The sequence below is a fragment of the Pogoniulus pusillus genome, chromosome Z (genome assembly GCF_015220805.1).
Source record: "Pogoniulus pusillus isolate bPogPus1 chromosome Z, bPogPus1.pri, whole genome shotgun sequence".
NCBI lineage: Eukaryota > Metazoa > Chordata > Aves > Piciformes > Lybiidae > Pogoniulus > Pogoniulus pusillus.
The window spans coordinates 42444160-42573619 of NC_087309.1; the positions used below are offsets into that span (position 1 = coordinate 42444160).

General features: G+C 40.7%; 2 protein-coding genes across 2 annotated transcripts; both read left to right on the forward strand.

Moving 5' to 3' along the window:
- Positions 1-41232: 41232 nt before the first annotated feature.
- Positions 41233-107030, forward strand: MAP3K1 (mitogen-activated protein kinase kinase kinase 1). Its single transcript, XM_064176569.1, has 20 exons — positions 41233-41751; positions 83034-83184; positions 84702-84905; positions 86677-86877; positions 87862-87978; positions 88534-88682; positions 91173-91294; positions 91895-91976; positions 92089-92266; positions 93749-94039; positions 94439-94560; positions 95595-95686; positions 95909-96098; positions 96408-97686; positions 98552-98704; positions 100051-100213; positions 100753-100884; positions 102383-102525; positions 103000-103131; positions 104379-107030. The coding sequence occupies exons 1-20, from the start codon at positions 41273-41275 to the stop codon at positions 104526-104528; spliced, it is 4530 nt and encodes a 1509-aa protein (XP_064032639.1). The 5' UTR covers positions 41233-41272; the 3' UTR covers positions 104529-107030.
- A 3375-nt stretch (positions 107031-110405) lies between these two features.
- Positions 110406-123554, forward strand: SETD9 (SET domain containing 9). Its single transcript, XM_064139995.1, has 7 exons — positions 110406-110641; positions 112784-113148; positions 114828-114951; positions 116971-117086; positions 118164-118269; positions 120120-120373; positions 123221-123554. Exons 1-6 carry the CDS (start codon positions 110451-110453, stop codon positions 120205-120207), a joined length of 990 nt encoding a protein of 329 aa, XP_063996065.1. The 5' UTR covers positions 110406-110450; the 3' UTR covers positions 120208-120373; positions 123221-123554.
- Positions 123555-129460: the final 5906 nt, after the last annotated feature.

Consider the following 129460-nt stretch of genomic DNA (forward strand, 5'->3'; position numbering starts at 1 on the left):
CAGTCACAAAGAAATTACTGTTCTGCAGTATCTGACCCCTGATATGCACCACCACTCAGCAAAGAAGTTTCTGTGCAATAGGATACGCTCGGTTGCCAAGTGTGCTTCAGACTGTGTGTTGGAATAGTCTCACTCCTCAAATCTCTCCTGGATTTTAAAAGGCTGGCACATTTTTATCTGCAAGAATTAGTATCTTTATCATAGCAACTTTGCACCCTTTTCTCTTATTACAAGACAGTTCCATGCTATGTGATACTTCCTCCTCCAGTCTATGTAGCATTATTGAATCTAATAATATAGAACTTAACTAACTTCAATTTTCCTTCAAAGTAATGGGGAAAGAATTAGGCTGAATTGTCCACACTAAACAGAGATGCCTAGCTGATGAGCAATGCATAATTCACAGTGCTGCTCAAATGGTTCACATATAACTAAACACCTCTTTTTTTAATAAACATGAGAATTAATACTGCAGCACATGTTACAAGACAGAATTCTTCAGGAGCTTCCCTTCCTTGCAATGCTCAGCTTGAAGACTGACAGAAACATCACAAGAATGTCACTAGGACCAGCTCTGGTCTCACTGTCTGAGGTGAGGGCCTAGCTCATGACATCAAGTCCTTTGTAACAGGCTAAATCCTGCTATGTTAATTCATTGTTTACACAATGGTGGGATGAAGCTCAAGAAACCTAAGCTTTCTTGAGAGGTAACTTGGCTGAGAGCTGTCTGGGTCACCTCGCACAAACCCTCTTGGACTTCAGTTTCACCATTTCTTGAAAAAGGGTTAACATTTCTTCCTCCTGGTGCATGGAAGTCAGCTTCTGAGAAGAGGTTTTTTTACTATCATTTAGGGAAAACTACGTAAAACTTTGTGGCAGCTTTGTACAAAGAAAGAAAACATGAATACTTCCCCTGAAGCGTCCATCGCTGCACCTCCCTGAGGTACAGAAATACTACTGGTTCCCAGGAATACTGCTGTTTCTCTGTGAGAGGCAAGGAGCCAATCACAGGCTGCCACTGCTGCTTTGCGTTCATATCCAGCTCTTACCATCACAAACTCAAACCTTTCTGGGCACCTCACCTCTCCAGTGCTTTGCCACGAAGCTGCATTTCTTCACAGCTGAGATTTGTACAAGGTCTGAATGGGCTGTGGACTGCAATGACAAGTGTCGTGTTAGGGTCCCACCCCAAAGTAGATATTTAGTTTGGTATGCAAAGCTGTGCAGTTAAGAGAGATACACCAGCCACGGACAGTGTGACAAACTAAGGTATGGGAAATAAAAGGTCAGATTACTCATCTGAATTGGCCAGCAAGAGGACGTGAGCTGAAGTCTCTCCTGTAAGAAGCCTACAATTGGTTGTCCTGCTTTGGTCAGAAGGTGACGTCTGAATGACAAAGACTGGGTGGTTTAAGTGCTTCAGATAAGCAGTTTCTAGCATAAGCAGGTAAGTTGTGCTAGAAACAGTGCTCCTCAGCTCCTTCCCCTATAGACACAAATAAAGCATGCCGACCTTCACGGGTTTCATTTTGGGGTAATTGTTTATCCCATGGGAATAGCCTGGGGTGACTCCGGGGACAGGTCAAGGGGACACAGTCTCCAGTTGTGCCGGGGGAAGTATAGGCTGGATGTTAGGAGGAAGTTCTTCCCAGAGAGAGTGATTGGCATTGGAATGGGCTGCCCAGGGAAGTGGTGGAGTCGCCATCCCTGGGGGTGTTCAAGAAAAGCCTGGATGAGGCACTTAGTGCCATGGTCTAGTTGACTGGCTAGGGCTGGGTGCTAGGTTGGGCTGGATGATCTTGGAGGTCTCTTCCAACCTGGTTGATTCCATGATTCTATGGAGCACTGAGTGCACAAAGATTACACACATACTAAGTAACGTTTTACAACACCTCAGAGTGGCTTGCAAATCTAGCCACCAATTATCTTAGACCATGACATAGTATGGTACTTACCTGGATTTCTTGGTTGACCTAGGCAGGATTAATAGCAGAAACCTATTAAAACAGAACTGTTGAAAAGAATGTTGGGGGGGGGGGTGTTGGTTGTTCTTTTTTTCCCCAAAATGTTCAGCTTTCTTGCTATTTACAAGTAGTCAGAAGGCCCTCTTCAACAAATCAGGTGTTGTAGTTAAGTCCTCCACACAGTCTAAAAATGCCATAGTTACAAAATGGCTCTTAGTGAGTCTTAGATACTTACTTGTGAAAAAAGAGAAATATTGTTGTGTCCCACAATATGGTAAGCAAAACATACTTTATTTTAAAGTAGACTGCTATAAAAGCAAATACTAAAAACTGCTATATGAAAACTTCAAGGTATTCATCAAAACATTTTCTGATTTTAATGTGTTAAAAAATAAAAATGGTTTTGTTTTTCTTCCTTTTATATATACAGAGAGGACACTTGTTTCCCAGGATGCTTTCCTGGGGGTAAGTCTTTGGGTTGGGGGTAGAATTTAAAATTAGGCTTATTTATTTATTTTTTCTGGCTAGATACATGACTGATTCTTGCATTGTTTCCACTTACAGTAAGTAATCAACATTTTTCTTCCTTGTACAGCATTTCAATCTTAACTTGGCAGTGGTTTAAACATATCAGTACTAGCAACTGTAAGCATGTTCCGAAATAAGCTCACTGAAGAGCAAGATACCTCCTGGTCTGCTTTTAATTCCAGTTAAAGGTTCAGTAGAAGCTCTTCTAGAAGGAAATATAACCTCAAGCAAACTATTTTAATGCTCTAAGGAAACAAACTTTCAGGCAAAGCTAAACACAGCTCTCTGTAAATTACAGGGCAGTCAGAGTATGAAAGGATATAAGCAAACTAAACTGACTTTCTCCACTCTCACAACTGAACAAAAACACATGGCAGAGAGACTTCATTTCCCTTGTCCTGAAATAAAGACCTAAGGTAACATTACTATGATCACATTTGTGGATACTGTCAATGGTACTATTCTATTCTATGCTCGTCTTTGCAAACAGCTCTCACATGTGCAAGCACAGAGGATAGCAAACTCCCTTATAATAAGATATAGTATAAAAGATTGGGAAAAAATAAAATAAAATAAAATTAAAAAAAAAGAGGAAAACCCCACTTATAAATTGTCACAATAGTAGGCAAGGATGTTGCAGACCTTTAGGCTAACTGAGGTCAAACTTAGGAGAGAAAGCAGGCTCTATAGGGCTGTTATTCTGTGGCTTATAGAAATGGTTACACCTGTGTCCTGACCTTCAGTCCCAATAAGATATTCTTGTTTAAGTTCACAAGGAAAACAGGAGAGAATAGAATCTGGCAGTTTTTTAAAGGAGAGATGTCTTATTACATGGAGAGAGAGAAAGATGGCCTGTCTGCCAGCTAGGCCTGGTGCAAACTAGCCACCTCCTGGAGAGCTTTCCCATTTAGCGTTCATGCACAAGGCAGTTAACCAAAGTGAAATCCCTTGTATTTCCTTAATAGACATGGGTCCTAAAATTAAACTGATTTCCTGGATTCTTTCAAATAAAAGTACCAAAAATAGTCTCACAGCACTGCCAAAAATTTATTACAGTCCAAATTCCCATGGAAAGCATCAGCATGTGGTATTTCCTTCAGCTGATGTATAATTGCTACCCAAATGAAATGCCATGAACCTCACCTGCAGTCCAGGAGCCACTGTCCAGGAGCCTCCATAAAGAGGGGGCTGTATAGCAGCTACTCCTTTCTTAGTGTGGGTGTTGAATACTTATAATAATGAGGCATTTGAAAGAATATTATGCTTTTAGGGTTATTAAATAGATCAAATAGAAAATATACTCTGTTCAAAATACAAATTTGGAAATGGCTCTGAATCAAGATTAATAAGGTTAATAGGAATATGTATAGATATCTTGAATCTGAGGGCCAAATCTTATGAGATGCTGAGTAATTTCACCTTGCTTAGACTATTAAGCATTATTTAGTTTCTGTAACTGACCCTAGTGACTCAGTGGAATTATTCACATCACCAGGTCAAAAAGACTGTTGTTGATTCTTCTTACCATTTCACTAGAAAGATAAGAAATTAAAAGATAAAAGCATGGGTTTAAAAGTTGTTTGACCAGAGGGTCAAACAACTTCAACCCTCTCAGCCTATCTTTACAGAAGAGTTGTGATCCTCCTCTGCACACTCTCCAATATGTCCATGTCTTTCTTACACTAAGGACTCAAGGCAGGATTGGACGTGGCACTTGGTGCCATGGTCTATCTAGCCTTGAGCTCTGTGGTAAAGGGTTGGACTTGATGATCTATGAGGTGTCTTCCAACCTTGGTGATACTGTGATATTGTGACTCCAGAGAAGGATGTAGTACTCCAGGCAAAGTCTCACCAGAGTGAAGCAGGATAGCATTATCACCTCAATGATTCCCAAGATACCACTGGCTTTCTGAGATATGAGAGCACATTGCCAGCTCATGACAAGGTTTTCATCCATCAGTACCCTCAAGTCCTGCTCCACAGGGCTGCTCTCAATTCCTTCATCTCCCAGCCTGTATTGATGAAAAGGACTGCCCTGATGCAGGTGCAGTCCTTGCAGCACTTGGACTTGTTCTACCTCAGGATCACATGTACCCATTTTCCAAACTTGTCCAATTACCACTGCATGGCGTCCCATCTCTCAGGCATGTCACTCTAACCACTCAGCTTGGTGTCATCAGCAAACTTGCTGAGGGTGCACTCAGTCATGTCCATTTCATAGAATCATAGAATAGAGTAATAGAATGGTTTAGGTTGAAGAGACATCAAAGATCAGCCAGTTCCAACCCCCTGCCATAGGCAGGAACACCTCCCGCTAGAACAGGTCACTCAAGGCCTCATCCAGCCTGGCCTTGAACACCTCAAGGGAGGGAGCATCCACAACCTCCCTGGGCAACCTGTGCCAGTGTCTCACTACTCTCACTATAAAGAACTTCTTCCTAACATCTAGTTTGAATCTCTCCTCTGCCACTTTAAGCCCATTAATCCTCATCCTGTCATTACAAGACCTTGTAAATAGTCCCTCTCCAGCCTTCCTGTAGGCCCCCTTCAGATACTGGAAGACTACTACAAGATCTCCTTGAAGCCTTCTCTTCCCCAGGCTGAAGAGCCCCAACTCTTGTAGCCTGTCCTCATAGCAGAGGTGCTCCAGCCATCTGAGCATCTTTGTGGCCCTTCTCTAGACTCACTCAAACAGTTTAATGTCCTTCTTGTGTTGGGGGGCTCCAGAACTGCACACAGTACTCCAGGTATGAGAGCAGAGTAAAGGGGGAGAATCCCCTCCCTTGCCCTGCTGGCCATGCTTCTCTTGATGCAGCCCAGGACACAGTTGCTGTCTGGGCTACATGTGCACACTCCTGGCTCCTGTTGAGCTTTTCATCAACCCAAACTGCTCAGGTCCTTTTTCTCAGGGCTGCTCTGCAGCCATTCACCACCCAGCCTGTATCTGTGCTTGGGATTAGGCTGACCCAGGTGCAGGACCTTGCACTTGGCCTTGTTGAACCTCATGAGGTTGGCTTGTGCCCACCTCTCCAGCCTGTCCAGGTCCCTCTGGATGGCATCCCTTCCTTCCAGCATGTCTGCTTCACCACACAGCTTGGTGTCATCAGCAAACTTGCTGAGGGCGCACTCAGTGCCACTGTCCATACCACTGACAAAGATGCTGATGGAGACTGGACCCAGGACTGATTCCTGAGGGACTCCACTTTTGTGAGCTTTTGTGCTCTACAGAAAGCATCTCTAAATACCTGTCAGCTCTGTTCCACCCTTTTGTCTCTGAGGATTGTTTCTTGGGATATCCTCCTGACTAACTCCTTGAAGAACTGAAATTTTGCTTTCCTAAAAGACAGTGTCTTGACTTTACCCTTCACCAGGTGCATATCCCTCACGACTGTGATCTGAAATCAGAAACCAGCAAAGGCAGTTTGTCTGAAGTCACAACTCCAAGAGATAGAGACAGATGTCAGGTTATCGGGTTCCTCTACTATTTCCAATTGTCAGACCATTACCCAGCTGCTGTACGAGAAAGATCTGTCAGCTAAAAGGCAAATAAGATGTCTTTCTCAAACTTTTTAATGGCTGAGGAACTGAAAATTACATTTTGAAACTCAAACAAATGCCCATATCTTTCATCCTGTGAAGGTTAGACTATAGCTTTTAAAATTGTGCCAAATAGTAACCTGCTGTCACATTTTAGCAATTTATCATTTCTATTTCTGGTCATGCAGCAGTATTTTACTCTGCTTACTTTTCACAGAATCACAGTATCACAGTATCATCAGGGCTGGAAGAGACCTCACAGATCATCAAGTCCAACCCTTTACCACAGAGCTCAAGGCTAGACCATGGCACCAAGTGCCACGTCCAACCTTGCCTTGAAGTGCCCCAGGGACGGCGACTCCACCACCTCCCCGGGCAGCCCATTCCAGTGTCCAATGACTCTCTCAGTGAAGAACTTTCTCCTCACCTCCAGCCTAAATCTCCCCTGGTGCAGCCCCTAGGCTGTGTCCTCTTGTTCTGGCGCTGGCCACCTGAGAGAAGAGAGCAACCTCCCCCTGGCCATAACCACCCCTCAGGTAGTTGTAGACAGCAATAAGGTCACTCCTGAGCCTCCTCTTCTCCAGGCTAAACAATCCCAGCTCCCTCAGCCTCTCCTCATAGGGCTTGTGCTCAAGGCCTCTCACCAGCCTCGTTGCCCTTCTCTGGACACGCTCAAGCATCTCAATGTCCTTCCTAAACTGGGGGGCCCAGAACTGAACACATTTGGGGTACTTGATGTAGATAATGACAGCCTAAGATAACTATGAACGTTGTTTCATATTTTAGAATGTATAAGTAATCTGGGGGGAAAAAAAGGCATCACAAGACTCTCCATTTTGTGGAGCTGATTAGCTTACAGACCTTCAAAAGAGGCTGTGGTGTATAATTTCTATTAACATAAAATTACTACTGCTGTTCTCATGATATCAGTGGTCTCTAAATTAATGTAAAGATGTAAAGGTCTGACCTGAACAAACCCAAGTGTGTGGCTGATATTTCCAGAGCCAAGTTACTGAGAACAGAGGATATTCCTGCCTGAGATACTTAGACTGTAAAATTTCTCACTGTAAGAGCTAAGTAGACCATTCTTGTCAAAGAAGCTGGAATTAACTGAAAGGCACAAACTTATAAGCCTTTCATGTTTTCACATTCTCAGTAAATTATCTTGTTTTCTCATAAAAGAAAACATTTCTAATTAATCATAGGGACTGCTCACAGCATGTTTTGTAATGTTTACATTTTTTCCTGCTGGTGCTTGTGTAACAAAAGTTTCTGACAGCACTTACATTTTTAAGAGGTTTTCTGTGAGGTCTTACTACAGTTTTATAGTAACATGTGATGACAAATCCTTTTACTGAGTTCTGGAAGGGGGAATGTGCTGGTTTGAGGCTAATTGGAATATTTTACTGAGAGAGACAGGTCTTTTAACTGTGAGAAGTACGAAAGGAAAAACAAACCAACAGTACCCTACATCACCCATTCTTCTGCTGAGAAACACAACTAATCTAAATATGGATAAGACACTTCTCACACACCACTCAGCTCTCAATTCAGTCCCTTCTCTCTGGTGGTCTGTGTGTGTGGTTGCCTCTGCCTTAACTCTTTAATCTGACCTAACTCTTTTTCCTCTAACCTCCTTGTTGTCTTTTTGACATCTCACCTCAGATCTCTCCAGATTTATCATGTGAGATATATGGGGACTGATCTGGTTATTTCTGGAGGGAGGGAAGGAGGGGGAAAGAAGAGGCTTGGGGTGGGAGCCTTCTGGCAATCTGATTTGTGGGAGGGGTAATGTATTTCTATATTACTTTTAACTTGTATATAACTGTAAATATTTGTGTGTATTGTGTGTATATATAGATATATGTATGCTTGTAAATTGTGCTAAGCTGTAAATATAGCTTCATTCTTTAACTTCCAGCCAGCTGAGCCTAGTCTGAGTGATTTCATTGTGTGTGTGGATGGATAACTCCTAAACCATCACAGGGAATATTTAAATCTTCTAGTTGCATCCTCTGATCAATCCAATGAAAGTAGTAAGTATACAACTGGTATGAATAAGATACATATTTGTATCTTTGTCATTACTTCTCTATTTTGCTACTGTTCAGATGTGCTCCCCAAAGTGCAGGCATACAGCACCCCAAATTTCAAAATCATGTTTTTGTGATCATAGCATATGGGCTCAAACTATGCAAAATTAGTACATGTTCATTTACACAAGATAAAGTTCAAACCTTTGGTCTGACCACTTTCTGTCTCCAGTCACGTATTTTTGTCCTTCTATCTGGACATTTTGTTGCCTCTAAGTTGCCTTTATCTATGCTGCATTTTTTTATTCCTCCTCTTTCCCTTCTAAGCACTGATTTGGTCCTGGGTTATTAGGGACATTGAAGGCCCCAAGGTAACTTCTTACCTAAGGACAGAATAAGATAGACTGTGAAACACACACACAAGAACACAATCCCCTTTCAGGCTAGAGTTAAACATGATCCTACAGCTCAGACTTTAGTTTGTAGGGCTATCCCATCTTCTCTGTGATCTGTGCACAATGTCCTAGTAAGTGTGAATAATGCCATTTCTACAGCCTGGCTTCTACAGCTGCTCAACAGTTTATAATCGTGCACTACCTGGATCAAATTTTCCAGCGCTCAGGTCTACAAGCCTGCATGAATATAATCTGGAGTTTAACTTTGTAGTAGATACACAGAAAAAGGTGCATCCAGGTATTTTTTCATTGTACATATTGAAATGCAAATGCTTAGGGTTCTGCTTCAGGGCAGCTAAAGGGTCAGTTGTGCTTAATCATGCATGTACATCAGGTAAGCTAAAATCCAGGAGAGCAACTCTGTTCCCCTTGGCTAACAGCTTCTAAGAGCATGCAGTGCTATGGGTATGTCTGAAGTTCTCAGCAGAGCTTTCAGCAGTGCAGATTCAACCTGATGGGAGTGGGAGTGATGAGTTTTCTGAAACAGTATGCTGCAATTCTAGCTAACTGGAAAGCATTCGAATAATATTTAAGAATTACAGATATAACTTGATGTGTCTGCATCAGATCTTCAAGACATGGTTACCTAAGACTTGTGATCGACTCATAGAGAGTCATAAAGATGTTAAAGATGTTAAACTCTGCACATGCACTTATGTTGTAAGCGCTTCCTAAGTAACTATGATACGACAACTTCTGTATGTGGTCGAGTAACCTAACCAGTGTCCCCCCACACAAAGGGACATCAGGAGGCATTCCAGAATAGATATTACTATGACCACCAGCTATTTTAATTAATTTCAACACCACAAGACAGCAAGAAAACATTTTGTAAGCAGTCTTCATTATTTTGTAAAGTACATCTTGGCCAAATAGAAGATTCTGAACTTTGTACTGTCTTTTTGAGTCTAGGAAAGTATGACCTACCTTGAAAAATCACATTTATGTAAAATAGACTCTTCTTAGGTTAAACACCGCTGCCTTCTCCCATGTCTAAATTCATGTGTTACCATAAACTTTTAAAGGAAGACTGACCCTCCTCTGCCTTTAATGCAGGTGCCACGAGAGAGTGTTTTCACATTCACTACAATGAAAATTTTACTCCAAACTTCGTAATGAAGACAGATATTCCCTGATCTTCCCATCTACCCCTCACAGTGTCTAGCATGATCTAGAAGAATAGAGCTGAAGCAAATATGGCCTAGCAATAGAGACCGGCCAAGACACCACACACTGTGTAACAGCAACGTGCTGTAAGAACAGTCTGATTGTGAGTAAATCGTAAATTATTGCTCTTGAACATAAGGTTTCTATCAAACTGCCCCAACAAGAAAGAATTTTCAAGTGTTTTCCTGGGATGGGAGTAGGGAAGGGGGGAATTCTTTCTTTGATGATTTTGTCATTACTAACCATGAAGAAAATTATTCCTCCAATTTTCTGTGGAAGCAGCAGATAAAATGAGAAACCAGTTTAGAAGAGATGCACTAACCCCGAAATTTTCATTGCTGTGTGAAAAAGACATACATTTGGCAGAAAAGAAACAACTTAAACTAGGCTCAAAATCTCTCTTTGATACAGCTATTTCTCCGTAAAAGTACTATATTACTATGCCTGCTCCCCCAACACAAAAGTGAGGGGAAGAGTAACACACAAAACTCAGGGCTGAGATGGAGATAAGCATTTAATATAACATGAAATATCATTAATACAATGCATAATCATCTTAGCTAATAATCTATAATACAATGCATGTCTTTTAATCTAATAATACAATGCATGTTTACATTAGCTTAGCCTATTTGCAGAGGAAGCAGAGTGAAATACAAAGGGAAAAAAAAAACACAGTATAAAACAGAAAACCCAAACTAGCAGCTACTCAACTCCCACATGCCCTGGCGCCATCTCTGCAGAGAAGTGACCACACCCAAGAAACAGGAACCCAGAAGCAGCCACTAGAAGAGGAAACCTCCCACGTTACAACCTGAACTTCAAGCCCCGTAATACTTTGCTCCAGTTAGCACTTTCATTTTGAAGGTGGCATGACTGCAGTATGATAGGAATAACAGCAGCAGGTTCAATTCAATCCATGACACTGAAACTACAGCAACTGTGAATTTCCCTTATGCAAGCAGCACATCACAGATTACACAAAAATGATTACTGAATACAGTGCCACCTCCCTGCCCTGAGAGTCTTGTGACCTCTTATTCAGAAAGATTCCTTAGCCTCAGACTGTCAGCTGTATAGCAGTAGAGATGTGGATACACAGCCCTTAAGAAATGGAAGAAAACTGGCATTTAGAAATCATAGAATGTTTTGGTTGAAAGATACCTTGAAGAACATCTAGTTCCAACCCGCAGCCACAGACAGGGACGCCTTACACTAGATGAGGTTGCTCAAAGCCCCCATCCACTCTTGCCTTGAAAGATGAGGCAGCAGTATTTTAATTACTACTATGATCTACTCTAGAGCTGAACTAAGCAATATTCTAACCGATCTATTTCTTCTATCCCACTCTAATCACACTGAAATTAACTAACTCTGTATGAAACTATAAAAGAAAAAAAGAAAAACACAAACAAATAATAATTCAAATCAGTGCATGAAAAAATGTTTTACCCCCTTTTAAAAGTCTTTTTAAAGAGCATATTTCCATGGACTTTCTAAATAGGTCATAAAAATTAGAATTTTAACTGATAAAAGGAAGCTAAACATAAAAAAAAACTTGCCACTGTAATGCCAGTTCTGGAGCCCCCATTACAGTAAGGATGCGAATGTGCTGGAGCTTGTCCAGAAAAGGGCCACGAGGATGATCAGAGGGCTGGAGCACCTCTCCTATGAGGACAGACTGAAAGAGTTGGGGCTGTTCAGTCTGCAGAAGAGCAGGCCCTGAGGTGACCTTCTTGTGGCCTCACAGTGTCTGAAGGGGGCCTACAAAAAAACTGGGGAAGGACTTTTTAGGCTATCAGGGAGTGACAGGACGAGGGGGAATGGAGCAAAGCTGGAAGTGGGTATGTTCAGACTGGACATGAGAAGGAAGTTCTTGACCATCAGAGTGGTGAGAACCTGGAATGGGTTGCCCAGAGACATGGTTGAGGCCCTGTCCCTGGAGGTGTTTAAAGCCAGGCTGGATGAGGCTCTGGCCAGCCTAATCTACGGTAGAGTGGTGTCTCTGGGCATGGCAGGGGGGTTGGAACTGGATGATCCTTGTGGTCCCTTCCAACTCTGATTGATTCTATGATTCTATGATTCAGTAATCTTCCACTTTCTTTTAGAGTAATGTGTTGCTAGAGACATGTTCATAGAATCATAGAATCAACCAGGTTAGAAGAGACATCTGAGATCATCCAGTCCAGCTTAGCACCCAGCCCTGTCCAGTCATCTAGACCATGGCACTAAGTGCCTCATCCAGTTTTTTGAACTTACCTTTGTTAAACATGTAGTCTTGAATAGTTAATGTGAATAAAGGATACATTCTCAAACCTCTTGAGCATGTCTTACATACAGTGAAGAGAGCATCATATATAGAAACAGCTTCATTCTTGTGCGTTGTTAAGAATGTGTTTTGTCATCATTTTACACTCCTGGAAGAGAGACAGCATGCAGCTGATGAACATTTGCACAGGCCATACAGATTTCAGTAGACTTTAAAACTGGTCTAACTTTAAGCAGTGTGAACTCAGAGCATGCATAACTTTAAACCAGTTCAATCTTGAAAGCTTGTGTAAACACAGGATGTTTCCTCTACACAATTCTTACAAGATGATTGTTCCAAGGGACTCTATAATGCATATTCCCTTTCAGATCTCTGAATTGTGATCTAGAAAACATCTTTGGCAGAACTATTCTTATGTTACAAGTTGTAAAATATGTGAATGCATTGTAATTGAAAGAATACTCACATTTTGCATGCCTACTCTGCATTTAAAGAACATACAACTACCAAGTACATGCAGCACTGTATCCATACAATAATGATTCATCTTTCCTGTCTCAGCTACTAATTCCCTGCCAAGTTTCACTGCTGTCAGTTTGGTATTGACTAAAGATCTGAAATCAGTATGTGGTTGACAATAATTGCATAAATAAGTTAAAAGATCCCAGTTAATTACTTATTTTTAAAGTTTCTGGGCAGTTGTTTTTTGGTTTGGTTTTTTTTTTTTTTTTGTCTTCTCAAGTTATTAACACACATCCTCCTTTTTGTGTTTTGAACTAGGCTTCTTTCAGTTGCTGTTTCACAACCTGAGTTTCACAATGCTGAGGCAACAGACCCAGCACTACTGCCCATTCAAATTTCCTTTTAAATACTGCTGAAAAAATAGGGAGAAGGATGTTGCTGCAAAAATGCTTTATAATGTCATTACCATTTAGTTAAATACAAGACTAATGCATATCTCTGGCTACAACTGCAAGACTGTGATACGAGGCATAACTGATAAATCTTGATGCAACGTCAAATGTTTCAAGATCTTCTCACCAAGTATGTGTGATTGCTTGGATTTTGTCACCTTGTGGGAGACAGATACAATAGTTAGGTGACAAACATGTGCTTAGGTGGCTTGAATGGCTAAGATGAAACCCTGAAGAAGGAAAGGTGGTGCTGGAGAACCCATGTTCTCTGGCTGTTGTAATCGGCCTGGTAGGTGGCTGCCTGTGGTGGTTTGAGGGGGTGGGCTCCTTTAAGAATACCACAGAGACAAAGTCCTCCAAAAAGAGATAGAGTCCCAAAGGACAGACCTGGACATTCCAGGATACAGTAACATTGTTACTCCATTCCACTTTCTGATGTCACAGTTTACAAAGCAGCGCCTGGCTGATATGGCTCTCTTCCTCCCTTCGCTTCTCATCTCTTTGGGAAGAGTGCATGCCCCTACTTACCTCATGGTTTGTGTAGGCGAGACGACGTCTAGCTGCCAGGGAAATCTGAGACGTGTCATGAGGCATGATGAGGTCCTGTAGACCTGAGGTGGGGAGGGCAGCTTTGGCCTACCCTCAGGCCTGCTGAGGGTGGAGGATTCTAGAAGGTTTTAGTCTGATAGACTTGTCCTAGTTTGTGCCTATATTCCTTCTACCTGATTGCCTTCTGTACATATGTACTTGTAAATAGAATCTCCCTTTAAACTTCTGTGATGGTTTGGGGGTTACCCCGCCCCCCCACACTTTTGTATTTGCCCCAGCTAACTCAGACGGACCCTGGGAATATAGATGAAGCAATTTATTTACAGCTAGCAGAATTTACAAGCAGCTATTTACAATATATACAGTTATATACAATTATATACAGTTATATACAAAGGATAAACAGTATAAAAGCACAACTCCCCTCCCAGAAACCTAAGTCCCCAGGAGGGGCTTTTAAACCACCCCAACACCTCCCCCCGGCCCTCTCAACCTTACCCCAGTTCTCAGGAAGAAAAGAGGTGCAGCCAAGAGGTTAGGGAGCAAGGTTAGTAGGAGCAGGGTTAATGAGATGTGACCAGGTCTAAGGCAAAAGCAAGAGTGAGAAACAAAATGGAGAATGTTTTCTTCTTCTTCCCAGAGTTCTCAGCGTAACTGTGAGAGAAGTAGACACAATTGTTTTTCATTTCACTGCCCGTTATCTAGTTCTGTTACCAAAACATTCCAGCTTGCTTCAAACTAGCACAATCCACCCCTTGTCTACTTCGCTCAAAGTATCGCTGAGAATTATCCAATCTAATCTAAACCAATATTTACAATAAACCAATATATACAAGTTCAGTTCACACTTCAATCAGATGTAGGTGATTCAAAAGCTCAGAACAGGGACTCCCAGATGATGTTGGGTTCGTGCTCACGTATTGTAGATTCTATTGTAGATTCTCTCAGTGTTGGGCGCCGATGTTACCTAGAACAGAAAACTCCTAACAACTTGAATTTAAACTCTCTCAGCTAAAGTTAAATTTCTCTGTGGAATACACTGGATTTCACCATTCTCCTGCATTACCCAGTAGGTGTGACCAGGACCCTCAGCAGATACCACCCCTCGGACAGGTTTCCCTTCACCCGAAGGAGAAAATACCCAAACAGTTTTCCCTAACAGATTCTTCTCACGTACAACAGGAACTTTATCACCGTCTACTGTTTGGACCAAATCTGATTGTGCAGGTCCTGCTCTATTTACTGAACCTCTACTATTTACCAACCAAGTAGCTTCTGCTAAATGTTTGTCCCAGTTTTTCAGAGTTCCACCCCCCATGGCTTTTAGGGTGGTTTTCAGCAAACCATTGTAGCGTTCAATCTTCCCTGAAGCTGGTGCATAGTAGGGTATGTGATAGATCCATTCAATACCATGCTCTTTGGCCCAGTTTTTTACAAGATTATTCTTGAAATGAGTACCATTGTCTGACTCAATTCTCTCTGGAGTTCCATGTCTCCACAAGATTTGTCTCTCCAAACCAACAATGGTGTTACGTGCAGTAGCATGTGGAACTGGATAGGTTTCCAACCATCCAGTGCTGGCTTCTACCATCGTTAGCACATACTGCTTGCCAGAACGAGATCTAGGTAAAGTGATGTAGTCAATCTGCCAGGCTTCACCATACTTGTACTTTGACCATCTATCACCATACCATAAGGGCTTGATTCGCTTAGCCTGCTTAATAGCAGCACAAATGTCACAGTCATAGATGACTTGGGTGATAGCGTCCATGGACAAGTCAATTGACCTATCACGAGCCCATCGGTATGTTCCATCTCTGCCTTGATGTCCAGATGAGTCATGGGCCCACCGAGCTAAGAACAGCTCACCTCGGTGTTTCCAATCAAGGTCAATGTCAAGTTCAGAGTTGGTATCAACTTGAGCAATCTTAGCAGCTTGGTCTGCCTTCTGGTTATGTTGATGTTCCTCAGTGGCTCTGCTCTTAGGCATGTGTGCATCTACGTGCCGCACCTTCACTGGAGTTCTCTCCAGCCGTGCTTCAATGTCCTGCCATAGATCAGCACACCAAATAGGCTTTCCTTTCCTCTGCCAACCATTCTTCTTCCAGTCCTTTAGCCAACCCCATAGAGCATTGGCTACCATCCACGAGTCGGTGTAGAGGTAAAGGATAGGCCAATTCTCACGTTCAGCCACATCAAGAGCAAGTTGAACAGCTTTTACCTCAGCGAACTGACTGGATTCTCCTTCTCCATCTTTCGTTTCGGTAACTCTCCTGGTTGGACTCCAAACCGCTGACTTCCATATTCGCTTGTTCCCAACAAGACGACAGGAACCATCTGTGAACAAAGCATAGTTCTTTTCCTCATCAGAGAGATCACCATAGGGAGGAGCTTCCTCAGCACGAGTTATTTTCTCCTCTGGAGGTTTGGAACAGTCTGTGCCTTCCGGCCAGTTGGTGATCACCTCCACCAGACCAGGTCGATCAAGATTACCCATTCGTGCTCGTTGGGTTATCAAAGCCATCCATTTAGACCAGGTTGCATCTGTGGCATGATGTGGTGATGAACCTTTGCCCTTGAACATCCAGTTTAGAACTGGCAGTCTAGGAGCTAAAAGCAATTGTGACTCAGTTCCAATCACTTCAGAAGCTGCTTTCACTCCCTCATAGGCTGCTAGAATCTCTTTCTCAGTTGCAGTGTAATTTGTCTCTGAACCTCTGTAACAACGTCCCCAGAAACCAAGTGGACGACCACGTGTCTCATTTGGAGCTCTCTGCCAGAGACTCCAAGTTGGACCATTGTCACTGGCAGCCGTGTACAGAATGTTTTTAATGTCCGGACCAGATCTCACAGGTCCTAAGCCCACTGCATGGACTACTTCTCGCTTGATTTGATCAAAGGCTGCTTGTTGTTCAGGTCCCCACTCAAAATTGTTTCTCTTACGAGTCACATCATGCAGAGGTTTGACAATCTGACTGAAACCAGGAATGTGTAGTCTCCAAAATCCCACCACACCAAGGAAAGAAAGTGTGTCCTTCTTACTGGTGGGAACTGCCATAGTAGAGACTTTGTTGATCACATCCTGAGGAATGTAACGGCGACCATCCTGCCACCGCACTCCCAGAAACTGAATTTCTTTGGCAGGTCCTTTGACCTTGTCTCTCTTAATGGCAAAACCTGCTTGCAACAGAATGTCAATGATTTTGTTACCTTTCTCGAAGACTTCCTCAGCAGTTTGGCCCCACACAATGATGTCGTCGATGTACTGGATGTGCTCTGGAGCTTTACCTTTCTCCAGTGCATTGTGGATGACTGAGTGACAGATGGTTGAGCTGTGTTTCCACCCCTGAGGCAAACGATTGAACTGATACTGGATTCCTCTCCAGGTGAATGCAAACTGAGGCCTACACTCCTTTGCTATGGGAATAGAGAAGAAAGCATTAGCAATGTCTATGGTTGCATACCATTTAGCCTCCTTTGATTCCAGCTCGTACTGGAGTTCCAGCATGTCCGGCACAGCTGCACTCATGGGTGGCGTCACCTCGTTGAGGGCACGAAAGTCAACTGTCAGTCTCCAGTCGCCCGTAGGTTTGCGCACAGGCCAGATGGGACTGTTGAAAGGTGAATGAGCTTTCTCGATGACAGCCTGACTCTCCAGTTGACGAATCAGCTGATGAATGGGCAACAAAGAGTCACGGTTAGTTCTGTACTGCCTATGATGAACAGTTTGAGTTGCAATTGGCACTTCCAGGTCCTCTATGTCATGATGTCCCACAACTGCAGATTCATCAGAAAGTTCAGGTCTAACAGACAATTTCAATTTATCATCCTCAATCTCTACAGATGCTATTCCAAAAGCCCATTTATGACCCTTAGGATCTTTGAAACAACCTTGTCTCAAAAAGTCAATTCCCAAAATGCAAGGCACATCAGGACCAGTTACAATAGTATGTGTCTTCCACTCTTTACCAGTTAAACTGATCTCAGCCTGTACCTTAGTTAACTCTTGAGATCCACCAGTGATTCCAAAGATAGAAATGGACTCTGTCCCTTTGCAATTAGATGGCAATAAAGTACACTGAGCACCTGTGTCAACTAAAGCCCTGTATTTCCGAACTCTTGAACTGCCAGGCCACCTAATGAATACATTCCAATAGATTCGGTTCTCTCCACTATCCCTTTCCTCCTCCTGGCTGGAGGCAGGGCACCCCTAATGCTGAACATGGCATGTGGGGTGTACACAGTGATTGGTGGTGTTGTGAGAGGAACTGCAACTGTTGGAACAATTGCAGTTGCCCTTAGGAGCTGAAGAAGTGACAGCTACTTTCCTGGCATTATTGCCTCTGTTTCTGCCACTCTGCAGATCCCTGACCCTCTTTGAAAGAGCTGAAGTAGGTTTACCATCCCATTTGTTCATGTTCTCCCCGTATGTGTCACGCAGAAGTATCCACAGTGACGCACGTGATTGCTGCTGTCTGGGTGGAATTTGTCTCCTCCTAGGCTGGAATTGCCTTGCAGGAGGTGGGCGTCTGTTCCTGATGGCAGAAACATTCACCCATTCAGATGATGCAGGAACGGTATCTTTTACCAGATTGGTAATGTTTTTGAGATCCTCCTTCAGTTCTTTCATGCTCTCCTTAATGCCATCTCTAATACCATCTTTAAGCTCTGTAGTCATAGTCTTTATGGCACAGATTATACCAGAATGTGACAAGCTGTCCTCAATCTGCCTGAGCTGATCAGTGAATTCACCAACAGTGAAAGATCTTCCATTGTCACTCCTTGCTAGAAACTTACTGGCCAAGATGTTAGCATAGGATGAAGGAGCAAGCTTAATCAGCTTCTTCATGAGACCTGTTCCCAAAGGAATATCGTCAGGTTCATGAGTACCATGATCTCCCTAAAGCACTTCCTTCACAGCAAACTCCTTCAGAAGCTTAATTCCCTGCTCAACAGTGTTCCACTTCTTGGCAGCCCATGGCAAATCATCTCGGGAAGGATATCTCATAGCCACAGCCAACAGAAGGCGTGTCCACAAGCTAACCCTACCAAGAGGACTTGCTAGGTGTTTGTCCACTCCACTCTCCTTAGTGAGTGGTCCCAGCTGCTTGGCAGACTTGTCTCCTACCTGCAGAGCATTTGCACCAATGCCACGGCATCTCACTAGCCAGCTTAAGATTGGCTCACCTGATTCCCTTGTGTATTCCTTCCTAACTTCCCTGACCTCTCTGAGTGGATCCTTGGAGCCTTGGATGTCATCTTCCTCCTCCTCTTCCTGTTGTTCTGGTGGTGCCTGGCCTAACACAATCTTCCTCATAGCATTCCTAAACTCATGGGAAGCATCCTCTCTCTTGGCAGCTAACCTCACAGCACTCCTCTCACTTGAGTATTGTTGTCTCAGCACATCTACAAGGTCTCGCAGACTAACTGCCTCCTCTTCCTCCTCTTGCTGCTGATCACCAGAGGTCCCATCTCTTACATCCTCCTGCGAACCATTCTTTGTCTTAGCTTTTGCCTTAGCAGGTGCCAGAAGGGCCTGAGCAGCAACAGACTTGGATGTGTCTGCTGGAGGATTTGAAACTTTAGGAGTCTGACTTGGAGCATTTGAATTATTGGAGGTCTGACTTGGAGCATTTGTATCCTTAGGGGTCTGACTTGGAGCTTGTGAGTTCAAATCTGCCTTACTTTTAACAGGAGGATTTTGGTTCTGGTCTGCTGGCTGGGGGTTTGAATTAGCTGAGCTGGTGTCATTAGGATTTGGACTGACTGGGCTAGCGTTACCAGCATTAGCATTAGCATTAGTGGGATTATTTGCCTGTCCTGCTGGGATGCCTGCCAACCCTGACTTGTTTTCATTTTTGCTAGGAACATTCTGATTTTGGGTACCTGCCTGTCCTCCTGAGGCTCCTGCTAAACTCTGTGGCTTGTTTTGGTTATCCTTATCATTGTTTACGTTAGCGGCGGGAACACTGGCTGTGTTCCCAGCACTTGGAGAAGGAGGGGCAGAGGCTGGCAAGGGGGAAGCCGATAACTGTGTTCCCTTGTTTTGCTGTGAAAGAGACTGCTTCTGAGACACAGAATTTTTCCTAGCTCTTACAGAAACTGGTTTTGAATTTTTCACCAATAATGCCAAAATTAATATGAATATTAAAATCATGAGGCAAATATTAAAAACTGTGAGAAGAAAAAACAGTTTTACACGAGCATGTGCCTATACAAACAGTTGGAATTCCTGTCTTAGGCTGAATAACTCTCATTAGAGCCATATTTAAAGCAGAATTTCCATTGATTGTCACATTATTGACCAGAGCTCCTGTAATATCCTTGGTAATATTCTCAGAGATATTAAAACCAGCATAACCAAGAATAAAATCACCCCAGCTCCAGAACATGTCTGAAACCTTAGCTTTAGCCTTATTATAAGCCAGATCAATGAAATAAGCAACAATTTGACCTTTTAACCAACTAAATACCAAGAAAACAAAACCAGACCAGAGCAATGCACCAACCAAATACAATAGCTGCTTGATTAGCTTCATCTTAATTCCCAGAGCTAATTTTCCAGTCACTGAAAAATCTAGCCCCACGTTGGGCGCCAATTAAAAATGTGATGGTTTGGGGGTTACCCCGCCCCCCCACACTTTTGTATTTGCCCCAGCTAACTCAGACGGACCCTGGGAATATAGATGAAGCAATTTATTTACAGCTAGCAGAATTTACAAGCAGCTATTTACAATATATACAGTTATATACAATTATATACAGTTATATACAAAGGATAAACAGTATAAAAGCACAACTCCCCTCCCAGAAACCTAAGTCCCCAGGAGGGGCTTTTAAACCACCCCAACACCTCCCCCCGGCCCTCTCAACCTTACCCCAGTTCTCAGGAAGAAAAGAGGTGCAGCCAAGAGGTTAGGGAGCAAGGTTAGTAGGAGCAGGGTTAATGAGATGTGACCAGGTCTAAGGCAAAAGCAAGAGTGAGAAACAAAATGGAGAATGTTTTCTTCTTCTTCCCAGAGTTCTCAGCGTAACTGTGAGAGAAGTAGACACAATTGTTTTTCATTTCACTGCCCGTTATCTAGTTCTGTTACCAAAACATTCCAGCTTGCTTCAAACTAGCACAACTTCCAATCAGTGCGCAGCATTTTAACTAACCCAAATAAGTAAATAAAATTTCCACCATCTGATATTGGGTAGCTCGTGGCCCTAAGCTGGGACATTGCCCTTGTTGCATGCTTTCTCATGCGAAAGAAAGCTTGTTGTGCTTTGCTGCTGGTGCCAGTGCAATGAAGCAGGTCAGGAAACAATAGTTTGGGTGTTAGGGAAGAAGTGATACTCTCAACCTTGAAGGTGTTGTCACTGGACTGCTAGAACTCTGCACATATGGTTCTTACATGACCAGCTAATAAAACACAAACAGAATCTATTTCTTAACTCTATTTACTGGTTGTTGTGGTTGGGTCAAAGAAGTGCTTTAGACAGACATGAAGATGATGACTCAGTGTCCCACTGCTCTGTTGCAGGGCTGGCTGCACTGTGTCCTGCCCTTTTGCCAACCCATGTTGGTTCATTTCTCTTCAGGGAGCAGGATTCTGGCTACTTAACATGCTCCACACTAGCACATCTTGCTCCCAGTTGCTTTCAAACCCTGCCCATCAGTATTTCCCTAGTGTGGCAGACCTAGCCACAGTAGATAGGGCTGGGTATCGACATCTGGAGAGACAGTTCCTCTCCAGAAGGAACATTAGGGCAGGGTGGCTAAACCTATTCAGAGAAACTGCATATCCCCCAAGCCTCAACCCATCAGCTTCTCTACAGAATTCTATTGGGACTTGGTCATGCCAAGGTCTCCTACATCTACTGTCCTTCATATGTATATGTCACAGGCACCAATGAGGTTTGCATTGGGAAAATATAACATGGAAGAAGAGAAGACATTCAGGGCCTATCTGACAGAAGGCAACATTACCAGAATGGATATAGCATGATGTTCTCCCTGTAGACAACAATGTCTGCACATGTATATTTTCAATAATTGAACCAAATTGTCACATTAGAGCAAGGATGTGGCTGTACATCAGGAATCTACCAAGATAAACTGGTTTTCAAGGTTGTCAGATGTGGCTCCTTGCTTCTGTCTTGCAGGCTATAAAATGCCATCTCTGCTGCACCAGTAGCTGTTGCTGTGGCCGATTTTTAAGCTGGATATGCTTATGATCTGACTGGGGAAAAAAAAAAAAAAAAAAAACAAAACCAAAAACAAAACATAACAATCAAACTAAAACAGTGGCCTTTAAAAGTGGTTCCAGTTCACCAGAGGAGAAAGCATACCTCAGAACAGTAGACAGCCATTAATAGCAGTTTCATTTTCCACTCCTCAGTTGCAGCAATGGGTGAGATATACAGGAACAAACTGCTTAACCAAGAACAAACTGCTTAACTATGACAGTTTACTTTAAAATGCCAAGTTGTAATCTGCAGCGTTTCAGCAGCTCATTTGTGAGCAGCTCAGATGAACATGCACAGAGAGCAGTGTCCTGAGTCACCAGCTTCAGCCATGCTGTGTCTGCTCAGAAGTCAGCACTCTTCACAGTATCACCCAGTATCACAGTATCATCAGGGTTGGAAGAGACCTCACAGATCATCAAGTCCAACCCTTTACCACAGAGCTCAAGGCTAGACCATGGCACCAAGTGCCACGTCCAATCCTGCCTTGAACAGCTCCAGGGACGGCGACTCCACCACCTCCCCGGGCAGCCCATTCCAGTGTCCAATGACTCTCTCAGTGAAGAACTTTCTCCTCACCTCCAGCCTAAATTTCCCCTGGTGCAGCCTGAGGCTGTGTCCTCTCGTTCTGGTGCTGGCCACCTGAGAGAAGACAGCAACCTCCTCCTGGCCACAACCACCCCTCAGGTAGTTGTAGACAGCAATAAGGTCACCCCTGAGCCTCCTCTTCTCCAGGCTAAACAATCCCAGCTCCCTCAGCCTCTCCTCATAGGGCTGTGCTCGAGGTCTCTCACCAGCCTCGTCGCCCTTCTCTGGACACGCTCAAGCATCTCAATGTCCTTCCTAAACTGGGGGGCCCAGAACTGGACACAGTACTCAAGGTGTGGTCTAACCAGTGCAGAGTACAGGGGCAGAATGACCTCCCTGCTCCTGCTGACCACACCATTCCTGATGCAGGCCAGGATGCCACTGGCTCTCTTGGCCACCTGGGCACACTGCTGGCTCATGTTCAGGCGGGTATCAATCAGCACCCCCAGATCCCTCTCTGTCTGGCTGCTCTCCAGCCACTCTGACCCCAGCCTGTATCTCTGCATGGGGTTGTTGTGGCCAAAGTGCAGCACCAGCACTTGGAGCTGTTGAACGCCATCCCATTGGACTCTGCCCATCTGTGCAGGTGGTCGAGGTCCTGCTGCAGAGCCCTTCTGCCCTCCAATCCTTGGCAGAGTTTGTAAGGTTTTTAGGCAGCTCATTGCAGAATGTTGGTTTAGACGAGCCATGTAAGAAACAGGATAGAAATAACTGTTAGGATAGAAATTTCATGATTCTGAGACCAAGATGTGGGCCCAGAAGTTTGGTAATATCAACTCCCAAAAGATTAGTTATATGTAATGGTAATCCAGTTTGGATGCAGAGATACTGCAGATCAGAAGGCAGAATTAGTGTGCCACAGTTAGCGATTCAGAAGGCTATAAAAGAAGAATATATGTATTCTCTAGTGCCACTTTTTGAAGGTTTATGCTGCTCAAACTTTCTGGGTTGTTTTGTGGAAAAAAATCTCTGTATATAGACACACCTCTCCTCCCCCTCCCACCCCCCCCCTCCCCAGCATGACCTAATGGAAAAGAGGCTAATAAGAATCATAAATTTACTTAAAATGAAGAAATAAAAATGCTTTTTTCATATACCAAAACTTCAATAAATGTTAAATGTGAGCAGACAGAAATCCATGGACTATTCCTATAAATGTTTATTTGCAGCAAGTTCTTCCATACATATATCTTAATTTTCTGTACTTCATTCTTCTTTAAATATACATTGTCACAAAGCCTGAATGTTCTTTTCTGTTCTGAAAGTATTTTAAAATATTTTTCAGAATGTCCAAGAAAAGTAAGATTACTGAACTTGAAACTTCCATTAATTTATTACATATACATTTTTCTTGATGTATCAAGCCAGATGCAAGAGATGGCAATTTGACATCTGTTCTTCATTTGGCATACTGTGAGTGGTTACATAAAAGGATGACATGATTGTTGTGGCAGCAAAACTCAGAAAAACCCATAACATCTTAAAATATGTGTGATATGTATTTGTTACTATATACACACATTTTAGTTTTTATCACCGCCCATAAAAACCCAAACCACTAACCAACCAAACACACACAAAACCAAAATAGTTTGAATATGTCTTCTTAGCATCTTCCTACTTTTCTGTATATGTTGCTCTCTGGAGTTATAAAATAACCATAATGAATCTATGCTTAACAAGAGCACCAACATATTGACGTTGATATCATCTGCTTCTGATTATGTTTTGATTTATCATATTTCCTTTAGTAAGGTAACATTCTATGAATGAGCTTAGCAGGAGGCACTTTGACAGCTTTCATAAATGTCCATGGTGATTCTGCTTTACTGTTGCTCTAGTGTGCTAGTTTGAAGCTAGCTAGAATGTTTTGGTGAGTAGAACTAGATTACAGGCTGTGAAAAGGAAACAATGGTGATGTCTACTTCGCTCATAGGCTTGCTGGTAGGTATAAGAACAAGAACATAAATGTAGATAACAAAGTCACTTTCTGTCTCTCTGGGGCTCAATCTCTCTCTCTAACCTAACCTGCCATCTGTGTGACTAATCCCCTAGCCAACCCTCCAAGCTACCTTGAGCGTAAGCCAAAGTCTTGGGTAAGGTAGAGAGGAGGGAGGAAGGTGGAAGAGTGGTTGAGAGCCTCTCTTGGGGACTCAGGTTTCTGGGAGAGGTGTTGTGTTTCTGTATTACTCTTTTTAACCTGTATATTTCTGTATATAACTGTATATATTGTAAATATCTGCTTGTATATTGTGCTAAGCTGTACACATAAAGCTTCATTCAATTTCCAGAGCCAATGAGCCTAGTCTGGGTGATTTTCTAAAGTTGGAGGGGGGTGTGGGGGGGGGTGTGTTGGGTAACACCCAAACCATCACATCTGGTAACTGCTCATCAACTACTCTGGGAAACTTAGCAGTCTACAAACATCATTCACCATTGCACAGCGATAGATAGCAATGTTTGAAACCAGATCTATTTTAGGTGTCCCCAAACAAAATCCTTGAACATAAGCACTTCATTTGTTTAAAAAACAATACTGCTATCCAAAAGTTACTACTGCAGTCAGAGTAAACATTCTCAAAGAAAGTCAAGTCTTTTAGAGCTCTCCAGAATCTTTCAAACATGACTAGTAAAACACCTGAGCATGGGAATCCACTAGCAGAATGATTTCTTAATTTCAGAATCTGCCTTACTTCTAAATTTGATACTAACACTTGGAGTAGAAACTCAGGAAAAAAATCAGCAGAAACCAATGCAAACCTTTGGTTCTGCTAAGACATTAAATTATTTCTCTAACTGCTGTGTGATCAATTTCTATACTATGATATGAAATAAATTACTTAAAATACACATAAAAATAAATTAGAGAATAGTAGAACAGGAAAATTACCAGAACCTTTAAGGGGCTTCTTTACCCATAAAAAATTTAACCAATTAACTGTAAAATGCCCTTAACTCCACCTGGCTCTAGTTAGTAGTGATGCACAGTACATATGTGAAAATAGTAACTTTAGGCTAGCCATGACCTTCATAGCATACCAAATGGGTGTTTGTATTGCTTTTGCTTTGGACTTTTCCCTGTTACAAAAAGGAGTGTTTTTTCCATTCTAATAAGGCATTGATGATAAAAATAAACTGCAGTACCTTTCCCATAATTGGATTCTTCTTGCAAGTTAGTAGCCTTTAGAAGTACTGGGCAAAAAAACAAACATAAGAAAAAGGTTTCAGATGATACTACCTATCCCAATCTCTCTTACTGCAAAGCAAAAGACCCAAATCTAGAAAAGGGCTGAGTAACATTCATAACAGAAACTCACCCTCTTAGTGTTCTCTAAAACTGAGTTAACAGCTACAACCTATTAACAAAATGTTTCATATGTATATTATTACATATAATGAAAGGCTTGGTTAATATAAGAAGCTGATTAATTGGTCTACTGATGTAGCATACCAAAACAAATCAAGAGTTTCCATTTTTCTGAGATGAAGAATTTTAATGACTTGGCAATTCTGCAGAGGCTCATCCTTTCTCATGTTGTTTGGTTGTTTGTTTTTTTTTTCTCATATATCATAGGCCAATCCAAATGTAAGATCCATTGCATTCACACCAAGCTTAAAATTACAGAACTGTTAAAATTTTGTTTGGAAGGGTTCTCTTGAGATTATCTAGTCCAACATTCTGCTCAAAGCAACACTATTTCCATCATTAAATCAGTTGTGGTGTTGTCTAACTGAGCCTTGGAAACCTTCAAAAATGGATATGTCATTAGATCCCTGAAGTTCCAGTGATAAAGGAAAAATGTTTACTATGGAAAACGCCTAGCACTACCCCACTACCCGATGGCTCAGTGATAGAACAGCCTTACTGGAAAAGTAAGCTAAAATAATCTCTTCATCCTGAAGAGTAAAAGGAAAATGAGGTGTCACTTCAATACAATCATGTATGTTTCTTCTTACTCCTGCTAAATTAATTGTGTGCTCACACTTTGCCTGATTAGCTCTGTATTTCATCTGTTAGATCTTTTTTAATCATCTGAGCATAGCTGTGGATCGCATTTTCCTGCAACTGTGGCCTGACTTTGATGGAGGAAAAGAGGCTCTAAACACTTTGCAGATGCTCCCAAATTTTGTTTTATTTTATTTTTAATGGTAAAAAGTAAGTTCTAAGAGATGGAGATTCCATTTGGAGATAAAGTTGTGTGGAAAAAAAACAGCCAATTTTACACTGAAGGAGACCTATTATTGTGCATTTTTTGGACCTGAATTTGGTTACCAGAAGACCACTTGTGTATCATTACAAGGATAACAGAAGTGTGATTCTAAAATCATATTGGCAGGAAAACTTGGAAACCCTATGTGGCTCTAGGGCACAGGCAGGTATTTATTTTCAGCATATTCTAGCTGTTTGCTCACAGTAGGCAAACCATTTCATCTGCTTCCCGTCTTCAAGGCAGAGTAAATGTCAGTGACCTACTTTTTATAAGGTGCTTTGAGAACTACTGATGAAAAAAACTAAATGAGAGGGTTTGCTGATGTTAAAGAAAGGATCTTATCTCTGGGAGTTACTCAGAGGGACACTGAGTCTTCATTGAGGAGTTCTCTGATTCAAGTATTTTCCTTTAGAAACTGATTCAAGTAAATCATTGCAACTTCTATGGTACAGACAAGACCAAAGAAAAGTCTGAAGCAATAAATGTATGGGAAAAGGAAAGTATTTGCAGGTCAGATAGTGCAGACCAAAATTCCATGAAGCAAGCACTTCAATTACAACTAGTTCCCACAAGCTTTAATCTGCTCCTATTTTAACTTTGGTTCATGCAATATAAATGAAATGAAATAGCAAACAAGATCCAGCTCTTCTACCTGAGGTTCAACCAGTCATTATTTTGTGCTGCAATATAAGCAATACTTATAGCTTTGCATGGAATTTGCAGCCATGGTGGACAATTAAAAAGAACTAAGGAATGATCTGTGCAAGACAGGGGCTTCTCAGTATACTTTAAAGAAGAGATGATTCATTTTGGCAGCAGTCCAAAACCAGGGGTGGTGATGGAGGAGGACACTGGAAACTTAGCCTGAAGGATAGATGGTGTTGTTACTGTCATCTTTCCTCATAGGTTTGTCTGAAAAAGCTTAAGAGCCTTTTAGCAGGACATGCTGAATCAACTAATTCTTGGCCAGCTTAATTTGCTTTTTGCTGAGCCCAGTGCAGGCAAAGAAGAAGGTGTGACCACTGCAGCCTCTTTATTCTGCAGACTTCCTAGCTTCTTTGTCATGTCTTCTGCTACCTAGCTTGAGTGAAAATTGAACCACGTCTAATTGTCTAATGAGTCTTGTGAGATTGTGCAGGTCCTTTGGATGGACATAATCAGTGCTATTCCCTGTGATGCTGCCACAAACCTCCTTATCTGAGTTATGTTATGAAAAAAAAGTATTAGATCTTAAAACTATTAATGTAGGAATTTTTGGGTGTAACAAGAAGAGGGAATAAATGATGGAGAATGTCATGGCCTAGATGAATTAGTTCAATCTCAGATAACTTTCTATTAATTTGTGAGAGAATTACACATGTTCACAGCATATTCTACTTTAGGTGAGTCTGTATGGATTCCAATAAGAGTATTTTGATTCTTGAATTCAAGAGAAACAGAATTAACCAAGTTGGAAAAGACCTTCAAGATCATTGAGTCCAACCTATCACCCAACACCTTCTACTTAACTAAACCATGGGACTAAGTGCCTCATCTAGTCTCTTTTCAAACACCTCCAGGGATGGTAACTCCACCACCTCCCTGGGCAGCCCATTCCAATGGCAAATCACTTCCTAACATCCAGCCTAAACCTGCCCTGGTGCAGCTTAAGGCTGTGTCCTCTTGTTCTGTCACTGGTTTCCTGGCAGAAGAGACCAATCCCCACTTGGCTACAACTTCCTTTCAAGTAGTTGAAGAAAGCAATAAGGTCTCCCCTGAACATCCTCTTTTTCAGGCTGAACAACCCCAGCTCCCTCAGCTGCTCCTCATAGAGCTTGTGCTCCGGCCACCTCACCAAAACAGCCAACCTACTATCTTAATTGAAAACAGCATTTAGACTAAGAAGCACGGAACAGAGCACTATATCTCCGCCTTCAAAATATATGTTGCTAAAGCAAAGAGAGCCCCAGCCATGCCATGAAAGCCTGAGAAGTCTTTCATCTTTTCACAAGGATAGGTGCCTGTTCCCAGTGACCACAGCAGATTGTCTCATTCAATTTCACTTTGGGTTTAGAGCATGATTTTTTCTGTGCTGCTAAATTGTTTAACTTGTCTGTGCTTTAAGAATCACTGTTATTCAAATAATGTCCAGATAGTCAAAGGATTACAGCATGAAACATGTGGGGCAACCCTAACACTTTATCTTGTAATGGATGCTTTAAGGAGGTTTTCATAGCAGTATTAATACAATATGCCACACTTCTTCCATTAGACACACAGGAAGACACACAGTATTAACATTTATCTTTGTCTTAGATAAAAATAGGGGTTTTTGGGTTTTGGGTTTTTCTTGAGGTTCTTCTAAACTTTAATGTCATGGTAACAAGATCCATAATCCTCAAGGAGGTTCTTCAGTACAAGGGTGGTAAGACTTTTGAATACATTATCAAGAGAGAGGTTGTGGATATCCCCTCTCTGGAGGCATTTAAGGCCAGGTTGGATGAGGCTTTGAACAATCAAGTCTAGCTGAGAGGCATCACTGCCCATGAGGGAAGGTTGGAGTAGGTGACAGGCTGCCCAGAGAGCTTGTGGAGACATTCAAACCCGTATGGATGCATTCCTGTGTGGCCTGCCCTAGGTGATTCAGCTCTGGCAGGGGCAGGTGGACTAGATGATCCTTTGAGGTCCCTTCCAACCTCTATAACATTTTCTGATTTTGTGACCTGTAAGGTCCTTTTCAGCCTAAGCCATTCTATGAAGATTCTACAAAGATTGTACTCTTGGTAAGACATTACTTTAGGTGGATGTTACGTTTCCTGGGCCCAAGGACCTTAGCAGGAATGGTAATATTATTATTCCATTGTCACTGGAATTGAACCATCTGGATTGTGACTGATGCTCTATAAAGGCTTTTGTAAGATTGAAAAGGAGAAGAGGACAGATAATGTCTCTTCTCTGTAGTTTTTGAGCCTCCATGTGGGCTGTTACAGATACACTCAGAAAATCATATGGCCAACTTGGTCTTACAAGCAAAATTTCCATTCATACTTTCCCATCTTCTGCAGCAAGACTAGAATGCAAGACATCAGTGGAATTCAGACCTACGACCTTCTGAATATTCACAATGAACCCACATAGAAAGCATCGGACATTTCAATCTTAGGGCAGCTTTTTGTTGTCCTTGGTGTGGTACAAATACTAAAATAAGATGATTGGAATATCTTTCAATATACCAACACAGACTGCAACAGCCGTACCCATTTCTGTAACATGTCTCTGACATAAAATCTACTTTTGTTTATGATTTTAAACACATTAATTTTTAAGCTCATAAAGCTAATCTAAGTCTCAGATATGAATCTTTACTAGTTTAAATAGTAGCTATTTACTGTCATGTTGTGTTGGGGGAAGGGGAAACAGAAACATTTTCTTTTTATAGATAGAACTTTAGCTTTCATTACATCATCAAAATGCACTGGAATCTAGATTCTCTTCTTTCAGTCCTTTAAAAAAAGAGGGAAGAGGGAAGGGCATAGGACTTTTTGATACATACCTCTCTATTATGTTGCACTAGTTATAGTTCTAGAATGAAAAATAAGAACAAAGATAATTTTAAGGGGAAAAAAATAGAAGAAACAAAAAATGTACAAATAATCTTGTATTTATTGACCATTGAATAAGAATGTTCATATGAACTAGAAAAATACTCCTATTTTGATTTAAGCATAAATAAGTTGCTTTATATTACTCATACTAGGGCAAACTGCATTTAAAAAATAGGATTTTCATCTTTCTGTATGCATTTCCAGTTGCACACATTCTTCTTTCATCATTTTGAGAAGTGATATTTTTCTCATGCTCTGCTGTTTCCTTTAAACATTGAATTGTGAATTGTTTTGGTTGGAAAAGATCTCTAAGATAATCAAATCAAACCATCAACCTAAGAGCATTAAACCACGTCCCATGGCCATTAAGCTATATCCGCAAAGTGCCACATCCACGAGTTTATTGAACACCTCCAGGGACAGTGACTCCACCACATTTCTGGGCAAACTTTTCCAATCTCTGACCACTCTTTCAGTAGAGAAAATTTTCCAAATACCCAATCTAAACCTTCTGTGGAACAATTCCAGACCATTTCCTGTCATCCTATTACCTCAAACTCAACAAAGCCAAGTGTAAGGTCCTGCACCTGGGTCAGTGCAATCCCAAGCAGAAATACAGGCTGGGTGATGAATGGCTAAGAGCAGCCCCGAGGAAAAGGACCTGAGGGTTCGGGTTGATGAAAAGCTCAACAGGAGCCAGCAGTGTGCACATGCAGCCCAGACAGCAGCTGTGTGCTGGGCTGCATCAAGAGAAGCATGGCCAGCAGGGCAAGGGAGGGGACTCTCCCCTTTTACTCTGCTCTCATCAGACCCCACCTGGAGTACTGTGTGCAGTTTGGAGCCCCCAACACAAGAAGGACATCAAACTGTAGAACGGGTCCAGAGGAGGGCCATGAACATGATCAGAGGGCTGGAGCACCTCTGCCATGAGGACAGGATACAAGAGCTGGGGATCTTCAACCTGGAGAAGAGAAGGTTTTGAGGAGACCTTATAGTAGCCTTCCAGTGTCTGAAGGGGGCCTGCAGGAAGGCTGGGAAGGGACTATTTACAAGGTCTTGTAATGACAGGACAAGAAGTAATGGGTTTAAACTGGCAGAGAGGAGATTCAAATCAGACGTTAGGAAAGGGTTCTTTACAATGAGAGTAGCAAGACACTGGCAAAGGTTGCCCAGGGAGGTTGTGGATGCTCCCTCCCTCTAGGTGTTCAAGGCCAGGCTGGATGAGGCCTTGAGTGACCTGTTCTAGTGGGAGGTGTCCCTGCCTATGGCAGGGGGTTGGAACTGGCTGATCTTTGAGGTCCCTTCCAACCTAAACCATTCTGTGATTCTATGATACTAGAGAGAAAAAATTGGCTCCCCACCTCTCTACAATCTCCTTACAAGTAGTTACAATCAGAAATCCTAAACACAATGAATTTATCCATATAATGTCAAACTGAAAAGAGTAAGGGGAAAAAAGTTCTTGGCTTTCTTCATAAACTCTGCAGTAGTAACACAAACCAAACATAAAAGACATTCCATGTCAGTCGGATAGCAACTTCTTATCAAATGAAGACTTTTGCTTAAAATCCTTATGCAAGGTACGTATATTCCTTCCTCTCTATTGCTCTTAGTTTACTCAGGAGTTTATAATACCCACAACATAGTGGACTTTTTGTGCTAAAAAAAATATTTCCCCTTATTATTGCTACAACCTTACCTTTAGCATACTACTTCAGTTCCTTCAAATGTTAAAGCTGAAGCTCTTAGTGGACAGTGTAGTGTTGCACAGAAGTACTTATCTGACCATTGTATTGAGACTGAAGATTCCTAAAAGCAAAGTTCAGTTTTAAAGATGTGGGTAGAGGTTTTTTGTTTGTTCTTGGAGTTTGTGGGTTTTGTTTTGTGTTGTTTCGTTTTTAACATTAAAAGATTCTGTTAGTCAGGAGAGTAGAGAACTATATACTGATTAATGTTCCAGTGAAATGGCAGGAAAAAGAACAAAGGATTAATCTCAACTACAAGGCTGGTTTAATACATGAAAAGTACTTTTTTTTAAGGTGTAACGAGTTCAGCGTCTGACTGTAGCTCAACTGACAGTGAGAGTAGGGCTTCCCTCATACTTAAAATAAAATGTTGATGCAGTTACCTGTGTTTCCACTCAACTAAACCCAAATAAATCTGAGTTCTCTGTGAAAAGAGAATTCATATTAAACATGGAAAGACAGAATATACAAAGAAATCTTATAATAACTCAGAAAGTTTTGAATTTAGGACCATAAAAATAAGAGGATTGCTATTTTCTTTATTAAGATTCTTCATCCTGCATTTTATTTTGAATTTGATATCTCTCTGTACTCAAAATATACATAAGTGTGGTGCAGAGGGTAGAAGAAATTATTAGAAAGGAGCTTGTGGTAGTTCTTACTGTAGAGTGAAAGCTACATTACAGCTCTGGGAAGGATCCATTGTTTTGGTTAAACAGAGCAAACAAATAGTTATCTCAAGACTAACATGTAAATGTGTTATTGCATATTCTTGTTTTGGAGACAAGTAAAAGGCAGATTATTCTGTTCAGCAAAAAGCAGGCAGCTTTATGATGAAGATATTAGAGACTACCTTGAAGCTGATACAATGAAATTGATGTCAACATATCACCTCCAAATCTCATGTCTAAAAGAGAATTAAGAGCATCAGCTCAATAGCATTCATTAATGAAACTCAAGAGAAAAAAATTAAACTAATATATGTTTTAACATAAATATATATAAACATAATATTTACATACACATGAACATATAATATATATACATGTATTTTTCAACTGATCTGACTTGCACTACTAATACCACGCACAAAAAATTTGGTTAAGGAACCATCCTTAGAAAGCAGTTATGCAACTAACTGAAAGCATTTTGAGTGGTTAATAACGTCAAAAGGAAGTGGTCAGTAACACTCCTATGGCTTGCAAAATTTGACCTTTTTTGCTTAAATCGTTAAAAAAAAAAAAAAGAGCACAGGCAATGTGTCAAAATAAATTATGTATTCTATCTAGGTAAGAATTAAAAATGTCCTTCCTCAAATCCCCACAAACATTATCTGTAAAGGTCATCCCTTGCTTCTCAAGGTCATTCATAGTGCAAACATACAGAGTATGTGGAGTCAGCTCAGTTTTGTAACCTGATAATACTTTTAGGTTACATCTCCAGGGTGAAATGAAATAATCAAAATTAAAATTGCAAAATATCACCCAATTTATTAAATAAATAGCATTTACATGTTATACAGGCATGTACAGCATATACACATCATTATATTTAATGCAAATTAACTTTGCAAATGTCGAAGATTATCAACATCTGAGTTTTTTTTTTCAATTTCACTATCTAAGGGAAGGAAGATAAGTACACAGAAATAAGAAGATTCATCTATCAGTAGTTTATTGATAGGTCAGATTTACTGGATTCTATAAACATCAGGGGAAAAATGTAAATGAACTGTGTATAGCCAAGGAGTTTATTATATAAAGCAGGAAGAGACCTATGTGGGATAACCCCTAGGAAGAGCAAACAAATGCAAAAAAGAGTTTATACACTGTAACAGAGGGAATATTTTTTTTAAATACCTTTTTATGAGTAAATTGGATATCAAGAAAGATAAATCTATTTTGCAACTATATTTTATTTCATTATGTTCCTTTTGGAGTTGATCATGCAATACAAAGGTGTATGACCAACAAGTCACTAAGCCTGGAAAATTACTTTCCTCATAATTCTCCAGTGCAATTTTCTTTTTTCCAGTAACTTCCTGGGAAACATTTCCTTGATTCCTGGGCTCTTATTTACTTACAGATACACAGAAGAGAAGACTTTTTAACCAACATAATATAGAAAATATTTTGCCTTAGGACAGGCAAATGTCTACTACTCATGTTCAGTCATCTGGCCTTGGAGGATATTTAGCTGAGATGATAGCTTGGAACACTGTGATGAAGTGGCTTTGGAACCACCTTTCTCAGAGACTGACACAAGTTATATATTAGTATCACATCTACTGCAATTGCTGGAGGGAATAACTTTAAGAGCTTGAGGGAAAAAATGATGTGGTCTTTTCTAGAAAGGTGGATATGATAAAGATCTGGCTAAATATAAAAGATCTTGTAACTATTTTTAAGATACATGGACTCCCAGCTATGGTTACAGCAAAAAGCTATTCAGCTCACTTCTGCCATGGTGTCAGAAATTTGACAGGCTTGGCATAAAGAGATCATATTGTCAAGTACACACTAATGTCACTGACGAGTTTTTCTTATTCTTTCTGACAGCTGTGAGGACCCTAGAAGGTCTGCCTGCTGCACTGAGGATGTGAAACAGGACTGTCACCACTACTAGCCATCCTGAATGAAAGTATTGTAGAGTGAGAAAATGACTAGACTCAGTGATCTTCCAACTGAAGTGGTTCTATACTTCTATGGTTCTCTATAGATAGTACTACTGTAGAGGCAGAGTGGGAGGAACAAAAACAAAAAGGAGATAATATGTTAGGCTGGATGTACCCAGAAATTATTATTCTGATGTGCACTGGCTCCAGCAAAAGCAAATAGGGTAGTCTGTGGAAGATGTTCTTGCCATTTCCTTGCCTATCTGATGATTATTTAGAAGAGCAGTTATGTAGAAGTAGCTGTTAATTTTTATTGTTCATCTGCTCCTTTTCTACAGTACCCTTATAAGATATGTGATGTATGGGCTTGATATACCAATCACATGAGATTGTTGATTTGCAGCCCACAGCCATGCTGAGACACACCAAAATTACTTGGCCTTCATTTTGTGTTTGCTAATGGCTGACTGTTTATGCTGTTGTCACGCTACTGTCCTCTAGCAACTGTAGTTTAATGTCGGTACTGTATGGTTCTGCTGCTGGTAGAAGGATGACAGAGCAGCACTTAGAGGAAATAAATGACTGTGGGGTACTCTCTGATGGGAGTGAGAAAGTGGTCTTTATTCCAGGCTGACCCTTCACACTCCCTTTCAGTAGGTTGCCATACAGCTCCTAGAGACAAAAATAAGAGTTTGCATCTGTTTCTATGTGCTTTGGAAATATATAGCTTCTACTGGAGAAAAGCTCCCAGTTTACTAAAAGCTGTGTTTATATTCTATGCCTCTGTCTCACAGAGCTGAAGGAATAATAAGAGCCTAAGCTGAAAGAGATGTGGATAAGCCAGTGGATAAGGCAGTAGTGTAAAGGAAAACTTAGGTATTGCTAGTCTCCTGGGTCTCAAAGTATCACAGTATCACAGTATCATCAGGTTTGGAAGAGACCTCACAGATCATCAAGTCCAACCCTTTACCACAGAGCTCAAGGCTAGACCATGGCACCAAGTGCCACGTCCAATCCTGCCTTGAACAGCTCCAGGGACGGCGACTCCACCACCTCCCTGGGCAGCCCATTCCAGTGTCCAATGACTCTCTCAGTGAAGAACTTTCTCCTCACCTCAAGCCTAAATTTTCCCTGACGTAGCTTGAGGCTGTGTCCTCTTGTTCTGGTGCTGGCCACCTGAGAGAAGAGAGCAACCTCCCTCTGGCCACAACCACCCCTCAGGTAGTTGTAGACAGCAATAAGGTCACCCCTGAGCCTCCTCTTCTCCAGGCTAACCAATCCCAGCTCCCTCAGCCTCTCCTCGTAGGGCTGTGCTCAAGACCTCTCACCAGCCTCGTCACCCTTCTCTGGACACGCTCAAGCATCTCAATGTCCCTCCTAAACTGGGGGGGTCAGAACTGAACACAGTACTCAAGGTGTGGTCTAACCAGTGCAGAGTACAGGGGCAGAATGACCTCCCTGCTCCTGCTGACCACACCATTCCTGATGCAGGCCAGGATGCCACTGGCTCTCTTGGCCACCTGGGCACACTGCTGGCTCATGTTCAGGCGGGTATCAATCAGCACCCCCAGATCCCTCTCTGTCTGGCTGCTCTCCAGCCACTCTGACCCCAGCCTGTATCTCTGCATGGGGTTGTTGTGGCCAAAGTGCAGCACCAGCACTTGGAGCTGTTGAACGCCATCCCATTGGACTCTGCCCATCTGTCCAGGCGGTCAAGGTCCTGCTGCAGAGCCCTTCTGCCCCTATCTTAGTGTCATCTGCAAAATTGCTAATGACTGACTCGATGCCCTCATCCAGATCATCAATGAAGATGTTAAAGAGGATGGGGTCCAGCACTGATCCCTGAGGGACACCACTAGTGACAGTCACCAGCTTGTGGCACCATTCACCACCACTCTCTGGGCTCAGCCCTCCAGCCAGTTCCTAACCCAGCACAGAGTGTTGCCATCCAAGCCATGGGCTGACAGCTTAGCCAGCAGTTTGCTGTGGGGGATAGTGTCAAAGGCCTTGCTGAAGTCCAGATAGACCACATCCACAGGCCTCCCCACATCCACCAAGCGGGTCACCTGATCATAGAAGGAGATCAGGTTGGAGAGGCAGGATCTGCCCTTCCTAAACCCATGCTGGCTGGACCTGAGCCCTTTGCCATCCCTCAGGTGTGGTCTTATCATCCTCAAGATAACCTGCTCCATCAGTTTACCTGGCACTGAGGTCAGGCTGACAGGTCTATAGTTCCCAGGTTCCTCCATCCCACTCTTCTTGTGGAAAGGGTACAGTTGCTTTCCCCTGGAGGGCATGGGTGTTTACACTGATGTTTAAAACGGGCATAACTGCTGATCCATGTTAGAGCAATGTCCTCAATTTAGTAGTCTGGGAGAACACATGAAAAATAGTTGAAGGGTGCAATAATTTTGGTAGCTCTTCATAAGTGATGTATAAGAGGAGGACTAACAGGTCTTGCTGACTTTATTACTATACTTCTTTTGAATAAGGATTTTCCTGGAAACTCAGTAATATTAAAGCCCTCAGCCTTGCCTCAGGCCTGAGGTAGCTAAATGTATTTGTTATACCCAATCACAAAAAATGAACCACAAATGGATATTGACTTACTCAGAGTCATTAAAAAATCCTCTGTAGCACAGCCAGGAAGAATATCCACATTAGACAACAAAGTACTGATATTTGAAAAACTATCTGAGGTAAAAATTGAACTGATTTTAATATTTAGTGCAAGATGCACAAACTGGAGACCAAAAAAAGTTAAAAAAAAGAAATCAAGGCAGAGGATAGACTTCTACTGTACAAGGACTGCAGTCTAGCTTACTGGTTGCTCTACTACTCATGTGTCTTTCTTAGAAGTGTTTGACACTTAGGTCAAGATGCAATCTTATGTTTCATGGATCCAAAATGCACAAAAACAGAAGTTCAGGTCTAAGTGAACAGAAACATAAGGAAAAAAAATCCATGGGAATCATGCTGAAGTGAATAGGTAAATCAGTAAGAGAGACAGTTAAACAGGAAGATTAGGTATTCTTAATGCCTGCATTAAATACATAGAATTCCCTGTAATAGATTCTAGTTTTACCTGGTTATCTCTCTCCTGAAAAGTGATACGGCATCCTGATTTTCTGGGGTGGAATTTCTTCTAAAAGGCACACCTCTCATACTACGAAGGACTGAGCATCTGCAAGATGACAAAGCATCTCTACAGGTAACAGAGACACCAGCAGATTCTCACCTGGTCCTAGGAAGCAGGAATGAAAAGGATAGCAGATTCCATGTCCTCATTTAGTTGCTTGACTTCTCCATCACAGAGAGAAGCAAACAGGAAAGGATTATGGCTTAGGAGCAGGTTTGTTTTCTCTTTCTCACAATGGAAAGAATGAATGGAAGATCAACATGGGCATAAGTCTTTCAGACAGATGGGAAAAATAGGCAGAATCTAGTTTGTATACTTAGTCAAGACTAGAAACTATGGAGTGTATTATCTCTCATATTTATTTTATTTGTGCATCATGTTGCTTGTTTTGTATTCAGGGACATGACAGATTCCTGTATCTAGCATATTGAAAACTGCTGACTGTTCACAACACTGTTACAAGTTTTGTGCAACAAGGAAACTCCTTGGTTTGCAAAAATTTAGTGTATTCCCAATAGAAGTCTCTTTGTGTACAACAGTTGATGTTTCAAATGTTGCATGATGCTAATTTGAGGCCAAAGGCTTCTGTTTCATAACAAACCCTGACCACCACTCCTTGAAGGCTGAGGGGAAACAAACCCACTGAAAACTGCCAGAAGTCTCATATTGCCCTCAAGGGCTGTATTTTAGATAGACTAAGAAATAATCTGTGCAGAAGGCACAGTAAGTTTTATGCTTTTTACAATCAGGTCAACTTACATTGATTAAATGCAAAAGAACTTTTAAGAGCAGATCACAAGAAAACACATACATCAGTTAGCATGGTCAATTACTGCAGAATTTGGTTCCTCCAGCAGAGCCTCTATATTGTACATAAATCTATGCTGCATGTAGGTATTGCATTGCCTAACATCCTGCAATGTGGCATGGCAGATGGTTTCTTGTTTGATGGTGTGCTGCCCTAAAAAAAAAAAGCAGAGTGGAGAAAAATGCATTTGAAACAATAAGGTGAATACAAAGACCACAGGCAAAATGTTATTCATTAGAGTTGGAGGTCAGCCAATGATCAGAAGACAAACAAGCCTTAAAAGGCATGCCATGTATTTTATTATTAGTTTATAGACACTGAGGCTTTTCCAGTTTTCATCTTGTTCAAAAGTAACTCAAAACCTTTATAGTGCTAGCCTCACACAGTAAAGTCTTGCCTTAATAGATATGGTGACAGCACATATGTACACTTAGTTATTATTTCTCACACTGATGCCTTGCACCATCCCTACTTTTGCCCTGTTCTTAGCTGCTTTCTAAAAATCATTTCACCTCAGTGGAAAGGTGTATTCCTCAATAAACCACTGCCACTCTGGCATTTTACCTTGAATCTCTCAGGCTTCCATCTCCTTTAAGACTTATTGAAGCCTTAGCACTCTGGGACAGTTGCCCTCTAGGAGTGTCAAAACAAAAGGATGTGTCTGCATTCTTATCTCCTCCATTTACTTTTGTTAGAGACTTACTTTTTTATCTCCACATCTTTTTCTAACCAACTGCTATTCAGAGCCATACTCCTCCTCCATATGACGGGTGTTTAGTCAATTCTTGAAGCAGGGTTTTTTGGTTGTGGGTTTGTTTTTTTTTTTCTGTTTAGAATAGTTTAAAAGAATAAAGGTTTTGGTTTGGTTGGGGTTTGTTCATATTTGTGGGTTAATATCTGAAAAAAAATTACTAGTGCACTGTTTTGTCAGAGCTTTTTTCCTCTTGTAGGCTAGAGGATCCTTTGTATATGCAGGTTAAGTGACAATTACTGGCAATAATTTGAGTTCATTTCAACCATATGCTTCACAAATTTCACACAACTAATTTCATATCATGGTTACAAAGCACATACTTTGTTCTTCCCTGTATTTAGTAACATACTTACTTTTACAATGAGCTTGGTTTATGAATTTTTCAGACAACTGTCCCTAACTTATAGTAGATACTTTAATAAGCATGAAACACTGTCTTTATGGAATTCACAATTAACTTCATGATAAACTACATCCTTAAGTTGTACATTATAAGGGCATATTTAGATGACATCCCAAAGGTACTCTCCTTACATGATGACAATGAACACAACTGACTTTGTTACAGCATCCTTCACCGAAAAAACCTTCCGAAAGGTAGTAACAGCTTGGTATCTTTACAGACAACCTAAGTGATTCATTCAGTGTGACCCTGAGGCCATATGCATACCGATACTCTCACAATTGCACAGAATACTGCTAGCATCCTTAGGCTTTTGCTCTTAAAGAATTCTTTTTAATCAGCTCTGTCGTCTTCAGAACAAATGTTACATTTAGGTCAATATTTGATTACATATGTAAGAAATAAAATACTTCCATTAGGCAGCACTTCTCATGCAACTAATGGTTCAGACCAAAGCAGTGATCCCAGCAAAGTGGTCACACTAGTAATCATTAGTTAATGTCACAGTTGGGAAATACTTACAGAACTCTGAAAAATAAACTTAGAATATTCAGCTAACAAAAGTGCTTTGAACTGCTACTGTATCAAAAATCACACCACTCTGAAAATAGCCTGATATGCACAGTATAGTTCTCTTTTTTCCATTGCAGACTAATTCAACTTCAAATAGTTAGACTGGTGAAACAGCACCCTTCTGACAGTAATGTATGTTCTGTTACTCTCGCAAAATCTTAGATCTCTTCTCTGCAGCTCGGAGATTGAAAGTGAAGTCACCCAATTATGGTCGAAAGGAAATCTAGACCAAGAGCAGATTTTACTCGGACCTTCCCAAGGTTCTGGTCATGTGATACCTCCTGCCTTTCCTCTCTCTCGCAGTCTCTTGGGAAAACAGGCGCAGCAGTAGACCAGTGTGGCAGGCTATGATTTTAAAGTAGATGTGCGTACAGATGGAAACCAGTGTGCTTCGACGATACATTAACGCTTCTGAGTAGTTACAGATATGGCTAAGTATCCGAAGACGAGGGAAGCGGTGCCTGCCGAGTGAGGGCAGCTCCGCGAAGCAGCGCGCAGGCAGGCTGTAACGCAGATGTGCATTGAACGCCCTACTACTCCCAGAGAGGACTGAGCTGGTAAACTCGGGCACGGCAGCGATTTCCCGGCAGCTTGCCGCAGCGAAGCACGGCACCGCAGATACTTTACTCTCTCCGCGCATCTCGATCGGCTACCGGGGAAGACATCGCCTAGGGAAGTTTTGGGGAGGCTGGGGAGAGAAGGCACACAGAAGTGCTACAAGGTGGTCGCGGCGCCACCCGGAGTTGGGAGCGTCCCAGCTCCCCGCAGACCAACTGCCGATCCAGGCGGTGGACCTCCACCCTATGTCCGCCGGAGCATCTCCCACACGTGGGAAGGGATGCGTGGGGGCGGGAACCTCCTCCCTGCCCAGCACCTCCGACCGCTCTCAGGCGCAGCCAGGCACGTCCCGCACTGCCGGGCCTGAAGGAGGCCCGGCCCCTGAAGAGCCGACGTGTCGCGAGACGGTGGGCGCGGCTCCCTCCAACCGCCGACACCTGCGCGGGGGCGGGCGGGGCGGGAGCATGCGTGACCCCGCCCTGCTGCACCTACAGGCGGCTGCCCCGCCCCGCGAGGCTCGCCGCCACCAATTGGCACCCGTTTCCCGCCCCCCTCCCTACGCCGTTTGCGCAGGCAGCGTTGTTTCCGCAGTGGTTAGGAGTGCTGGCTGCCGCCGGTCCTCAGGAGCCCGATGTAACCCGCCAGAGAAAATGGCGGCAGCGGCAGGGAATCACGCCTCGTCGTTGGGATTATCCTCGGGCAGCGGCGGGGAGGCGGCCGCCACTTCTGCTTGCGGGAACCTGAAGGGCGGTGCCATTGCGGGGAGTGTCGCCGGGAGCGGCGGGGAGCTCCTGCGGGAGGCGGGCGGCGGCGGCTGCCGGGAGCAGCGCTCTGACTGGAGACGGAAGCAGTTGCGCAAAGTACGGAGTGTGGAGCTGGACCGGCTGCCCGAGGCGCCCAACTTCCTCACCGCCGCCCCGGCCGCCGACTGCTCCTCCTCCTCCTCCTCGCCAGAGCCCCCCGAGACGCTGCTGCTTCACTACCTACCCAGGCCGCCACACTCCAGCCCCGCCAGCCCGGCTGCTTCCCCCAGCCGTTGCTCCGAGCTCCTGGAGCCGCTGCCGGCGGGGATCCCAGCGGGGACCGACCCTGTCGCGGAGCGGAGGATGGAGCCGTCGCCCCCGCCGAGGTGAGTGGGCTCCGACGGGAGATGGTATGTGTGAGTGGCCAGGACTCGACCGGGGGCGTCCGCGAGTGACAACGGCGGCGGCGAGTCTGTTTCCGCGTGGATGCCTTGGGGTAGGCTTCAGCGCCCCGTCCACCCTCGCGAGCGTCCGGCTGCTGTCTGTCCACGGGCCGGTGGCGGATGCGGGGGCAGAGGGAGCTGCCCGCGGAGCTCAGGGCTGGGATGCGGCGGACAGCTTTCGTCTGCCGCCTTCCCACGGGGCGCGGGGAAGACTTGGCGCGTGGGGTGGGTAGGAGTGGCGTCCGAGCTGCCCCTTCGGCCTGCCTCAGCTGTCAGCGGCGCGGGGCTGCGCGGGGCCCGGTGGCCGGCGTCGTAGGAGCCGAGCCGCGGGGGGTGACGCGTGTGTTTGCGGGGAATGCTTTTGTGTCGGAGTCCCGAAAGTCTTTGAAGTGTGAGCTCGAGGTGGTGGCGGCGGAACCGGGGCCGGATGTATCAACCCTCGGGACGAGGAAAGCCCGCGGACTCTGCCCACAGCTCTGCGGTGCCAGGCTGGAGCTGCGTTATGCTTCGGGCGGTGGCTGTGCGCCTACCTCGAGTGCTTACCGGGCACCTGACCGCTCCCCGCGCTGTGTGGTAGCGTGGTGCACGAACTGAAGGAGTTGTTTGTTTGTTTGTTTGTTTTTAAAAGGACTTATCCGAAGCCTAATTCCAGTTCACAGCATCGTAAAATTGCAGAAATGCAGTGTCCTCCATTTTTTTTCCAAGGGAAAGTAGTTTTGTGGTGGTTTAGTATAGGTGATATATTTCAGTGCTTTCCCTTAGTGCCTTGATGTTTATAGCCTTTATTTGCCTTTTGTATGTGTTATGTGCTGAGTTCTTTAGGTTTCATAGAACTGTCCATATTCTGCTTGTTTTGACATGTGTAGAAGTATTCAGGATGAAAGTAAACTGTCTATGGTGAAGCTGTTTAAGTACTTTAGACCACATTAAAGCTTTACTGTGCGATTGCTAGTTCCAACTGGTATGTGTGGGGGCAGGCACTGCAGTCGTGACGGTGTAATTTTGATGTGCAGTTCACCGTTTCATATGGGCTACATGTAAGGTTTTATATTATATGGATTATGTAGTCTAAGGATATAGTATTACTATCCAGGGATGGGGTTTAATACTGTCTTACAGCTTGGCTAGCTGTTTAAGCTAGCATGACTTCATTTATGTCTGACATCAGTTAAACCTCAAGGGTATTTTTTAAAAGGCTTATTTATCGTAAACAAAAATCTTAGAACTATTTTCTAGACTACTGTACTGTTTTTATGATTTTTCAGGAATCCAGGCCGATTTTGGTCTATTTCTAGGGCAGCATAAAGGTACTAGATACCCTGCAGTCATGAGAAATAAGAAAATGCCTCTGTACTTACAGTAGGGTTCATAGGAAATCTGAAGCACTGTTGTGAGATGTATGGATGTTAGCAAGTAACCTGTATTTGTATGACCCTTAGCACTATCTTTGTTTCTGAAATTGTAGTGTACTGGATTTTATATTACTATAGTAACCAGTTTCATGGTTTTCAAGGAAAACAGAATCCACGTCAGAACACATTTAAAATAGCTCAATAGCAAGTGTGAGTTAGATTTTCCTGATCCTCTACTATTCAGCATTAATGCCACATATATAGGTTTAAAAATGCAGGCTGTCCTTGCTAGGCAGTTCCGCAGCAGCAGTGACAGAGCATCTGTGTTGTTTGTTTGGTTTTTTTGTTTTGTTTTGTTTTTTGTTTTTTTTCTTTTTTTCTTTTGCATGAACAGTTTTGCTTTCTTTTGGGTACCTGCATTTGGACACGTCAGTGTTTTGAGTGTCTCTACAACTTCCAGCCCTTCTAAATGCTCTTTGTCATTTGACTAGGGATATTAGCAAATCATGGAAATGCTAAATGCCAAGTACTTCTCTCTTTAGTAATTAGTGAGATAAATTCAATGTACGCTATCATACGTACAGTTAAAATATGTAGCAGTAGTAATAGTGATTATTCTTCAAAATACCATATATAAGCATTTGTAGGGTATCTCAGCAACTCTGTATGTTGCATTATTAGTACACAGATGTTAGACAAAGTGCTACTTTGTCAGGCTGTATCAAGAGTTTTAAATACCTCTCATGCCTTCCTGCAATATAGACTTGTTTTAGCCAAAGGAAGTTGATTAATTTGTATGTAAAAGTTGCATATTGCACATTAAATTTGTGTGCAGCTGTTGCCCAGACATTTACTAAGAGTCAAACTGAAGGACATAAATCAAAATAATGTATTATGTGAAAGTTTTTTATACTCTGTTTTTAAATACAGTAGTTGTGCTTTCCTGTAAAGGATGTACTGTTTAGCTAAAAAATAGTGTGCTTGTTCCAAAATCCCCCTATCAGTCCCTTTGGTATTACAGTTACTTTGTTTTTGAGTAAGTTTTCTATTTCTGTTGGTGCTGGAAGACCTGCATGAGCCTCACAATGAAGCTGAGGAGGGAAGCTGACTTTGATATTGAGCCTTAAATGTAAATATTACCTGTTTTTCTTTAATTTCTCAAGTATTCTGCTTGTCACAGCAGTAAAGCAGATATTTTCACTAAAAGCTGTGAACTTTGTAAACAATCTTTTTATGTCACTGTAAGAGGAGGTACTTGTTTTATTAGGAAGTGCAGCTTCAACATAAAGCACTTCAGACGTCTGACCCTATATCTATACTGACACTATATTGGTTTGGTTTATATGAACTAATCCAAACAGTGAGTTCACTGATAGCTCTGGCATGATTTTCCTGTTACTTTAGGGAATTCCATGGGAACAAAATGTACCCCTTTTTCCGGGACCTTAACAGTGTTATTTTAAAACATCTCAGTCCTTTAAGTGATGTTTATTTGTGTCTGAAATTGGTGTAGGTGACTTATTGCATCCCGAAGTACAGGATTAGTTATACTGACGTAACCATGTTTTTATAAAAATGAAAAGCAGGAAATGCTGCAGTTCATCTTTTCTGCATATGTTAACCATGTACAGTGGTGACTTGTGTGAAAATTGTTTGAAAATTCATATGCTAGATAGGGGAGACTTCTCTGATAGTTTAGCTGTAGAACAGCCTTTATAGATTGTGTCTTCTGCAGTTACTTTTCTACCCTTGCTTGAGACCCCAAAGATAAGCTGTAAAATCAAAGTTTTGACTATGTACAAATGTGCTTGGAAAAGCTTGGATTTGTGGCACCTTTGACTTTGAGAGGAGGGCATAAACACTTTAACAGAACACTGGATAGGGAAGTGGGGCAGGAACAGAGAGAGAGCAGGTACAGTGAAAGTGCAGCATGGCCAAGGTATGACTTGCTTTTTTATTTATTTTTAAATTAAATTATTATATATTTCTCTGTTTGTATTGTCAGAATGTAGCTGAGAGAACACATACTGTTTATTATTGACCTTCACTATTCTTAGCCAAGATAAAATACAATTTTATGTCTTTTAATCAAGTCCATAATGCTGGATATTTTTAACCAGCTGCTTAAATAAGTCACGATTTTGTCTGTTTCTATTTTGAGCTGGATACCACTGTGAGAGAAAGTTCAGTACCTACCTATTCTGTGGTGTGTGGCTTGAGAGTGCTTTTGGAAGAGGGTCACCCTCTACCACGTCTGATTTTTATCACTCTTAGTTATTTCAAGTAGTAGGGTTCTGCTTAAATGGTCTGATCTGGTATGGCAGTTTCTTTGTTCCTATGCTAAGTAAATAGATTGTAGCTAACTAATCTGGAGCTTTCTGTCTCACTGGATTTAGTGATACCAAAGGTTCAGACTCCACTGAGTGACAGTGGAGACTGAATACTGCTCTCTACAATACCTGTGTATGGACATGTGCTTTATTCTCAAAGGTCAAACGTGTAGAGTACAACATTTGAAGTTTTTTTTTTCCCGTATGATGGATTTGAACATAATGAGATCCTTTAGTGCACTGATGTATTTGTTGTTATATTAAGTTGGAGTAAAAGTAATAGTGCAGCTGTGGAAAAGTTAAGTCTGGTGCAGAAGAGGATAAGGCAGGAGTAGAAAAAACCACTTGGGGTGACTGGGAATGCTGTTGGCATTTGCTGTCATTTGGTATTGGTGAAACTTGGATAAGCTTTTTTAAAATAGAAATTATACATTGCTATGTGGTTGTTCTTTAAGCAAACTTGTGAAGCAGGTTTTCAGCAGTGGTCGTGTTAGGAAAACAGATACGGTTTGAACTCTGAGTTTAATGCTGATCTTGAGGTTCTTGAAGGATTCTCTTCAAAGACACAAGAGTCATCCTGGTTTACTTATTAGCTGAATTGCTTTCACTTAGAACTCTAGAAATACAGCTCAAAGAAAGCAAGAAGGCTTCATTAGTTGTCTCTAGATGACTAGGAGAACGTGGTTAAGTGCAAAATTACTTTCTGTTGCTCCCTTCCTTTTTAATCTATACACAGAGGCTGAGTGTGTTGCCTGGAGGGCACTTCCTGTTTCCTGTTCTCACCACACTGGAGAACTGGAGAATCCTGCTCTGTGGTGAATAGAATTGATTATTTTTTTTAATAAGATATGTTTGGATTTTTTTTTTTTTTGTGGTTTGGTTTTTTTTTGTTTCTTGGTTTCTTTTATGTTTTAGTTGATTGAGGGGTTTATAGGTTTTGCTGTAGATTTTTGTTGTTGTTGAAAGATGAGTTTTATTGGGTCTTGGCTGAAATATGTCCTGAAAAACCACAATTATATTTACTTGATAATTAAGAGCCATTTTAAATTGCAAATTGTCTTGTGTCTCAAAATATAAAGTACTTCTCAAATTCTCTTAAAAGCTGTTGGAGCTGATCACTTCCTTCCAATTTTTTTCAAATATCCACTTTTTCACTAGTGCTCAGCATTTGATGACTAAGGATTTGAAGGTGTTTGCATAAAGTGTTTTATTCTTTAAACTTATGTCATTGAATATTCCTGTTTCTCTGTAGTGGTATTAAAGCGAAATTCAAGTCAGTCTACCTTTGTTTCAGTTTCTACATAATTTCTTTTGTGTCCCTGAAATGTAAACCACACACATAATTCATGGAAATGTAACAGAGCACTGTTTGTTCTCATCTCTCTTGTCATAATACTCTAGTTTTTAGTGGAATGGCTGCTAATGCACTCACTATACTGAGGGACTTAAATTCTTTCCTAGTATTTCTCATCAATAGATTTTTCACTGTGCTTGATACTGCAACATCTTGTGACTTACCCAGTGTCACTGTGGAAGGTAAGAGTAAAATGCTGAAAGAAACGACTTGCATCTGCTAGACTACGCTGACATCTGGCCTGTTTCCTGAGCGCTTACTCCTTTTCATGAGCATCTTTGTTGCTTTTGAGCAAACTAAAATGAGTCAGCTGCGGGCAATGACTATCAGGTTCTTTTTTGAGCTAGTAGTTAACACTCAAAGGTATGCCACTAAGACTCCTTGTTTTGCCCCATGGGTATGCATTTCATTTCACTAGTTGCTTCTCTTAAATACCATCTTATCACCAAGGATTTTTGGTCTGTACAACCACCATGCTTGTATCTTCAGGATTGTTCCATTCAGCCACTAAAATTGCAGAGAGCCAGTACTTCAAATGTTGAAGTTAAAAAAAAAAAAAAAAAGAAAGAAAGAAAAAGTTTTTTAAAACAAAATTTTAGATTATTCTTGTTAATAAACTCAAAGTGATGCCTCATATAGTTGTGTAAAGTTGAAGTTCAGACTTGCAATGGAAATATAAAGAGCTGGTTTTAAAATGGAGTGAATATGAATTCTCTTAAACTTATATATATTAATATAGTATTATTTTTTAAGTTATTTCAATATTACCTGCATATAGTTCCAGAATACAAGCTCTTCTGTAGCTACGGAAGAGCATTCTGTTGGGTTCTTAATTGTAAATTCTGCATTTATCTGTAATGAATAGCTCAATATGCTAAGTTTCCTGATCTCTGCAGGCATGTTGGGTGCCCAGCATGTATGAAGTGCCTGGGCACTGGGATTTCTGTTAAGTTTTCCACTGAAAGTGTGAAAACTGTTGTTTTCTATACTGCGCTAATGCAGTCAGGCTCTTCACTGCCTGCTGGCTTCTGGCAAGGTCACTGTAAGTAGCAGAACTAGCTTTCTGTTTTCAACTCCAGGGTTAGGAGTTCCTATACTGCTACATCCTGCTTGACACCGTCATGTTCATACATTCTTCAAGCATCTTAAAATTAACTGAGAATTCATTTTTTTTCCTCTGTCAAGAATTTATTCTGAGATAAAACTGCATATTCCTTATCCTCACCAGGGACTCTTGGGAGGGAGAGCAGAGTTACATGAGGAAGAGGTCTTGAAGACTCACAGATTGTTTTCTGTGTTTATTTTAAGTCAGTATTACAAGTAAAGGGAGAAGAAGAAGCTCCTCCCTGGTCTTCTGTACAAGAAGACATGAAATGAAATTCATTAAGAAACACAGATCTCTTGAGGGTAGGCTTCAGGGTTGTCATTCTGAAAATGCATTATTCCAAACTGATACAGAAAGGATTTGGCGACCTATTTGATTTCTCTTACTGTGAAATTGTCTTGCAGACTGACACTCAGACTGACACTGAGACTGACTTTTTTTAAGAAGGTAGGTAATCCACATCAGCGACCTGAGTAATCAAATATTTTGGATTAAACTAAGACATGTTCCATCTGTGCAGAGTTATAAGGTGTCGTACTGAGGATGTGTTTATGGAAACCAATGTATGCTGATACCTTCAGCAAGCTGAGTGAGGAGAAATAAGAATGATTGGGAAAATGTTTTACTTAGATGTTACAGGGCGATTTAAAATTACTGTAGTGTATTACAGTGGTGCAATGTCTGATCCTTGCTTTTGGCTTCTGCTGCAGGTCAGCATGCCTCTGTTGAAAATGGTTACTCTCGTCACTTGTTTCAGTTATACTGCTTATAGTGGAGGACTCAGTTCTTTAAAACAAAGCTTTTTCCTTTGTGCTTCAAACTCGGATAAGCCCGAGTGACTTTCCTGGGAGTGTAAAACAGGAGGGAAAAGGTTAGAAAGCAGCAAACCAGTAAAATAAACATGTGAAGTGTTTCCTTGTGTCAGGTGTGCTGATCCAGCCCAGAAGAATTTCTCAAGCCAAGTTTTTTTTCTATCCACAAAAGACATTGGGTTTTCCAGGCTGCAATTCTAAACTCTTCTACAAATTCTGTTTCTTTTCTACAGTCGAAGCTGAACTATTTTCTTTTCTGAAGGGGAAGAAAAATGTTGTAAGGCTTTGAGCTGAAAGTTGCCTTATAAAATGTCCCTGGGAAAGATCTTGATGACATCTGTTTCAAACGTTTACTGTCTGCACCAAATACATCAACGTTAGTAACTTTCCCTGGCTGTTGTTCTGGGGCTACTTCGTAATGTTTACTAATAACATCACAAACGTTTGTAAAAACTCTGTCATTTCACAGACTGGTATTGTCTTTAACCAGATCATTCTGCTATGTTCTCTAATGGTATTGAGCTAATTAAACTGTTTAATGTTTATGTTCCTAAACTCATTTGGAGTAGAGTTATACTTGGTCTTGAAATACATTGTTTGTGTAAAAATCTTTGCTGATTAGCTATCTCTGTAGGAAGCTCTATATGTACGCTAAGAGGAACAGTGCTGCTTTATCTTCAGTTTTGTTTATTAAGCATGTGGTTGTGTTGCAGCATGCTCAGGTACAATGGTAAAATATCTTGTCCTGATAAACATGTTGAAGTGTATGAATCACTGTAGTACCTCAGCAGAAAATGGCTCCGCTCTCCTGTTTGCTTGTTCTGACCTGCTGTGAGCTGCATGTTTGTGACAGTATTTCACAGTTCTTCCACTAGTGAGGATGCCTAGCAAAGCCTAGTGGAGAGGGACAAATGCTTCAGCGTTTTGTAATCAGCATGTATGAATTAAATTCCTGTATTTTAGAATTGACTGCAAATAGGTCTGGCGCCAGGGCAGGCCACTTGTAGACCCTGGGAATCAAGTCTGCAGGGGAGAGCACAGCCAGAACTTTTAGCTTTTGGCTTCCTTTCAGCCCAGAGAGTGGACTGCCGAGGAGCTAGCAAGGGGGAACTAGTAGGAAATCTGCCAGGTTCTACCATGTAGACAAAGTTCCAGAGGAGCTTCATCAAAATGAGTCCTTGACATTTTTTTTTTAATTCCAATGTTTCTTTCTAGGCAGCATAACCATAAATACATGTTTTAATTCTGTGAGTAAGCCTCTAGTAAAGCTGATGCAGTTGTGGAGCCTTTTAGGCTTTATTGGTATTTTTTGTGAGCAAGCCTGTATTTTATGTCTATCCCATTTGTGGGTTTGGTATCTTATGCTGAAGTAAAGCAAGACTGATGCTAAATAGGTGAAATACCTGTAATTGACATATTGTGCAAATGTGAATCCCAATTCAGAGGAACATCAGGACCTGAATTATGACTATACCTCCCTTGGGGACTTATGCGTAACTCTTGCAGTGTTTTGAGGTTTCTCTGCTTGTCAGATTTGTCAAGCTACTGGCAGCAAGGCTATGCTAGCATAAAGCCTGTCATACTCTGAATGACTTGTTAAGTGCTGTGCATCTTGTGGCCTTCAGCTACAATAAATCTTGGTATGGGACCTGTCTGATTAGCAAGGTGGACCATGCTAATTTGTGAAATAACTAAGAATGGTGAGTTTCTGCCATGGTTAAAACCCAGTCAAAGGATATAGCAGTGAAAGTTGTCACAAGTCAGAATATTTGTCCCCCTTCTCTTTTTCTTTTTCTCCACTAATATACAGTGGACAGTTTTATCTACAAACAGTTGTGTTTAAGGAGCCAGAAGATTTTGAAAAAATGATCAGCTTGCTTATTAGGAAATTTTGTTCCAACTTGTAAGGGAAGGGCTACTGAACACTTTATGCAGGTACGATTGCTACAAAAGATTATTAAATTTCTCTGATTTTAGAGTCAAAAAGACTACACAACTCCCTGATTTGCACATCTGGTAAGCAGGTACAAAGGCAAAAATGGAAGACTGATTTGTGCAGTTGTGTTTCTCCATATCTGAAATGCTGTCATCTGTGCAAAAGAGTTACTCTAGGTAACACCAGCTGTGCTTTCACTCTGTGAATAGCAGAACTTGTGTTAAGGGAACTGGCACCTTAAGAAGGCTCTTTCAATTAAATATTTTTAGTTACTCTTTGGAGAGAAGACATTGTTATGTATGGACTTCAAAATGCTTTCTTGTGCAGCAGATGTGATGACAAATTTATTATTTAATGGTGGCCCAATGAATTTTTTTGCTACTTTTTTTGCTTGAAACCACAAATAATTAGCATATACACATGAAAGCAAAGTTTTTGTTCTAGTTGAGCAAGGTTTTGGCATTTGTCAGTTACACTGAGTCTATGCAAATCTTTCCTCAGTTTTGTTTATAGTCACCTTCAGAAAAAATGCTATGTAGATCTTGTTCTCCCCCCCCCCCCTTGCATTCTACTTCAGTGAAGCAGCATCTTTTTCTCTTGAAGGCCCAGTGTCTACTTCATTGCATTTCTGAGCCTTATTGTGGCAAGGTCTTAATTTTGATATCTAAAAGGAAATGGGAAATGAGACTGTGGGTCTAGCACTATTACTCCCTTTCCACATTCAAGTAAACGTAATGTTTTTGTAACTGGGAGGGGATAAAGCTGGCTTTCACGAGGGAAGTTGTTAATGTGGCTGGTTCTTACCATGGCAACTTTTGATAAGGAGTTGTTGGGTTACTGTATACTTGTTTGTGGTCAGTAATAATAGGATTTTGTTTTTTTCATCTTTCAAAAGCTGTGGATGGGGAGTCTGGGTATTAAAAAAGCAAACAAACAAACAAAAAAACCCCAACCAACAGCAAATTATTCAGCTTGCTTATAACTTTATCTAGATGCATAGCTGGCTGGCTAATGCTTAACCCAAATAAAAAGTAATGGGAAATCTGTCTTCTAAAAGAGACCTTTCCTGTCTGATATATTCAGAGAGGTATGGGTCAGGCCCTGTGTCTGAATGTTCACATAGTGTTTGTTGTTAGAAATAAAACTGAAGCTGACAGTGCAAATGCATGTATTTTTTTCAAGATAGGATTATGAGACAGTGTGTTCTTCACTGGTCCTGTGCTGTCTGGGCTGAAGTCAGCCTTTTTCCAACTCCATTTTAAAGCTGTATCTTCTGTGTGATATCTGCATGGTCTTGGGCCTCTGTCACCCTAGTCACAGATTGCCTGCTAATTTAGTGTAGCAGCTAATTCAATGGATGATGTCAGTTTTCAGCTTCTAGTTCACAGTCAGGTCACTTTCAGTACCTAGTATAAGATTAATTTGTTGAGAAAAGTATTTACATAATCAGTCTATTAGTGAGACACAAGGGCATGACTTGTTTCATACATGGATTTTCCCCACGGTGCTTCCTGGAAACTGGTTTTTATTTCTGGCTTTTTACATATGTGATGTAGTTTCATAGTGATTTGAAAAGCACTTACACACCTTGTTAAAGTTGAGACTGCTTTGTCATTTACTGTTTTCATTTTTGAGAGGCTGCAATACTAGACCTCGTGATAGGAAGTAAAACGAATCTTGCATGTTTAGTGATTACAAGTATTTGCTTGATCTTTGGTTATTTTCATAACACAGAGGTAAATTCCTTATTGAATTTTAAAGTAAAATGCTTTTTACATCCTCTTTTCTTAGACATTTGCCTCATAAAGGTTTTTCAGCATAATAAGCTTTTCTTAGATCTTAAAATCAACATACTGTGACTTTTTCAGTGATGGTAGTTAAACTTATAAGGTATCTGATCATTAAAGTAGGGCACATTCCACAGTTGTGAGAAATGCAGATTTTTTTATCCCACTCTTAATACTTCTGTCATAAAATGTATATTTATAACAAAACTGAAAATTAAATTTGATTGTGACTTTGTAATAATCAGACAAATTCTGGGATAGATTTTTTTTTTACTCTGTCATGTTAACACTGCATATTTTTAAGCAAGGTTTAGAAGGTGCAGCACGGTTGTCAGCAAGGTTGTATAGATCTATGAACTAGTATGGCTGCCTCTCTAACTAGACTGCTTGCTAATAACCTGTTTAATTTTCTGCTTCACCCTTTCACGTGCTGGAGCACAGCGAAGTAAACACTTTCTTGATCACATCTCAGGGAATTGCTTCATATTCAGTTGTTGTTGTTTCCCTTGGGGTGAAAGAGATTTCCTTTGTAACAAGGAGGATAATTTCCCCTTTCTTCAGTTGGTTCAGTGAAACATTGTACTCATTTCCCACATTTTTCTGACTGTTTCGTTGCTTGAGTAATACTGCTTCAAGTAACAGTCCTAGTTTCTGGTTTGTATTGCTTATCTTTAAATGAATTGTTAAAGGAACCCTGCTCTGCTTTATTTTGTAATCTGATTTTTTGTTTTGTAATGGATTCTGATTTATAAATCCTCAGATTTTGGAAGTATGGGCAACATGGAACTTATTGAAATTTTACGTATGACTCTTTCTGTTAAAAAAAGACCTGTGATACCTTTGGAGGAAAGCTTTAGATGGGAGATTTTACAGTTTGATCTTTCCAAGAAAGAATTAATTTTCTTGAAAGTAATTAGGTCTTCATTTTCACTTAACTGTTTTACTCAAAATCCAGTGAAATTATGGCTGCTTTAAAGTCAGTTTAAAAATCGTAAATTGGTTTAATGAGTCTAGTACAAGGAGTAAGCAACTAAGAATTTGATTCTGAAGGAAGAAAAAGCTACAGAGGCACTTTTTTGAACTGCAGATGTTTAGATTTTTTAAAACGTGAAGGTATTTTGACCTAAGTGAGTGTACAGAGTATTACAGAAATGAGCTCAAGCAGACATGAGTTGTGCTACATCAAATAAATAAAAATCAGAAAATGTTTAGGTGAGTTGAGCCTCACATTTGCCCTAAGTACATGCTAGTACTTGAACAGGATCACAAACCAAAGCAAAACCTAACAGTTGCTGATGCAGAACACAAAGGCTGGATTTTAAATACAACTGAAATACAACTTTAGGAGGCTTGACTTTTTTCTTCTTCTTTTTTTTAATGTTAGAAAACCAAATTGCTATTATAGATACTTTCATATGAATTGGGAAGCTTTTGTAATGTGAAGATGAGAACAGCAGTCACTGGTAGTTCTTCACCTCTATAAATGTAACGACCTCTCTTTCTGAAACTGGCAATGGGAACAAATTAACTGAAGAGTATATGTATCAGCTGGTTTGCTCAAAGTGATAGGATTTATTCTGTCTTTTTTAGAGTTGAGTGCACAGTATTAAACATTATTTGCATTATTAGTTTGAAGTTGGAAGTGGTTAACAATCTTCCAAGAATAATGCAAAATACTTCCTTTTCTCAGATGTTGTATCTTACTGAAGGTGCTTTTTGTTTAAATGTTCTTGAAGGGGGACTAACTGGCCTTTATTTATCAATTTGTAAACCTATAAGGTTTTTAAGGTCATCACTTTAATGGACTAGGAGAAGTTATAAGATGATTTTGAACAGAAAACCAGGAATCAGTCAATATTAGTTTTACCTTCCCTTAGGCCACTGAATTAAAATGAACAGAAAAAGCTAAAGCCATTTGAAAGCACAGTTTCACTTACTGCCTTTTTTCATTTTAGGGTATCATAGTATTCAAAACTACTGGATAATCTTCATGAGAAACTGGTAATTGAAGTAAAAACTTTCTCCAGGAATGTACGCATTAGTTCCAGCACAGATTCCTGTTTCAACTGCTGTGTGGAAAGAGTTGGTGAATTTAGTGCTGTTAATTGACTGAGGAACTCTTTTCTAGGTAGTCCTGGAGTGAAATGGCAATGCTTGCAGATTATGGGGCTTTGGGACCTTTTGCAAGAGACAGTGATTTCTCACCTAGCGTCGAAACTTGTAGTCTGAGTTGGCAGGGATTTGAGTCTGACAGTGGGATATGGAGAGAAAAGGGAACTGGTCTTGGCTTTACTGAAACTCTGTAGCCGGTTCAACATTGTCATTATGTCTGATTTTTCTGGGTTTGCAATTGCTGTATGGATGTGTTCCTGGTGTTTTCAGTTTGTTTTTCTTCACAAAGGTAGGGTGAAAGTTAAAGGAAAAAAATATTTCTGTAATTTGATTTTATACTAGAGCTTTGTAGGTGGAATTCAAATTTTGGTTGTATTTTTTAAAGCACAGATGCCCAAGGAATGCTGATGTATATAAAGCTCTTCTTGTAGGTGCAAAATTATATAGATGTCTTTCAAACATAAAATGAGAAGTGCATATTCTTCCTTAATTACACCTATGTCTACATCTAGTACTGCTATGAAATGTTTTTGAGTAGTGTCTATTGCAAGGAGGTCCTGCAAAGTACCCGCAGTATTTTCTGGGATGTTTTCTTAAGGTCTCAGAGTCAAAGAAGTTGCAGAATTATGCAGTTTGCTTTCATTGCAGATGCACAACTCTTAATGTGCAGACTGGTGTGAAATTTTCTGTCCATATATTTATGTAAGTGTGTTAGGTGTTCTAGAGAGACTGACGTAAAAAAACCACACAGGATTTGCTATGATGCTAGAAATCTGGAAGTCACTTTTAAGGACTATTGTGGGTTTTTTTTGTTGTTTGTTTTTTGTTTTTTTTTGGTGGTGTTTTTGTTTGTTTGTTTGTTTTGTTAAAAAACAAAAGCAAAACAGAAGTTATGATTGTTCCATGGGTTCAATCTAGAATTTACTCATGGTTTTTAATTTCTGAAATGCTTTTTTTAAATCTTTAATATGCCTTTTTTTGCAAATTAAAGAGGATAAAAGTTGAAGCAGGTCTCTTCTGCTCCCAGAGACATAGTGCCAGTTGGGAAAGTTTTGAATGCAACAGAAGTTCTTGCCTTTGAGATCTGTCATAAAGGTTGCTTTCACAAGTGCAGTACTTCTTAGTGTAATGTCATCTCATGGGAATGAGTAGTGTAGTAATTGTGATACTATGGAATGTATATGTGCCCATATCACAAATGACTTTGCAAAAACTTTGTCAAAATTGTCCAATGATCGTTGTCATGTCTGATTTTTCATCACTTCATGAAAAAAACATTGCTTCAGTCTCTTGTCTCAGTTTATTTCATTGCCTATTAATAAGTACCAGCAAACCTGGGCAGGTATCTCTGTGACACAGGTGATAGTTATGAGACACTTGAATATAAGCTAAGCTATCAGCCCGCGGCTTGGATGGCAACACTCTGTGCTGGGTTAGGAACTGGCTGGAGGGCTGGACCCAGAGAGTGGTGGTGAATGGTGCCACATCCAGCTGGCGGCTGTCACTAGCGGTGTCCCTCAGGGATCTGTGCTGGGCCCCATCCTCTTTAACATCTTAATAGATGATCTGGATGAGGGCATGGAGTCAGTCATCAGCAAGTTTGCAGATGACACTAAGCTGGGGGCAGATGTGGCTGGGTTGGAGGGCAGAAGGGCTCTGCAGCAGGACCTTGACCGCCTGGACAGATGGGCAGAGTCCAATGGGATGGCGTTCAATAGCTCCGAGTGCCAGGTGCTGCACTGTGGCCACAACAACCCCATGCAGAGATACAGGCTAGGGTCAGAGTGGCTGGAGAGCAGCCAGACAGAGAGGGATCTGGGGGTGCTGATTGATACCCACCTGAACGTGAGCCAGCAGTGTGCCCAGGTGGCCAAGAGAGCCAGTGGCATCCTGGCCTGCATCAGGAATGGTGTGGTCAGCAGGAGCAGGGAGGTCATTCTGCCCCTGTACTCTGCACTGGTTAGACCACACCTTGAGTACTGTGTTCAGTTCTGGGCCCCCCAGTTGAGGAGGGACATTGAGATGCTTGAGCGTGTCCAGAGAAGGGCGACGAGGCTGGTGAGAGGCCTTGAGCACAAGCCCTATGAGGAGAGGCTTAGGGAGCTGGGATTGTTTAGCCTGGAGAAGAGGAGGCTCAGGGGTGACCTTATTGCTGTCTACAACTACCTGAGGGGAGGTTGTGGCCAGGAGGAGGTTGCTCTCTTCTCTCAGGTGGCCAGCACCAGAACAAGAGGACACAGCCTCAGGCTGCACCAGGGGAGATTTAGGCTGGAGGTGAGGAGAAAGTTCTTCACTGAGAGAGTCATTGGACACTGGAATGGGCTGCCCGGGGATGTGGAGGAGTCGCTGTCCCTGGAGCTGTTCGAGGCAAGATTGGACGTGGCACTTGGTGCCATGGTCTAGCTTTGACAATTGTGGTAAAGGGTTGGACTTGATGATCTGTGAGGTCTTTTCCAACCTTGTTGATACTGTGATATGAAAAAAAGTGCAAGGAAATAATAATATCTAGCTTGCGTTTTTCTTTTGGCCAGTGTAGGGTACAGATAATAAAGTGGAGTCTCCTTCTATGGAGACTTTCAAGGCCCATCTGGATGCATTCCTCTGTGACCTGAGATAGATTGTATGATCCTGCTCTGGCAGGGAGATTGGACTCATGGCAGTCTGATGAAGTCCCCACTGACTGGAAGAGGGGAAACATAACTCCCATGTTCAAAAAGAGTAGGAAGGAGGAGTTGGGGAACTCCAGGCCAAGCAGTCTCACCTCTGTGGCCAGTAAGATTGTGGAGCAGCTCCTCCTGGAGGCCCTACTGAGACAGGAGAATAATGAAGAAGTGATTGGGTACAATCAGGATGGCTTCACTAAGGGCAAGTCCTGCCTGACAAACCTAGTGGCCTTCTATGAACAGATCACAACATTAATAGATGAGGAGCGAGCAACTAATGTCATTTACCTGGATCTGAGCAAGGCCTTCAGCACTGTCCCACACCACATCCTGGTGTCCAAGCTGGTGACACATGAGTTTGATGGGTGCAGCACGAGATGGATAAAGAACTGGCTTGATGACCACACCCAAAGAGTGGCTGTCAACGGGTCCATGTCCAAGTGGAGGCCAGCGACAAGCAGAGTCCTGCAAGGATCAGTCCTGGGACCAGTTTTGTTCAACATCTTTGTTGGTGCCATGGACAGAGGCATTGAGTGCACCCTCAGCAAGTTTGCTGATGACACCAAGCTGTGTGGTGCGGCAGATACGCTGGAGGGAAGGGATGCCATGCAGAGGGACCTGGACAGGCTGGAGAGGTGGGTACAAGCCAACCTTATGAGATTCAACAAGACCAAGTGCAAGGTCCTGCATCTGGGTCAAGGCATTGCCAAGCACAAATACAGGCTGGGCAGTGAGTGGCTGGAGAGCAGCCCTGGGGAGAGGGACTTGGGGGTGCTGGTGAACGAGAAGCTCAACATGAGCCAGCAGTGTGCACTTGCAGCCCAGACAGCAACTGTGTCCTGAGCTGCATCGGCAGAAGTATGGCCAGCAGGTCAAGGGAGGTAATTCTCGCCCTCTACTCAGCTCTGGTGAGGCCCCACCTGGAGTAATGCATCCATTTCTGGAGTCCCTATTACAAGAGGGATGTGGACATGCTGGAGTGTGTCCAGAGAAGGGTCATGAGGATGATCAGAGGGCTGGAGGACCTCTCTTGTGAGGACAGGCTGAAAGAGTTGGGGCTGTTAAGTCTGGAGGAGAGGAGGCTTTGAGGTCACCTTATTGTGACCTTCCAGTATCTGAAGGGGGCCTAGAAAAAAGCTGAGAGGAACTTTTTAGGCTATCAGGTAGTGACAGGACTAGGGAGAATGGAACACAGCAAAGCTGGAGGTGGGAAGATTCAGACTGGACACGAGGAGGAAGTTGTCAGCGTGAGAGTGGTGAGAGCCTGGAATGGGTTGCCCCGGGAGGCGGTTGAGGCCCCGTCCCTGGAGGTGTTGAAAGGCAGGCTGGATGAGGCTGTGGACAGCCTGCTCTAGGGTAGGGTGTCCTTGCCTGTGGCAGTAGGGCTGGATCTAGATTTATCCTTGTGATCCCTTCCAACCTTGACTGATTCTATTCTATGACTCTGATCTCTTTGGGTCCCTTCCAACCGCTGACATCCTGTGATCCTTTTAAATACCTGTGTATTGTTTCAAGACTTTTCTGCATATTTTTCTTCCAGATTGTGTTAATAAGTATAACTGGTTGATTTGGGAGCCTGCCATTAATACCAGCATAGGTTTGACATGTTGATCTAATGACAAGTTAGCAGTGAGTTTCAGTATGTTTTACACTGGAAGCCTGACTTTTAATGATCAAATGAAGTGGTATGTATTGAAATATCATCTTGTTTGCTTGTAATTTTACTAACTGGTGAATATATGAAACTGGAGAAAGATTAAGACAAGGATAGCTTTTCCTCCTATACCACCCTCAACCCCCTAGACACTAGTGGAACTTGTGTTGAATTAGACATAGAATTTTTGGTTATTCTTACACATTTGAATTCTACTGCCTTTCATAAGGGAGACATATTTTGATTGAGTAAGCTAAAATGAAAACTCTAGTTAACTGACTTGCTTGACACATCAGCCATTGGTTTTCTTGGTGGCACCTTCATGGATGTGCTATATTTTGTACTTTGCTTTCTTCTCTGTAAGAATATTGATTTAAATTAATGGTGTTATATGTGTGTGAGCTCTTCAGGCTTAATGGGTCCTGAATTGAGGTGACTCTGGGATGTTCCTATGGATAAGAGATATTCCTATCCTACAGATATGTGGCTGATAATTAATCTCTAATGCACTGTGAAACTGGAATTGGTAAGTTGTGACTGAAACTGTTAACAACTACTTACATCATATCATATCCCAAATTAGCTGATGTTTGCTTTTCTTTATAACTTTCAGGTAGGTGCATTATATATAAATGACACAAGATTTCTTTTGCTGTGAAGGAAATAATGTTTTGAGATAAATATTTGCATATTGTGAGCTTTAAAACAATTCCTCCTAAAAAAAAAAGGGCAGATCTGAGTTTGTTGGTCTCTTAGGAGAAGATTTTTTTTTTTTTATGTACTCACGTGAGAGTCTTCTCAGATAAATTGCAGGTAACTAGTGCCTTGCTTTCATCTTCATGTAGCTGAATCATAAGTGGATGATGAGTTTACAGTAGACTTGATGCAAAGTAACTGTTTACTGCAAAGAACCATCCCAGTGAGTGTATTCTGTCATACAAGGAAACAAAGGCCTGGTCTCCATTGAAACACTCCGTGTTGTGTTCTTAACAGCTCTATGGAAGTAAATTGTTTAAGGAGAAGCTGAATTGTGACAGTATGTATAGTAAAAGCCAGTTATGTGCTGATCATAGAATGATTTAGGTTGAAAGGAGCCTTAAGGATCATCCCCTTCCAACCCCCCACTATAGGCAGGGACACCTCCCACGAGAACAGGTCACTTAAGACCTCATCCAACCCGGCCTTGAACACCTCGAGGGAGAGAGCATCCACCACCTCCTTGGGCAGCCTGTGCCAATGTCTCACTACCGTCACTGTAAAGAACCATTTCCTAACATCTGGTTTGAATCTCCCCTCTTCCAGTTTAAACCCATTACTCCTTGTCCTGTCATCACAAGACCTTGTAAGCAGTCCCTCCCCAGCCTTCCTGTAGGCCTCCTTCAGATACTAGAAAACCACTACAAGGTTTCCTTGAAGCCTTGTCTATGCTGAAGAGCCCCAGCTCTTGTAGCCTGTCTTCATAGCAGAGGTGCTCCAGCCCTCTGATATTCTTTGTGGCCCTCCTTTGGACTCACTCTACAGTTCAATGTCCTTCCTGTGCTGGAGACTCCAGAACTGCACACAGTACTCCAGATGTGGTTTGATGAGAGCAGAGTAAAGGGGGAGAATCCCCTCCCTTGCCCTGCTGGCCACGCTTCTCTTGATGGCCCCCGGACACAGTTGCTGTCTGGGCTGCATGTGCACACTGCTGGCTCCTGTTGAGCTTTTCATTAACCCAGACCCACAGGCCCTTTTCCTCGGGGCTGCCTGTCCAGCCATTCACCACCCAGCCTGTATCTGTGCTTGGGATTGTGCTGACCCAGGTGCAGGACCTTACACTTGGTCTTGTTGAATTTCATGAAGTTGGCCTGGCCTACCTCTCCAACCTGTCCAGGTTTCTCTGGAGGGATCCCTTCCCCCTAGCTAATCAGCTGTGCCACACAGTTTGGTGTCATCTGCAGACTTGCTGAGGGTGCCCTCAGTTCCTCTGTCCATATCACTGACAAAGATGTTACACAGCACTGGTCCCAGCACTGACCCCTGAGGGATGCCCCTTGTCATTGGTCTCCAGGTGAACATTTTGCCATTGATCACCACTCTCTGTGTGCAGTCATCCAGCCATATCGTATCTATTAAGTTTATTTAACTGTTATGGTCCTTCAAATTGAGTCAACTGTGTACTGGTCTATTCATACGAAATCAGTGCAGAAGCCTCATAAGACTTTGTCTCACACACATTGCCGTTTTTGTAATTGTTGAAACAAATAGCTGTGTTTCTGCATTGTCCAACCATTTTGTTATGTGTTGTCTGTCTTTTGGGTTGTTTTTTGATGCAATAATTTGTAGAAGAAGAATTGCATCATAAAACATGCTCAGATACTCAAACAGCACTTGAAAAGAACCTCTGTTTTCCAGATTTCTGCCTGTCATGAATTGAGTTTCACAGAATTTTTTGCATGCAGAAACAGGAAGAAGGGTTCTTCTTGGCCAGGAAAAAAAATGGAAAGCATGCTTTTTTCATTCCCTGCTTCTGAATCCTCCTTTAACTTTCATTAATAATAATAATTTAGTCTTCATGCTATGTGTGTAATGGCAAATATAATTTTCATATGTGTGTTGAAATTTCTGCCCTTGTCTTTGTTTTGAAGAAAGCATGGGAGTGTATCTCTTGTGTCTGATGTCTGGTATTGTTCTATCTAGGCCTTGGGAAGATATTCTATTTTTATTGTTAATGCCTTCAGGAATCTCAAGTTAGTTTATTTTTAATTTTGCTGCTCGCTTTCCTTCATAGCTGATGTACCATTTTCAGCATGTTAATGAAACACTATTAACATCTAGGTACAGTAATCTGTTCCTGTCTGCCTGTTAAATGTTGGAAAAGTGACAGTCATTTTGATAGTTTTGCAAAGCAGGAAATTATGTGCACTCTGTCAGGAACTTCAGTGCCTAAGGCAGGAACAGCTGCTGAGATCCTTAAGAACGTGTTCCAAGGTATAAACACACAGTGTGTCTGTTTTAGTTCCACTATAAGGAAACTGATTTAACTGAATGCTTTTTAAAAAGTTGTCTCTAGTCAGTGATAATTTTCTAATTTGTTTAGGTAATGCCTTGTAAGTTGTTTTTTAGCAAGCTGTGATGCAACCAGACTTTAGGTATTCATTGCTAGTCCTGGAGTTAACTTCAGCAAAAGCTTTCATGAAGGCCTTCCTTACCTTCCTGTTCTGGGCTGTATGTACAGAATACCGCTGGTTAGGACCCTTTCGAATGTCTGCTTGCATGAACTGCTTCTTACGGAGTTTTAGCACAAACCATAGTTTTACAGCTTCTCTTTCTTCCCTTTCCAAAAGGTCAAGTAGGTCATTTGGGTTTCGATTTCCACCTACCAGTTTGAGTGAAACTTAGTCACTGAATACATAAAGTATTTTATGATGGTGTAAGATATTTCCGTCTTGATTTCTCTGCCTCCTTGTTCATCTTTCTAAAGCAGAAAGAAGCTTTAAGGGAAGCTAAGGCAGTAGATTATATATGTATTGCTTGGAAATACTACCTGTGTAATTTGTGGTAATATATATTGGAGTGTGTAGTTTTCCACACGGGGATAATTACTTGGGGTTTTTTTACAGTTTTAAGTAGTAGTTTTATGTAGTTTTATATAAGTTTTTTTCTGAACATCAAAACAGTGAAATTTCTTGTGTCATTCTTGTATTTTAATTCTGATAGTTTGACATAATCAAAGACATGCAGTACCATCTTCCTAGGGAAGATTATCTTATTCAAAGCAAAATAGGGAAAGTGCAACAAATTTTGTGGATCAATTAGTATCCTTAGTACTTGGGAGTTTTCTTACTGCCTAGGAGTAGTAAGAAACCCCTCCTCCTTTTTGACTTTTGCTACAGGAGCAGATTTGATGATTGCATCTTGTAAACTTGCCTCAAGATTTTAAAAGAAAGGAGGAAGCTCCAGTGTGTGTGTGGGAATGGTGTGTCCTTATGGGAATACTTTAGTGTATGGGAATAATTTTAAGTAACTGTATTGCCAGGCCTTCCATTTTTCTAACAGTGGGCTTTGTTCTAAGACCTGCATTTGTACAATGAAGGTGGAATATGAACTGGAATAAACAACATGCATTTACCTTTGATATGTATCTAATATAACTGTGTGCTACAGTTAATTTCAGCTGTCATCTTCCTTTTTTTTTTTCCTTAGTGTTGTGGTGTACTGAGTAAACTTTTTCTTTTTTTTCTGAGGTCAGCTTAACTTCTTTTTGTCATCTTGAGTTACTTTATATGACATACCTTCAGTTTTTGAAGTGCACTCTACATACAAACCAACAGATGAAAGCTTGCAGCAGACTGAAAACCAGTTGGGCAGATTCATGTAGAGGTCTCTCCTTTGATTCCTTCCTAAAGCCATACCTTACTGGTGAAGGTGGGGAAGAATCTAGGGGAATGAGTTGCTCAGAAGTTGGCCCTATAGTTTTACCACAGCTTGACATAATATACCAGTTAGGTGGACTTCTGGTTGGGCTTTGTAAAGTTCTTTGGGTTTTATTGCTTATTTATTTTCTGGGTTGTTTTTTGGGGTTTTTTGGGTTTTGTGTTTTAATGGGAAGATCCTGAGCAGTAACAGACAGTGCAGCTGGGAGCCATGTGAATGAACAGAGTCTGTGGTTGCCTATAAACTCTATTTGCATATGTATCTTCAAGTCATACTGCCATGCTTCCTTTCTGTCTCGAAAATGTAGTGTTTTCTTCCTACCACAAACAAAGGAAGTAGTTCTTTTTTTGGGGATTAACCTCTGAAACAGGGAAAAAAAATCAACAAAAAGACAAGAAAAATAGTTCTGTTTGCTTTCAGAGTGTTCTGTTTTCTAATGCTTCTGATCTCACATGGCTGCAGATTATAGCCGCTGCTATCTTGCTGAGTTGATTCAGATTGGATGAAAGCAACCTTCAGGTTTCAGGGGTTGTAGTTACTACTCCTACAACTTCATTTTAATAAGCTTGTCTTCATCCTCTGAAAATGTAGTCTTCAGTGTGGTAAATTCTGCTGCTGTGTGTGGGGCATCTTCTGCAGTGGAATAAATCTGTGTTGTACCAAGAAAATGGAAAATGTTATTATTATGTCTTAAAAGACTTAGTATGGCATTTCTGCTGAACAAGCTTATCTATTTCCTGGGAAATTATTCCAGGACTGTGTTTCCAATTGAATTGGATATCAAATCCAGTCCAGTAGTTTTCTCTCTTCTCCAGTTTCAAGATGTATAGTGTTGGTTTTGGTGGTGTTCCTTCATAGAAATGAATGGCCGAGGAGGGCAATAGGAACTCCTCAACTTGACATTACTGCAGGATGGTGTATGGAACTGTTTCAACAGGTTGCCTACCCAAGTTACATTATCTCCTACCCCTTCACGCTCTAGTAGCATGTACAGCTTTTTATTCAGAGCTATTTAAGTTACCTAATGTCTTCTCTACCTGTTCTTCATCTGTGAAAGGGGAGCACAGCAGTCTTCATGAGTGTAAATGTCTGTCATGCGTTGCTGTGTCTGCATTTTCTCATTAGTGCTTGAACCAAGTTTAAGGATGGCACTTTGCAGTAGCATGGACTCCTGCTCTGTGTGTTTGCATATTCCACCTGATGCTGGATTTTGTACATTAGTTGCACTGCCAAGAGGTAGTTATAAGTTGCTGTAGCAAACAAGCTGCAAATTATGTCCATCTGGAGCAGGTAAACATAGCTTAAGACCACATTTGGCTACCTTTTGTCATTACAGTGTTGATTGTTAATTAGTTTCAATACAATTATCTGAAATACAACAATGGGGAGGAGGGAAGCAGACGCAGGTAATAGGTAAAACATCTGTGCAATAACCAGTTTTCACATTAATATTGTCTTGTAGAGAGTGATAAATGCATTATGTTTGCAGGAGCATCCAAATTTCTTCTGTTTTTCTTTTTTGAAACTTAACAGAGCTATAGAAATACTGTCCTGTAAGTAGATGAGGCTTTGCATACTAGGCTTTCTGATTAACATGTGTTTTTTTTAAATGTTTATGGATTAATGGCAGCAATATCTCAAATGAACTATATTTTATGATTCCCTCATAAAAGACAGTTATACCATAGACTAACAGAGTTTACCTGATTTTTCTTATACAGTTTTAATTTGCCCTCCAAGATGTTTCCTTTAAAAGAAGTAATAAAAAACATTCCAAATATAATGCTAATACATGTGAAACTGAAAATCAGAGCTCGAGTAAATCTTCACTTTACAGAAAGAAAGGGAAAAAATGGCATCCAAAGATAATTGGAAAAAGTCTCTATCAAGAACTGAAGTTTCTCTTAAACTGTTTTAAATGAAATGCAAAAATGTTTTCAGTTCCACTGCTGTCTGAGCTGTACTTGCTAATTCCTAAAAAGGATTGTTCTTGTTAATCAGATTGTGGTGGAACTGACAACTGAGAAGCAGGGAAATAGAAACAAACTATTTGTAATCTCCCTTATTTCAAATGGTTTCAGGGTGGTAACACTTGGGCATGCAGATTCTTACGGAGAAATGCTGAGAAGCACAGAAAAATAATGGGAACAAGGAAGTATTTTCAGTTGATTATGTTGGCAGTGTACATCTGTGCTAAAGATTTCAAAGGTCAACTATAAATGTGTTTTCATGTAGCCGCAGAAGTTATGCTCTTAGTCTTCAAGTCTGCTTAGTGGTGGAAGACACCTTTTTAAAAAAAAAGGATGACTCTAGTGTTTTGTATGACCTAGAGCAGGCATTTCTGAACTGGGAGCCTACACATTTCTCCAGGGTTTATACTGTTGTATTTCACAATTTCTTAAAAAAAAAAAAAAAAAAAAAAAAAAAGTTTGAAATGAAAATAAAGTCTCCAAATCAACACTTTTTAAAAAAAATGTCAATTTGGACTTGGTACCTTCAAAGATAGATGATAAAAGGTTTTTCTTTGTTTTCTACAATTTTCTTAAACATATATCATGAAGAATTTGAGAAGACTGTGGAACTTCTTCACATGTGTGTGTAACTAAAGGGTTGTTCAACCTATCAAAAATGGTTTGAGTTTAGGTACATTAGATAAAGTTTACTTTTATGTATTAGTAAAATTATCATTATAAAAGCATTAGCACATTGCTTTTGCAGTCTCAGGGAAGCAATAGGCTGCTTTTATTTTATTCTGAAGCTTATGTAAGCATTAATGCTTTGCATAGCCTGACCACAAGTTTCATATCTTTTTAATTAGCTCCTTTGAACTGGGAGGCAAGGATGAAGCAAGGAAACCATGCCATTACTTAGGCATTGTGAAAGTCATCTAGGAGCATTTTTCTTGTATTGGGAATACTCATGAAACGACATTTGCTGTTATTATTTTAGATTTCTTAATGCATGATTATCAATAGTGTTAGAATTATGTGGAACTGATTTGTTAAATTTCAGAGTTCATTTGTAGAAGACAAACACAGCTGTGGACAGAGGACTGTGTTTGTTGAGCTGTGATTGCATTGATGAGCTTACATAAGTAGTACTGAAAAGCATAGTGTATAGTATTTCAAAACAAACAGTCTTTGTCTGATAGTCTGTGTGGGAGAGCAGTTTAATGCACAAGTGTATTTTCAGATTTTTAATGTTTTTTTTCTTTGCAACCATGAATTTCACTGAGTGCTTCTATCTCAGCTGAAGCAGTGCTAGAGGGAGGGTATTGCACAGATGGTTAGTAACTGCTTGCTGTCTGTCTTTCCAAAGTCCTTTAGCACTGATTAGAATAGCATAGCAATTCTTAACTAGTTTTTTCTTGGTTGCTGGCTCATGGCTTGGAGTCTTTTTTTACAATTGTGGTTTGAATGTCTTAAATTAATAGCTTGAGTGGACCACAGCTATGTGAAAGGTGGTTTAAGTAGTTGTAGGTCGTTGAAGATAAGTTGATAACACTAGTCTTAAATTGTAAGTGATACCTTAATTGGTTAACATCATACACAGAATCTGGACCTGTTAGCTTGAATGCTGACAGTCAGTTTCTGGTGAAGAAAGAGGTTTAACTGGGCAGGTAGTTTAAAAGAAGGATCTGACATGACGCTTTTAAAGTTCTCAATACTCTGTTCTATTTCTGATAATGGTCAGTATTAAGTATTTTAAAACAAGTCCCAAAGAAAGCCAGACTTGACTTTTAAGTACATTGTTGTAAATCAGTTTATTAGGTTTCATTTTTAAGGGAGTCCAACACATGTAAGAGAACTCTGTCTTTGTCATTGGAAACATATCTCATCCGCCTTAAGGGTATATTATATTTCCATATTTCCATGCTACAAATAATTCCCATCCCACCCAGAATTCCTTTGGTGCTTATCTTGTAATGAATGCTGTTGAATATGGCTCTCAGCCTTTTTTAAAAAGTAGTCATACTTACTGCATAGCTCCAGCAATGTAAAATTATTCTCTAAATTATGATCTTTTCGTTTATGGACTTGTGACTTATTAGAAATGAAGATGCTTTCTTGTAAATCACTTTAATGTGATACCTATCCATCACGGTAGCAACTCTATAGTAGTTGTTATTTCTGAAATAAGCATTTTTTAAATCTTTGCAAGTTTTGATGTTTGACCTTTTACATCAGTTTTTTTAACTCCTTTCTATGTCCACGAAACTTGTGTATCACAATTGCCCGTGCTTATTCCAATTTGTAAATTCCATGTTTTTCACAACTCTTTTTTCCTCCTTCCTTGATTCTCCTGTATCAATAAAAAGATTACATGGGTAAATTTAGCTACTCTGATTTTGTTTAATCATAGTTTATGAAAGTTTCATAGAATTGTTCCAACTGGAAAAGGCTTCTAAGATCCAAGCCAACCACTGAGTTTGCAATTCCTTCCCAGCCAAAACCCCATATACTTACCTTCTGACATCTGCAGTTGCTTTCTTATTCAGTTATGCTGCTGGTTAGAAAGATGAACTCTCATTTTCAAAGTATTTTTTTTAACACCAGTAAGAAGTTGCTCGTTTTTCTGCCAAACATAGATGCAGTAGGCCTGAGTTCCTTATGGCTGAACTTTATGATATTAAAGGTCTTTTTCAACCATTGTAATGCTGTGATTACTTATTCAAAAATACATTTCAACTTACTATCCACACATATTTGTTAGATACCAGATACATACATGTGGCATAATGTTTGAATAATTCAGTAGTGGGAGGTGGATGAATATCAGTGTAGTTTCAGAGCTGTTCCTTAGATACAGAATTGCTTTCAAAGTGGCATGGTGGCGTTAATCACTGCAGTGATATTTTGCAGCTTTTCAGAAAACATTCACTTTACACAATCTTGATCTAAGTAAAAGATTTATTTTAACTGGGAAACATGGGAATTCTAAACAGTGCTATGCCTGACTATAATTGCTGTTTAGTATCAAAAAATAGATGTAACAAGTGAGAAGTAGCCAAAGCATTTTCTGGTAGACTGATGAAAGACAGAAGTGGAGGCTCAGTATCGCACAGTATCACAGTATCATCACAGTATCATCAGGGTTGGAAGAGACCTCACAGATCATCAAGTCCAACCCTTTACCACAGAGCTCAAGGCTAGACCATGGCACCAAGTGCCACATCCAACCTTGCCTTGAACAGCCCCAGGGATGGCGACTCCACCACCTCCCATGGCAGCCATTCCAGTGTCCAGTGACTCTCTCAGTGAAGAACTTTCTTCTCACCTCGAGCCTAAATTTCCCCTGGTGCAGCCTGAGGCTGTGTCCTCTCGTTCTGGCGCTGGCCACCTGAGAGAAGAGAGCAACCTCCAGTTCTGCCATAGGGTTTACTTGATTTGAATTTTTTTCAGGAAGTGATATTTCACTTTTTAAAATTTACTGATTTCCATTTAATGATTACTAAAAACACTGGTCTAGAGAACTCAGGAGTGTGGTCAGCGTGGGCTGCAGGAAGCTGGTAAGCAGATATAGGAACAGAGCATTTGATGACCTACAAAATCTGCTGAAGGTTGGTGGTAATCCACTGGAAATCAGTGTCTCAACTGAAATCTGAAAGTAATGAAGGTACCTTTGTCCTTTACCAGTGTTCCTTTAAGGCTTTGCCCTTTATATCTGATACTGCACTTTTGCATGAATGTGAACTTAACAGGACCTCTCACTAGATAAAAATAAAATTTTGCTTGATTCATTTATTAAGATTATTTGACAGGTAGGAAAAATTATATTTAGCTCACTCAAAAGCTCTTATTTCTTACATCCGTTCTGAAATACTGAAGTATCTTTATCAATGATCCAGATGAGGGGATTGAATGCACCCTTGAAAGTTTGCAGATGACATTAAGCTAGGAAGGAGTGTTGACCTTGAGGGTAGGAAGCCTTTGCAGAGGGACCTGAACAGGTTGGATTGATGGGATGAGGGCAGTGTATGAGACTCAATGAGGACAAGTGCTAGATCCTGTATTTGGGTCACAATAACCCATACAAAGCCACAGGCCTGGGTCAGAGTAGCAGGAAAGCTGCCTGTAAGAAAGAGACATTGGGATGCTAGTTGGTAGCTGGGTGAACATGAGGCAGCAGTGTGCTCAGGTGGACAAGCAGCCAAGAGCACCATAGAATCATTCAAGTTGGAGAAGATCCTTGAGATCATCAGGTCCATCCACTAACCCAACTCTGCCCAATATTCACAGTCAAACCATGTTGCCAAACTCCACACTTAACCTTTAAACACATCCAGGAATGACTCCTCAAACACCTCTCTGTGCATCCAGTTCCAATCCCTGACTACTTATTCAGTGAAAAGTTTTTTGCATGTTGAGCCTAAACCTACCCTGGCGCAGCTTGAGGCTGTTACCTCTTGTCCGGTGGGAAAAGACCAGCACCTATCTGTATATTGTCCTTTCAGGTAGTTGTAGAGGGTGATAAGCCTCCTCAGACTAAACAGTCCCAGTTCTCTCAGCCAATCTTCATAAGACTTATTTTCTAGGCTCTTCATCAGCTTAGTTGCTTTTTTTTTTTCAGCTGCTCCAGCACCTCAGTGTCTTTCTTGTATTGAGGTGTCCAAAACTGAACACGGTACTTGAGATGTGGCCTCACTTGTGCCAAGTGCTGGGGGACAATCACTTCCCTACTTTTGCTAGTTACGGTATTTCTAGTAGAAGCCATAAGGCCATGGCTGTCTTTGACACTTAAGCACACTGCTGACTCATATTCAGCCACAAGTGGATTAGAACCCCCAGGTCCCTTTCTGCTGGACAACTTTCCAGCCACATCCTGGCCTGTATCAGAAATACTGTGAAGTAATTATTCCCCTGTACTGGGGTTGAGGTCGCACCTTATATGCTGTGTTCGGTTTTGTGGCCCTCAATACAAGAAGAACATTGAAGTGCTGGAAGGAGTCCAAAGCTAATGGAGGGTCTGCGGAAACAAGTTTTATGAGGAGCAGCTGAGGGAACTGGAGTTGTTTAGTCTGGAAACGAGGAGGCTCTGTACAGCTTCCTGATGAAAGGAGGTTATCATGAGGTGGTGTTGATCTCTTGTCCTTGTTGTCAAGTGATAGAATGAGAAGACACGGCCTTATGTTGCACCAGGGTGGGTTTAGATTGGACATAAGAAAATTCTTCTCTGTATGAGTTATCAAATATTGGAATAGGCTCCCAAGGGAGATTGTTGAATTGCTGTGTGTGGATGTGGTGCTGAAGGACATGGTTGGCCTTGATCTTTGAGGTCTTCTCCATCTGGTAGAATTTTAGAGTTCTGTGGTTTTGCACCAGACCTGGTAGAGTTAGGTAATGGTTGGACTTGATGATCTTTTCCAAGTTTTCCATTCTCTGATTCTGAATACTGTATATACACTTAATACAACCTCTAATAACTGTTGCCCAGTATGTCTTGATGAAATTAGGCTGTTTTCACATATTAGCATGTTTTCATGCTCATGCATCTTTCCAATTATGTGTAACATTGAGGGGTTGGACTAGATATTTTTTCAAGGTCCTTTCCAGCCCCTGGCATTCTGTGATTCAGTGGTTATCTTTGTCTTTTTATGGTGGGGGTGCCCATGGTTTGTGTTACTGTTTTTCCCAGTACTTGCTTACAGGAGAATGTACTGTGCCTAGAAGGGAGTGCCTACATTGAAACTTGAATGCAAAGCCTTTCTGACCAAATTTTGCTCATGTGGAACTGTGTGTCCTTCCTCAGATTATTGATGACCAATTGGAGCTCTTGTAAAGTGGTGCTTCTGTAGTGTTAATAGAATCATAGAATCATCCAGGTTGAAAGAGGACTCCAAGATCATCCAGTCCAACCTATCACCCAGCCCTGTCCAATCAACTAGATCAGAGCACTACATGCCTCATCTAGTCTTTTTTTGAACACCCCCATGGACAGCAACTTTACCACCTCCCTGGGCAGCCCATTCCAATGGCAAATCACTCTCTCTCTGAAGAATGTTAATGCTTTCTTTCTGCTTTGTGAATGCATCTCTAATTTAATGTTAATTTTTAAGCAAATAGTGAAAACACCGCTTTCCCCCTAATCCTGTATCAGAGGGATGTGAGCTCGCTATATTTTTACTCTGACAGTATGTAATTTGTAATTGGAATCAAGGATTACATTTCTACAGAAGCTTCCATTACTTTAAGTCAAAAACTTAACTATGTTGTTATAACTGGGATATAAGCACAGCAAAGTTTTAAGGTAATCTCAGTCAAGAGTATGCTGAGGATAAGAAAAAAAGGCATATTCTTGTTAAAGAGCAGTCTGTATACTTGCTGTCTTCCGTTGGCTTCCTTGCTTTGTTAGTACACACTTATTTGGTTGTATGGATTTTTTTAATTTGTCTTTTCATCACTTGATAATAACTGCTTTGGTGGGCTATTTATTTGCTTTAAATTACCACACTAAATACTCTCTTCACCAGGGAAGATTCCTGCACTTGCTTGCTCCTTATACCATGCATTTTTTTAAAAGCTGAAATAGGGTTACTGGAGTTACTCAAATGGTAACTGTTTTTAGCCATATGTTTATACAAGTTTTGAATGCCTTTTCTTGTCATTTATTTTTGTCATGCTAGCTTGTTATCTTACAAAAATAAACATTTGTAATAGTACCTGCCATTGTTGAAGTGGGTGTAGTTACTGTATGCTAACTGTAGATTAGTTAACAGGTATCACCAAAGGGTCTCCTTGTTGCACAAGGAGACAGTGCTCTCTCCACACAGCGCAAAGCACTCTATGTGCAGGTAAGGCTGTTACATATGTGAAAATTCAAGGCAAGGAGTCCTCATGGTAGGAGCCAGTTCACCATCTATCATCTCTGCTGATAGAAAATACACTCCCCATTATGGATTTACTGTCAGTGGGTGAAGAGTTCTAATATGTTTCTATAGGGTTTTATTTCTTCACCAAAGGATTTTTTTACTTACTGTCTAAACTCCAAGGAGGCTTTTTATGCCAGAGCCAGAAATATACATGGAAGTGTTTAATCCTTTTTGATATTCGGAGTACAATTTAGTACATGCACAGGGCTTCACAGAACAGGGACATTTTGAATGGTTTGAATGGTGTCAGTGACCAAAATAGACATCTCTTTTTCAAGAGGTATGTATTTTTAGTACATACTTAGTATAGCTTATTATTCCTGTATCAACAAATCTTACTAACTCTCAGTGTAACTCAGATTTGTTTTTTCTTCTCTTTTCATATTTCTTGTCCATATGTTTATCAAAATAAAGCATAAGCATAAAAAACTAAACATGGGCAAGAAAAATAAAAAAAAACAAACTGGGATGATTAGCATTCTAAGGTCTTTCTTCACAATTCCTAGATGCTACTTCACTACAACTAGTAGAATAATTTTTCATCAGTATATGCTAAGAAACAAATGTAACCCCAGTGAGAAATCATTGATTTTATAACAGAAACATGGCAGTAAAATCATTCTTCAGAAAAGAACAAGGACATGCCTGTTGAATGTATTTCTGGGTGTCTGATCTCTTCCTGTCAGGTTATAGATTGCTTGGTTTCAGAATTATTTTTTTTAATAAGTTTGGTTCTCCTTTTGCTTTGCCTACTATTTTCTGCCTAAGCAGTAGCTGAGCCTTAAAACTGAGACTTGTTTTATAGAAATGTTTATAAGCCTTGAATTTTGTTTACTTTGTTATGTTATTGTTACGATTGTCTACTGCTGACAGAAATCTAAAATTCTTTTTTCTGCATCTGTCTTGGCACAGCATATTTTTTCTGTTTTGAGTTGTGTCAAAATTGTCTCAATTCTCTATCTGGTCTGTAATTTCTGGAGAAATACTCTAATAGCTTGTAGCTTTTGAATTTCTCCTCTCCAAGTTACTTGTTTATGTGCTGCCCACTGTTCTAATTTGGGGTGGAGAATGCATGGGTTGATTTGCCTGTTCCTATTGTCTTGAGATAATTCAAGGTATAACTTTTTTTGTATATTATGTCAGGTGATGTTTTGTGGGAATCGGGTCATTATATTGTCTAAAACTTAAATTCACATGTTAAATGTGGACATGTTTTTCTCCAACAACCATCTAATAAACAATAAGAAATTTCATCTTTGAAAGCAGAAAGGACACTTAAAACAGTAACCAAAACTTCTGCTTTAGGTTTTACCCTGTTTTTAATTCCATCTTACTGTTAATGGCTTCAGATTTTTATATCAGCAATGGCTGTATTTGTTTTGACCTGATGCTTTTTTGTATTTTAGGTGAAACGCCACTGGTTAATACTCTTATTTTGGGGTGTAACAGGCTTAAATAGTCTAAATCCAAAGTTCACTTTCATTGCCTTAGAGGTTAAACCAAATAATAAAAATGAAAAATTGGATTCTATTTCAAAGGGAGTTGACTTAAGTGATATATGATGAAGTAAAAACTTTTGCAAGAGGTGGAAGGCTAACCTGAGAGGGGGAAAAATCCCTTTTTAACACCTACACTTGAGACCCTATAACCTGGTGCAGATGAACTAATCACATAGTGGACTCTTAGTAAGTATCTGTATTTGTGTCTTTTCATGGCATTACTGCTGTTCTTGAAGTAACGCCCAAAAGTGTGTTAGACTGGAAAAGGGAATGGGCAGCCTGGCCTGTATTAGAAATAGTGTGGCCAGTAGGACCACAGAAGTGGTTCTTCCTATATCAGTTATCTGCATCCTGTAATTTCTATAAATGGTGCTCAGTAATGTTATATGAAGTTTTCATTTTTATAGAGATAAAATGCCAGATTGTCTCTGCAAGCCTTCTGATACGGAGGTGAAGCATAGGAGAGATCATATAATGTAACAGCTATTTTTACATCTTGAAACTGCCATGCTTTGATACATCTGAGATAATGCTGGGAGACTAAATGGTAGAAAGGATTAGAGAGTCCTAAAACCTTTTACACTGCCTGAGTCAGATGTCTGATAGCCTTCATAGGAAAAAATGCAGAAAAGAGAAGCCAATTCCATTGCTTTTATCTGTTGCAGAGACTGGTGTTTCTTGACTTGTTTTGTAGGAAAAGTCATTTTCAGTGTCTGGTGCCAGAATCTCAAAGTATGGCTCTGTGGCTTCAGAGCAAGCAATCCAACCAATAATTCACCTATTTCAAGTAGGTGGATTTGACTTCATAGAAGATAGAAAATTCAGACAGGTAACTTACCTCTGTGACTTTAGAGGTGAGATTTGAGCCTTCATCACTCACTTCTTGATCCCCACTGAAGCTGATGGATCAGCCTGGAGTTAGAGGTTTGGTTGCGAATATTGTCTTATTAGTGAAGTAGTCACTTTGACAAATGCATCTTTTGAAGTGAAGTGCTATATAAAATGACTTTACGGAGTGGGAAGACAGGCATCTCTCAGTCAGGGACTTAAATAACAGCTATTACCAAACTTAGTAGACATGTAGGCTCAGTAGCTCTCATTTTAGAGCTGAATCACAGAATGTTTTTTCTGGCATGTTCTCACATTCTCTACAGATTTGTTTCCCTTTTTACATCAAAATGATGGAAGACAAAGTGTATAATTCAGCTTTTAAAGCCTCTTTGATGTAGCAATGCAATGGCTGTTGCATGATAGTGTTTTCTGACAGCAGCTCTTGCACTGCAGCTGAAGAGTAACTACAGGAGCCTGTTGAGTGCTTGCTTGTTTAATTACGTATGGACATCATTTATGTGTTTTTATAACACAAATTTATTTGTACTGTGTATACATAGTAGATACAAGCTTATTTTAGGTAAATAGAAGAGTTTTTCCTAGTGTAAAATGCTTGCTATTGTTCATCTAAATAACATAGTAGTAGTTTTTCAATGTGATTGAAGGGCATGCAGTGGAGATAGAATACCACTCAATACATGGTCCTTGTGAGCTTCAGTGAGTGGTATGTTGGCCAAACAAATATGACCTGTGTTGTTCTGAAGGAAGATGGCTAAGATCTACTGGAGTAGCTGAGGCAGTCAGAAAAACTTTTATGTTTGTCAGGTAATGATAACAGAAGAGTAGAATATGTTTAGAACATTTAGCTAAATTCACTAACTGCTTTAGAAATCCATATTCCTTAGTCTTTTCTGAAGTAGTGTGTTCAATCTGTTTTTCAGTGACTGCTGCCATTTAGTACCAGGATAAGAAAATTCCATTAGGTTTTTCATATTAATAGAATGTGTCACAGCTGGTGTTTAGTTTTGTTAGTATGGACACAAATGGTTAGATGATAGATGCCAGCAGTAGAGGATCAGTAGGGGAAGGAATGGGAGGCTTGCAAGACCATGCCTTGCCCATCTTGATCTGTTTGGATGGGGTCTTTTTGAGGTTGGTTTGTCTGTTTGTTTTACTGGTCTTGCTATTGTGAAATATACTGAAAAGCAAAAAGGAATCTGAGCACTAATGAACTGTTAGTGGAGTGATGTTATCTAAAACACTAATAACTGACCTTTTCGATTCAGGGAATAGCTAATTCTTTTGTCCCTGCCCCCCACACTGAGTGCTGTTTTTAGCATGCCTTCAGGCCAGCTGACTAGCCCAGCATTCTTGGGATCTGTTCAGGCTTGGACTGTGTGTAGCTGGGTGCCCATATCTTTGCTTTGTTCCCCATGTAAGATCGCCCCCAGTATTGATTGTAACTATATGGTATTTGTGCTGAACAGAATATTCTATTTCACGCATGTTTCTTCTCATTTGTCTTCATATCAAGCCATGGGCTCTTTGTCGTGGAGGGGTTTCTCTTATTCCTCCTCTGTTAGGGGGAGGTGAGAGATTAATTTGAGGCGGCATTAATTTTTTTTTTTTTAATTAAAATTAATATTTACAAATTTGTACCACCCCCAACCACTATGAAATCAGGTTCGTTATGCAAGGTTATGAAAACAGCTTGGGATATATTTACAGGGATTGATTATTAAATGGAAATATCAAATTATTAACAACTATAGGCAGAGAGAAAGGTTCCCTAAGGCTTAATGCCTCTTAACAACTATACTGTTTGCCCACTAGGGGCTGAAACTGTGTCTGCTCTTCAGACAGAGGTAACTTGTATTACAAAGGAATTAAAGCTTACTTAAATGTGTTGCTCTCAAGTATTAATCATTAATCACCCTCCCGGGATCCTGTCACAGTGTGTGCCCAGTATTTGGGTCTTGGTAAAGCTGGAGTCTGTCCTGGCTTGCAGGGGGTTGATAAGGTGTTCCCAGCCTCTGGGGTAAACAGGATTTCTCTAACCTTCTCTCCTGGAGTGAAGTGGTCTCTGCCTTGGTGCTGCAGCTTCTGGATGCTGTGCGTGTCCAGGGATGGTCAGCTGGCAGGGTTTCCAGGTGCAGGAGAAGGATTTGTCCCTGCAGCTTCTAGCACAGTCGTCTCACAGCTGTGTTTGTAGGTTAGCAGTCTGAAGGTCTGCTGGCTCTGGATCTTTCCAGACTTACAGGACAGCTGATAAGCAGTATATGCTGGGCAAGCAGGGTCTGCCGGGCTGCAGGGAGACTTGAGCTCCGTAGATAAATGCAGGATAGCAAGCCAGTGTGTACAGCTGCTCTAGGCTTAGGCAGGGGCTCTCAGCTCCCCATATATGTATGAAATGCAGGCGTGCATGCGCTCTGCTTCTCAAAGGGTTTGCAGACAGCTTAACTGCACCTTGAGATCAATGCAAGAGGTCTGAGCCTCAGTAATGCTTGCAAGTGAATAAGGCCTGATCCTGTGTCTAGGCCATGCAAGCAGGTCAGGGCAGCAGGGTGCTGCTATGTGGATCAGAGAGCTGAGCTTGATCCTTTGATCGCTCTGAACACTCTGGACTTTCTGAACCCGTGGTGCATCTTTACACCCCTCTTTATAGACTCTGGGCCGAGGTTCGTGGCTCATTTGGCCATCTAAAGTGACCAATCAGGTTGGCAGCAAGCCAAACCTTACCTTAATAGGCAGTAGATATTTGCCTGGACCCTCCCAATAGGGGATTACCTGGGTGGACCCCAGGGGTACACAGACTGGGCATGTGTGTGTTACACAATCTGTTTACTGCCTTAGGTCCCTGGCAGAAAAAACATGTCCAGACATGTAGAGGCATAGAGAAGCCTCAGTTTGGGGGCTGCTGCCCCTCCACCACACTCTTCTACTCACAACCTGTTCTTAAGTTCATTGATTGTGTTGATAGAGCTGCTTTGTGAACAGATCTGTTCACAGATGTTTTCTGTGATCACCTGTGTTTTGACCACAGCTGATATGCAAGTTACCCACCAAATACACTATCCAACCTCTCTGGCCAGCCTGATCTAGGGTAGGGTGTCCCTGCCCATGGCAGGGAGGTTGGAACTAGATGATCCTTGTGGTCCCTTCCAACCCTGACTGATTATATGATTCTAAACAAACAAAATAAGAAAAAATGAAACAAAATTAGTCTGCAGCAAATAACCTTCCTTCCTTTTGACTGAGTGTTTGAGGATATAGCAGGCAAAGCTTCCGTTTTCTTTGTGAACTGAGTTGTAACTGCACCAGTACAGGCTGGGAGGTGATTTGCTGAAGAGCAGCCCTGTGGAGAGGGACATGGAAGTGCTCATGGATAACTTGTTATCTATGGGACAGCAATGTGCCCTTATGGCCAAGAAGGCCAATGGGATCCTGGGGTGTATTAAGAAGAGTGTGTCCAGAAGGTCAGGGGAGGTTCTCCTCCCCATCTACTCTGCCCTGGTGAGACCTTATCTTAAATACTGCATTCAGTTCTGGGCTACCCCAGTTTAAGAGGGACAGGGATCTGCTGGAGAGGGTCCATCAGAGGGCTATGAGGATAACTAGGGGACTGGAGGGTATGGCTTATGAGGTGAGGCTGAGGGACCTGAGACTTTTTATTCTGGAGAAGATAAGACTGAGAGAGGATTTAATAAATATTTATAAACATCTGAGGGCTCGTCAGGAGGCAGGGGAAAGGCTCTGCTCACTTGCTTCTTGTGGTAGGACAAGATGCAATGGGTGTAAGTTGCAGCACAGGAGGTTCCACCTCAACACAAGGGGGAACTTCTTTACTGTAAGGATCTCAGAGCACTGGAACAGGCTTCCCAGAGAGGTTGTGGAGTCTCCTTCTCTGGAGACTTTCAAGGCCTGTCTGGATGTGTTCCTCTGTGACCTGAGATAGCTCGTGTGGTCCTGCTCTGGCAGGGGGGTTGGACTCGATCTTCTTGAGTCCTTTCCAACCCCTAACATCCTGTGATCATGTATTTCAAAACTTGCCTTTTTCTGGATTTCCTGCTGCTGATACAACGAGGTCTAAGTGTGGCTATTTAGTAAAGCTGTTTGCTCACATAAAATAGAGAAGGCAAGACATCTAACTGTTTCTATAAACATTGAGAAGCACGGGAAAGGGAAATGGAACTGTGATTCATCTTTTGTATACAATTATATGCCCTTTGTAAGAAAAAATACTTGCAGAGAATTCATATTAAATTCACTGAACTGTTTGCAAGTTAATCTTGCCTGTGTATTTCACAATGGTTTGCTAAATAGCATGTTTATTGCATAACTTGTTATGAAGTATGAATCATTGGAATCATAGAATAGTAGGAATTGGAAGGAACTTCCAGAGATCATTGAGTCCAACTGTCATGGCAAGGCAGGATCACCTAGGGCATGCCACACAGGAACATGTCCGGGCAGGCTTTGAAAGTCTTTAGAGAAGGACACTCCACAGCCTGTTCCAGTGCTCTGTCATCCTCCCAGTAAATTTTCTCCTGGTGTTGAGGTGGAAATTCCGTGTTCCAGTTCATGTTGCTTGCCCCTTCTCGTATTGCAGGGCACTACTGAAAAGGAACTGAGCCCTTCTTGATACTCACCCCTAAGATCACAGAATTGCAGAATGTCAGGTACCTTTAAACTTTTATAAGGTGTTCTCTCTCTTCTTATGTCCAGGCTAAACAACCTCAAGTCTCTCAGCCTTTCCTTGTAAGACATGGTCCAGTCCCTCAATCCTTGTAAGCCTCTCTCCAGTACTTTCCTGTCCATCTTGGATTGGGAAGCCCAGAACTAGATATGGTAGTCGCACTGGGACACAGGGAGGAGAGCCTCCCTTGATTTGCTAGACACGTTGCTCTTAAAGCAGCCTAGGATACCACTGCCCTTCTTGGCCTTAAGGGTACATTGCTGTCCTCTACGTAACTTGATGCTCTACCATTTTCCGCCAGTACTCCCAAATCCTTATTCATGGACCTGATTTCCAGAAACTCAACCCTTAATCTGAATCGGTGTGTGGTATTTTTCCTCCCTAGGTGGAGGACTCAACATTTATTCTTGTTGATCTTCAATATGTTTCTCTTTGCCCAGCTCTCCAGTTTATCTAGAGCTCAGTGAATGGCAGCAGAGCGTTCTGGTGTATCAGCCACTCCTCCCACATTGATCCACAGAGATCAGGTTTTTCAGGATCGGTTTTCATGATTCAGTTGCTGTTTGCAAATCTTCAAATTTAAGACACAGAAACAAAGGACAATGTTTTGTCTTCTCTGTTGCACAGAGTGTTGCAGTAGATTATTTCTGTGCAGTACCACTAATTTTATTGTTTAGTTCTATAGTTCATGAAGCTAACAGTACAAAATGAACAGTGGACTTAACTAATGTGCAGACTACTGAGTTTACGTATCAAAAAACAGTAGTAATCACACTGTTGAACTTCCTCACTGCTGTAGAATTAAAACATAGGTCAATTTCTGTGGAATTTCACGGCCAGTATTACAGAAGCTGATGTCTGCTAGTTTGAAACTACTAATAAATGGAATTTAAAAGATCATTAGTCCTGCTTTGGGGGGAGGGGCAAAATCTAAAAGTTAAAATCTGTCTGGAAAGAAGCCTTCTATCTTTTTTGCTGCAATCATAAAGAGGTGGGGGTTGGACTAGATGACCTTTCAAAGTCTCTTCCAACCTTTAACATTCTGTGGTTCTGCAAAACGTTGGAGAGCAAAACCCTTGTTTTCTGATGAAGCAGAGAGTTGAGGAATGAGAAATGTCAGAATCTCTGGTCCAAGCTAGCATGTTCTCTGAAACTTACTTTTTTGGCCTCCTCCTTAATTTTGTCACTGGTGTTCAAATAGAGCACCATTTGACAGCCGATTAAGCATTTGTCAGCTTGACTTATAAATAGGTTTTGTTGTATGAAAATCAGAATTCTCTGTACCCTGAAGGATCAAGTTCTCAGTGGAATGCACTCTGGATTTTATTTATAATATTGTGCAAAGATACTGTGATATGGAAAGTGGAAACCTAGCCGTTGTCACATAGGAAAGCTTCATTTTGCCTGGGTAGATGAAGGGGTTTGTGTTAGATGAAAAAAAAAAAGGTAAAAAAATCCCTGCAGGCTCAGGGCAGAAATATGAGGATGTCCTGCAGTGTGCAGCAGGTTTGTACAGTAACAGAAAAAACAATATTTTCCACAGATCCAGCAGTACAGGAATATTTAGCAAATATTTTAGCCAAGTTTGAGTTCAAGTAACAAGTTCTCTTGAGTGCTGCAGAAACTGTGTTCTATATAAATATAGTTAATATTCAAATTCTGCAGAGAGATAACTGATTTACTAAGCAGAAGCTTTCAGATGTGGTTGGCCGTTCCCACCTGCATGGAGGAAAAGCACAAGAGTTCTTTGTGCAGGCGAGAGTTGATCGGTTTAGCTGTCACATGAGAGGAAGATAGCTGCTTCTGCTCTTTAGAGAACAAGCACAGATTGTGAGGCCTTCACTGTTGTATTACATTGTTCATAAATTCAAGTCTCTTGATCTCTAAAAGACTATTTTGTATCGGTTGGGAAGTTAATCATGGTTATATGAACTGATGAAATACCGTCATTCTTTCACTTCTGGGGTAGTGTTTTCTGTCTTGTATACAAACCGTTCCTGCAGTGGAGATGGTTCCTTCTATAGAGTAACTGATATAAAAACAAACTAACTCCATATTTTTTTTCCTTGCCTTTCTATTATTTCAGAGCTGTACCCTTATGCAGATATTTTTGTCTTTGAACATTTTTTTAAAACTGGAGGGAAAATGTAAACTTGACCTTTTTCACACAATAGTTTTTCCCCTATAAACATTTAGACACATTCTCCATTTAAACTTTACCAGCTCCTGCAATGTCTTTGCTTTTCCTGAATTAGCTCTAGTGTTTTGGCTCAGTTTCTGGAGAGCAATAATATGGAATTCAGTGTTGGGACAAAAATAATTTTCCTGGTCACATGAGTTTTGAAGTTAATCAAGCATTAATACTTAACTTATGGAGAAAATTAATTCTGCTTTAAATAGTGCTTCGATTTTAAAATATTTTTGAGTTTTTAATCACTAGACAGAGTCCTGAGTGTCTAAAATTTGTTATAAATAGTGGGTTTAGATGTTACTTGAGGGGGGAAAAAAAGTATTTTGTTTACAATATCCATCTGCTTATTGCATTTCAGTGCTGAACAGGAAGAGCTATTTCCTGCCTCAGAATACTTTGTTTCCTTTGTCTCTACAATGAGAGGAGGGGGAAAAAATGAAAAACACAACAGGAGTATTCCTTCTGACCATCTAAAAGCTTGTCTCTTTTTTCTAAGTGGAGTTTTGTGATAAATGGACCTTAGTAATATGTTGTTGATAAAGACAGCAGTTATGATTTTAACATCATCTTAATGCAATGAGTTTTACAGGGAACATATAGGTCATCTTACAGTACATAAACATAGTTTTAACTGCATAGTTACATTATTTAGAAGCTGAAAGCCACATGCATGAATGCAGCTATTACAGCTACTATGTAGCCTTAACTCCTACTTCACATTGTGATTTTATTTTTAAATAACATGAATTCTGAGAATTGGCTTAATCAAGCTTGCTTATTTTTAAACATGGCTAACTTCAATAAAAAGGGTGGGGATCATGTGCTGCTGCTTAAGAATGTGGTTTTCTTGGTGATTTAGCAGATAACAGAATCAGGAAATCTTCCAGACTGCTCATATTTGCTTTTCTCTGTCTGACAGTATTTTTTTGCTTTTTTTGTTGTTACCAGCAATCACAAGCAATTATTCGCTGTAGGTCAAAAAAGTACAAGCCCAGATGGATTACATTTTCACTTTACAGATACAAACTTGCTGTGAATATTGCTATAATTATAACTTGAAGCACTTTCGAGTCATCAGTCACTCAGAAAGCAACTCTTAAAGCGACTAGCTTTACTTTCATGACTTCTGTGTCTAAGCATACCATGTATTAGTTTACAAGTCCTCTTTTTGGGAGATGAGTTGATGTGTAAGAGGAGGCACTACAGACATACTTTAATGCTTCTGCATCCCATGGGGATGGGACAATTTCACCACTACTATATATTAATTTTGTAAATTGTTTTAAATTGAGTTTGGAATCTTTGAATTGCCATGTAACCCAGAAGTCATCACAACGTTTGTGAAATCTCCAGTGAATGACATGACATAAAGGGTAATTTTTGTATTGGTTTAATATTTTCCATGACCCTCTATTTTACTTCAAGCAGATGTGCTGCATATGACAGAGCAGCATATTAAGTGTTGTCCTTACAAGGTTTGATGCAGTCAGTTGGAAGTAATATTTTAGTGGCTGTGTAGTAAGGAGAGAGAAAATAGGATGGGACAAAATGTGGGAATGCAGTAGTATTATACTTTACTACTAATTGTGGTTACAGCTCTGTTTTTTATTTGCTGTAGTCGTGACATGGAGAATAAAGAAACCCTCAGGGGATTGCAGAAGATGGATGACCGCCCAGAAGAGCGCATGATCAGGGAGAAACTGAAGGCAACGTGTATGCCAGCCTGGAAGCATGAATGGCTGGAAAGAAGAAGCAGGAGAGGCCCTGTAGTAAGTGGCACTGATGGAGAGCCAATATCTATTAACAGCTACTACAAATAAAAATCTCTTGAATTTCTTTCTGTCTCTCTTCTTTGTAACAATTTGCACCCTCATAATTATGGTCCTCCTGCTTACTTCTTATAAACTATTTAGCAGGAAACTATGTCTGACTTTCTGAAATGCAAGCATTTACTAAAGCTGTATTTTCAGAAGAAGGCTTATAGCTATGCTGCTGCTTTGTGCAGTATAAAATAATGCTGTGGCAACACTGCCCTCTAATGTGAACAACAAAAGTAACTCCTATAGGTAAAACTTGTGTGCAAAACTGCAGTACAGTGGTTTGTACTTGATTCTTTAGCAGTTTGATGACTTCATTTTTCCTTGATTTGAAAATGGTAGTGTTTCCTATGTATTGTAATGGAAGCTTATGGAATTTTTGCTAGATGGAAAAAAAAAAGCTGCGGTCTTAGTAGACTCAGGAAAAAAAACACAGAGCTGAGTACCTCAAGTCTCAGCTCTACGAGGCTTTGGAGACCTGTTAGTGCTGCTACCTCTGGGTAATGCTTTTATAGCTTTAGAAATGCCTCAGAAGTGGTTTTAAGAACCTGTGGGCAGATCAAACCTGAAACTTATTAAGCATAGCTACAGTTTTATTCAGTATAATGCTATAATTAGTTGCCTATAAATTTAGTTGCACTGGTTGATGGCAATTCCATGTACTACTTGATGGAAGTGCTAATTTAGGGCTAAGATCATCTGATATGGTAGACAAGTGTTTGGGACAGTTTTTTTAGAACAGAAGTAAAAGGTTCTGTTGGTAACCTTGTCATTAGAACAAACAATGAAAATTCTTGTGAGTGCACCCAAAAATCAATACCTCAAAGAGTCGAGTAACACAAACCATTTCATACTTTACTGCACAGCTCAAAATTGTTTCCCTGCATAGCCCATTTTCCTTGAGGTTTCTGGGGTTTTCAGTACAACTTTTGATGCTCCAGATTCTCCATTACTGTAGTTTGTATTTTACATGTTTTCATCATCTGGTAACTGTAACTTGTCAACAGGCATATGAATTTCCATTCTGACCTCACAGGAATGATATTCATGCATTTTGTGGGTTGATCTGTAGAAATGGCAAACAAGTGATACTTATTGTATATAACAGATAGATCCAATATCATAGATCTTAATATTGTACAATGCCAGCAAAAAAAAATCTTTGGACTTCTACTATCCTAATGGGGGAAGCTGCTGTCCTTTAAGGCATCATGAAGGACAGTTTGAGAATCAAATCAGTTGCTGCCATAACTAATGTAAGTGACACAGGAAAAAAGGTTCTTGCTTTTGTATTGCATACAGATTAACATGATAACTGCTATTACATGTTACTGTTAGAGCCTAGGGAATATGAGAACTTTGGATACTTGGATAATGGTTTAATGCTAGCAGAACAAATTTTGATTAATTTGTTTTGCATTAGTGTAAAATGATCAACTTATTCTAATACATGGCTTCATTCTTGCTAGGTGGTGAAACCTATCCTTGGGAAAGGAGAGGGATTGGAAAGTAACAAACTCTCTCTAGAACCTCAGGCTGAAGGACAGAGCACTGCAGCTTCACCTACACAGAAAGGAAGACGTAGTCCTTCTCCTAGTAGCTCCTCTTCATCGTCTAGAACAGTTAAATCTGAATCACCAGGTGTTAGAAGAAAAAGGGTATCTCCAGTGCCTGTAAGTTGCAAGCTGTGATGTAATTTTTATTTTTTTATATTGTATAGTGTTTTGATTATGAAGGCAATTAATTCTTCCTGCGTAGGGCAGGATGCTGATACAAAGGGACTATGACAGGGTCTTAATTGTGTGAGATGTACAGTACATAACATAGGATATGTTTTTCATGTGTGGAATCCTATTCTTTTAAGTATGTTGTTTTTATTTTAGTTCTGCTTTCAATTTTGAGTTCTAAGAGATAAAATGAAGAAACATAGATATTCAGACATAAAGACATTTAGTTTGGTTTTCACAAAAAGGTGCTGGTAGCTTGTGTTATATTTTATTTTGTTTCCTCTAGTTTTTCCTGCTGATTATTCAGGCAGGTACATTCCATTTGGGATAGGATTGTTTTCCTGCAGGAAAGTGTTACTGGCATGCTACTTCTGGTCCTCTGTTGCAGAACTGACTTATGTGTAAAGATTAGGGAAGGGTTAGGTATGTATATTGTTGGAAGACTAAAGTCTCCATCTTTACATTTGAGTAGAGGAGGGATAAGGTGTTTTGAGCAGTAGTAGATAGCTTCGTTGAGGAAGGTCAAGTATAGTTCACTGAGCAATAGTACCTAATGGGTTTGCTTGTTATATAAATGCTCATCAACAGTTAAGCTTCGGTTGACTTCTCTACAGCTTCATAGTGCCATTAAATAAGATCTAATTGCTTTTATTGTCCTATTACTCTAAACAATGTTTTTAATTCTATGATTCTATGAAAATCAAATAAAGTGCGCTGCCCCTTTGAACTAGGGACAAATACCTCAAGTTACGGCACTGCATAACACCTCCTTACCTCTTGACAAAAGAAAATGAAAGGTTAAGTAAAATGCAAACCAAAACCACATCAACCCACCGAAATATCTGAGTTACCCTTTGATCCATTTTTACTTAATATACACCAAATAAACCAAATAAGATTTTACATGAAAAGCCTTAGAGGTTCAGGCTGTCTTTTATTTAAATGATTTTAATTGCATCATAACATAAAATTCGAAGTGGACAGAAAGCAGATTTTAAATTGGAGAGAGCAATTTATGCATCTCATGATTCTAGAAATGTGAAGAATTTAATTGAAGACAATTTTAACAAAATGTTTGGGACACTGAGGTTTTGATCTTGGGCAAATGAAACAGAAACCGTTGACATACTGAGCCAGAAGCTATTTTCATTGTGCTACATTGTTATTCCTTTTCTTGGCCTATATTCCTTTTGTAAACTGTAGTCACAGAATTTCTGATTTATGACATATGTTAGTGCTGTAACTTAATATAATCAGTTTCTTTACTGAGTCACAACTCTGTAATTATCTTCTGGTTGAAATACACTTGTTAATTCAGTAGTAATATGGAAAGGCAACCAATGGAGACCTGAAAGCAGAAGCAACTGAAAAGACTTCTTTTCTGTAATGATGTCAGACAATTCTTCAGTTACAAAACTTAAGGTGTTTTTTTTTCTGCCCTTGAATTCTGGACATGGAAGAAAAGTAGTCCTTTTCATTCAGTCTCAGATAGTTTGCTCTCTTAGTCCGTGCCACTTGAAGGAGAAAAACAAAATCTAAAACCAACCAAACAGAAGAACAAACAAAACCCCAACCAAAAAATAGAAATAAACAAAACCCAAACCAACACACACCCCTCAAAAAAAACTTTAACAGAAAAGAAAAATTAAAAAAAACCCAACACCTAATTAACCTTACTGTTGTCTTGAAAGTGCTTATGATGGAACCACTTATGTAGTTTCAGAGTGGACGCATAACACCACCTCGAAGAGCCCCATCTCCAGATGGCTTCTCTCCATACAGCCCAGAGGAAACAAGTCGTCGTGTCAACAAAGTTATGCGAGCCAGGCTGTACTTGCTGCAGCAGATAGGACCCAACTCTTTCTTAATTGGGGGAGACAGCCCTGACAATAAATACAGAGTGTTTATTGGGCCTCAGGTAAAGAATGTTTTTGTGTTGGTGGTAGTTTTTATTGTAGTTAATTTTGGAAAGTGGTTCAGAACAAACTAGTTGCCAAACATTCTATAATGTTTAGAAATCGTAGTCTGTGCTTATGTAATATGATGACTGTATTTTGTCAGATACATAACAAGTATGGTAGCTCTGTTTTAAAAACCATTTTAGACAACAACACAAAAGCAGTTTTGGTTTGGAAAGAATTATGGTTGTCCTGTCTATCTCTTCATGCTAGAAATGGCTCCATGTTACAGGTCTTTGGCTAAATTTTAGCCACTTTATTTTCCTGTTTTCTCAGTTGGAATCACTTTATTTAATCTCTTCGTGGAATATATGTAAATGACAAGGATGTGACAATAATAGTGTGATAATTTCATCAATGTCCATAGCAAGGTCTTTTTCATGGACTTCCATAACACATGTGATGCTGCATTGGGGGATATCTAGATTTGAGTAAACAGAAGCATCTCATTTAAGTTTGATTCCTATTATGTTATGGATATATGATGATTGTGTGCATAAATTCCTTTCTAGTATGAAGCGTAGCCATATCTTCAGTTAACTTTTTTTTATCTTAATGGATATTTTCCCTTCAACTGTGTCATTGGAAGGGAAAAAAACCCCAAACAATCGAATATAGGGGGAAAAAAACCCAGCAAAAATACAAGTAAACAAGTGCAAAACAAAACAGCAAAACCACTGCCCCCCCACCATCCAAAAATGTCAATTGAAAACTAATGTAAATATTATCCACTTTTCCGTATGTATTCCTGAAGGTCATTTTGGGAATTCACACTTTCTTTAAAGCCATGTAGTAAGATATTTTTGCCTATATATGAAATACTTTGTTTAAACTTTTTTGGAGGGGTGGGGGATAATATATGTTCTATAATACACTTAAATTTGGAAAAATTATCAATGCAATTATCACTTCAGTGGTGCCTTATCATGTACTTCGCTTTGCAGACTTGTAGCTGTGGACGTGGGACGTTCTGTATTCATCTGCTGTTTGTTATGCTGCGAGTGTTCCAGCTGGAACCCTCGGATCCAATGCTCTGGAGGAAAACACTGAAGAACTTTGAGGTAACTGGTTGTTTTGGTTTGGGTTTTATTTTGTCATTTTAATAGATCTAATGGCAGATCTAAAATATGTTCCAGGTAAAGCTTTTAGGGTATTAAAAGTAATGTCGCTTTTCAAAGCAGTAAGTATACAGTTTTTTTTTTAAATTATAGTTTAAATTGTTTCAGAAGCTCTGAGAGTAGGGGAAAAGAAGCTGCAAATAAAAAATGTGATACTTCAGAGCTCTAGTTCAATGAACGATTCAAATCTTAGATTTTCTATTCTATTTTACTTATGTCCATCTGATTAGCTGAAACAAACAGAACAAGAGTGTTCTTAAGTAATTTTATGTATAGTAAAGCTGTTATTTTAGCATATGAATTTTTTTTGTTGTAAAGTGTTTCTTGTGATGTGTTTTGGTAAGACTTCTTAAATTCCTGTTGCTACTGCCAATGCTTTATTATGAAGATGAATAGATTTTTTTTTCCTTAGCAGAAGTTAAGCTTCAGTAGTATTACTTTTAGTTGCAATCTATACATAGCATGAATACGACTGTTGCTATCTTTTTCTGATGTTAGGTTGAGAGTTTGTTCCAGAAATATCACAGTAGGCGTAGCTCGAGGATCAAAGCTCCATCTCGTAACACCATCCAGAAGTTTGTCTCACGCATGTCAAATTCCCATACATTGTCATCATCTAGTACTTCTACATCTAGTTCAGAAAACAGGTTAGTATTTTTCTAAAGGAATTAAAAGTTTATTGTGTAGTTTTCTTCTGATTTTGGAAGCTTAGAATCGCCTACATTTTTTATTTTATTTAACTGCTTTTATTTCAAGCCACCTGAGTAGTCTCTGTATTCGCAATCAAGTCAAGTATACATTAGTCACCACGGTATCCAGTGGCATATTTGAACATAATTGGAGGTGGTTTTGTTTGTTTGAGTCTGTTTGTTTGTGTGCATGTGGTTTGGTTTGCTTTTGTTTTGTCTGGGACTTTCTGTGGTTTCATTTGGTTTTATTTTGGTGCTCTTTTGGTGATGGTTGTTTTTAACCCTTTATAAACTTAGGAAACTTTTGAAATGTTATTTCAAGACTGAAGCATATGAGCTTTGGAAACATGTTTGCATTTGTTCAAAGACAGCATTTGTACAAATGTTAACAAATGAGGAAACAAATTTTCATTTGTGCTGCTTCAGAGAAATGTTTGTGACTGGCAAAATACTTTAGGTCAATGCACTCTGTGTAAATGTATTTTTAAAAAAAGACAACTACAATAAACCCCTAAATAAATCTATATTAAAAAGAAAAAAAAAACCACAAAACAAAGGCAAAACAATTTATGTAAAATAGGCCATTACTTTTTTTTAAGTAAGCTACTAACGTACTATTAAGTCTACAGTTTATAGAGTATTAATAATGTCCTATTTATAAAAATTAAGTCTCTGATTATTTGATTTTTTTTTTAAGTCCCTGACTTCCACTACATGTTCTTTGTTTGGAGAATATATTGGTTAATTGTTTAAACAAATGATTTGTACATGCATTTGTGGGTGAACTAGACATCATCTAGAGAAGTTAAACCACAGAAATCAATCAAAACCACTTTCTATTGTGTAAGGTGAAATCTAATTTAAGGAATACCTTGATATGTTACTTTGTGATAATAAGCATACAGTTAGATGAATATACTCAGACAGGTTTATAATGTTGATGTAAATGTGGCAGTCTTAGTTTCCCATCATCTTACTTCTCCAAACTGCCAAATTGTGTCACTGCATATAAATTGCATAAATAAAGCCGTTAAATGCATAACCTTCTCTGGAACTACTGTACATGACAAAGTGGTACCTGTAATATATGTACCTTGTGCAGGAGAATTATTTGAGTTGGGGATTTTTTTAAGAGAATTGGTTTCGCTGGATTGCAAGCTTCACTGCATTACTTCTCATTTTTAACAGGGTGAAAGACTCTTCAATTGTTTGCTGTTGTATCTGATCATTAGTTCCTAGCTCTGCCAGCTCAGTGAGATAAATGCTAGTTTGTGCAAGTCTTACATGATATCCTTAATGGAGAACACGCAGCGTCATACTCTTTTGAGATAAAAGTTTATTTAGCTCTGATAATTACTGTGGCTTGCAGTTGGTGGATTTTTTCCCTTCAGTTTCTTCAGAAATTATTTTCAAATCAATACTTGTGTTTCTATATGTGCTGTGGAAATGTATTTTTGATGGTAAGATTATTCTTGTGTACTTTTGAAAAAATTATCAGCCATTTTGCAAGGAAAGAGAAGTTAGTGTCTGTGTGTAGGAATAAAATATACAAATTGATTTTATTATAAGAATACATTGTTGGTGGACAAATACAGGGGTCATGCAAACTTTTAGATGCACAGTAACTGTAACAAATACTTGCCATGAATGGTAAGAACTACAAATATTTGAACAGCTTTACAGATTAAAATCAGTTGTCTTCACTACCTGTTGCTTAAGTTCTGAGTAATTTTTCTGGTGAAATTGTTTTTTACATCAATTTAAAAGTTAAGCTCAGGTTAAATATGGAAGCAGTCTGTGAAACAGAATTTTGTGCATTGGTTTGGGTTTTTTTAAATATCTGCATGTGACATACTGGTATGTTAGTGTTCATGTGTATCTTGCATGTGTTCTTGTTAGTGATAGAAAATTCTCACATGGCTGTTATCTTCTGTTAATTTTTAAAGTCTTATGTGTGTTCAACAATTAGTGTTGACAGTTTCCTGTAATGGGATAAGGACTATCTTGTGACTTAATACTCTGAAAGGAGTGTGATGGAAGAAAACATAGGTAGCTCTCAAAATATAAAAGCTTCTTAATTTTTCAAAACCAAAGGATAGGTAAAAATGCTAAAGTCAGTTTGTTTAAGGAAGCCTTAGTGAAAAAAAACAGAGTGTTCAAGGCTAGTCCTTTCAATTTCTAATGGGTACCTGATCTAACTTGAAAAGATGTCAGGCTTTTTGTGACTTTTCCTTTCATTTCAAACAAATTTTTGTCTGTATTCAGTACTTCTAAAAATTTGGCTGCTTACATATTATTGAGACTGAGATTTAGGAGAACAATTTGTGAATAGCTTGTAGTTAACTCAAAAGTAACTATTCCAAACAGGAAGGTGTTTTTTTTCACTGTTAAAGCCTGTTCTACATTCTAATATGGCTCTTTTACAATCACAATTATCTCTTTCTGTAGTATGAAGGATGAAGAAGAACAGATGTGCCCCATTTGTTTGTTAGGCATGTTGGATGAAGAAAGCCTAACTGTGTGTGAAGATGGCTGTAGGAACAAATTACACCACCACTGCATGTCAATATGTACGTTGTCATTTTTGCCTTCTAGTGACACAAATGTATTATAGCTTAGTGTGTTTTCTCTTTGTTGTGTGTTTTAAAAGCAAAACAAATCTTCAAAATAACAAAACAGAAACATGAGCGTAAGTGATGACTGGTAGCCACTTGTGAGTTTGGTATCATTTGTTTACAGTCAATATGTCTTATTATCAGTTACTCAGAACTCAGGTTTGCAATTTGATGGTTTGATAAAGAAGTTAACTACAAGGCTAGAGGTTTGAGCAAGGTCCAATTAGAGCAAGTTTAGGAACACTTTTAGCCCCCTGCATGAAAGTCATCTGCTATCAGCAAGGTTGAAATATGCACACCTATTACATTAAAGTATATAAACAGTTAAAACTTGCTTTAGTGAAACTACATCTCCCATATTTTAATACTGTTGTAAAATATTGCATTTCAGTTCAGGACTTTGAATAGAAATCATAGTGCTTAAATGAAGCTTGCAAAAACTATGAAAATGCCCACATTTATCAGACTATTTGAAATGGCTCAGTCAGTAATGCCATTTTCAGGTTTTATACACTATAAAAATGAAGTACATATTATGCTGTTGCTGTGTTCCAGGGGCAGAAGAGTGCAGAAGAAACAGAGAGCCACTTATCTGTCCTCTTTGTAGGTCTAAGTGGAGATCTCATGATTTCTATAGGTAAGTCTGTATGTAGCAAACTGTCTTTTTTCTGGATCCTAAAAATGCTGAAGTGTTTACTTTTAGTAAATATTTCAGTTTCTAATTCACATTATTTGTTGTCAATCTGCAGTCATGAATTGCCAGGCTCAGTGGATTCTTCTATTCTCCGTGTGGTTCAGCAACAAACTCAGCAGCAATCTGCAACGGGATCACAGAGAAGAACTCAAGATAGCAATTTTAACCTCCCTCATTATGGGGTCCAGCAGATACCTTCTGCCTATAAAGATTTAGCTGAGCCATGGATTCAGGTAATTTTTACTTTGTGAAAGAAGCTTCAAATGTAAAAACTGATTTTGAGCTGATCTGACAGATCAACAAGTCAAAAATCTGTTTTGAATTTCATCAGCTTTATGGTTGATTATTATTTGAAAGAATTATATTTAACTTTATCAGAAGTGGTCGTATTCTCATCTCTTTATTTTTTAATCGAAGTTTCAGTTTTGGACTTCATCTCAAGCTTCATATTTGGCCACAACAACCCCAAGCAGCACTACAGGCTGGGGTCAGAGTGTCTGGAGAGCAGCCAGGCAGAAAGGGGCCTGGGGTACTGGTAGACAGTAGCTGAACATGAGCCAGGAGTGTGCTCAGGTGGCCAAGAGAGCCAATGGCATCCTCTCCTGTATCAGGAATAGTGTGGCCAGTAGGACAAGGAAGATTATTCTTCCCTATACTCAGCAATGGTCAGGCCACATCTTGAGTTCTGTGTCCAGTTCTGGGCCCCTCAATTCAAGAGATGTGTTGAGGTACTGGAACATGTCCAAGGAAGGATGACAAAGCTGGTAAGGACCTTGAAACACAGCCCTATGGGGAGAGGCTGAGGAAGTTGAGGTTATTTAGCCTGGAGAAGAGGAGGCTTAGGGGTGACCTCATTGCTGTCTACAACTACCTAAATGGAGGCTGTAGCCAGGTGGGGGTTGATCTCTTCTGCCAGGCAACCAGCAACAGAACAAGGGGACACAGTCTCAAGTTGTGCCAGGAGAGGTCTAGGCTGGATGTTAGGAGAAAGCTCTTTATAGAGAGAGTAATTTGCCATTGGAATGGGCTGCCCAGGGATGTGGTGGAGTCACAGTCCCTGGAGGTGTGCAAGAAAAGACTGGATGAGGCACTTAGTGCCATGGTCTAGTTGATTGGCTAGCCCTGGGTGCGAGGTTGGACTGATCTTGGAGGTGTCTTCCAACCTGGTTGATTCTATGATTCTGTAAAGGTCCAGGTAATAAAGCTCAGGATTCTTAACATGTTTTGATTATCCAGATATCACATAAATACAATGTTGCCACTTATTGTTACCTAAGTTAGGTTGTGAGACGGGAGCCAAATGCCTAGAGATAATTTCAAATGAGCACACTTAAAAGCAGAAGTTGTATTGCCAGTATTTCTTTTGTAATTTTTGTTGGGAAACCTTGGTTTCAGGGTGGCCTGTGCCAGTGTCTATAAACAGTCTCTATATTGAATAATCGAAATCCAGAGTGAATTAAATTATCCATAAAGGCATTCTCCAGCTTCTTTTGACAGAGTTTTTGTGTTGAATAACAACTGATGACTTGTTATTTGTGTTGTTTCATTCCAATCAGAGAACCTTTAAGACACAGTACCTTCTGACATGTTTTTGTTGCCAGATTTAAGATTTTTCACCAGAAACATTTGTCTTTTTTCTGATTACCACTCTTAGGTGTTTGAGTTGCATTATTACTTAGTTTGACTCCTGTAATATTGCTTTTTCTCGTTGTCAGGTATTTGGAATGGAGTTAGTTGGCTGCTTGTTTTCTCGAAACTGGAATATACGAGAGATGGCACTTAGACGTCTTTCCCACGATGTTAGTGGTGCTCTGTTACTGGCTAATGGTGAAAGCACTGGAAATTCTGGAAGTAACAGTGGAAACAACACAAGTGCTGGAGCTCTGGGAGCAGCTAGTGGGTCGTCTCAGACCAATGTCTCAGGAGATGTGGTGGTGGAATCCTGCTGCAGTGTGCTGTCCATGGTCTGTGCTGACCCTGTCTACAAAGTGTATGTTGCTGCTTTAGTAAGTAGTTGTTTACTTGTTGTATTCTAGGAATGTCTAATTTAATTTTTCAAGGCGAGAGAAAGGGAGATGTATGAAGTCAGGAATCTGGTAATTGTTGTTGCGCATCATTATGAAAATAGGATGAATAAAATCCTACAAGAGTGGCATGCCATGGCTTTGTCCAAATTTTAAGAAACTCTTGTTACTTCTGTTGTTAACAGTAGTTATCTGACTTGGTACCTTGAAATCACGAAGAGTACGGGATAAATTGTAACAGTGGATATAGTAAGCCATTTATCAGTGGAATACTGAAAGGATATTTTTAATGCCATGTATATAAAACTGCTTACAACTCTTAAAGTAAAAATTGTGCAGTGAACTTGATTTCATATGTAGCATTTTTTTCCTTTCTCTTAGAAAACTTTAAGAGCCATGCTAGTATATACACCTTGTCATACTTCCACAGAGAGAACTAAACTACAGCGCCTTCTCAAGCCAGTTGTAGAAACAATATTAGTTAAATGTGCAGATGCTAACAGGTAAGCTTTCTCAGAAAATTAAAATTCATTTTGTTACTAACATGTCTTGAAACGTCATTTGTCATTTATACGGGACCAGGAGACTCCTCATAGATGATGGTAAAATAAAATGTGTGGATCATAACCATAAGTAGGTCGTATTTTTGTTAAAGCCTAATTGCTACCAACAGACTTCTGGTTTGAAAGAAGTAGCTTTTGAAGGCACTTGATCTTATTTTTCCAATGCCTGCAGATCTTAAATGATACTTGTTTTCACAAATTTTCCCTGCCCTTAAAATATAGGAAGGTAAGTGCAGTCACCAACTGTCTTCTCCATTTCAGTTGATAATGCTTTGGTTGAATTCTTAGGACCCACCTTTAAGCAGTCAGCAATTATCCTTCAGCAAGTACTTATTGTGTATGTTTCCTGCTTCAACAAAAGCTGTTGTACACCCATGCAATGAAGTGTTAATGTAAGATTTGTACTTACTATTTCATGATGCAATCTTAGGAGTGATTATTCTGAGTGAATGCTTTTGACATTTCAGGCTTAAGTAGTCCATGTTTCCCTGTTGTGGGCTGCCCTGCCTGTTCTGTTAGACCAACCATCTCTTCACCTTTGCAGTAAACTGCATGCAGAATTCCCACCAGCTTTGCCTCTTTAGGTGTAGTTCCTATGCAACATTTGTTTCTGAAACTGCAGCTAAAGATGCCCTGGTAATCGTCTAGCAATAGAATATCTACAGTTAAAGAAGTTAAATAAAACTGTGTGTTGTGTTGCTGGATTCCTAGATTTGGCCTGCTTTTGCAAGAGGATGAGGTCTTACTGGGATTTTTGTTTATTTGTTCCTGCTTGACATGACACTTCTGAAAGTATCTTGGTAAAAAATGACACAAATATTAGTAGATTACACATAATGTACTGGAGTAAAGTCATGTGAAATTGGTTTTTTTTCTGTGCACAATTCCAAGTTAGCAATGATTATAATGAGTAGAATGTTCTTCCTTGAAAGCATCTGCTAAAAGATTTATTTTATTGTTTTAATTTATTACAGTCGAACAAGTCAACTTTCAGTCTCAACACTATTGGAGATGTGTAAAGGCCAAGCGGGCGAGCTGGCAGTTGGGAGAGAAATACTTAAATCTGGTAATAATAGCTCTTCAGTCATAATTGAATTACAATTAAAAGCAAATGTGCAGAATTGTTTTAATAGGTATATCCAATGTCAGCATGACTAAGAAGCTTTTCAGCAGCTTCTGAGGGAAGGGAGTAATTATATATTTTTGTAAGATACAGTTCTAATCTTTATTTTGGGCAGAATGTAGATTATATCTAATCTTTACTGTATGAACTTTTTTTTTTTTGTAGGGTCTATTGGTATTGGTGGTGTTGATTATGTCTTAAATTGTATTCTTGGAACCCAAACCGAATCCAACAACTGGCAAGCACTGCTGGGAAGACTTTGTCTAATAGAGAGACTTCTGTTGGAATTTCCTGGTGAATTTTATCCTCATATTGTCTGTGGAGATATTTTACAGGCTGATACCATAGTAGACAGGTACTTGCTTACACTATGTGATGATTGCTCCTCATAGTTGAGCGTGGTGTTGGTGATTTCTGGCAAATAAAATGTTCTAATTCCTGTAACAAACAGTATGATTCATATACAGAAGTGCACTTAGTTTATGAAATGAATAATTATTAAAACATACAAATTTTGAATCAATTTTGAGGCACTAGTGTAGCATTATATCCCCTTTCTACAGCAGAACTGACAGCTAAATACACTGTCTTATACCAACTTCCTTGGCACTAGTTAACTAAAGCATTCCGTTGTATAAAACATATCTTTTCTTTTTTTTTTTAGATATAAGAAACTTCTCTCCCTCCTAACTTTCACCTTGCAGTCAATTGACAATTCCCATTCAATGGTTGGTAAACTATCACGGAGAGTATTTTTGAGTGCAGCAAGAATGGTGGCAAGAGTGCCCCATGTTTTTGTAAAGCTATTAGAAATGTTGAGTGTGACAAGCTCAACTCATTATGCAAGGATGCGTCGACGTCTGATGGCAATAGCAGATGAAATGGAAATTGCAGAAGCTATCCAGCTAGGCATGGAAGAAATGCAGTCCGGGGAATGTCGACATGAAGACTTTTTGCAGCTGCCTGTACCAGATAACTCTCCAGAAGCTACAGAAAGTAATACTCCTAACAATACTATTCAGTTATCAGGGAAAAGTGCAAAAAGTTTAAGTGATAAAACACTGAGTGCCAGTCCGGAGGACATTTCTGAGATGCTGACTGGCCTTGCTGTGGGACTTCCTGTTTCATCAGTAACCACTGAGCAACCAAAGCCAGCCATTCAAACAAAAGGAAAACCCCACAGTCAGTGTTTGAACTCATCTCCCGCAACCAGTCATTCCCAGTCACTATTCCCAACACTTTTGTCACCCTCAAGCCCATCTGTACCAGCTGGCACTGTAACAGATGTCTCTAAACTCAGAACTCAGGGATTTGTTCCCTGCAAAGTCCCTTCACCTTCTCCTCAAACAGAGCGGAAACTTTCTCTCCAGTTTCAAAGAAATTGTTCTGATAATAAAGAACCAGAGAAACTTTCTCCAGTTTTCACCCAAGCCAGGCCATTGCCATCCAGTCACATACACAGGCCAAAGCCATCACGACCCACCCCAAGTGATGTGAACAAGCAGGGAGAAACCTTAAAACAGAGTATGACACTTGACCTGAATGATGCTTCGCAGTGTGATGGCAATAGTAGTAGTACTAGCAGTGCAGTTATACCAAGTGAGGAGACAGTGTTCACACCAGTAGATGAAAAATGTCGATTGGATGCTAATGTGGAGCTCAATTCCAGTATTGAGGACCTACTGGAGGCATCTATGCCCACAAGTGATGGCACAGTTACGTTCAAGTCTGAAGTTGCAGTTCTTTCTCCTGAGCGGGCAGAAAATGATGATACTTACAAAGATGATGTTAATCATAATCAAAAATGCAAGGAGAAGATGGAGGCCGAAGAGGAGGAAGCTTTAGCAATTGCTATGGCAATGTCAGCCTCTCAAGATGCCCTGCCAATAATTCCCCAACTTCAGGTTGAAAATGGCCAAGATATCATAATCATTCAACAGGATGTAAGTATATCTGTGGGTGTTTAGCATAACTCTCAGCTGAGGTTTGCTGATATTGTAAGTCAGTGCTGCTGTGTTTCCAAAGTTATATGAAGGACAAAGGTCCTCAATACCCTCTTCTAGGAGTTAGAGTCTAAACAGCCTGCCAGATGAGGATGCTAACAAAATCCTTCCAATCCTAGTAAGTTTAGAGAAGGTATTTGGAAGAGAAATGTCATGTTATGTACCAACCCTTAACATGGCAAAGAAAGAGGTGTAGAAGTCATGAAGCCAGGAAATTAGAACAAAGTTTTTAAGCACATGTAGGACTGTACTGAGTGTTGACTGACTTTGGATGCAGTAGTTCAAAATCCAAGCTAACTTCTGAAAGAAAAGGGAAAGCTGGAAGAGGTTTTCTTGACTGTACATCTGGTGTGAGATTTAGAAGTGGGGAAAAAAGATACTTGTTTGCAAATAGACAAAAGCACAAAAAGTGAGAATGGAGCAAGTACTTAGGATCTTTTGCATAAAGTAACAACATGCAAAGCATAAAGTGGAATAAATTAAGTAGAAAACTGTTTACTGTTAGTACTATCTAAAACCTTAACTAGACATGAGATCAGGAACAGAAAAATTCTTTTTCCTACTTGCGTCCTTAAATCTTTCCATTTCACTGTCAGGCGGTAACAGATGAGGCTCTCAGCTCTTAGAGGACGAGTATGTGGATTAGGGAATACTTTTGTGTTCTGGTCTCAGCTGAAACATACAGTGTGCCAGTATAAAAGCTGTAAGGGAGAGAAGAAGCTTGGATATTTAGTAACCTTCTAGAATGTCTACATTAAAGATGAATGCTAATACCCACAGAATTGATTAGCAATTTGATTTGCAGACACCAGAAACCTTGCCAGGACATACCAAAGCAAAACACCATTACAGAGAAGATGCAGAATGGTTGAAAGGTCAGCAAATTGGCCTTGGAGCTTTCTCTTCCTGTTACCAAGCTCAGGATGTGGGAACGGGGACGTTAATGGCTGTAAAACAGGTAAATATTTCAAATACTTCACTCTCTTCAATATTCTGTGCTTTGTCCTCAATATTTCCTTGGAATATTAAATATGAAAGCTGTTTGCTCTTACCAAATTCTTGTTTCTTGCTGCTTCTGCTCCCTGATATGTGTTTACATATAATACACAATAAAAAATCTTTTCATGCATGATATTAACATAATATTTTCAATTTTCCACTTTTCTTTGAAATGGAAAAAAAAGATGGAAAAACCCCTAACCAAACCCAAATAAACCAACAACTTGTAGGGTTTTTTATATATCTGTTTTTTTGCATAGGCTTAAAATTCATTTTTTACTTTCACCAAGTTGCTAAATCAGTGGCAGAACTAGGCATGGAGCCCAGGTCTCTTGATTACAAATTAACACTCTATTTGCAAGGTACCTATTAAATGTAGCTTCCTCTTAACTTGTCAAGATGTTTTCTTAAAACACTTTAAATGGAGGAAATGTAGTTTAATGCTTGTTTCCTCTGATTCAACAGCTAATTTTGAAGCAAATATTTCTAATATTTATGTTGATAGACACACAAGTATGACTAAGAAGAGAGGCTCAAATGCATGTTTCACTTAAGATTTTTGAAGGCTCTTGATAGGAGTAAATCTTTCATAGTTAAAGCACCCTAGTTCTGAATTGGTGAGGCATAGGAGGAATTGTAATGCTAGTATTTTCTTATTAATTTTAAATTAACTTCTCCCCATGGAATTGAGCAATTTCAAAACATTTTATCACTATTCCTCCTCTAAACTGTTTTGGTTGTGACCTTAGTCCTTGAGGCTCCTCCTGAAGAGGTGATGCCCAGAGGACGTTCTCTGCAGAAACCATTGAGATATAGCACAGGTCAGGACTGGGTCTCACTGCAGTTCTGTTACAGGACTTCTGATCTCCCTTCCCCTACCTCCGCTGCCCACACCATCAGATTTCCAGGGTAAGGTGTTTAGTTACAAAACAGATAGTTCAACTAGCAAAAATCATACTTACAGGAACACTGCCAAAATCTCATTTCAAGGCTTTCTTTTTCTCCAGCATATGAAAAATTAGTAATTTTTCTTAGTTTAAGCAGGGGAGAATGAAGAGGGAAGTTTCCCCATTCCATACTTGGAGGTATTTCTCTTGACATATCCCCAGAACATCACTCTCAATTTTCCACAACTGTCTCACGTGGAGACACATTCTCAGCTGAGGGGCTTGACAGAAAAGGATACTTGCAGTTTATTGATAGTGAAAAGAGATTGAAACCCATCCATTCTACTGATTGTACTGAAGAGGGTATGCATGACTGATAATTCTGTGAGATAAGTCTGATTACTTCATTTCAAAACAGGTGACATATGTCAGGAACACTTCGTCAGAGCAAGAAGAGGTAGTTGAAGCACTGAGAGAAGAAATAAGGATGATGAGTCATCTGAACCATCCTAACATTATTCGAATGTTAGGTGCTACATGTGAGAAGAGCAACTATAACCTCTTTATTGAATGGATGGCAGGTAAACAACTATGATGGCTACAAAAATGAAAGTATCAGTGGAGTCTTCAACTGTGTAGTTTCCTACTGCATTATGATTCACTTAGCAAATTTGCTGGAATTTGCTAATTTCCAGTTAAAGTAGCTGGAAACTGGAGGGAAAAATACTTCTTTTTCCTCAATTTCTTAATCTAAACAAGGGTTTCTAAACTTGAGAGAGAGGCAGTTTAGCTGGAAATATATCAGGCTGATGTAACATGAAGTTAAAGCTGGTTTTAATACATGTCATTTAGGTTTGTCTTAACCATTCTCATACAAGTTGTGTGATGACGTACAAAGGCTTTAGTGAACCTGAAATAAATTACTGATAATATGTAATAAGTAGGATGCTTCAGGGAAAAATCTTACGCATGTTACGTGGTAATTTAGAAAAATTTGGAATACCAATATCAAGTTGAAATTTTAGAAGATACTGCTGCATTCTACTAGTACAAAATAGAAGTGTTGATAAAATGTATGTTGGTTTTGGGTTTTGTTTTGTTTCTTTTTCAAATCTTCTAGGTGGTTCAGTTGCTCATTTGCTAAGTAAATATGGAGCCTTCAAAGAATCAGTTATTATTAATTACACAGAACAACTGTTACGTGGCCTTTCTTACCTTCATGAGAATCAGATAATCCATAGAGATGTTAAAGGTGAGAATTACTTTGAATGCCTTTTAAAAAAGAATATTCAGAAAGCATCATCTAGTTTAGCTTGAGATGCATTGCTTCTCTGAGATACCATCTCAACAGTTGTGTTTCAGTTGGGTTTGTCTGATCATTCTGTAGAACTTCTAATTACTGAAGTTAGTAAGTTCATAGCATGCTTGGGGATATTTGCTACTCATTCCAATACTTTAGAAATTTTTGTTTTCTCAGTTTGTTCAGACAAGGTAGGAAGTGGCCACATAGCTTTAAATACTGCTAGTTAAATTAATGCAAATGCGTGCACTGAAAGGATAGTAAGATTTGTGAATGGGACAAGATAAGTCAAACTTCTCATATGTAAGAATATTGTGGTAACTTTTCTTCCTTTGTCACAATTTAAAATAATCACATTTGCGCTATGTTTGAGAAAAACACAGGCTTTATTGGGAAATACCAGTCTTAATAAACTTTTTCATTTAATGTCGCTATACCTGCAGTGGTCCTGGGCATCAGCTGCCCCAAACACACAAGGATTCACCCAGACTAAACTCAGTCAGCTGGAAGTTAAAGAATGAAGATTTATATTCACACCTTAGCACAATTTACAAGCATATATATATACACAATATATTACAACTATTTACAACTATATACAGTTACATACAAGTTAAACATAATACAGAAATACAGGACCCCTCCCAGCAGCTAGAGTGCCCAGGAAGGGCTCCCAACCACCCTTCCATCTTCTTTCCACCCTCTCCCTTATCCCAGAGTCTCCCTACATACAAGGTGATCTGAAAACGTCAGCAAGGGGTGTTACAAGCAGAATTAGTCAGTAAATGTGTGGGGGTGAGGCAGAAGAGTTAATACAGCAAAGGCCAGGCAGAGACTGTCTTACATATGTTTGTGTCTCAGCAGAACAAATGAGTAATTTAGACATCACTATATTTTCTTTTCACAGCCAAAATCTAATTCCTCTCATTAAAATATTCCAATTAGCCTCAAACCAGCACAATACCTAGTCATGAACTAGAGAGATCTCAGATAAATAGCAACATAGCAATGGCAAATATTTGTCTTTAATATTGTTCAAATAGGAAAACTTTTGATTCCTCTGCAGTTCTCTTTAAGATAACTCAAAGTTGTTTAATAATAAAGTAAGTCTTAATTTCACAGGGAGCTTTAGGTTTTTAGGTTACTATTTTCTTTTATTATTCTGCCTCCAGGCAGAATAATGTTCTAGAATCCTGTGTTTCACCCTATTTTGAAAGTTTGATTGATTCTCTAAGTCTCTTGAACAGCCTCAAGCTGTGTGCGGTATCATTCAGGCATAACAGAAAAGTGGTGTTATTAGACTTTGTCCTTGATTTTTATATTTCCTTGATTGGGAGTGGGGAATGTCAACCTATATATAATTTTGAACCGGAGGGAGGAAGAGTGTCTGTTCATCCTTTTGCATTTCATAGAGAGCCAACTAGCAGTATTTTTATTATGCTGTTGACAGGTGCCAATTTGCTAATTGACAGCACAGGTCATAGATTAAGAATTGCTGATTTTGGAGCTGCAGCCAGGTTGGCATCAAAAGGAACGGGTGCTGGGGAGTTTCAGGGACAGTTGTTGGGAACTATTGCATTTATGGCACCAGAGGTAAGAAACCAGTTTTGGAAGTTACTTCAAAAAAGCTTGTTTGAATTTTTTAGGCTAATTTGTAGAGCCAAATAACATGAAAATACGTTTTAAGTTGTATTTGTTCCAAACAATAGGAATGATTCCAGCATGGTGTTGATGACATTTATTTTCTTGCTATCAAAGATGTTTTCAGTAGTTTGTTACAAAATCTATCGTTAAGTACTGCTACTAAAGCCTAAGTGACCAAGTTGGTTAAGAGCTAACTCTTGCAAGGTGCTTTGCCTCTTGGTCAGGTATTTTATTCAGTAGCCCTCCACAGCTCTAAAATCTGATGGCATTTACATGAGTTATCACTGTCTCAACCTGAAATGTTAATCATAATACACTTAGTTGGTGGTATTTTTAAAAAATATTTCCTTTTTTCTTCTAAATTTTTTATTTAGGAGACTCTGAATTGAGTAATCTGAGCTTTGTTCTGTCTTGTCTGTGCAGGTTCTGAGGGGTCAGCAATATGGTAGGAGCTGTGATGTGTGGAGTGTTGGCTGTGTTGTTATAGAAATGGCTTGTGCTAAACCTCCCTGGAATGCAGAGAAACACTCCAATCATCTTGCTCTTATATTTAAGGTGAGCTATCTTGTTGCTACCAATATGCTAAAAAAAGACACTGGCTATTTTCATATACAGCAATGTGAATTTTATAAAAGCATCCAAGTAGTAGAGATTATTGCAGTAGTTCATCTTTATACTTGAGCTGTTAGTACAAAATCAATACTGATACCAAAAAAATCATACTTGTTTGTTCAAAAAAAAAAGGCTATCAGCACAACAATATGCAGAAGAACCTAAGATATAAATACATAGTGTAAGAAGCTGAAAAAAAATTGGGAGCGGAGTTGATTGTGACTCTAAGCAGAACATTGGGATTAGACATTTCTTGTAATTCTATAAAATACAGGAGTAAAATAAGTTTTTTGTACCATGAAACATTTATATATTTGTATTTGATAGTGGGAAATGTCATTTTGTAAAAACCTGATGTTCAAAATTCAGGCATCGCTGAAAGACATTTACCACTGTGCCATGCTATGTATGAATACTGCCCCTACATTTCCTAGGTCATCGATAGTGACATTTCATGTTTCTTACTTAGATAAATTTAGGTATATTCTGACTGAACTGCAAACGAACTAAAACTAGTGCTGCAAGTGAAGAAAGTGATTACTAGCATTTTCACTAGCGTAAGGAAGTGTCCACGAAACAGAACTAGCACAGCAGCACTCAGGTATAAACCATTCATGATAAGAGATGCAGTTGTCTTGGTTCTGTGTTTCTGTGAATTTGGTAGTGCCACCCTGGTGTTCTCAATCATCTTGCTTAATGTGATCCAAAGAAAACAAAATCTGTCTGAGGGACTGCTCTTTAGGGTGGTAGTAGAAATACAGTAAAGACAATGCAAGTGAGAGTACCGAGTTTAACATGTCATAATGAGACATTACACGGCTTAGTGTATCTCAGTGTGGGTATATGCCAGTAACAGTGATGGTGACTAGTAGACTAAAGAATATTCCTGTGGATGGCGTAAGAGCCTGCTTAGTAGATGATGACTGCAGATTGTTGCTGTAAGAAGAAAATTGTGGGAGAGGAGTGAAAGGAAAGAGGCAGGTTGTGAAAGGCTATAAATGTGAGGGCAACTTTAGACTCAAAACAAATTGGTAATAATCTTCCAACTGCAGTAGGAAATATGCTAAGTGGAGAAAAGCTTGTAAGTATAGCTCCTCACCTGAAAACTATCATCTTGTGGAATATTTTTGGGGTAGGAGAAGGCACTTAAGAACTACTGACTTCTAAAGAGTTATTTTCCATTTGTTCAGATTGCTAGTGCAACTACTGCTCCATCAATTCCTACACATCTGTCTCCTGGTTTGAAAGATGTGACACTTCGCTGTTTAGAACTTCAACCTCAGGACAGACCACCATCAAGGGAGCTGCTGAAACACCCAGTCTTCCGTACTACTTGGTAGCTACCACGTATAAGGCTGGAACACTGAAGAAGATGCTACTGAATATACAATAACTGTCTTGCAGTGCAGTGAAGCACAGCAAATCACATTATTCTGCTGGCCTTAGTGATAGATACATCAAGGACTTAAAGCCAGTGGAGAACCCTACCTAAGTATGTGATCGACAAATCGAGATCTTTACCTAAGCTCATTATGCAACATTTCACAACTTGTGCAGAGATTTGTAAACTGTGCCTTTCAAACATCTGGCTCTGTGTGAATACAAAAGCATTTTTCCTTAAATCTGCATGATTATTTAGCAGAGAAGTGATTTTTCTTTTTTAAACTTCATTTAGAGCACTTTTTCAGCACGGAGGGGCTGAGGGGCTCAGGATCTATTTTAACATAGCAGTTATCGTTCCATTTCACATCATGTAGATGTAAGCAGAGAGGGGATTCTGCAATTAGTCAATTTTTAGTGCTGGTCAGAAGGAAGTTCTGTATCTGTCCTATTTAATGACACAAAGTTCTCGGATTAACAAATCCAAACATGGATGGATACTTCAAAAGAACTTCCTTAAAGTAAGAGCAGGCAGTCGTGGCTCACTGCATCCACTACTGACCATGTAATTTCTTTTGAAATTAATGTTTGTTTTCAATGTGTTTTTAACTTTCAGGGAAAGATGCTCTTTTAAAATAGTCTTTAGAAAAAGAGATGCAAGCTGTGTTATGGAACATCTTGCTTGTAGGAGAGTTTTAAAAACAGATTAGCTGTAAAACTGAAAAGAAATTAAATGCCACCTTCAACAAGGCAGTGTTGAAGGGTCTGATAGTATAGGCTATTTAAAAAAAAACAAAGTAAAGAAAAAATAATATTCTGCACAAAAAACTTAGTCTGAATCATGCTAAAAGTTGTTGAGCCTTCTCATATAGCAGCTGCTTCAGGCAAATCATGTAGAGAGGTTTCATGTTAAACCCAACTGCCATTAAAGTTTATGGGGGATCTTGTCTTGTACTTCAGTGGGAGCAGGTGCCGACTGTTTGTGTAACGAAACTGAGGTCATGTTCTCTACTGATAAGTTTTACCTGCTGTTTTCCTTCTGCCGTACATCATCTATTTACTGTAGCCATTAGTGATAATTTAATTTGAAATCATTGAAAATATTACCATAAGAAAGGTATTTATTTGAACAAGAAATAAACTTGGACTTGAAAAGAAAGATAAAGTAAAATGTGAAGTAAAGCTTCACCTGTAGTGCAGACCTTACCTTTTTTTTTCAGCAGGTGTGTTTGTTTTTTTTAAAAAAATTATTTTAAAGGCAGGTTTTTAGATTCTGATGCATGTAATACTGAAGGAAAATGGCAGCTTTTCTTTTTTTCTTTTTAAAAATGGGGATATTTTTTAAATCAAATAGTGATTGTGTTTAATCCATTATGAAAAAAATACTGTCTATGTTTTAACTCTTCAGAAGCCAGTTGGACTGGATTGTTGGACTGAAATAGAATTGGTTTTCAGTGACTCAGGACAAACTAAATAAGCTACAGTACATTAGAAATGTACCATACAAATTGGACATAAAACATCTGAAACATAAGTTTACAGGAATGATATTGCTGATACTAATTAAAGAAAAAGGTAGTGTCATTAGTTGTGGATATGCTTCTTTTGGAAATTTTACATTCCTTTGTTTTGGAAGATGGTGGACTTTGAAGAGTTAAAAAGATAATACTGAAATGTGAAGTTTGGTAGCTCTAACTGTTTTGTACTTGACTCTTGTTTTGTTTGACCACTTTAGAATTTCTCATTCTGATAAGATTGTTTCCAAGTCTTTCTCATGCGCAAGCTTTAAAGGATGCACTCTTGCCAATTCATGTACTGGAAGATCAATTGTCAGTTTAATAGTGTTTCTGGCAGAAATGTAAATTGTATAAACTGATGAACCTCAGCTAATCAGTATTACTTTGTAAATCACCATGCCTACCACATTTCAAACTTAAACTGCCTCTAGGTGTCCAAATACGTTTGTTTGAATTTGTGTTTCCCTCAGCTTGCTGGTAACTGTGGTGTTTTTAAAATGCAGATGTGATATTCTTATTTCTTTGGATCAAAGCTGGACTGAAAATTTTATTGTGTAATTTTTTTTTCTTGTGTTCTTAATGTTATTTGGTACTTAAGTTGTAAATAACGTCTACTGCTGTTTATTCCAGTTTCTACTACCTCAGGTGTCCTATAGAGTTTCTTCTACCAAAGTTCACTTTCACAATGAAATTATATTTGCTATGTGACTGATTCCTAAGACTTCCAGGGCTTAAGGGCTAGCTTCTATTAGCACCTTACTGTGCAAGCAAATTTTACAGAAATCTCTGGGTTAAGAAATTTGGCTTCATTTTATCCTTTGTTATTTTAAATATATCAAGATATTTTAATTAAGTTTTTACCCCATTGAACCAATTTTATATAGTATAATTTGTACCTATTTTGGTGGGTTTTGTCTTTATAGTAAATAAAAGTTTTTGAACAAATTTTGTCTTTTTGCTTGTGTTACAAATGTAAACTCATTCAGTGTACACCTGTTTGTACATAGTTTTGCATGCAACACTGTGTCAATTTAATTTCCAATATTACATGACACATATTAATGATAACTGGCTGATATATGTACATCAGTAAAGAGTGCTTAAAGGGCAGCAAGAAAGTGATTTTTTTTTAACTGGTAACAAAATTAGGAACTTTTTATGCCAACGCTGTATCTGTGAACCTCGCTTATGCCCCGAGACCAAACATTAAATGTCTTAAGTTCTGCATTACTTCAAATGTAGCTCTTAATTACCAAATTATGTGAGCTGATTTGATTAGATCAATTCTGGAGCCACTGAGGTGTATCTTGGAAGTTTAATCTGGTATGTTATGTTTTCAGTTAAATGGTTAAGATGCTCATGATTAAAATAGCAAGCATACTTTCCTTACTCAGGCAATCTAAAGAAGTAGCACAAAGCTAGGGTTTACTTCATTTGCTTGACTTGGTCCAGATGAAACAACATTTTAGAAAGTAAACCAGTGGTTTTGATAGTTGAAAATTAAGTTCAAGTGTTTTGTAGCTGCTGCTGTTCTGTGACTAAATTCTGCATTTTAGTGGATATATCTTTATAGTGTCTGTTGCTTATGTGAGTTTGTGCAATCAGAGATGAACATAAATTACCCAGCAAAAACTGGCAGCAGGAATACTCACATAAATTCTGATCTGATTTTTGTTTTTAATCAGAAAAAAAGTACTAACCAAAATGTCAAGAAAGAAAATTAGAAGTGTTAAAGAACATAAATTGACTGTTAGGTAACTAAATTTACTTGATCTACTGTGGAACTCTGGGATCTTACAGTATTGTGAGTTAATTACAATCTCCTTTGCAGGAAAAAAACAGGGTGGCAGAGATCACCTGTCCCCAACAGTTGGCAGTAAAAGTCTTTGGCTTAAAAAACAAACAAAAAACAGCCAAAATGTATTCATTTTAAAAGGGGCTATTCAGTTCTTCAGGCAAACAGTAAGCTATGCCCATTTTAATTTCTCTGTGGATGACATTACATTTTGGGTTCTAAGTGAAGGTCGTAGGCTGAAGTGGGACAGTGTTTCATCTTTGCAACAGCTTCAAGAACATCCTGCCTACCTCCCAAGCCGCTAGTTTATACTGCTTACTAACTTTTCTCTCGTGGCTTAGTCTTCTTTGCTGAGCAGAATCACAGATGTGACAGTCTTGCTTTTAAGAGACATGATATGCATATGCGTGGAAAATGTGCATATTGTTTTCTCCTTCTTCCACACAATTGAACTCCACGAAATCTTTTCTTCTCTGTCATTACCAAGAAAGGCCACAAGATGGCACGAAAGCAATTTCAGATGGCCACTGTGCCGTTTCATTTCACTCCATTGTTATAGTTCGGAATATATCATTATTCAGATCTGTTATTGGAAAAGATGTGCAAGTCCAACAATAGAATTAAAGTGAATATGAAGTAAAAAAAGTGACTTATAAATATTTTCAAGCCTGTGAGACCAACAGTTAACCCTGATAGTTTTATTGCTTTTAGTGGGCTGGCCTCACAAAATCCTAAACTTTTGGCAAGAGTTCAGGCCAAGACACATAAGCCTTGGCAGTGGTTTGAGGTTTTATTTCTCTCTTCAGCCCAAACCCAATTCTCAAACACTAATGTGATACTCATTCTTAAGCTAATTTCCTGAGAAGATACATGCTGACATGTTCAATCTCCTTTTGCCTATAACTTTTGACTTCATTGGTAGATTTTAACTAGAAACAGCACATAAGGAGCAGCATCCAAAGAACTTCTATGAAAGTAGGTAGCCAAGCAGAGAAGGGAGTCCTATGAGATTATCACATTACCCTTTTTTAGATACGTGTTGAGGAAGTGGAGTCTCAGGCACAGAATTTCATAAAAATAACTGATTTAATGGGATGGTACAGCAGCAGGGTCAGCCTGGGCTTCGTGTCTCCGGAGGGGGACCCTGAACAAAGAAGTTAAGTGAAATCGATTGAGTAAATGTCCAGGTTATTGTGACACTGCTTTAGGGCTGAATATGTTGCTCTGGTGTTTCGAGGAGAACCATTGATTTGGGGCTTTATTGATTAGGGTGTAAAGCTAGTTTCTTTGTTTAAATAATGCATGATTGATGATGTCTGGTTTCTGCTGGAAAGTATCAAACAAAAGACACTGTGGACGGGGCACTGGAACAGGCTGCCTAGAGAGGTTGTGTAGTCTCCTTCTCTGGAGACTTCAAAAACTCACCTAGATGCATTTCTTTTTTAACTACTCTGGGTGATTCTGCCTTGGCAGGGGCATTGAACTCATGATCTCTGGAGGTCTCTTCCAACCTCTGAGGTTCTGCGATTCTGTGGACATGAAGGCCTAAAGACATGATAACTATGTCAGCAGAACAAACTGTAATCAGCAAAATCTGCAGATGTGAAACTGTTGCAATATATGTTAATAATAAATGAATTGCAGTCACTGACATCTTGTTATATACTCCATCACACCCCTCATGAGCTGAGAAGCCCCTTGCAGAGCATGCACTCTCAACTTTGTAGATGCTGTTGCTTTGAGCTGAAGGTAGAGGCTGTAAGACAATCACGAACCAGAGTAAGAATGCACAGGAATATGTTAATCAAATCTGTGTAACTATGTGAAACTTCACAATTAGGTTGTGGAGTATCACCTAGTTCCTGGCGTTGCACAAATCTGAGGCAATTTTCATTACCAACTGCTGAGCAATTGTTCTCTGGATTCTCTTCTCCAGATTCTTTCATTGTTTAAAGACAACTGACGCCAATTGACAATGTGGCATCAAAGTCTTTTATGCTTCCATCCCCTATGCACTGGAACGGGTAAGTGCTCATAGTTTGCACTATGGCCCTCCTGTCTGGCTGTGAGTTTTTCGGTGGACACTGCACACTGCTTCGTGCCTTGCACGCTGTACTTGCTTCATGATGCCAAAAAGCACCACTTCTGCCTCCTTGTCACTAGGGCCCCACAGTAATCACAAGCGAGGTCAAAAAGCGTCTGATTTTTTACTTTGTTTAAATATATAGGCTTCTCTCTTTTTTTCTTCCCATTAGCTATACCAAACTATAATTTTGCGTTTAACTTTTCAGAACCTAAGGGAAAGCTAACCCTGAAAACTTAGGATTCCGGTTATGCTTTCCTCTCTGCTGAGAGCACAGCACTGTCCCAGGAAGCTGGAACGTGCAACTTAAGATTTAACCTTATTTACACAGCTCTTAAGTGTGGTCTGGTCTCACGGGTGGGTTACCGTTCTCCACTGCACTCTGGCGGGGCGCTCACTGCTCGCCGCGACAGACAGGGCCTGGGGCCGGTCCCGGCGCCCCGCGGGCCGCTCGCCCCTCACCAGCCAATGGCAGCTTCGTTGGCAAATGCGGCTGCGCGTCCAGGGCGGTGATCGGCGGAGCCAGCAGCGGCTCCAAGGCGAGCGGCGCCCATGGCGGCCGTCGGGCAGAGGGGTCAGCCGGCGTGCCGCCATGTTGCGAGCCCTGCGGCGGCGCTGGGACGTGTACAAGTACCGCTTCGTGCCCTGGCTGGCCCTCAACCTCCGCCGCAAGCGCAGGTGAGGAGGTGTAGGTCTTGGGCACCCCTGGGAAGCGGCGAGGCCGCCTGTGGGGAGCGCGCACGCAGCCCCTATCGCCGTATCCGCTCTCCGGTGCGGGAGCTGGTGGCAGGCGGTGGCCCTTGGTGGGTTTTCCGCAGGGATTTTCGGCCTGGAGTAGCTGCTGGAGGTGGGTGAGAGCTCAGCTCTAGAGTCGTGTAGCTGCCCTGTCGGAGACTGCTTCTCTCTTGTGAGCGACTGGAGGCACCGCAGCGGCAGTTTTCCTCCGGGAAGTAGTTGCTTTGCGGAAGTGCTTCAGCTTCGGTGTCACTTGGGTGAAGTAGAATTAACACTTGGACGCTCTAAAATTGTGTTTAAAGTTAAGGGGGAGGTTTTCTCCCCCCCCCCCCCCTTTTTTTTTTTTCTTTTTTTCTTTTTTTGTCCCCCACGGTGAGATACGTTTGTCCTTTTGAAAGGAACGCCAGTGGTTTAATCTAAACGAATACAGCGTTCTTACAAGCAACCTACATTAAAGACTCCCTCGTTAATAGAGTATTGCTCCTCACCTCACTTAACACCAGTGAACTATAGATGTTTTCACAAAATCTGATTATTGGCCTGTTTGTCACCAAGAGTGTCATTCAAGAGGGGTGTTGAGGTGCTGGAACATGTCCAAAGAAGGGTGACAAAGCTGGTGAGGGGCCTGGAACACAAACCCTCTGAGGAGAGGCTGAGGGAGCTGGGGGTGTGCAGCCTGGAGAAGAGGAGGCTCAGGGGTGACCTCATTGCTGTCTACAACTACCTGAAGGGAGGCTGTAGCCAGGTGGGGGGTGGCCTCTTCTCCCAGGCAACCAGCAACAGAACAAGGGGACACAGACTCCAGTTGTGCTGGGGATGTATAGGCTGGATGTTAGGAGGAAGTTGTTGCCAGAGAGAGTGATTGGCATTGGAATGGGCTGCGCAGGGAGGTGGTGGAGTCACAGTCCCTGGAAGTGTTCAATAAAAGCCTGGATGAGGCACTTAGTGCCATGGTGTTAATCTGGTGGAGGGTAGGAGAGCCCTGCAGAGGGATCTAGACAGGCTGGATAGGTGGGCAGAGGACAATGGGATGACATTTAACAAGGTCCAGTGCAGAGTTGTGCACTTTGGCCACAACAACCCCAAGCAGCGCTACAGGCTGAGCACAGAGTGGCTGGAAAGCAGCCAGGAGGAAAGGGACCTGGGGGTACTGATAGATAGTAGCTGAAGATGAGCCAGCAGTGTGCCCAGGTGGCCAAGAGAGCCAATGGCATCCTGGCCTGCATCAGGAACAGTGTGGCCAGTAGGACAAGGGAGGTTATTCTTCCCCTGTACTCAGCACTGGTCAGGCCACACCTTGAGTGCTGTGTCCAGTTCTGGGCCCCTCAATTCAAGAGAGATGTTGAGGTGCTGGAGCACGTCCAGAGAAGGGCAACAAAGCTGGTGAGGGGCCTGGAACACAAACCCTATGAGGAGAGGCTGAGGGAGCTGGGGGTGTTTAGCCTGGAGAAGAGGAGGCTCAGGGGTGACCTCATTGCTGTCTACAACTACCTGAAGGGAGGCTGTAGCCAAGTGGGGGTTGGTCTCTTCTGCCAGGCAACCAGCAATAGAACAAGGGGACACAGTCTCAAGTTGTGCCGGGGGAAGTATAGGCTGGATGTTAGGAAGAAGTTCTTCACAGAGAGAGTGATTTGCTATTGGAATGGGCTGCGCAGGGAGGTGGTGGAGGCACCGTCCCTGGAGGTGTTGAAGAAAAGCCTGGATGAGGCACTTAGTGCCATGGTCTAGTTGACTGGATAGGTCTGGGTGATAGGTTGGACTGGATGATCTTGGAGGTCTCTTCCAACCTGGTTGATTCTATGATTCTATGGTCTAGTTGATTCAACAGGGCTGGGTGCTAGGTTTGACTGGATGATCTTGGAGGTCTCTTCCAACCTGATGAATTCTATGATTCTAAGAGATCAGTGAGTTTTAATGTACTTGCCTTGCTGTAAATAAACAGATGGTAGTTTGATAGTGGAGCAGGTATGAAAGAATATTTTTTGCACGTTGGGTTTGTTTGAAGTAACAGTGCATATAAATTGCTGGTGTAACATTTTAGTTACAAAAAATGGAATTTTTTTTTTACTTCTTCTTTCTTTACAGGACCCTTCGATATGTTCCTGAAAGTTCCCAAGACAAAATTATCTCTGATGGTGATGTCTTTGAAACACTACTGAAAGTATTTAAAGCTCTGTTCATAAATGATTTCGGTAGACAAGGACATATTTTAGCCTTGCTTCCAGAAGTCAAGTGCAATTATCTGGAGTTACTGAGTGTTGAGCAGAAACAGTTAAGAGCGACTTCATGTAACCATCAGAGCCAACATGTGTTTAGTCCAGAGGAAGTTCTCTTTAATACGCTAGGATTCACCGTTAGTCGAGACCGAAGTTCCCTGGTATCTGCTGGAACTGGAGTTTTTGTCACCAAAGGTTTTGTACCAAAAGGGACAGTTGTATCTATGTATCCTGGTAATTTCAAAGTTCTATGCTAGTATTTATTGTATATTATTATTTGTGTTATTATATCTGTGTCATTCCATGGCAAAATTGCAAGTTATGGTGAATATTTCTGTATAAACTGGCCAAGTTCTTCTGAAAATCAGGAAAGCAGTACTGGAGTGGATGTAACTTTGTTTATTAAAAAAAACAAACACTTTCAGTACTCAGAATCTGATTTTTCACCTGCTAGTAAATTGTTCCAGATTTTTTAAACATAAATACATGGAACCAATACCAAGTAGATGAACAATACAATTCAATTCTTTGAGGCTTCTGTTTTGGGTAAGGAGATAAAAAATGAGGTGATACCTTCACTCAGATCAGCACACAAGATGATGAACTTTTTTTGGAGTGCACAGGTACAAATTGGACAATAGGAATAAAACCTTTGTGTAGCACACATTCCATAAGCCATGTTTGAAAGAGCAGCATTTCTCTCTTCCTCCTCATCTCTTGGACCTTTGTTTACATTTCTTTTGAAAGACTTGCAGTTTTGTCAGCGCAGCCAAGCTATGATGGCTCTGGTGAAATGCCTTAGGTTTATTTGTTCGATCTGTCAACAAAAACATCCCCTGCATATGGTCTGTAGCTTGTTCCAGTGTTGCAGGATCAGGACCAGTCCAAGCACTGGGCAGCAGCATGTTTGCCATGTCAAAGTAGTAGTGCATGGCCATTACCATTGACTAGGCTAACCAATGACAGTTGCAGGGAATGAGTCTGCAACCTTGCAGCTGTTCAGCTTTCAGGCACATGCTACATTCGAGTGTAGGCTTATTGAGAGTCTCCTCTAGCAGCTCATCTGATGGAACAAGGATGAGCAGTTGAAATGCCTTGCTTTTTTAGGGGTCTGAAGGAAATTGTAGGGCTGCTGGCTGGGGAAGGCACCCTGTGGAGGAGACAGATCAGAGCTCTCCGTGCTGTAGAGCTTTGCCCAGCTCGTGTGAGATTTCAATGATGGCTTTTTACAGAGGGTTGCTGGAGGTCTGGTGGCAGGGGTGGATGGAGGATTGCAATATCCCTGCATGCCAGCCTGCTGTCAATATGTTGTTCTTGAAACCCAGGGCAGGTTATCCTGTCTACACATGTGGGAAATAATTTTGTCTGGTTTTGGTTTGGCATGTGCCCTCTCCTGGACCAAACAAAATCTCTCATTTGGAGGGTGCTTCAAGTACTTTGCTGTTTATGTGTGCACTTTTCAAAGAGCTGTGACACTGTAGCCTAGTATCTTTAGCTGCAATTTCTTGAGCAAACTTTGCTTGACGTTTTATTCACTGAAGCAGATTGTCTGGCTGTGACACTTTGTCTCTCACATAAATACTGGACATGAGTCTTACCTTTAATAATTAATTTCCTTCAGTGGTTTTTCTCCTTGGAATACCTCAGCTCATGCAGATTTTGTTTGTTTGGGTATTTTTTGGTTTTGGGGGGGGGTGTGTGTGATTGGGTGTTGGTTGTTTTTTTAAGCCTCGTAAAGACCTGTCTAAAACCTCGTAATTTTACAAGTGTTAATGTCAGTAACTAAGGCAGTTATCTCCTACACCCCTCTGCCTCCTTTGATTTCCTGTGTAGAGAGAATTGGGTGACACCGTAAGCCCATTCTAACAGTTACCTTACTTTACTCTGAAATAATCATATCTGTCTTGCAACAGGTACAGTATACAGAAAGCACGAGCCCATCTTTTTCCAGTCTCTTGGCAATCCCTTTATTTTTAGGTGCATAGATGGTGTCCTTATTGATGGGAATGATAAAGGACTATCAAGATCGGTGTTTAGGTAAGCAGCCAAAAGGAACAGGGAACAGCCACTCAACTGAATCAGAACAGTGGTACTGACAGTCTCAGTTCCATGCTGCCCTACCCTAAATTGAGTTTGCTTCCAATACAATCCACCTACATGTATCTCGAAATGCAAACAAGACAAAGGTAGGAGCTTCTGGCTGTGATCTCATAGCATAGATGCTGAGTCTTCATCTGTAGTGCCAGTGAGAAGTGTTTCAGTGTATAGAGACTGTTTCCTGTAAAGAAAATACTTTCAGTAGGAGTGGGATCATAGAATCATAGAATGGTCTAGATTGGAAGGGACCTCAAGGATCATCCAGCTCCAAGCTCCGACCTAGGCAGAGACACCTTTCACAAGAGCAGGTTGCTCAAGGCCTCATCCAACCTGGCCTTGAACACTTCCAGGGAGGAAGCACCCACAACCTCCCTGGGCACCCCCTTCCAGTGTCTCACCACCCTCACTGTAAAGAGCTTCCTTCTAACATCTAGTTAAAATCTCCCCTCTTCCAGTTTAAACCCCTTACCCCTCATCCTGTTATTACAAGACTTTGTAAATAGTCCCTCCTGTAGGACCCCTTCAGATACTGGAAGGCCACTATAAGGTCTCCTCAAATCCTTCTCCAGACTGTAGAGGCATAATTTTTTTAAAATGCTTTTGAGCTATTACTCAAATCTGCTTAATGTGTACACAAAGACAAAAATGCCTCTATATGGACTTGCTAATATCAAAAAGGTGAATCCAGTAACTCTGGCTCTGCTCTACAGATGAGCAGCACTCAGCACTTAAGAAGGGGAGAGGTAACCCTGATGGTGGTAAAAGTGTTGCCAGCAGGTCAAAAGATCTCTCAGCTTCAAAGCTAAGATGTCAGATGGAGTACTGTGTTCAGTTTTGGGACTTTCAGAATAAGAAAGATATAGACCTGCTCAGGTGGGCCCAGAGGAAGGTCATGAAAACAACTAGCATCTCCCCTGTGAGGACAGGCTGAGACATTTGGAGTTATTTCCTGTGAGAGTGGTGAGATAACAGAACAGGTTGCTCAGAAGAGTAGTGGGTGCCACCTCAGTGCAAGTGTTCAAGGCCAGGTTTTTGGGGCTTTGAGCAGTTTGACCTAATGGAGGATACCTCTGCCCATGATAGGAGAGTGGAAATTGTGATCTTTAAGATCGCTTCCAACTCAAACCCTTCTAGGTTTAAATATTTTTTTATTGGCATCATCATTGGCTGTGGTGTTAATACAGGATTGGACTTGATGATCTGTGAGGTCTCTTCCAACCGTGATGATACTGTGATTCTGTGATCATTACTGTTAGAATTATGTTGGAAGTGACCCATAAGGATTATCCAAGTCCGACTCCCTTCTCCTAGCAGGATGACCTAAAACAAAACAGTGTGATTAAGAGTATCATCAGATGTTCCTTCAATTCATGACAGATTTGGTGCCATGACCACTTCCCCTGGGGAGCCTCTTCCAGTGCCCAACCACCCTCTTGATGAAGAGCCTTTTCATAATGTCCACAATGTTTTAGCTTACCTTAATTTTGTGTTCAATTATTACTTGAAAAGAAAATAAAATTAATAACAAGCATATTATCTAAAATAATACCTACCTCAAACACTATTACCTACCAATACCAGGTTTTCATTGTGGAAATTAGCTTCAAGTTGATATCATAGAGAGCTTGCATATCTTTAGAGGTGAATGAGATATGTTGACACTTCTGTAATGCTAATGTTTGATACTGATTTCTGGAACTTCAGGAGTTTTGTGTGCAGTCTTCCACCAGAGTCTAAAAGACACCACACAGTAGTGGTAGCTTTAAATGTGCTCTTTAAAGTATGATCAAGGTGTTGGTTTGTGCAGACACACCCCCACTCCAGTGTTGTCCTGTCTTCCAAGTGGAGTGGACAGCTGCAACTTTACCCAGCAACTGTAGCTCTTTCTACAGAACGAAGTACAGATAACGTGTGAAGTGAAGGAGCTGTGGTCCACATTAATACTAATGCTCATTTCAGGTCATGCAGCAGGAGAGATCAACTTGGCCCATTTCAAATGAGCGATGAGAGCTGGCTCACAGCTGCCCTGCAGAACCCACTGGCCCTGGGTCAGTATGTCAACAACTGCTCACATGGTGAGTTGCCAAGTAAAACTTCCAGGCTTGAGTTTGTCTTTGAATATAAATTGTTCCAGAGGTGACACACAGGATTGGGTACACATTGGGACAGTGATGTTTGAAATAAGGTAGGCGCTTGTGGGATAAGAGTTTCCGAGGCCTTTTGTGACAGCTGGTTGTTAGAATCCTTTAACACAGCAACACTTGAAATATCCTGTGCTCACTGGTGTGTAGTTTGACAGGCATACATGCTGCTCAAGTTCCTCAGTATGATTCCAGCAAGCTTCATGAGAGAACTATACACTCGGTTTCATGTAGAGTAAGATTCTATTACTGCTTAGTTTGAACTATAATACTTGTTTTAAAACTCACATTCACGCACAAAATCTAGGAGTGTGTTAGTATGATCTTGTTGTTGGACATGGAGAAGGGAACGTAGCATGTGTTGTTCTTAACGTTTAGATGAATAAAGGCCTCCTGGGAATGGCTGTGAGTTACAGATGAGTTGCTGCCATACCAAGTTTCTAAGTGACTTTCAGAGTTTGCATTACATTAAGGATACCCTGCCTCCACGCAACGTCCAGAAAGGTTGCTGGAGTAGCAGACCAGGTTATTGACTGACACGGAAACAAGGGGCTGTCCCATCAAACTGTTTCTTTCAGGTTCTATGTCTACATACAGAAAGTCCTCCCTGATGGGAATGCAGTGATTTTCTCCCTGGCTGCATTTATGACATATGTTGCCACCAGGTTTATTTTTTTAATTGTAGAAGAAAGAAGTGTATATTAGCAAATATTAGCAATGCTATGCTAGTAGTGCCCCTTCATACATATGTTGATAACATGTATATGATGGTCATCTCGTTTAATGCAATAATGATGAATTAAAGCTCCTATAGTGGGTTATGTATCTGATCTGTAAATTCAAAACAGGACTTCAGAAAGGTGTAGTAGATCCCAAGAGAAGCATAATTTTTAGGTTTGGTGAAGCATCTGATGCATTTGCAGCAATGTATTTGGTCTTTGTACACATCTCTAAACCCTATCTAAGATCTTTTCAATATCACAGAGACTTTCTTTATTTTTCCTTCCCTAGAAAAAGCAGCCAATGTGTGTTACCAGGAGTTTGATGTGCCGGGATATTTTCCAGTAGAACTGAAACAGTATCTTCCAAACATCGTCTACAGCCATGATATAGAGAGGTCAGCAGAAATCAAAGAGTTCATAGATGTGCATGATGTAAAGGAATCTCTATGTGTAAAAAAAAAAATCAAATATGGTTGAAAGATGATAGTATTCTCTATGAAGATGAATTACACTGACGTTTTTTTGTGTGTACTTCAGATGTAGTCAGCAACCCTTAATCAACCAAAGTAGCTGAGATTTAGGCTTTTTCATCTCCTGTTCTCCCTGTCTCCTTCTCATATTAGGAAAAAGTAGATGTATGTACAAGAGGATACCTAAAATGAGTTTCTACTGACTCAAAAGAAATACTATGCAGTCTGAAGTCATGTGACTTACACCACCTAACCTTGTTATGACCTAAAAATGCACCTCTTTTAGATATCAAAAGGCTTAGAAAGCTTTCTCAGATTTTTCTTTGGAAATGTGGGGGAGATGAGAATTAGATTAATATATTCAGGGAGCAATATGGACAAGAAGAACAAGCTAAACATTGGAAAGTGGGTGTCCTGTACTGGGATGTAGTCAAGAATAACATTATAGCTGTAGTCTTGGTCCTGAATGTAACAACCAAGGAATTGCACTTCTGGTCCGGTTGCTACCTGCAGGAACCAAATAATCCTATTGATACAGAGGACATAGAAGGATTTCAGAGGAGGTCATGTAGACTTCTGATGTGATTCTGGAGAGGTTTTAAAACTCTTGGCATTTGTTTGTAGATACTTATGGTGCTTATTGGAAAATTGATTTTTTTTTTTTCAATTGAAGTCAGACTTTCTTGAGGCAAGGTTAAAGCTGCATTTGTAATTTGCAGGTAAAACCAGAAATTCTAATGAGGTGGTTAAGACTGAACTTTCAGGAAGCTGTTATTTGATAGTGTGAAAATACAGCCAGCAGAGCCAATCTATGGCATTGTTTCAGGAAGGGGGAATTTTGGTCTTTTCTTTGGAATCTGTCCAAGAAGACAGAGATTATTTTAGTCAATCCATTCCCCTAGTGTACATCCTCTAGACTAAGGACCTCATCCACTTCTAGCTGCTTGTTTTGATACTGGTATTTATAGTGCTGACAGCATAAGTAATCTGGTTTCTAAAACTTTTCCTGTCTTGCAAAGAAAGTTCTTTGAACTTGTTTGCCTTTTAGTTGTTAGTTCGGTTTGTTGGGTTTTTTTTTGCTTGATTGTTTCAAAATGCCTTCATGCTAAGTTTTCATAGTAGTGAGGTCTGTTTGGGCTGATGCTGTTCTTCACTTCCATGTTTATCAACATCAGAAGAACATGCTGCCCTGTCTGGAATAGATACTTCAGCTTTAGGGCATGGTCTTTTAATAAAAGAAAGATTATGGTGGTAGATTCCTGTATCTCTCTGTAAGAAAACTGTTTTCCAGCCACTGATTTCAGCCAGGGATTTATGGAGTTCACCATCACCATAGTTTGCAGCAGGTCTGTGATGCAGGTCAGAGCTATCCTTATGGATTTTGTTTGGTTGAGAGTGAGTTTAGCCAGCTAGTGCCTGTGGGTGGGCAAGTCTGGAAGAATGATTTTGATGTAGCTTTTCCTCTTGTCTAAGTCTGTATAAGTGTCTTTTTCTCTGTCTTGGCTAATCCTTTTAATTTCTGAATAGTTTTGTGATTTGGAACATTATTTGCATACCCACCCAGGCTGTACTTTTTTTTTTGTAGTTATGTGAGTTTTGTTCACATTTGCTATCTGTCTTTCAGTGTTGTTTTTCCAGGCTTCCTGGCCTGTGTTGTGCATATTACTCCCAAAAGTAATACAATCAATGCCATTGTTTTAGATCTTTGCCATGAAGAATTTAAAAAAGAAATACAATTGTTCACTTGCACATTTTTCTTCTCCTTTTTTTTGTAGCCACCTGAGGTGTGTGGTGCTTGTCACTCTCAGAGACATCAAGCAAGGAGAAGAACTTTTTTCTAATTATTACACTGTTGTCAGCTGAACTAATAAATACAAGGCTGCAGAACTGTGTGTCATTAAAATACTGTGTGTACTTCCAGCTTCGTGAGTGTTTTTAGATAACAGAGGGATGTAGCTGTACCATTTAGACAGCAAGCTGCAAAAGCTTGTATTTCCCTGAAAATACTCCATGTGATGCAGAAGTGAAGGTGAGTGTTTGCATCATTAGATTCTCAGCTGTCTACTGTTGTTGATGCTGCTTGTTAGTGTTCAGCTGTCTACAGCCAAGGTCATTTACTTGGAAGGTAACAGCCAGTGTACACAGAAAGCAGAGGTATTTCATTTATTCTAGTTCTGCACAGAAAGGGGTGCTAGGGAGTAGTTCCACAAAACCGGCACACTACCGGCTCAAACAGTACAAATACCAAGGGAAGTGATTGTGCTCCTGTGTTCAGCAGTGGTGGGGGAACACACCTCAAATACTGTGTTCAGTATTTGTTTGAGCCCCTCACTACTGGAAAGACATTGAGTTGCTGGACAGTGTCCAGAGAAAGGCAGCAATGCTGGTAGATGATCTAGAGAACACGTCAGATGAGCAGCTGAGTGAACTGGGATTGTTTACTTTGGAGAGGACAAGACTGAAGGGAGACTTTGTTGCCCTCCACAACTACCTGAAAGGAGGTCATAGTGAGGTGGGGGCAGTCTCTTCTCTCTAGAATCAGATAGAACAAGAGGAAATGACCTGAAATTGTGCCAGAGGAGATTTTGATTGGATATTAAGAAAAATTACTTGATCAGGCATTGGAATAGGTTAGCCAGGGAGTTGGTGGAGTCACTATCCCTGGAGGGTGTTCAGGAAGCATGTGGATATGGCACTTTGGGACACAAGTTAATGGCCATGGTGGCCTTAGGCTAAAGGTTGGACTGGATAATCTTAGAGGTGTTTTCCAACCAAAACAATTCTGTGGTTCTATGATTTTGGTTATATGATTTTACATCAGATAAGTCTTTGGTCAATCGATTACCTAGTCCATTATACGAAAGTTGTCCTACATAAGAATTCTCTTCCCAGAGGTGTTTTTTAGTATTAAAATCACCACAGGTTGTGTAGAGGACACCTCATTGGTTTCATCTCCATCCAAATCTGTCTCTGGTTTATGTCAAGAAGTCATAGCAAGGTATTATCTACAAAAGCTGACAGAATCTTACTGTTTTTAGATACTGCTCTTGATTACTGTGTCTCATTTTTGCTTATTTTAACGTTTGAAATCAGTCTTGTCCTTCAGTCTTAAAGGCCTTTCTTTCCTGTTTTCCAGGTTTCAGAGTAGTTCATTATAAGCTTATTCAGCCTGAAATCTTTAAACTCTATTATTCTGAAATCACAAGAGCTCATAAAATGAACATCTGAATTTGGGACGTGTAGTCTAATCTTTTGGTTTTCTAAGTTGCCTTTACCTGTGGCTCAGGTTTAAGATTTTTGCCATTTCACTTCTCATGCTTATAGTGGATGCAGCTTAATTGTAGTAATCACATCATTCTTGTGAACTGTTCCTCAAGTAGTCCTCATAGGTCATGATACTTACTGGTTCTTGTACTGGTTTTCTTGGAGTTGATCCCTTTGGTATCTCCTTGCTTCTAGAAGGTATTTCAGTGTAGCCAGTTGTCTAAATCTTTAATGAAGCTGGTTTTGGAAGAGTGCTACTACATGCTTCAGATGTGCCTGCATGGTGTGCTGTGATCAAGAGGCCAATTTGAGTCACTGGCTTTAGCTTTGCCTGCCTTAGGGTAGGAGGAAGGACAGTATATTTGAACCTTGTCCAAGCCTGGTTTTAGTGGTTATGGGGAAGTTTCTTGGCATGTGGCAGTTGCGATAGCTTTTATTCTCAGAGACGGGGAAATTCATGTTGCAGTGTAGCTGGAGGAGATAATGTCAAATATGTGTTTTTGTTAATGAGTTACTGGTGTAAGCAGACCCAGCCATTCCCACTTTAATCCTTGCTGCTGTCTGCAAGCTGACTTTAGGAGAGAAAAGAGGACACAGCTTTTCAGTCTTTTCGTTTGGCTATATCAGTTTGGGAAAGAAATGCCAGCCCAGTATTTACTGCAAAAGCCCAAGCCTTCCAGTGAATTTGTGGTTGGCACAGTCTCATGAGCTGGGAAACTCTGCTCTAACAAATCTGGTAGCAGCTGAGGCAGCCAGGGTGCCCTGCTTAGCTGCAGAAGCATCTAATCTCCTTTCAGAATTCAAAGCCTTTCAGTGTTACTTGGTCTCCTTCCAGGCATGAACCTTGCTTTTCATCCTCCTTGGGAATTCCTCATCAGCCAGAGAAGGCTGGGTTTTTCAGGAAGATTCAAATAGCAGAGCTGTGAGATGGTGGCATGTGGCTCATCATGAGTTGTACAGGTTTTATGAGGAAGCTAGGGACAATTTGTAGTGACAGCCTTTGTGTCTTCACTGCATGGTAACAGAGCAGAGCAGGCAGTGATCTCCAGTCTACTGAAGAGGATGCTCAGCCTTCATCATGGTGAGGATACCTTCTCTTATGAACTGGGGCTTCTCCCCATCTCTGGAAGGAGGTTGTTGGACCTGTCTTGAGAAGGCTGGTTTTCAGGGCGCTTGCAGTGTGGCTTAGCTCAGCGGGTCATGGATAAGTGGGGAATACTGCTGTCAGCATACCAGAGTTGTTCATGTTCTCCAGACTGAGATGCTGTCATGCAATGGAATAGATTACTTCAGCCATCTCATTATAAACTTGTAAATACCTTTAAAATACTCCTCTCTAATAGCTGTGGAACTTAGGTGTGCAGCTCCTTTTCTGAGGCAGGTCTGCTTTACTGCACTTGCTGCCTCCTGACTGTGAGTGTTGCACAGTAGTGGAGGACTGTAGATGCTGAAGTGCAGGGTGCCTGGTCCCACTGCCAAGGACTTACAGGTCCATGTGTCTGTCTTCTGCTTGATGAAATACTGAAACCTTGGACTACTCACATGAGAGGGAAAACAAGACCTGGCATGTAACTGGCTGCAGCAATTGATTTCTGTCTGCTGCTGGCTATAGGAAGCCAAAAAGTGGTACAAGGAGGAAGTAGTCAAGTACTTCTGAGCAAGAAGCAGCAGAACACAAGAACTGAGGAAGAAAAAGGAAAATGGAAGAGTAGAAATAGTGGACAAGCGCTACAGCCTGTGAAAGGTCTCCAGTTATATCAAACTTCACTGTGTTATATTTAGTTTCCCATCTCTTCATTAAAGGTGAAAGTCATTCTAATTCCCTGTGTGCCCATTCAGCCACCAACTGGGCACCACCTGTACCTGGGAGGAGGGTGCATGTTCACACTGTTTCAGATGTGATGTGCAATCTTGCATCAACCCAATAAAATTCTTACTACAATCTATATGTGGTGTTAGTCAGTTATTCATTACAGACAGGAGACTGCAGCAAGGATGGCATTGATCTCTCATGTCCAGTAACAAGTGAAAGAGTGAGAATGAATCATGGAGTCATAGCATGCACTGGTTTGGAAGGAGCCTCTAGTCCAATCCCTCTGCAGAAAGAAAGCAGGGATGTCCCCAGCTGCCCCACTACATGAGGTTGCTCAGAACCCCATCAAGCCTAACCTTGAATGTCATCAGAGGTGGGACATCTACCGCCTTCCTCAGTGACTTGTTCCAGTGCTTCATCACCCTCGCATTAAAGACCTTCTTCTGAATGTCCAGTCTAAATCTACCCTTCTGTAGTTCAAAATCATTGCCCCTCATCCTAGTGCTACAGGCCTTTGTAAACACTCTGTCCCCAGCTTTCTTGTGGGCTTGTATTCAGGTACTGGAAGGCTGCTACAAGGCCTCCCTAGAGCCTTCACTTTTCCGGGCTGAGTAAGCCCACTTCAGCCTGTCTTTGTAGGATAGGTGGTTCAATACTGTGATTCACCAGGTTCATGTCCATCTTGTGTTGTGAGCCCCAAGCTGCACCAGGGGAGGTTTAAATTGAACATTAGAGGAAACTTCTTCAATGAAAGGATGGAGCCTGGAACGAGCTCTCCAGGAGGATGGTTAACTGCCCATCCTTGGAGGTGTTTAAAAGACACATAAATGTGGTGCTAAGGAAATGGTTTAGGACCAGGTTTGGTAGCATTAGACAATGGCTGGGCTTGGTGATCTTATAACTGAAATGATTTTGTGACTGTCTAAGTACAATCTGCCTTTGAAAGGTGATTTGCCTGGGTGACTTTCCATTGGAATTCTCTAAAAAAAAGGGGACCTACTTGGTACCTTTGCCTCTATATGTCTGTACATTTAGTGGTTGAAGAAGAAAATTAAAATCAAACTGAAAACATAAGGTAAGTTCAACTACTGACAGGCCAGATCCACAAAGCCTTCTGCCAGATGCAGACTTGCAGCCTGCCCACATTAAAATGCTGTTCAAATTCATGAGGTAGTTTGTGTGTTTAAATCTGTTTCCAGCTGTGATGCAATGGCTGGCATCCTCGGTGAGGATCACCAACTGTCTTGGGGCTGGGCCTGGCTGGGGTGGAGTTAATTCTCCTCACAAACCCCTCATGGTGCTGTGCTTTGTGTTAGTAGATAGAAAGGTGCTGGCAAAACACCAGTGTTTTGGCTACTGCCGAGCAGTGTTCCCATAGTATCAAGGCTGTCTCTCCAACATTCCTCCCTCAGCAGCATGCTGGGGGTGGGCAAGATGTTGTGAGAAGATCTGTCTGGGACAGTTGTCCTGAACTGACCAACAGATACTCCATACCATGTAACATCTGCTCAGCAGATGCCTAAGAGAAAAGAGGAGGTGGAGGGGCATTCATTATTAAGGCATTTGTCTTCTGAACGAGCTTCTGAGAGTGCTGCTTCCCAGGCAGTTGCTGGACACAAGAAGTGGTTTTCTTTGCTTCTGCACCACGTTTACTTTTTCTTTACTTTTTCTGCCTTTATCTCAGCCCACTTTTTTCCCCCCATCTTGTTTTCTATACTCCTTCATCCTGCCGAGGGGAGTTGGTAGGCACCTGGCATTCAGCCAAGGTCAGCTTACCACACTAACAAGTTTTGGGAGCTAAACCAGGCATAGGTGGGGAAATGGAAAGTTTCACCACTGCATGGAGAATTTTAGGCTTATTTTTCCTGCATTTGTCTGAACTCCTCACCCCTGTGGTAAATGCCCTGGTAGTCCTGGCACTTAGAGAGCACGAGTGCCCTGATTGCAGGTACTGGGGTGACAGGCTGAAAGGCCAGAAGCTCAGCAGGTTAATCTGAATCCATGAGCCTTCTCAGTAGGAGCAGAAGCATAGAGTCCTTGACACTCTGGTGTTGATCTGGAAGCACTGAGGGCCTGCTGCTGTTGTTCAGATGAGGAAATCATATTTTGGAATAAATTAAATTGCATTAAGAAATACCCAGCTGGCCTCACCAGCTTCTGAAGAAAACTGGCCTGCAAGGCTTTGACTTCTGACTTCTCAGCTCAAAAAGAAAAAAAGCTGGTAGTAACAGTCAACTGAAATTCTCCAGGAGGTTAAGTTGGAGCCCCTGTTGATTCAATATGTCCAGAGAAGAAAGGTGCTTGAAAAATCAAGAGGTGAGCTAACAAACTTTGAAGGGGTGCTGCAAACTCACAGAAAGGATAGAAAGGTGGCCCATAGTAGAAGAGAGACATGCCTGCGGGGCCAAAGGAGCTGCAAACACTCAGCACAAGAATTGGAAACTCACTGTACAAAAAAAACAATTCATCAAGCTACTGAAGTATTCAGTCCTGATTCTGAAGTGTCATCAGTATGATTTAGAGCAGCTGGAAATTGAAGGGTCAGTGGCCAAGCTCAGAGAATTGTGGTGAGCAGAGTCAAATCCAGTTGATGGCTGGTCACAAATGGTGCTCAGTTTTCTGGCCAGTCTTGTTTAATATCTTTATCAATGATCCAGACAAGGAGATCAAGTGCACCCTCAACAAGTTTGCAGATGACACAAATTAGGTGGGAGTGTTGATCTGCTCCAAAGTAGGAATGCTCTGCAGAGGAATCTGGACAGGCTGGTTTGATAGTTGTATGAGGTTTAACAAGACCAAGTGCCAGGTCCTGCATTTTGGTCACAACAACTCCAAGAAACACTACAGTCTTTGGAGAGAGTGGCTGGAAAGATGCCCAACAGAGAAGAGCCTGGATGTGCTGGCTGACAGCTGGCTGAACATGAGCTAGGTGTGTGCTCAGGTGATCAAAAAGGCCAACAGCATCTTGGCCTGTATCAGGACTAGTGTGGCCAGCAGGGGTAGGGAAGTGATCACACACTGGCACTCAGCCCTGATGAGGCTGCACCTCAAGTAGTGTGTTCAGTTTTGTCAACTCACTACAAGAAAGACACTGAGGTGCTGGAGTGTAGTCAGAGAAGGGCAACAAAACTGGTGAAGGGTCTGGAGAACAAGTCTTATCAGTGATATAGACAATGGGGTTGAGTACACTTTCAGCACCAAGACACCAAGCTTAGTGGTGTGGTCAACATGCTAGAGATAGGGTGTCACCCACAGGGAGGATGTGATAGTAGCCCTGTAGAAAAGGACTTGAGGGTACTGGTGGATGAAAAGCTGAAGATGAGCCAGTGATACAGTCTTAGCAGCCTGAAAGGCCAATTGTCCTGGGCTGCATCAAAGAAAGTGTGGCCAATGGGTTGGCAGAGGTCATTCTGCCATTCTGTTCTAGTGAGACCTCACCTGGAGTACCATGTCCAGCTCTCCAGTAGTTCTCTGTCTTTCTTGAGCTGGGGAGCCTGGGACTGTACACAGTATTCTAGATGTGGTCTAACTGGGGATGAGTAGAGGTGGAGAACCTACTTTGATCTTCTGGACACGCTCTTATTAATGCACCTAAGTATACTGTTGGGCTTTTTGGCCACCAGGCCACATTGCTGTCCCCATGCATAACTTATAATCAACCAGGATTCCAAGGCCCTCCTCTGTAGAGCTACTCTCCAGCAGGTCAACCCCTAAACTGTACTGGTGCATGGTGTTGTTCCTCCCCAGGTGCAGGACTCTATGCTCAATCCTTGTTGAACTTCATTAGGTTCCCCTTTGCTCAGCTCTCCGGTCTGTCCAGGTCTTGCTGAATGGCCTTGTGGTAGATCAGCTGACACTCCCTGTTTGGTATCATCAGCAAGCTTGCTGAGGGTACGTTTTGTCTTTTCATCTAGGTTGTTGATTAATATGTCAAGATAATGTAGACAAGAGACTGACCCTTGAGGAACACCACTAGCTACAGGTCTCCAACTGTGCCATTGATCACAGGATTACAGGATCACAGTATGTTAGGGGTAACAAGGGACACCTCTGGAGATCTTCAGGTCCAACCTCCCTGCCAGAGCAGGACCATGTAATCTAGCACAGGTCACACAGGAATGCATCCAGATGGGTCTTCAGAGTCTCCAGAGAAGGAGACTCCACCATCTCCCTGGGAAGGTGTTCCAATGCTCTGTGACCCTTACAGTAAAGAAGTTCTTCCTCATGTTGAGGTGGAACTTCCTGTACTGTAGTTCACATCCATTGCTCCTTGTTGTCCTATCACAAGGCACAAGTGAGAAGAGGTTCTCCTTCCTTCTTGACACTCAGGTCTCATCTGTTTATTAGATCCCCTCTCAGTCTTCTCCTCTGCAGACTAAAAAGACCCAGGTCTCTCAGCCTATCCTCATAAGGCAGTGCTCCAGTCCCTTGATCATCCTCACAGCCCTCTCTCAAGTAGATCCCTGTCTCTCTTGAACTGGGAGCCCAGACCTGAATGTGATATTCTAGGTGGGGCCTCACTAAGGCAGAGCAGAGTGGGAGGAGAACCTTCCTCAATCTTTTGGCCACGCTCCTCTTAATTCACTCTAGGACACCATTGGCCTTCTTGGCCACAAGGACACATTGCTGTCCCATGGATAGCTTATTGTCCACCAGGACTCCAAGGTCCTTCTCTACAGGGCTGCTCTCTAGCAGATCACCTCCTAACCTGTACTGGTGCAGTTTATTGTTCCTTCCCAGGTGCAGGATTCTACACTTATCCCTGTTGAACCTCATCAGGTTCCTCCTTGCCCAGCTCTCCAGTCTGTTCAAGTCTTAGTGAATGGCTGCACAGCCTTTATTTGTGTCAGCCAAGCCTCCCAGTTAGGTATTGTCAGCAAACTTGCTGAGCAGACCCTGTCTGTCTGTCCCCTCAATGTCATTGGTGAAGATACTGAACAGGACCAGACCTAGCACTGATCTGTGGAGGAGTCCACTAGTTACAGTTCTCCAGCTGGACTTGGCACCACTGATCACTTTTCACACTCTATTGTGTAACCAGTTCCTAATCCATCTTACTGCCTGTTCTTCTGTCCTACACTTCCTGAGCTTGCTCACTAGACGTTATGTGAGACACTATCAAAAGCCTTACAAAGGTCAAGGTAGACTCCATCCACTGGTCTCCCTGCATCTACCCATTCAGTTACAACATCATAGGATGCTACCAGATAATTTAAGCATGATTTTCTCTTAGTAAGTCCATGCTGACTACTGTAACCACCTTCTCTTCCGTGTACCTAGAGATGACCTCCAGATGAGTTGCTCCATCATTTTTTTTCAGGGATGGAGGTGAGACTGACTGGTCTATAGTTTCCTGGAACCTCTTTCTTGCCTTTTTTGAAGACTGGAGTGACTCTTGACTTTTTTTCCAGTCCCCAGGCACCTCTCCTGCTTGCCACAACTTTGCAAAAATGGAGGAGAGTAGCAGAGCAATAACATCAGCCACTTGTCTCAACACTCTTGGATTCATCCCATCACAGTTCACAGACTTGAGTATATTTCCATTTGTGTAACTGGTCTTCATTGACTAGTTGAGAGTCTGCTCTCCTCCAGGCTTTCCCTCCTTTATCCAGGGTCTGGAGTTCACAGAGGCTGGTCTTAGGAGTAAAGACTGATGCAAAGAAGGCACTTAGGAGTTCTGCTTCTCTGCATCCTCATTTATCAGGGCTGCCACCTAATTTAGCAGTGGACCCACACTCTCCCTCCTTTTACTACTAATGTATTTGAAGAAGCCCTTCTTTTTTACTTGCTTTGCCAGATTTAAGAGGGCCTTGGCTTTCCTTGTTGCATCCCTACATATCCTGACTACATTCCTAATTTGACTCACAGTCTCTGTGAAGCTGATGAACTGCATCAAATCTGCAGAGGTGGCAGATGTGTGCCAGTGCCAAGGCCAAGAGCAGGTGGAGGTAAGTAAGGGCACTGAAGCAGGAGGAGGTCCACGTCTTTAGCATAACACAGAGGCAGCATAATGAGAGTGTTTCTGCTGAGGCATCCTAG

Excerpts from the sequence above, each read along its gene's own strand:
- MAP3K1 (XM_064176569.1), top strand. The coding sequence starts at position 41,273 with ATGGCGGCAGCGGCAGGGAATCACGCCTCGTCGTTGGGATTATCCTCG. Across the intron at positions 86,878-87,861 it reads GAGTGTTTATTGGGCCTCAG|ACTTGTAGCTGTGGACGTGG; the intron begins GTAAAGAATGTT and ends TTCGCTTTGCAG. Across the intron at positions 92,267-93,748 it reads TAGCTGAGCCATGGATTCAG|GTATTTGGAATGGAGTTAGT; the intron begins GTAATTTTTACT and ends TCTCGTTGTCAG.
- SETD9 (XM_064139995.1), top strand. The coding sequence starts at position 110,451 with ATGCGGCTGCGCGTCCAGGGCGGTGATCGGCGGAGCCAGCAGCGGCTC. Across the intron at positions 110,642-112,783 it reads AACCTCCGCCGCAAGCGCAG|GACCCTTCGATATGTTCCTG; the intron begins GTGAGGAGGTGT and ends CTTTCTTTACAG. Across the intron at positions 114,952-116,970 it reads CTATCAAGATCGGTGTTTAG|GTCATGCAGCAGGAGAGATC; the intron begins GTAAGCAGCCAA and ends TGCTCATTTCAG.